The sequence below is a fragment of the Eleginops maclovinus genome, chromosome 18 (assembly GCF_036324505.1).
Source record: "Eleginops maclovinus isolate JMC-PN-2008 ecotype Puerto Natales chromosome 18, JC_Emac_rtc_rv5, whole genome shotgun sequence".
NCBI classification, from domain to species: domain Eukaryota; kingdom Metazoa; phylum Chordata; class Actinopteri; order Perciformes; family Eleginopidae; genus Eleginops; species Eleginops maclovinus.
Genome location: NC_086366.1, coordinates 11,195,990 through 11,336,433, shown reverse-complemented (window position 1 = coordinate 11,336,433; position 140,444 = coordinate 11,195,990). Strand labels below are relative to the sequence as shown.

At 39.4% G+C, this 140,444-nt stretch overlaps 6 protein-coding genes across 9 annotated transcripts; 2 read left to right on the top strand and 4 right to left on the bottom strand.

Annotated features, from left to right (window-relative positions):
- The first annotated feature begins 36,000 nt into the window (after positions 1 to 36,000).
- LOC134880359 (cGMP-inhibited 3',5'-cyclic phosphodiesterase 3A-like) lies at positions 36,001 to 76,898 on the top strand. Its single transcript, XM_063907286.1, is given in 16 exon segments — positions 36,001 to 37,231; positions 58,532 to 58,777; positions 62,190 to 62,335; positions 62,424 to 62,539; positions 62,650 to 62,893; positions 63,076 to 63,152; positions 63,323 to 63,519; positions 63,651 to 63,788; positions 64,007 to 64,118; positions 64,705 to 64,812; positions 65,813 to 66,012; positions 66,354 to 66,483; positions 66,486 to 66,556; positions 66,750 to 66,911; positions 69,859 to 70,126; positions 70,532 to 76,898. Coding segments are annotated over 16 exon segments (3,438 nt in total). The 5' UTR covers positions 36,001 to 36,325; the 3' UTR covers positions 70,849 to 76,898.
- Positions 76,899 to 77,256: 358 nt separating this feature from the next.
- LOC134880355 (solute carrier organic anion transporter family member 1C1-like) lies at positions 77,257 to 101,574 on the top strand. 2 transcript variants are annotated; one of them, XM_063907280.1, is made up of 15 exons: positions 77,257 to 77,375; positions 83,414 to 83,586; positions 87,743 to 87,884; positions 90,971 to 91,103; positions 91,320 to 91,441; positions 91,527 to 91,673; positions 92,621 to 92,719; positions 94,057 to 94,305; positions 95,045 to 95,209; positions 96,145 to 96,340; positions 96,738 to 96,903; positions 97,347 to 97,519; positions 98,144 to 98,208; positions 98,415 to 98,532; positions 99,561 to 101,574. In XM_063907280.1, the coding sequence occupies exons 2-15, from the start codon at positions 83,491 to 83,493 to the stop codon at positions 99,784 to 99,786; spliced, it is 2,097 nt and encodes a 698-aa protein (XP_063763350.1). In that variant the 5' UTR covers positions 77,257 to 77,375; positions 83,414 to 83,490; the 3' UTR covers positions 99,787 to 101,574. The 2 variants fall into 2 exon arrangements, with proteins under 2 accessions (XP_063763350.1, XP_063763349.1); XM_063907279.1 differs by lacking the exon at positions 77,257 to 77,375 and adding an exon at positions 80,367 to 80,640.
- Positions 101,575 to 101,612: 38 nt separating this feature from the next.
- On the bottom strand, positions 101,613 to 107,793 carry bcap29 (B cell receptor associated protein 29). 3 transcript variants are annotated; one of them, XM_063907284.1, is made up of 8 exons: positions 107,637 to 107,793; positions 106,993 to 107,107; positions 106,584 to 106,684; positions 104,213 to 104,360; positions 103,993 to 104,128; positions 103,321 to 103,423; positions 103,137 to 103,228; positions 101,613 to 102,821 (listed from the first exon to the last, which is right to left on the bottom strand). In XM_063907284.1, exons 2-8 carry the CDS (start codon positions 107,082 to 107,084, stop codon positions 102,786 to 102,788), a joined length of 708 nt encoding a protein of 235 aa, XP_063763354.1. In that variant the 5' UTR covers positions 107,085 to 107,107; positions 107,637 to 107,793; the 3' UTR covers positions 101,613 to 102,785. The 3 variants fall into 3 exon arrangements, with proteins under 3 accessions (XP_063763354.1, XP_063763352.1, XP_063763353.1); XM_063907282.1 differs by having other exon boundaries at positions 103,128 to 103,228; positions 107,637 to 107,792; XM_063907283.1 differs by lacking the exon at positions 107,637 to 107,793 and having other exon boundaries at positions 103,128 to 103,228; positions 106,993 to 107,129.
- Positions 107,794 to 108,428: 635 nt separating this feature from the next.
- On the bottom strand, positions 108,429 to 110,844 carry dus4l (dihydrouridine synthase 4-like (S. cerevisiae)). The gene is made up of 6 exons (XM_063907281.1): positions 110,494 to 110,844; positions 110,113 to 110,234; positions 109,811 to 109,928; positions 109,490 to 109,612; positions 108,901 to 109,127; positions 108,429 to 108,780 (listed from the first exon to the last, which is right to left on the bottom strand). Exons 1-6 carry the CDS (start codon positions 110,583 to 110,585, stop codon positions 108,515 to 108,517), a joined length of 948 nt encoding a protein of 315 aa, XP_063763351.1. The 5' UTR covers positions 110,586 to 110,844; the 3' UTR covers positions 108,429 to 108,514.
- Positions 110,845 to 111,510: 666 nt separating this feature from the next.
- On the bottom strand, positions 111,511 to 114,727 carry rflnb (refilin B). Its single transcript, XM_063907285.1, has 3 exons — positions 114,150 to 114,727; positions 113,631 to 113,725; positions 111,511 to 113,404 (listed from the first exon to the last, which is right to left on the bottom strand). Exons 1-3 carry the CDS (start codon positions 114,345 to 114,347, stop codon positions 113,086 to 113,088), a joined length of 612 nt encoding a protein of 203 aa, XP_063763355.1. The 5' UTR covers positions 114,348 to 114,727; the 3' UTR covers positions 111,511 to 113,085.
- A 220-nt stretch (positions 114,728 to 114,947) lies between these two features.
- Positions 114,948 to 137,868, bottom strand: vps53 (VPS53 subunit of GARP complex). The gene is made up of 22 exons (XM_063907603.1): positions 137,725 to 137,868; positions 137,264 to 137,344; positions 135,894 to 135,943; positions 135,730 to 135,796; positions 131,037 to 131,123; positions 130,523 to 130,638; positions 129,929 to 130,048; positions 127,990 to 128,068; positions 127,726 to 127,869; positions 127,500 to 127,642; positions 126,788 to 126,929; positions 126,044 to 126,142; positions 125,842 to 125,936; positions 124,615 to 124,857; positions 123,476 to 123,623; positions 123,114 to 123,196; positions 122,955 to 123,033; positions 121,976 to 122,124; positions 121,786 to 121,855; positions 121,431 to 121,568; positions 116,898 to 117,002; positions 114,948 to 116,312 (listed from the first exon to the last, which is right to left on the bottom strand). The coding sequence occupies exons 1-22, from the start codon at positions 137,809 to 137,811 to the stop codon at positions 116,145 to 116,147; spliced, it is 2,493 nt and encodes an 830-aa protein (XP_063763673.1). The 5' UTR covers positions 137,812 to 137,868; the 3' UTR covers positions 114,948 to 116,144.
- Positions 137,869 to 140,444: the final 2,576 nt, after the last annotated feature.

The window sequence follows — 140,444 nt, the reverse complement described above, 5'->3', positions numbered from 1 at the left end:
CAGTGGAAAATACAATAAAAAAGGCAAAATGGGATTAGCAATCCCGAAAATGAAGAGGAATGAGAGGCTGGAAGGATCTTGGTGTCACCTCAGAGACACTTTGAATGCCAGGGCAGAACAGCTTACAGCTGGAGCATTAGAGAGCTGGGGGAAGTTGTGATGTGTTAATTGAGTCAGTATGCAGTTGCAGACACTGCTCATGAGACACTTCCCATTTGTGCGTGAAAACCATCTGAGTTGTTTAAAGCCCTACAGACAGATTATGTCCCGCTGTAATGTTACTTTAGAAGCTCTGTGGTGGTCTAGTTAAACAGTTTAGTTGTTCACTGTAATAGGCCGTCTGCACATGCCATTTTATAGCTATAGATGTATAGCTCGTGAAGCAAAACCTGCATCAAACCATTTTTTTCTTATCATAGAAGATGTGCTTTTTTTACATCTGGAAACCAACAACACATTTAATGACCAATACTGATTTTCTTGAATGTATGATGTTTTCAGAGGCTACTGATTGTCTGAACTGCAGGTTGAGCTAGATTTTCTGTCTGAGTGGTTTTCATATTGGCCTTGACATAATTACATTTGAGCCAAAGCTAGAGATACATGACTGAGAGTCACCAAGGGAACACAACCTGTTGAAATATTTAAAGGCGGAAAATGTGGGTATTTTTTGGGGTTGAAATGAATCATAAAGGTCTTGAAATTGTATTTTGGAGAATCAAAAGGAATGATCACAGTAAAACACAAAAACACATTGTGGATAATTGTGTAGAAGTGGCTATACACTTGACTTTGAAGTTTCAGATATGGGAGTTCTCTGAGTCTTAGGAGCAAAATATTGTTCTTGACAGCTGTACGTTACAGTATGCATTATTTGTGACAATGTAAATGTGACAACATTACATTATGTTTTGTTTAAATGCTCCATAGTGTTCTTTGTAATGGCTCAAACATAAATGTCAAAGTTTAGAGTTCCACATTTCTGCTTCACTCTGAAAACAGAAAGTATATATGAGGAATAATGAAAGGAAGTATTCATGCCAGAATACACTCTATGTTTCCAAAAAGGCCACAAAAGATAAATAAATAACGTGAATACAACAATACAATTTGCATTGATAAGAGGAGATGTGGAAGAAAATGTCAACAAGGCCACTTGAACTTTGGGACCAGAACTAAAAGACTAGATTAGATAAGGCTTGTACATCAAGGTTTGAACTTATAGCCTGGGATAACTTGGTTGAAGACCCTTGAAAACATCACAAAGTTTGTCTAAAAAAACCAAACCACTGCTGTCCTGTGTTTGAGGACCATGACCCTCATCATTAGGTTATTCCACTTTTAAGTATAAATTAAAATCTGTAGGGGTGAGATTGTCTGGAACATGCAGCCCTTATTTCTGTCAGTATTGGTATTGTTACCAAAGAGGCATTTAACCAACTACTGAGGGAGAAAGGTGCAAGGAAGATAAAAAGAACCAAACCAAGTAACTCTCCAGTCATTGATCCTGATAGGAAACTCTGACACACTGAAAAAAAGCCTAACCTAATCCACAATCAAACATTGTGCTTTGACACACACATTTGCACTCTTTTCCCTGCAGAGCTGACAGGAGACGAGAAGTACAGAGCTGAAATGAGGCCGGAGCTTAGAGGTTGCACTTTCTCTCATCAGATATTTAATGAATGAGAAGTTTCTTGGCAGAAAATCTGCTGAAATGTACACAACTTCTCGGTGGCAGATTAGATTAGTTCTGAAATCAGAGCAGGCCAACATTTCCTTCATGAGTGACACTGGCAAAATAATGTCCACTTAAACAGGACGAAACTTTAATGAAAACATGGGACGTATTTACTCTGACAGGAATAAAGCAATAGTATTTGCTATTTAGAAAGAGAGGATAAAGCCAATATCCATTGTATGCTGTTATTGTAAAGCAACAGTTAGATATTTATAAAAATATGCTCATTGTTTTTAGCATTGCGTAGTAAGATTTTGAACTTGGCATTACAACCCCATCATTGAGTTCTACGAGATAGCATTAGCAAACCGCTCTTAATCTGTCCAATTAACCAACTACTATTGGAGAACTTAGTTTCTGAAATATGGCCAAAAGTTGTTTGTGGTGTAAGTAAGTAACCAGACAATTGATGTAACAAAACATAATCTAAATTATTGAAGCACTTTTGCAAATACAAATCAAGTTGAACTACCAGCAAGCAAATGAGAAATACAGTCAAACTACATTATATGTAGTGCACTATTCACAACACTGCTGTTATTAAAGACAGTAGGAGTGAGGCACAATGCCCTATTCAAGTAAGGACACTAAACATGAGCTGCAAAAAGAGGAGAGAAGACCTTGACATTGAATCCAAACAGCATGGGACAGAGAGCACACTGTGCAGTCTCATGATTCATTTGATATCTTACAATTTAATTTGTTGACCTAACTAAATATCCTTCCTCCACATTTTAAATCTTGTTGCCTCCTTGGTGGGGATGCAAACCATCTGTGGTCACTTAGGAGGATTGTTATTTGATTTAATATTGAGATTCTGACCTCAGTGTCTCAGTAAAAATAGAGAATGCTCTGCTGCAAAGTGTCTTCCTTCTCTCCCTCATGCCCGGTCACCATGGCACAGCCTTTAACATCAAAACAAACAGAGACTGTGTCATGGCTTCAAACTGATTACTGTAATTCAATGGAACGTGAGCAACATATTGGTTCAGAGCTGTTTATGCTTTTCTCTTGACTTTTTTTTTATTGTTTCAGAGGTAAACACATTTGAAATCAGTGAAGCAACATCCCACCAAAGCCATTACAAAAGGGAACGTTTACAAAAAATCACCTCTAACCACCTCTGTAACTGCAACCATATGCAGAACTTGTGTTAAGGCTAGCTTTAACATTTTATAAACATTTAGTGTGGTGCTGCAGTACATGTCCTTCCTCTGAACCCTGACTCTGACACAGATCTATTGTGTACTGACTGACGATCAAACAGATGTGTCCACTTCTCTGGGTGAATATTTGATGGGATATAGGCTGTGAGGAATGTTGGACAAACGGAAAGAAAATCTGAAAAAAATGTCTCCATCTTCAGGCACTTTCATATCATCACTAAATCAAATATTCACTCAGAGTTTCATGAAGGAAGAAAAAATATAAATTTAACTGCAGATGATTTTGTAATTGGTGAGCAGCCCATCTAGCCACATTTCTGCATTACCAGGTTCTTGCACATATAGACCACATCCTAAGTAGCGGCCTTCCTGTGCAATTTGAACTTCCTTTCACAGCGAAAATGTACGTTTCAGCCGAGGCAAAACAAATTCTAGCAGCTCGCTCAGACATCAAGATACACACTGAACTGTACATCAGATACAGCCACACAGGATACAAAGAGATTAAAGAGAGCTGATCAACTCTGTGACATGTTTGCAGTGCAACATCAGCAGAAGCAACCACCCAGTCAACTGCAGGGGCTTCAAATAAGGTAGTCGCAGACTTCTTCAGACATTTTTATTTTCCAAGATGGGTCAACAATTAAAACATCTGACAAATAAGCTGTTCATTTTGGGGGACTAAAGAGACGCTGAGGCAACGTGTTAAGGAAAAGGAACAAGGAAGAGAGACATGTAGAGAAAGTGATATGTGGAGGGAGCACAAATGAAAGGGACAGGAAATATGCAGATTTGGCCTGACTTCTTTGCCTCTTGACCTTTGTCTTCAGCAGAGAAGAGTGAGTTGCTCCTTGGAAGCTAGATTAGACGAAGTTTACACACCTTGGATATCATTTCCGAGAACCAGCACCTTATCGTGGTGGAGAGGTTTGTGTGCCCCGATGAACCGGGGGGCTGTGTTGTCTGGAACCTTGTGTTCCTGGTAGGGTCTCCCATGGCAAATTGGTCTCCGATAAGGGGCCAGACTAAGATTGGTTCAAAAAGACTCCATGAATAACACAATTGGAAGCGAGGATACCCGACCCGGAGGAAGCCCGGGGTCCCCTTCTGGAGCCAGGCCCAGAAGGAGGACTCGTCAGCGAGCGTCTGGTGGCCGGGCTTGCCACGGAGCCCGGCCGGGCACAGCCCAAAAAAGCAACGTGGGCAACACCTCCGCTTCTCCGTCCCGCGGGCCTACCACCTACGGGAAACAACGATGGGGTCGGTGCGCTGCCAGAAGGGTGGCAGTGAAAGCAGAGGGTCTCGACTGACCAGACTCAGGCGACAGAAGCTGGCTTTGGGGACGTGGAATGTCACCTCTCTGGGGGGGAAGGAGCCGGAGCTTGTGCGGAAGGAGGAGCGTTACCAGTTGGATCTGGTGGGGCTCACCTCTACGCACAGCGTCGGCTCTGGAACCTTACTTCTGGATAAGGGTTGAACTCTATTCTTCTCCGGAGTTACCCAAGGTGTGAGGCGCCGAGCGGGTGTGGGGATACTCACAAGCCCCCGGTTGAGTGACGCTTTGTTGGAGTTTACCCCAGTGGACGAGAGGGTCGACTCCCTACGCCTGCGGGTCATGGGGGGGAAAACTCTGACTGTTGTGTGTGCTTATGCACCAAACAGCAGTTCAGAGTATTCAGCCTTCTTGGAGACCCTGAAAGAAGTCCTGTATGGGGCTCCTGAAGGGGACTCCTTAGTCTTGCTGGGAGACTTCAACGCACACGTGGGCAATGATGGAGACACTTGGAGGGGCGTGATTGGGAGGAACAGCCCCCCTGATATGAACCGGAGTGGTGGTTTGCTACTGGACTTCTGTGCTATGATACGTGTCATGGTTGACACGTATCATCAACATTGCGTGGAAGTCGGAAACAGTACCGAAGGAGTGGCAGACCGGGGTGGTGGTTCCTCTCTTTAAAAAGGGTCAGAGATCAGAGGGTGTGTGCCAATTACAGAGGCATCACATTACTCCCCGGGAAAGTTTACTCTAAGATGCTGGAAAGGAGGGTCCGGCCGATTGTCGAACCTCAGATTGAAGAGGAACAATGCGGTTATCGTCCTGGTCGTGGAACGACGGAGCAGCTTTTCACTCTCGCAAGGATCCTGGAGGGGGCCTGGGAGTACGCTCATCCAGTCTACATGTGCTTTGTGGATTTGGAGAAGGCGTATGACCGGGTTCCCAGGGAGATACTGTGGGAGGTGCTGCGGGAGTATGGGGTGAGGGGGTCTCTGCTCAGGGCCATCCAATCTCTGTACTCTCAAAGCGAGAGCTGTGTCCGGGTCCTCGGCAGCACGTCGGACCGATTTCCGGTGAGGGTTGGCCTCCGCCAGGGCTGCGCTTTGTCACCAATCCTGTTTGTGATATTCATGGACAGGATTTCGAGGCGTAGTCGTGGGGGATGGGGTTTGCAGTTCGGTGGGCTAAGGATTGCACCACTGCTTTTTGCAGATGATGTGGTCCTAATGGCTTCATCAGTCTGTGACCTTCAGCACTCACTGGATCGGTTCGCAGCCGAGTGTGAAGCGGTGTGGGATGAGGATCAGCACCTCCAAATCTGAGGCCATGGTTCTCAGCAGGAAACCGATGGACTGTCCACTCCAGGTAGGGAATGAAGCCTTACCCCAAGTGAAGGAGTTCAAGTATCTCGGGCTCTTGTTCTCGAGTGAGGGAACAATGGAGCGTGAGATGGGCCGGAGAATCGGAGCAGCGGGAGCGGTACTGCAGTCGCTTTACTGCACCGTTGTGACGAAAAGAGAGCTGAGCCAGAAGGCAAAGCTCTCTGTCTACCGGGCCATCTTCGTTCCTACCCTCACCTATGGGCATGAAGGATGGGTCATGACCGAAAGAACGAGATCGCGGATACAAGCAGCCGAAGTGGGATTTCTCTGCAAGGTGGCTGGCATCTCCCTTAGGGATAAGGTGAGAAGTTCAGTCATCCGGGAGGGACTCGGAGTAGAACCGCTGCTCCTTCGCGTTGAAAGGAGCCAGTTGAGGTGGTTCGGGCATGTCCAGCTGGGAAGAGACCGAGGGGTAGACCTAGGACCAGGTGGAGGGATTATATCTCTTCGCTGGCCTGGGAGTGCCTTGGAATCCCCCAGTCAGAGCTGGTTGATTTGGCCAGGGAAAGAGAAGTTTGGGGCTCTCTGCTGGAGCTGTTGCCTCCGCGACCCTGACGGAAAAGCGGGAGAAGATGGATGGATGGATGGGTGTCATTCTAACAGTATGTTCTCCTGCAATTATTTTGGCCTCTTCCTTTCAACTAAATCTCCAGAAGAGAAGGCCAGGAAAACATATGGGGCAACCTTTCAATCAGAATGTTGTAGGTTTGATGCCAGCCATTGCAGTCAACACGTTGGTGTATCCTTGGGCAAGATACTTAACCACGAGTTGCTCCAGGTGGCACAGCGAATGCATGTGTGTGAATGCTAGCTTCCCTGTGCAGGTGTCACCTTGCATGGCAGCCCATGTGTCTGTAGGAATGGGTGAAAGCTGACTTGTATATGTATGAATACTGTATGTAAAGCTCTTTGAACTGTCATAAAAGCTGGGCTAGTTTATCATTGCCCGTATGTTCTTGAGACCAAGACATCAAGGTACCTTGTCCATGAAAAGCTGTTTCCTTTGATAAGTCTCTTGTCACAAGCAATGGGGGCCTGCACCAACCCCCATCCCTCCCCCCACTTTTTTTGCATATTTAATCAGAAATAGACAATTACCCAATATGTGTGAGCACATTTTAGCATATTGGAAAAATGTTCTGAGGAAAATTACAATTAACCCATTAAACATTTTAAATCTCATTTCAGAATGAATATTTTTTAAAATATCCTCAGGATAGTGTTGCATTAAACTACTGTTTATGAGCTAAGACAATATCAAATGACTTCGCAGGGTGCCTGGCTCCACTATGTTGATGAGTGAATAGTATAATTTTAAACCATTGGCCCCTTACTGACCAACAGGGCAACTAGTTTTAGCCTTAAACTGTGTGTTTTTAGGTAGGACAACAATGTTATAGACTCATTAGATGAAGGGATTTCCAGTTTGGTAAAATAATGATAATAAATTTAATTAGCTGTACTTCAATCAACACATACAACTTGATTTTATAGTTTCTAACTGTTCCCAACTTCTCAACTTCGTATCTGCATTGTGATGATTTGCCAAGGTGACATTTATTGGATTTGTTATCTTCTTCTACCCATTGAACTGAACTGCAGAAGACATTTCATTTCCATTATCAGTAGGCTATTTGTAGGAATAGGGCCAGCTCATGTTTTGTGTTTTCATTCTAACCTCGGTTGCGATTGGTACAGAATACTAAATACATTAAAACACAAATTGAAAAAGAGCTGTTGGTCAAGCAGATGATTTAAAGTCCCATTTCGGGATAGGTATGATAATGTGGGGTAACCAGCTAGATGATTGTTTACTCCTACACAGGAACTGCTGGTGTCAACACATATTTGAATAACCTTTATATGCATCAAATATTTTCTGAGTAAAAATGAAATACACGTTCGATTAATTCCAATCTTTTTCATGTTTGACCTACTTGTATATTATATTGCACCCATCTGCCTATTCAGTTTAAGATGCCTACGTGATATAGTGTAGGTAATGTAATGATGCCTTATTCACCCACAGTCAGTAAGCATTAAGAGGGGGGATGACACCCCTTTTGTTAGGAAAATTACCAAAAAGCAGCCCCTTTTAATCTGCAGGGGCAGAGGGGTTGTTGAACATGTTATTCTATTCTGCGCTTAACCCTTTATCTGACTGAGGTCTGTGTATCTGTAACCTGACCATGTCTATGAAATATAAGCAGCCTAACCGTGATGTATTGATACATCTAGGGTGCTGTTCGTGGCGCTGAAGCTGCAGACAGATTCTTAGTTGTAACTTTCAAAATCTAATCAAATCAGGTCCTTCCTTCCTTCCCTTTTTAAGATAAACAATTTCCCCTACTGCCCATAGTGTAAGTTAACAGAACATTTTCATAGAGAGACATTTGAACTTTAGCAAAAAGGTATTGTTGTTTCATTTGATAGCATTACTTATGGCTTGTGCATGAAAGCGGGACTTTGAAAGCGAAAACACATTGACGTATGATCACCTCGTAAGTTAACATTATCAGTCATTTAACAACACTGAGAGCAGGGAGAGTGAACCAACACAGTGAAGTTGTATGATTTACTGCAGTACAATGAGCTAAAATCACTATGCAGTTTGTTCATAACCATGTTCGAACTTTTTAACATCCTGACCCTTTTCGTCGCATTTTTTCACATTATCATCTGATGCAGTATAACCGTTGTTCTTATCAGCAGAAGGGGCATGTGTCAATTATTAAAAGTAACATTGTTCTGTCTGCTTCCAAGGGTAAAAAAGGATTGCAGGAAGAGGCACTAGTATGTGGCAGTAAAAGTACTGGCCGCTTCCCAAACATAAGGTGAGTATGTGTTTATTGTCATTTATAGTGCTCACAGAGGTTTTATTGATACAATAGCATCAGGACACCGACTGTGTAAAGATGTTTTGTTCTCAGCGTTCACTTTGTTTCCAAGGCCTGCAGATTTCTGTCCAAATAGCCTTCTCAATATTTGTTACTTTCCATTTGCAGTTCTTTTTATAGCTTGCCTCAGTCTTTGAAGTCCATTGTATGGGTCCTGAACTAAATAAGCAGGTTACCATACTTACTTTTAAAGGAAAGTCGTCTTAAACATGCATTTACCTCATTAATCATACAGTGGAGTATTGTTTACATCTAAGTACCACTATAGAGAAGTCAGTCAAGTTCAAAGCTGATCTTCACCCTGGTTACAGATGGCTAAGGATGATATTTGCAATAATAAACATGGGGAGAACAATAGTCGTTAAATGTCCTATAGCTATTGTCACTGCAGCACATGCAATTAACAAGATGAAAGCCAATCTCATATGTTTATGCTGGATCTCATCCAATTACAGCCGAGGCGAGGTGGTAAATCCAAGCCGCTTTGTTTGACTTTTTCACGGATGATAACTCTCTTTGAGCTATATAGCTGAGCTGTGTGTGTGTGTGTGTGTGTGTGTGTGTGTGTGTGTGTGTGTGTGTGTGTGTGTGTGTGTGTGTGTGTGTGTGTGTGTGTGTGTGTGTGTGTGTGTGTGTGTGTGTGTGTGTGTGTGTGTGTGTGTGTGTGTGTGTGTGTGTGTGTGTGTGTGTGTGTGTGTGTGTGTGTGTGTGTGTGTGTGTGTGTGTGTGTGTGTGTGTGTGTGTGTGTGTGTGTGTGTGTGTGTGTGTGTGATCTTTGTGCCAGCGCTGAATGTACAGTAAACACAACATGACCCCTCAGAGCTGGCTGAAGGAGCCTGCCTGCAATGAAGTAGAGAGAGCGGGATCAGCAACTTGGTGAAAGGTTGCCTGAAACTGCTGATATATTCAACTGACAATATAAATCACGGTACTAAAGGATTTCTAATATCCTGGGAATCTTGAGTTTCAAGATAAGGGGATATCTAAAGTCATTCCATAACTGGAAACCAGTGACCTCAGAACAGCACAAGTCAACAGCATAGGGGCGCATAAAGATTAGAACACTGCAACTTTAAAAAAAAAAGAACACTGCAACATATAATTAACTTATGTAACTTAATGAGGTCAAAAGGACTACGCCTCGATCCACACTGAATCTTGAACAGTCTGATGACCTCGATTTAAGATGTGCAGATTGATCCCAGCTGCCTGCAGGGTCTGAATAACAGCTGTTTCTTGTTGGTTCTTGAACAAACACATTTACATGTAAAAAATGTCTGCTGCCAAGATTAACACAGTTTCTTATTATCAGAATCAAAATATCTGTACTTGTATATTATAGTATTCCTTACTCAAAAGTACATGTCAATCAGTGACCTTTTATACCGCTATGTTTCAGCAAGTATCTCATGTAGATGGTTAGACTGTCAAAATGTAGTTGCTGCTTAAGGTTTACAGTATAGCTCACACTGCTCTCATATGGGCAAACTGTTAATTATCTAAACAAAGACTGAGGCAATGTTAACGCTATTTGAAAGGTTGAGTATATTTTCGTAGACCTCACATATTATTGTTTGAACATTCAGAAAAGTTCAAACTATCTAAGCCAAATTGTAAGTTCTGTAGTAGATTTTCTCGCAGAATAATGCATGCCACTCAGTTCCATAGCGTCTGACATGCACACACAAACGGAGACAAATTCACACACACACATCAAATCACTCTCCGCTTAATTAAAGAGGCTTCACCTAGCTGCTTCTATAATGAGACATATAAACCCATGAGATCTTTACGTATGTATCAGTCACCGGGGCTGGCGGTCAATCTTCCTCTGACTCCAGTGAGGGGGAAGTCAGTGTACATTAGCATAAATTACAGTCACTGAGTCGTTATCTTATTCTGATGAGAAAAGTTCAACTGTCACGAGTTGTAGGATTTTCCTCAAGATTCTCACAATATACAGTACAGCTTGATATTTTCACACGTTCAAATCTCCGGTTATATGGTCATTGTGGGCAGAACCATGCACACAGCTTTTTGAAATCATGCTTCGTATGATGCTAAGTTAAACATCATACGTCGCATTGGTGGGCCATTGGCACTTGTTTGTTCCAAAATGGTGAGGCCATGATTAATGTCTCTGCAAACTGTTTCAAGTATAATAATACATGTATATTTTAGAAGGATTTTGAAAGTGATAATCATTGTTTTGTCCTCCCAAATGTAGAAAGTTTGGCTGCTTTTTTTTTTAAACAGTTTATTTCAGTATCATCTGAAATCAGAGCTAAAAAAAGATAATGCTCTTTGAACATGATAGCTTATGTCTCTAAGAGCTCAATGTTCTTGCACATAATTTGATTCCCGTTTGAAATTTTTCTTTTTCTTATAAATGTATGATAAAAAAAAATCTAACTTTCATTTTCTTGTTCGTGTTGATGGCGACCTTCTATAGAAGTCCTCATCCCCTTTAATTCCAGCCTTGAATCTCAAAGCAAACACAGTGCCCAGATAACAGCGTGTGGCAGACGCTGAAGGTGAATAAAGGCGAGGCGATAAGAGCATGCAAGGCTTCCCAACAACCTGACATGGGCTTTTACTCCGTCCAACATTTGTCCATTAGTCATAACACTGAACAAAGGAGCACAGAGCTTTTTACCTTTCAATTCACTCATTCATTGAAAATATTGCCAAGAGCTGCCAGTGAAAATGGCTCATGTTTTTCATTTGAGATAGTTTTCACGACTGTATCTGTGGTACTTGTGGTAGTGTTCTTTCACGTGGAAATTTGTATCATCACACACACAATCACCAAACATTTTTTTAGCACCAATGACATCAACAGTGAATGGCAGGAAGGAAGTTTTAGCATGAAGGGATGAATAAACATAGAAAGTGGCCTTCAACAGAGGCTCAGTAAACAATGGTGGCTTACAAACCCATCCCTTACCAACAATGACGTGACAAAGAAAATAACAATGAAAGCTCACGGGCACTATGCCGATGATGGAAAACAAAAAATAAGAAAGAAATGCATTTCACTATGGTATAAAACTTCTCAGTATATCTCCAGTAACAGACTCACTGATAGGGCTGCAGTGATACAAAAATAATGTGCTTTTGGATCATAAAAAGGTTGCTGGCTTTCCCCATCATTTATTTTTTCTTCTGAAGATATAATATAACATCTAACCCTTTGGTCATTGCTTCATTACTAACATGGGAATTCATTCATTCATTTTTTTCCCATTGGCCATCAAAAAAGAAAGTTCATTGCGCAGTAGTTTCAGTGTAGATAAACAGAAATAGAAATATGCTTAAGGTACTACTCAGACAGCATAATGCTACTTTCATAAAGATTGGTGTTTATATATATATTTATTGACTAATACCTAAAGTCAGATACATGTAATAGAGTAAAAAGCAATATAAATCCTTCTGAAATATAGTGAAGTTGTATTTTACTTGGGTAAATACATTATTTTATTACATTTATCTATACTTCAAATCTCTAACTTTATTTTGAGCATGCAAACCATATGTAGTATATTTTTAATGTCTTAAAAAATATATATATTGTTTTTTTTATGGCAAGTCGAACACTCTTTCTTAACACACATATTCTAACACTCGTTTACCATGTTTTTGTAATTGCTTACACACTTTTTTGAAATCATGGCATATTTTCTCATAACACTTAACACTATTCACAAAACCAGAAATGTCCGATTTCTGTGTCTTACTTAGAGAAATTTGTGCAGTGTCTTACAAAAAGTGTGAAGTTACATTGAAAATGGGGTGCAGAGCTGAAAATGTGTTAAGAGTTTTGGAGATTTGAGCTGAGGTTTTGCTTTGAGTGTGAGTTTAAATAATTGTGCTTTATGTGTCATTAATTCACAGTAACACAATGTGACTTTAAACCTCTTTAAACCCCATTTTCAAATGTATTTTTCATGCATTTCATTTCTCCAGTATGCCAGCAATTATGGCATCTGTCAAAGAGGGTATTTGTGTTTCCCACATGGATTCGCTAAAGGTCTTAAATTCACATAAGTTTAATAACAGTCAGAAGGGTTCACAATGCCCGTTCTGGCAGCTTGCTTTAGTAAACAATATTTCCAGAGATCCCTACAATGTAAATGCTGTTTCTCCGCCTCTGCTTTACCAACACAGCCTGCCTCTAAATGCACTGTGTGTATAATTTATCACCCATTAAAACCTTCTTGTGTTGCTCTGAATAAACACATAGATCACACAAATCTGTGTGTGTCAAAGCATAAAGTAAGACCTTGCTGTGATAGTGCCATAGTTTATTTTTAGTGATAAATACGGAACGATTTCTGAGAAGAGGAGATATGAGCAGGGCAGTTCTCATATATGTAAACAGACCACATGCCTATATACTGTACACAGAAGATAGAGCCAAACAGTTGTGATAGGATATGAAGTTGTATACCTGTGGTTGCTTTAACAATCTAGACGAATCTGTAGCTTAAAGCATTTGATTCTGCATCCTTTATTTCATGTAGACATGAAAATATCCTGCAATCTCAGTGCTTACAGCTTTACCCTGCCGTCTGCTCTGATGTTATTTTGGAATTGCTGGCATGGTAAAATGACACATAATGGTTTTGTTGAAATTAGGTGTGTGTGTGTGTGTGTGTGTGTGTGTGTGTGTGTGTGTGTGTGTGTGTGTGTGTGTGTGTGTGTGTGTGTGTGTGTGTGTGTGTGTGTGTGTGTGTGTGTGTGTGTGTGTGTGTGTGTGTGTGTGTGTGTGTGTGTGTGTGTGTGTGTGTGTGTGTGTGTGTGTGTGTGTGTGTGTGTGTGTGTGTGTGTGTGTGTGTGTGTGTGTGTGTGTGTGTGTGTGTGTGTGTGTGTGTGTGTGTGTGTGTGTGTGTGTGTGTGTGTGTGTGTGTGTGTGTGTGTGTGTGTGTGTGTGTGTGTGTGTGTGTGTGATTCAATTTAAGGAGAAGGCACCAAATATTTCTACCGAGTCAGATTTATTTTATGTGCAGAAGCCAGTCGTGGCTGAAGCTATGAATAATGAAGGGACTACAACAACACTGGCAGCCACTGTTTTATTCAAGCGTTCTGGGTATACCACTCCATTAAAAACATGGCAAATTGAATGATGTGCTCAATATATCTCCCACAAAATTCATTAATGTAGTAAAAACAAGTTTGGGAACACAGAAAATGTACACTCTGGCTAGGGACTATGAAGGTTCTCTTGACAGGATGTAGCATTACAACAACATCAATAGGCAAAGATAAGACATTCAAAATGAAGCAGCTAGTCTGTTACTTGGAGCTCGGTATTAGTTGACCTTGTGCCACCCACATTTAAGGTTAGCTTGTATACTAAGTTTCAATTAATAAACGATTTTGAAATGGAACAGTCACAACATAACAAGATGCTTGCTCTGTTACATGTACAAATATATATATATACATTTATAGTTGTGTGGGCAAACTGTAAGTAGATTCTTAATAGAAATCTAAGTTGTATTTCACATTTACTGAAGGCATGAAGTAATCCGATTAATGAATACATTTGCTATAAGTGGGTAATGTGGAACACAAGTTAAAAGTGTAGTTGTGAAGTGTAACAGTAGCATATAATACTCATAGTGCACTCAAGTCCTATAAACTGACTGAGTCCTATTAGTTATGGTGCATTATAACATGAAGCTACCACTCATACAGACTGAGGAAGGCTGTAGCAGCAGAATCCAGAGTCTATAGTCCCTAAAAGGTAAGGCATGTTGGGTTTTTAGCTTCGACCAGCCTGTCTACTGTATATGCCAAAAATCTGAAAAAGGGACCATAGTTGTTTTGCCATTGTATTACATTTACAGGTTGGGTTAACACTTATGGTGTCCCATCTAGGTGTTACATCGAAAAGGAATTAGAACATTTACAGTAAATGGAGACGATGAGTTGGAAATAAGGGTAAGCTTGAGCTGGAAGCTGAGAGCCAGGAAGTGAGGCTGGGGCAGGGGAAGTTGGTCCAGAGTAATGCAGAAGTCCAAGTGGCTGATTATTTGTATAGGCTTGATTACGGAGATGAGGTGCAGCTGGTGCAACTCGGCTCTGACTCCAGCACACCTGCAGGCACACACACACACACACACACACACACACACACACACACACACACACACACACACACACACACACACACACACACACACACACACACACACACACACACACACACACACACACACACACACACAGAAAAGAGAGGGCAAGAACTACCCCAGTGGGAGATGGTTTTAGAGGCACTGAATTAGAGGTAGGCCTGGCAGAGTCCCAGGGGGAGATCTTTCAGAGCTCTGGCTGACAGACTCAAGAGAGAGAGAGAATATCACTGAGATCACGGGAGACAAGGGGAACATTTACCTCCATTAAAAGACAAAAACACTGGAAACCTTATACATATTACCACCACAATGACACCTGCTATAAAACTCATATTCATGGACTTTAGCAGCTACATGTAACACCTACTTTTAAAGCAATGCAGAAACAGGTGTTCATTAATATGCTGTAGCTCGCTGTGTACTGAGATCATAACAAATTAACGCACACATGTATAAGGATGTGAAATATAAGCTGTGCTAAGTAGACCAGAAAGTAGTCTTTGACTGCAGAGCTAAAATGTCAGATTTAAAGGTCACCTGTGACTTATATCAATGTATGACCATAATGTTGAATGTGTTTTTATAATTGACAAGTACAAACTCAATAAATGTGAGATGACGAGGCAAAATACCTTCTTTGCCAAAATATTTGAGACTCTCACACTCCACTGTTGAGACGGATCAGAAAAGTGTTTCTAATGGCTGCCTGAAAAGAGCTTTTAGATGTAATGCACACACAATGAAACACACCCATATACACAAGTTTGTGGATTTTCTTTATATGAAGAAGATTGAGCAAAGGAAATACCTCAGACAAAGTCAATGTGAAATTGGTTGTGTATTAGGTTACCTTGAAAGCCTGTATACAGTAACATCATTATTGCTGTGCTCTGATACTCGTTCATTGGGCCAGACACAGATCTTTATCGAGAACCAAATGCCACGTAGGATGAGTGTGATCTTTGTGCAACAATAAGAAGGGGTGTGGTTTGGCTGTTCTAACAAGGACCGAACAATGAGATATCCTTACATCAGTTCCCTGTTTAATGTTTTATTCAGTTAAATTCAGCAAATGAAAATAAGGTCTTTCTACACCCATTGGAACCTTTCTGTCAGATAAGCAAACCTTCCTCACTGGGCTGGTGATGAATCAAAGCCCTGGTTGGTTAGTGCCACATGCAGAGGTCAAAGTAATGAACTGGAAAGGGGCCACAGCTCACTAAGAGCCTCCATGGGCAATTGCCCCGACATCCTCTCTCCTGCAGTTTCTCTGAACAGCATGATAAGGGCTCCATAATTAGGAAGATGGATGGGTCTACTATAGGGCTGGATTGTAAAAACTAATGGATACACTAAGCGGACATCCATTATCAGGCTCTTTGAGGGCAGCTGTCAGCAATGCAGTATGGCAAAAACATACTATCCTTATACATCACACTTTTTAGCCAGTGTGATATCTTTGTAACAAAAAAGGGGCGTAACAAACAAAAGTTATATAAAGAGTAAAACTATTATTATAAGGAAGTGTACAGTTACATCTTGTAGAACTTTTCAGTGTATTTAAATTCCAGACATAAAAAAAGATAGATATCCAGCAGAGAAAATGTCCAACACTGGAGGCTGCTGCAGTCTAAATTAATATTGTATCTTCCTTGTAATAATTCACCACTTTTTTCTTTCCAATACTTATATTTTGAAGTCTGAGGAGAGCACTAACAGCATTCCATGGCAGCTTTTTTTGCAGAGTGTTGGGTGTCTGTTCAAAGTGTTGAATGATTTGTTAATGTGCTCTCTAGCATTAAAATATGTCTGAAAGCTTCAGAGTGAGTGTGAAACTTTTGAGTTAAAGTGTCTAACACTGCTATAATTTAATCTCTAGCAGATGATACAGCAGAGAAGAGACACATAATAATACAAAGATAATCACATGAAACAATAGAGCAGGACTGACCTTGAATAGCAACAATAATGACTTCTCCCACACCCACACTGTTGCTCACTGTAAACCAAACGAACAAACCCTAACACAATACAGCCCTATTGTGGTAGAAAATACAGCCCAAATTAAATTACAGCAGAGGTGTCATACAGTATGCAACTGCCACAACCATTTAGTGTGAACAAAGGTGAGGAAATCAAGAAGCCTTTATATGCAGATCTCCTAACATATCAAATCTGATAACGAGTGCAGAAAACAACCAAATATAATTATGTTGAGACTCAATAAACTCGAACAGGAAGAGAGGGACAGTGGGAATAAATAGATACAAGAGAAAATTATGTTGGATGATGCAGAGACAGTGGAGTTACAGTCGCAGTGAGTCAGCTGGCTGATGTGAAATGTCAGGCTATTTACTGAGGCGAGAGAGGGTAAAGGAAAGCAATAGGGAGCACTTTGGGCTGCCATCAGGACCGCTGCTGGAGCTTTTAAGAGCTTGAATGAGGGGTGGTGTAACTTCATTAGTGTCCCTGGGCAGCAGTGAGTGCAGATGGGGAGCACTAAGGGACTCAAGGGAGGATCCCATCTGCAGCCAAACAGAGCAATTAGACACACCGAGCCTCCGCCACCTGCCTCGGCTGTGACAAATGAAAGGTGGATGAAGATTGCCGTGTAATTATGACGGGTATTTAAGCCAATTATCTGGATGTGTGTGTGTGTGGAGTAACTGTGTTTTTCATGTTTGCTTTTTTGCTGTGTGTTTGTGTGTTAGTGTTAAACAAACACTTATTGAGTGTAAGATGGAAAGATTGCCTATTTGTTTCTATGTCAACAGTTTGTTTAAGGCCTTGCATCAAATGATCATGCAAGGCAGTAAATACTCAGTTAATTTTCCTCCATGTTAATAGTGATTATAAGGTTTAAGATGCATGTTTTTTTAAACGGTTGACTGGAACAACACAATTGGGTCACAGGCCTTTTTTGGTTGGGTGCCATACTCAAGGGAGGTAACTGCTGTTTAAGTTTCAACTAGACGACAAGGAGGACTTGACTCAAACATGTTATCAAATTTAAACAACATATAGACGTGATTCTAAAATAGCAACAATTTCCAATTGCTTCATGTTTTTCAATGGACTAAGTTAATGTGACTCACTGACGCTCTTCAGTGTGTTTTGCCTTGCAGCATCATCTAGTGGATGAATATTGTCATAGCAGCTCATCCTTTGAGTTTTTTCCTAAAGTAAATTATAATAAACTAAGTGTTGTGAATTGGAATGGTTGCACATCAAAATTGGGATTTGCACAATGAAAGCAGCATATTCAGATATTGGGAGACTATAGCTCTTTCTCATTTCTCAATTTTCGACTCCTCGACTCCGCGACTCGATACCACAATTAATCAATTATCCAGTTCCATTGCGCCTGAATGCTCTTGGTATATGTTTATAATGGTCATGGGATTCCTGGATGGGGATGGTGATGGTGGGTTTGGTTAGGTAACATTATTATTGTTCTCCTTTTTCCTGTACACTGCCTTGGTAGGGTCAAGGGTTAGACTCATTGGCTATTGAAGCGAAACAAGGGAAATGAGGTGCCGAGGACAGGTATTGCATTCTGCCTAACGTCAGTTTTATGACTTAGATAGGGGTTTCCCCTTCCTTGGACTGTACAACCAAAAAAGGTGTATAAATTGGCACATTTTGGCCATTTGGTTTTTGAGAGCAATCTTTCATATTCAAAGACTTTTATTATATTTTTGTAGCCCTTATCTTTACATTTGCTTTCCCTAATCTCTGCAAACTAAACACTTTGTTGTGTAGGTTTGAGTAAAAGCAAACTAAACCATATGCTTACTAGGTTTATGACTGGCCCGTTTGTCATATTTATATTAGATTGAAAATGTTTGCCCCCTCTTTCATTTTTCCTTTAGTGTGTAGCATCATCTTTTCCCTCTCCTGCAGTGTGTTACCTTAGGACAGCTCATTACTGTTACTGTGGCTGAGACAGAAACTGGATGTTAGCTTGTAAACAACACAATTAAATTAAAAAAGAGCAAAGACAGGGGGGTGTTCACTTCTGCATGAAATAGATTTACTGTAGGACACTGTGTCCTTTTTTATTCATTATTTTTATTGAGCACAGCACAAAATGTTCTTTCCTCCTTTTTTTTCTTGCTATCATTACTTATTACCTCTTCCTAGTTTAAAAATAAATACAAATGAAAGCAATGTATGTGGACGAAACCACTCATAGCACACAGATTTTTGACATAATAGCAATAGTGCCATCATGTGGCTACCGATAAAACACTTCAATTGCTGGTTCTGTGCAGTCATTCATACAGATAGGACTTCTATCTTTGTAATTTAGCTTTAAAGAACAGAATAGCCTTCACAAACTTTAACAGTGACAACCTTTAAAGAATGGAGTATTTACAGTACGAAATGCATACAGTGGTGAACGTGAGACTTCGATGATCTGAATACATGCATAATATTTATGATACTAGTTCACTGAGTTCAAAAGAGCAATTTGGTAGGCTTGCCACTCCTATACATGAAATCAATACTTGAAAATATAGAAACAGACCAGATAAACAAATAGTTTTAGATGACCACAAATAAAATTACATGGTTATACATATATGTTCTTTCTTTGTTTTTTAATCCAAATAGTGGCGTCACACAGAAACACAGCATTAAAAAAACCCACAGTATTCTTACTAATTTGACAAGTAAATATATAATTGTGTAGACAATCGGTTGACTTGATTTGTAAGAAAGAAAGACACTCTCACTCATTTGCATACAGGCTACAGTTTGCAGGCAAGTGCTCTCTCATCCATGTCTTCATCTTGTGCCACGAAAACATTTACTCACATATGCATGAATGCTGAAATAGGCCCACATGCAATGCACCTCCCGTGTAAGTTCCGACATTCGCACACGCAAATGCACCAGCTACCCCCCACTACACACCCGCTCAATATCAGTGGTAAACCATGTGAAAATACACTGAAGCAAAAATAATGTGGTCTTCCTCATAACAGTTTGAACAAAATAGGACACTGAGTCAGACTATGTGATATGAATGCACATCCCAGGATAATATGAACCTTTGGAATTAAAATGTCGGTACAATTCACCAGATGCACCTCTTATAAACCTTAAATTCTTTTCCACTCTATTTAGCACAGGGCATTACGCCACTGACAGCAAAATGCATTTACAGATGGATACACTGTAAGCAATGCATTCGATTGAAATGTTGTCAAGATGTCCGTGCCATTCAAGCGTGACTGTCCTATTATCAAGGGGCCCAGTGTTTCTTGAAAACACCGCCCGCATTGTCACACACAGTCATAACGTGATCAATATGTTTTCGCCCGCTGTTTCACTCATTATCAACTGGATGATTTGCCATTCTGTACATACTGTACAAGGGAAAACTCAACAGCAGTTCCTGAGGTCCAATGGAAACGACTAGTGGCTACCAGTACCAATGTATGACTCGTTAAAAAGCACTGAATACTTGCATCTGCATTTTCCCCTTCATCATCCACTCTATACATCTCTTTATGACCTGTCTTCTCTCCATCTGGGCTGACGGAAGTAGATTAAATATGCAGACACTAACAAAATATACTGTGGTTTGTACCTGTTTTGACCTGCTCAGAGGCTGTATTTTAGAGAAAATGCTTATTTTCTAGAATATTCTATTTCATACAGATATTATGTTAAAATCTGGTGCTGCTATTAAAGATTACCTTACCAGGAAATGAAAATGTAGTTTGGATTTAATGCCGAAAGTAATTTAGTGTTCTACATCCCATTCCAGTGTCGGGCCAGGTGGAGTTCTGAAAGATCCAATAATGTCAAAAGGCAAAAGGCCTTTGCTTATTCTAATTCAGTTTTTAGAGCTTTAATCCACTCTATGAATACTGTCCATATTAACCATTTTAGATATAATCCCATCATGCGGTCATATATCATCTTTGCTTGTCAGAACGTTATTTAGCTCCCTTTTGCTACGTTTTTCTTTTGCATTATTACTTTGGGATTCAAAACCCAGCTTTGTTTTGTCATTGGTCATTCGTTGCTATCTTATTGAAGGTCCTTTTGGATGTTGTTCAGGTGGATGTATAAACAGTCATGAAGGAAGAATGTATCATCCATGAAGCCAAGCACACTCACTCACATTGGGAGGTACAGTATGATGTATGCACATACTCTCCTTTGTGCTTGACTGTGATATAAACAAATACAGAATACTCATGCGCACTCACAAGCGCACGAGGTCCGGCTGTATTAAGGTCTATTCCTGTTTCTGACAGCTACTACATGCATCACTGGCTGGTTTTGTCTTAGCCAATCAGCAAATGGCTCACTGGGTGTTTCCTTTTACTGCAGCAGGAGTTAAGATGAGCAGGGCAGAAACGAATGACTGAAAAGGAAAAAAAGAAATGCTGAAAGGTGTAAGAGGGAGTGGGAGAGGGATCGAACCACTTACTACAGTGACGTGGATTTGTTAACTGCACGTCAAATAAGAGAGCGGTGTCACAAACAATGGACCAATAGGAAGCAGAGAAATGGGGCCACTTATGACATCAATGCTGGCATGGGATGAGAGTTGCCTGCATGAGGGAGCTTTCCAATGAGTAGACAGACGGCGTGAGCATACAGTGATACTCCACTCATCAGCTATACAGAAACGCAACCCACACGCTTTCTGCTTTATAATCCATATTTAGCTCATTGAGCATGAGCCAAATATTTTCTTTTTTTCATTCACACTTGTGTACATACGAGCATGAAAAACATCCACAGATGGTGATTCCTGCAAAACATTAGACACTGTGGATACAGCATGTCTGCTCTGTTTGTGAAATCCCTCATGTAAAAATACAAACTATATTCCATACAAAAAACATTCATATGCATCTATTGCACTTATGCCTTAAAACCGTAACTAGGGATGTCCTTTTGTTTTAATATACATTTTAATATATTTTAAATAATAATAATTATCCTATTTAAGTTAAGGTATTAGGTTAAAATGCTTAAGATTTTCATGAAATCCTCCCCTGTATGTAATTGTCCGCATGGTCAGCCATTTTTAATGCTAGAGCTATTACATTCTGCATTTACTGTACCTCACTGTATTGTAGTTTTTATTGATTATCCGCCATTGCAGCGCTGGATTAAAAAAAGTGTGGAAGTGTTTGTTTCTTATTTATTCAATCATAAAACTAATATTACAATTTATGTTATACATTATATAGAACATTTTTACCTATATTAAATTGTATGTGCCTACATTGTATCAGTTGAGGGATCATTTCTCCCGTTGAAGTGCATGCTCAGATTTGTGTATTCTTTTTTTCTTAAGCTTGTCAACAAGAAGGAAACCAAATGTCTGTGTAAGACATACTAACTGAAGACTAAGATCCACACTTCTCCAATTAATGGTTTAGGCTCTAGAGTCACCACATCCTGATCCACCTTGGAATCCTTCAGTATTATGTGATGGTTGGTCACAATAAAAAACCTTAAATCCAAGGTCTCTGCTCTGCTCGTGCATTTGCACAAAGCACTCACAAATACTTCTTGCATGCCTGTGAAATAGGCACAAATAATATACGTCACTGATACACACATGCAAATGAAGAACTGTGGAGGAATCCAGGTAGCCAGATCAGGTTTCTTCCCCCAACAAAACACACACTCATACACACACACACACACACACACACTGGATGGCACTGCGGCAGCTGCTGCTGCATCCATATTACAGTCATGTTACTCATCAAAAGCAGAGCAGAACAGAGTATTAGCTCTAGGTTGTGAGTATGATGCATAGTTATAATAATACACATGAAAACAGTGACTATCTGAAAATGATTCTTTGATATGTTTTACAAGTATACATATTTCAGTAAGTAGCTTGTTAACAGTACATCTTGCCATTATTTCAAATTTAAAAAATACAATTTGAGGGGAGAGGAAAGTTTTTTTCATATGGAGAGTTCAACCCCCACCTCTAATGACCCCTGACCCATGCAAGTATGCAAGTCTATATGCAATGCAAATCAGCTTGCATGTACGTGTGCACGCACATCATTCATGAATATCGATGGACGTGTGTACACATTGTGTGTGTAGTATGTACTGTGTGCTATATAAATCAACAGTCCCAGCATGATGGTAAAACATATATTGATCCCAGAAAAAGCATATAGGCTGACATGTTCCCATTTACACACACACACACACACACACACACACACACACACACACACACACACACACACACACACACACACACACACACACACACACACACACAGTGTGGATAAGCTCTTATTGATCTGAGAACTTCTTGTTTAGAGAGATGGAAATCACCTGCAACTTGTAATGACTTTTAAATCCTACCTGTTATTACGGTAGCAGTAATGTGACACTGAAACATAAATGCTGTTTTAGTGGAAAGACAAAAGAAAAATGTGTTGGAACGGCCATTAGAAATTAAAAGTCAATGTAAAATATTTTAAAATGTTGTTTTTGATTTTGACATTCCAACCTTCCCCTAACCTTTGTATGTAGTGGTTGTATATATTTGAATCAGGAACAAGCCACAGATTCACAATATGCTGATGCATGCTATTATTCAGATTTGGTTTGTAAGCAACAGACATTACAGTCCCTTGGCAGATGTGGTAAGGTGTAAAGCTGCAATAAATCAAATATCCCATTTATAGAGATCAATATTGCTTGATAGTATTATGTGTCATTTATATTTAGTTTGTCTGGTTTCATAACAATCTTATCAGCTATTGCAGAGTGTGGTAAGGGCAATGCCTCACAAGAAGCGATCAACACACTGCTACTGTATAAGCTCAGTGGGACTCAGGAAACAGCTTTGAGAGACATTCACAAACTTTGTGTAGAAATACCTTATAGAATTGTTGGAGACATGTATGACATCATGACTGCTGTGAACAAGCCGTTCCTCTCAGGAAGGGACTTGACGAGAGAGAATGAGGCCGGGATGTGGCTAATCCCAGGGGCCAGCAAACTTGTCCGGTTATGTTCCCACATTGTTGAAGTGATGATGACAAATTACAAATTTCCCTGTCAATATTTGTATACGAACATGAAAAAATACACACGTTGTACAGAGTATGAAAGCATTTATATATTGGTGTCACACATTGTTTTTAAAATGATTCACTTGAAACCACCTATTTGACTTCAACAGTATCTATTTACACTGGGCATTACCAATAGACCCCAGGGATTTTACTGTACATTAATCTGCATTTCCATCTTGCATTCTCACCCTCCCACTGTAAGCACACAGCTCTTATGGGAAGGTGTTGGGACAATAAGAAACAGACAGCCTGCAAAGTGGGGGGAGTGGGGAAGTTGGGCCTTTACAGCCTTTATTAGTTATTATTCTCTTTTTATTTATGATTCCCAGATGTTTATAAGACAAGTCCTGGTTAAGTACTGTACACAAGCACATGACGCACGTACCAGGATAAATTGCTAAACATGCTGTCAGTTTATGCAGAATTTTGCGAATTGCCTTTTAAAAGTTAGGTCAGTTGGGACACAACAGTCCATTGCTTGTACCTTCAAATCATCAAAGTCAAATGTATTTCAACTACACATCTGTAAAGGTTTGTGACTGCATCTTGCTCTGTTGCCATGCAATAACTGTCACAAACACACAGACTCACAGGGTGAAAACAATAACAGCACCCCTGTCGTGGCTGTTCAACTCCTGGCAAAGTACCTTAAATCGCCTGTGTTGAAGTCCCTACCAGGAGGTAGGTGTCTCCAGGTGCTCCTTTTGACATAATGACACACACACACACACACACACACACACACACACACACACACACACACACACACACACACACACACACACACACACACACACACACACACACACACACACACACACACACACACACACACACACACACACACACACACACACACACACACACAGTCTCAGAAGCTGAAAGTAATACCATATTAGAACAAAGCAACAAAAAAGTTGCAAGTACATATAATGCAGCTGAACAGTATATGTTCTCATCTTTTACATTCTCCTTCAAACTGACATTAAAAGGTCCTACTCGTGATGCCGACTGCTGGGTTTATGGCTTAACAAATAAGGCCAATTACATGTTATTCTGGGTCAGTTGTCCGGGTAGGCCTGCTCACTGTGAGCCAGTGAGAAACTGGTACAAACCCCAAGAGAGATATGGCTAAATGGACTTGTGCCTCATCTCAAATTGCTTGCTTTCTTTCCTGGTTCTTTTGACTTAGTATGTTTATGTGTGCGTGTGTATGCACACATGAAAGTGCAGTACAAGTTTTATTTTTGTTTTTTTATATATGGCAGCACAGATAATTTTTATACTGGAAACATGCAGCTTCTTGCAAGTTATTACCGAGCCAATCGGGAAATGTAGCTTAATTTGTCCTGCATTTCCTTCCAATAGGTCACCTCTGTACACTTAGTGAGTAGCCCCTGGGGCGCCTCAAATGCCAGAAGAACATACACAGACCACCAACCCTGCAGGGACATTTTAGTTGGATTAGGGTTTTTATCCAAAAGCTATTTTACCTCCTTATGACTTGTTTGTGCGATGTTTTTTAGTCCCATCAAAGACTACAGCACTGATCTAGCTTTCACTGTTTGGAGCTCTGCCTGTCTATGGCCACCTGGAGGCTTTAGTGAAGCACTGACAGCATTGATCCACATGTCGTTGGATTTGTTAAACCTTTGAGTTTCTTTGGACTACCTCTTATAGCAGGGTTGGACCAGGCATTTTTCATATATTTGCCTGTATAGCGTGATGCTCTCAGGTCATATGTGAATAATATGCTATTATTTCATATCTGTAGGCTCATTAACTTTCAAATTAATCCAGAAATAGAAATATGTGCTCTATGTTTGGAGAACTTTGCCTTATTCATTATAGGTATGTGATTTTAGTTGAATTTTATACTAGGGAGGGCAATCAACTTTCTGTTCTCAGTGGTTGTGCATGTTGGATTGTCATTTTGAGAAAGCTGATGGAAAGTTGTAGGGGGAGGGGTTTTCCCAAGATTTCCAATAGTCAAACAAGCACTTTAGTTGAAGCATACCGGCCTTTAGGAGATTCGAAGATCCTGAACTCCTTGACTTGGGATACTTTCCCGGAAACAGGAAAGCCCCTCTTTTCTACTTCCAGACTTCCAAGAGCTCATCTTCATGTTGACTGCATATTGGAGATAATGATACAGTAAATATCATAATACAAGAAGTATAAAATCACCGTTATGTAACTAAAACAATTGCATGCAGATCTTATCTTCTCTGTGGATTCCCACAATTTACATCATAACTGAGAGAGGGTATAAGATCCTTTTTTAAATGTTGATAGCAACCTTGAACATGCTATTTCAACACACAGCACTGGATCTCAGTGTACAGTTATACACCATTCAACCACCTGAATGGAGTCTGCGTTATTACTGTTATTTAACATTTGAGAATAAAAGGTATATTGCAACAAAGAGGGTACGTTATGTAGAAAGTAGGTCCGTATTATAATCAATAAAAGAAAAAATGTGGTATATTTAATATAGAGCAGAATTTAACTTCTTCTTTCTTTTAGTAGCGACTGTCAGGGTATAACAAATGACTGCAATAAAGGACTGGCTGCAATTCAGTCCTCCACACATATGCATTTCAAAGCTCTTATGAGAGGAGATGTGCGGTAACGTGACAAACAAATTCAATAGAGCAGAAGAGATGAATCTACAGAGAAGAAGAAAACAGATTAGTGTTCCCTGCAACATCAACTATCAAACCTTACTTTCTTCCAAACTGTTGGCTATTTTCATTTCTTTTACCGCTGTTGACATCATCTTTGATAACAAACGTCACGATAGCATTGATAAAAGTGTGATCCACTGTGGCAGAATTTTACTTAAAACATCCGTAGGCCAGTCACACACAGTATTATTGGTAGCTGTCCAGAATAGAAAGTGCTGCAGAAGCTTAACCACTACACTGTCCCTCAGGAATGGATTCTATTTCAGTATAAGTACACTGTCTGCCGATGGATATGGATGAGGTGATTGGAGGAGGTTTAGAGGAGAGAGACAGGAATATTTTATCCCACAGCGAGTTGCTTTGGATATCCTTCTCACTGTTAAGCTCTGATCGTCTGATGTATCCTTGATTGGAATGCTTATTGCTAAACCAAATATATGTATTATTTGGTACAGTACAGTAAGGTAGATGTAAAACATTGAAAGCCCGATAAAGTATCTTCTCCTTTCTGTAACAGTGTGAGGCTAAACCACATAAATCCCTTCTCCATTGAGGTCAAAAAGCTCCTCCAACCTGACAGTGAAGGTTTCTTTTTTACAGCTAAACTGACACAAAAACTTCACATTACTTCTCAAGTTTCATTGGAGTGGCAATCAACTTAATTCCTCTCTGCGTCACTCCAACAAACATGCATGTGGTCATTTGTAAAGCAATAGTAATAGATTTTCCTGGGAGGCTTATTGCATGGCTCAATCTCTTGCATTTTTTGCTGTGTGTGTGTGTGTGTGTGTGTGTGTGTGTGTGTGTGTGTGTGTGTGTGTGTGTGTGTGTGTGTGTGTGTGTGTGTGTGTGTGTGTGTGTGTGTGTGTGTGTGTGTGTGTGTGTGTGTGTGTGTGTGTGTGTGTGTGTGTGTGTGTGTGTGTGTGTGTGTGTGTGTGTGTGTGTGTGTGTGTGTGTGTATTTTAGTGAGTCAGTGAAGTAAGAGCAATGTGCTGTAACATGCTGAAAGTGCCATGGTACCACATACTTAGGGACGGGGTGTGTGGGTGGGAAGAACCAGGGGATAACAGAGGAACTCCAGTTTGTGAGGTAATGATGAGTACAGGGAAGGGCCAGGATCAGAGGGACATGAATTTGTGAAGGCTTGGACTGCTGATGTGCACTGAAGGCCACAGTCTCAAATACAAAAGCACATAAAGTATAAACAAAGGCTGTATGGTAGAACCATTTCCCCTGTTAAAATAAGTGTTGCAAGAGACAGTCTTTTAGCATCCATGCCGTCAGATGATTCTGAATTCAGAGTAGGAGCAGTTGTAATGATGCTGCATCTCCATGTTTTCTAAGAGTGTGTGTTTCTTATATGTCCACATCTGTGTGTCTTTGGTTGTGTATTTGTGTGTGGTGATGTTACTGTTCATGCATGTGCAGCCATGCATGCACGACTGTTTCCCTGTCTGCCTGAATACATCTTCATCTTAGCATTTGTTCTATGTCAGGAAATGCTCAGAGCTGTGGCTGCATGCTGCGATTTCATCATGTTATGTATGACGGATATTTTAATGAGAGATTTTCACGCCAGATCTGAACAAAGGTATCCCCATTATGGCTAATATTTTGCTTTTTCACAATTGTTGGTGATTAATTATACAATATGTGTCATTAATACAATGCATTACCATTCACTTGCCCCAGTTCTGCAGAGGGGAATAGACATAATGATGTGATGCTGAAAAAACAATGTTAGAGTACTAGATATTACAAAAGCTGATCACTGACAACTAAAAGTGGTAGTCGTTATTTACTACTACTACGCTTTTTTTTGTGTGTGTGAGTGATTTAGCTTTGTTGAAAGGAGGTGGTCAGGGAAACTGAGCTGGTTTGATGTCGATGAAGCTCGGCACAGTTGCATTTACTTGACTGGCCCTACCACCTGTCTCTCCTTCTTTGACTCTTGTACCTTTTTCTTTCAACCATCTGTCAGTCAGGTCTCAACTGATTTGTTGAAGTTTTACATGGCTCTTCAGGCTTAATTCCTACACTGTGTCTAATGTATTGCTATTCCATCATATACTGTATATTAGCTGGAAAATGTGTTACAAGAATGACATTTTCTGCAGGCAGTTCGGCTGTGAACAAAAAAGCTGCATGCTAATCAAACCATCAGGGAGGTACTTTAGCCTCAGGAATGCAAGGTTTGACATTGCAGTGATTGGTAATCTGCCAGCATTAAATCAGTGACATGGAGACAAAATGGAGACTATCCCTTGTGCATACAGAGATTTTTGTTTTTTAAAGGTATATATTTCCATAAGATTTGTAGTCGGAAGTGTTACCTATAAAGTAAGCAAGACAAAAACAGCCATACAATTATTATATAATGCTTTGAGTATTGTGAAACCACATCATTAAGTTAGTATTGACAATTATTTAATCAGCTGCCTGTATAGAGCTACGTATGCTGCAGTGAGACAAACAACAAGTAACAACAGTAATGTGAATAGCAAACAGGTATTAGCATAAGGTTCAATAGCAAAGAACAACTCAAGCTAGATGGGATGCTTGTCTGAAGGACAACAAGAGGCCCTTGGAGTTGCAAACATAAAAACACACAAACACACACACGCCCTGTGAATAACAGTCCCTCTCTTATTTACCTTATGTATTTTGCAGCCCAAATAAACTACATTTGAGATGTTATTCTTAGGCCATAAGTTCTACACAAATGTAAATGTTCAATTGATATATTAATGCAATAGGAACGTATTTACAGCCTATTGTTCATGTTTGTACTGGCCTCATTCTGAAAAAAACTGTAAACTGTTCAGTAGCCTCATCTTGTCACATCTTTAGTCTGTTCCTGTCGTTTACATATATGGCGACAGGCTGTTAAATATTCAGGCATTTCAATATAATTCATTGGTATTTTCTATAGTAAGCCACTCGTGTCTCTTCATCTCATAACACTAATACTGCCACACCAAGTTAGATCTTATATCTGCTCTGTTTAAGTGGGATTTGGAGCACAGGAGGGATGAGTAGCCCTGCTTTGTATATGTGTGAGTGTTATCCCAGCGGATCACAGTGGTTTGTAGATAGCTTGACAAACACACATTGGGAGAGGGTTAGTCAGAGGGGGCAGATGTGAGAGCAATACACACAAGGATGGAGGGAAAGTGTGCAAATAAATTGGATTGAGACCAACAGTGAAGCACAGGTACAACCCCTCATAGCACATCTCTTCTCTGTCTCTTCATACAGTGAGGTCACACAGTACTATTCTTATCCCTGCAACCTATTTGCACCATTATGTCCGTTCTATCACCATAGTATGTGTTTTGTCTTTTTATGTTAAAATAGTTAATGTTACATTGTCGGAGGAGCCTGAGACTTAACATTTAGATATTTAGACATTGCATATGACAATCAATCCTTTGAATCTCGAATTCTAACTAACTCAGTCATAGATCAAGCATATTACAAATCTACATAAATCAAACATATGTTTTTTTGAACTTTCAAAAACTGGCCCTTTGGCTACCTTTGTTAAAATGACACACACACACACACACACACACACACACACACACACACACACACACACACACACACACACACACACACACACACACACACACACACACACACACACACACATTAGATTATATTCAACTTTATTGCCATTGTGCAAAGTACAGGTACAAGCCAATGAAATGCAGTTAGAGGCCGCTATCACAGCCCTGATAAGCAGTGCATGGATTCCTGAAGGGTTAGCTGACTGCTTATCATGGTGCTGACGCAGTGGTGTCCAGTAAAGTTTGAACAACAGGGGCTGGCTGGTTTGGTTGTGTTATCCGAGTCTGGTTTGATGGGATCAAGACACAGCAGGAGCCACTATTAGGCAGGGTGCCTGTGTCATTTGGAAAGAAAAGGTTGAGTATGATGTGTTCTGGCTAGAGTCACAGATATATATAACTTTTTTTTTACCTCCTTGTAAATCACATGGATAATATGGGTGAATAATAAACAAGAACAATAAAATGCATATTTAATCGTCACATTGTACATTTACACTCTCATAGCTATCACTCAAGTACAAACCCTAAAAAGGGAAGGTGTATGAACTACAAGTCATTACTGGTGCGAACAGGTTTTTTCTTTGTGTAGAGAAACAAACAGGATTTGGTACAGTTTCTGCTGCGCTAACCCATAACAACATTTTATTCACATGTGGTTTAGTTTGAAAAGCAACAGAGATACATATCTGTGTGTATGCATGTGCTAGTTGCATATGTGCATAGCGGTCTTATTGTGTTTTTTCACAAATAACTTTATTAAAATGATACAGTTTGTTAGTGATTCCACTGAGCAGTTTTGTACTTGCTTCAGAGACAGCCACATCATAGATGTCTCTGCTGATTTTAGGCTCCATGAGGTTGGAAACTTAAATGTTTAGATGTCTAAATGTTTGATAACGATGCGTGACTTCAGTAGGACATAGCAATAATAAAGCTTACTTTTAAATATACAAAGCAGCTGTCTAAGCATTTAGTGAAAAAGATGTTGTATGTCTTAATTCTTTCATGCGTACTGTTCATCTTGTCTATGTAGAGAATGACTGATGCTTTGACTTCTTCCCTTACTGAAGCCGTGTGCTTCTCTGTAGCAAATCTCAGACAACATTGTTAAGATAATTATGAGGCATTCCACAGCTTTCTGTATCATTTGCAATTGAGTGAATGCAATACATAAAGCTATTTGTTTTATGTAACATTTATCAAAGCTGTTGAAGATCTTCTTTCAAAGCTCTTAAAGCAGAAAACATTTATTATCATGCCTCCTATAGCTTTGAATGTCAAACTGTATAAGAATGACCTGACTTTTACACAGGTCACCTGAGCTGTTGTTCACTCTCTGAAGAAAAGAAAAATGTTTTCACGATCAACACATTTCTGTCTCTGCAGAGTTTCAATATGCTGTTAGTTTTGCATCCTGTATATTTTCAGCTGCTCAGAGATGGCAGATTGTGCCACAAGCAAGTGACCAGAATCATAACACATTTTGGTGTCGATCCAAAAGGATATAAAAGCTATATTACTGGACTTCTTGCCTATTTGACCAGTTACTCACCATGATTTTTATATTTATTTTCTGTCAATGCTTACTAAAAAAGTCATTTTTGCAATCTTCCTTATTGGTTTATAATAAAGAATAGAAGCCACACATAAGTAACAGCTATTTCTAAAAAGGCTACTTTAACAGCAAAGACAAAACGTTGCCTGGACATGAAATGTCTTTGCTATTTATTATCTTAAAATTCCCCTTGTGCATGTTTGCTTGGCATGTTTGCAGAAAGTTCCCCCAAAAGAATATACAGAGATATATGGAACAGTAAATAGTATACATACAGTATATGTGTGTTGTTAATGTTGAGATACATCTTTTATTTGCCGAACTCTGCACGAACACTGTGTTTTCCCACTCCTTGTGTAAGGCTTCTCTTTGAACCTCTCATACAGTCAGACTCTGCTTATTCTGTGACGTCCGCAGGGGAGCACTAATTTGGTGTGCTTTGTTTGGAGCAGTGAGTCGTGTGTCCTTGGCATAGAAGTTCTCCTCAGTCACTGCTGGAGTGTGCCACTGCTCCCAAAACTGTAGAGCGCCACGGGTAAAGAGTTTCCCCCCTCAGAGCAGGAAAGGGTCAGAGCAGCTACTTCAAATAACATTTCTGATGTTTAGGGAAGAAATGAGAGAGAGATCAGTCATCTCACTGCTGCACAGCCCCTTCCCTCTCCTCACATTCATATCTGTATAACACACTCAAACGCAAGGAGCCAGAGCTATACACACGTATGCACGTACAGGGGCAGGAGCACAGCCTGCGTTCTCCTTTAACAGGCACAGGCAGTCTGTTGTCTCTGGCAGCCAAACAACTGGGCAGTGACGTCTCTCTGGCCCAGTGTGTCAGAACATGACAAATTGTTTATTGTGCCATTATCCTAAAAAGGTTAAGACAACGGGAACACATGTTACAATGTCTAAAAAGCAGAAGTTACACATGCAGCAGGACAAGGCTGTTGGCTCTAACCCTGTTTGTAACTTGGATATACTGAATACAAAGGCAGTGAAGCTTGGTATTGAAATAAATGAAATACATTGATGTGTCGGTGCACAGTGCAATGCAATATGTATGACCCATGTTTGAAAATGTGTGTGGGTGTATGTGTGAGAGATGGTTGGAGATTCTTGGCTCATTAGAAGTTAGACAATTGTTTAAACTAATAAAGAAAAAACAAAGAGAAGGAAGAGATGAGAAATCAATACTCACTCTTGATAAGAATTGCCTATCACCCTATAACATTCCTCTCGGTATCTGTGTAGTGGGTAGTGTATTTTTAGTTTCTCAAAGTCTGTACACTGTGCACAGCCAAATATTCAGATCCCTTAGGTCTAAGTTAACCATGACAAAGCTAATTAGTCAAGCATGACAACATTTAAAATCAGTTATCATTATGAGTCACCCCATGAGCTAGCAACTTGCAGTGTTTAGAGAATCCTGCCAGTTGTATAGTTATTTTTGTTCTCATAATCTAATGTGAGTTACAATAAATGGGCGACATGATTTCATAAAATAATTGGAGTTTTATTATTGAAGGCTCTTTTTCTTTTGTCTGCGTTAATAATTGGAAAAACTCAACTGATTTTAATACTTTGGTCACTGGCAACTCATACAGTATTGAACGTATTCATACAGAAGGAACTTTTTTTTAACAAGCATTGTAGTATACTTTGCTAAATATAAAGTCATCTGTTACAGAGTAAGAACAAAAGCATTTTAAAAAGTCACACATAACCTGTGTTTCAAAAACAACAAAAGAAATGTTTCAACTCTGCAGCTTCAGCAGCCAAAAAAGCACACAGTCCCAGGCCAGCAATCAGAGAACAATACAACAGGGCACAATGATGCAATAAAATGAAGAATCAGGGCATGTGGGTTAGCATTATCTTAACAGGGCATTGTTTCTGAAAATGTTTTTATGAAGATTGTCGTAATTTAGGCCTTCCCAAAGTGATGAAATTTAACACACTAGGTGTTTGCTAAGTTAATATGCTAATGGCTCCTCCCAGTGAGTTCTTTGTTCGCCGGAGAGTGTCTTACCTTCACTGAGGTGTGTGAAGCCTTTCTGCTGTTGATAGTAATATTTGACGTGATCGCAGAGCACATTTTCAGCTCAAGATATCTGAAAATGGTGAGCTGTTTGTTGGGACAGAGAGGCTGAGTGGAGTGGTTATATTGTGGCAGAACCTGGAGCAGATTGAGGAGGATTTTGCAGTGACACCAGCATTACGTTCAGACAGGCGAGTAGGCCTTAGATAACAAATGTACTGGTCAATGTAAGCAGTGTGTTAGAGTAAGCGATCTCTATTTTATTAAAAGTTGTGTGGCTGCATCTGCTGTAGACTTTCACTTTGTTTTTATACATTATCTGCTGTTGATTCTAACATTAGTGGTATTTTATTTGACTTTCATATCCCCCCTTTTGAGACAAGCTATAGGCTACTTACTATGACTAACAATGTCTATGCATGGGCTGCAGAGTGCCCTTCTGTTATAGAAGTAAATGTTATAGGTATATAGGTAAAGGCACCCTGGTGTGATGTTGGTGTATACTTTTTCAGTAGTTGTATGTATCAATCATATAATATATTCCTTCCTTCTTTATGTTTATAGATATATAGCACTGTACAGTATGTCCTGTTCTGTTCTTTAGGCCTACCATAAGCATAACACAAGCTTACAGGAACATCTTGTGAAGAGGTCCTGTCATCCAATCTAACAGGTCCGAGCATAAAGCAGAACGTTAACATATGGTGACAGTATATCAGGATGTATACCGTAAGTGTGGTTGTGTAACTGTCCCACATATATATAACCTGATGAAGGCCAACAATGAAACACACACGCTCACATCCAGGTCTCTTCAAGTACTTCACAGTGATAGATGATATTGTTACAACACTTCCTCAGTACAGCTGGAGGAGTGTGTCTGGACAGTGTCTTTGATGGCAAAGGTCGAAGAATGTTATTATCATGGCTACCTTTGCCAAAATTTGATTTATAATGTGTTACTGCTGATATACAGCAACGACAGGGCTGCTTCTTTATTGCACATGTGGGTCCCACTGTATATAACAATATCACAGTTCATTTCAAGAATGTATTCTTTTAAGATGGTTGAGTTGGCGACTGACTAGGACACATTCAGCGTGGACAAAATAACTAGCAGTCAACATCCTTTGTCTGTCATATGTAGGAAAATCAGGACTGAGTCTGTTAAGTCATTTGTCACTTTGGAAAGTTGTCAACCACTATGAAAAATGATCGAAAAGCAAAATGAAACTCAAGGATTTGGCCTCTTGTGCACTAAATTTTCATTTCTAAATCTGCCTGACATGCTCACAAGGTTTCTTCATAGCTTAAATGAGAAGGAATAGTTTATACTGGCAAATATCCACTGTCTGTTGTGATGGTATGACTCAATAATGAGATTTATGCCTTGATTGCACTTGACTCATTGTATGGCCTCAAGTTGTGTAACACCGCTACAAACACCGTTCCTATGTTTCATCATAACTGAAAGTACTAATGGGGGAAAGGACAGACATCACACATTTCTGATGCATAAATACATGTAACAAAATGTACTCTGTGTATTATAAATATGTTTTGACTGACGTTTGTTTACTTCTTCAGCAATTCAGATAAAACACAGCTTTAACTAGACTTTAGCACACGGAAGACAGTACAACACAATTTTATAATGCTCTTTTGCTTTTCCTCAAGCAATTTAAATGATTTAGTTGTATGAATAATACCCCAGAAAGAGACTATAGCTTTATTTGATTGCAGTGCATCCTTTTAAATCCTCTCATAAAATGTAGGGCACACAGGTGAAGGCTGCTAACTTGTCCAAGGCCAGTCTGGTACACAGTAGGCAGAGGATGATGTGATTTAGGATTTTAATCCGGGGGAAAAAATGAGTAGCAAGATGATTATTACGAAAGCTAGATTCTGCTTGTTGTTGTTTGTCAGATTGTGCTTCTCTGGTTGTCTGTTTTTCTGGCCTACATCCATGAAAACGACCACTGGGTGAATCTAGACTAAAGGAAAGCGAAATAAGCAGCTTCCATTGTATTAAAAACATACCTATTTCTACATAGTGTGTTTGACGTGTGACATTTGAGTTACCTCGGACTGATAAATGATATCATTAAAAGTTGCGTGGTACCGGTACAATATCCTGTCATATTTATGCAGTTTATTACCTCCAAAATGTATTACATGATCACTATAGTTAATTCAGATAATGGGCTGCTCCATCTTCCAGAACAGGCCAGGAAATCTCTGTGTAAACATGGCATCCATCCACTGTGAATGGATTTACATCAGTCTGCAGAATGAACCGAAATGCAGGGAATAGCCAAAGGAATCACCAGAGCAGCACAAAACAGGGATAGTGTCTTGTGGGAGGGGAGATAAAGAGAGAAAGGGTGAGTGAGAGACTATATGGAGGAGTGGAGGCAGTGGCCTAGATGTGTGAAACGCAGATGCTTTTTTGGTTCACCGGTTGACTACCAGAGTCAACCCAATAGTAGACCAAATGTAATGGGGAAGTTCTGAAACACAACACTTAAAGAAATGTTGGGAACTTTATCTCTTGGTGGGGTATTTTACATTAGGCCATATCCTGTTCATACTTACTGAAGTTTTGTTTTGGAGGCATGCATTAGTGACCAACATGTTGGGGTCATCTGCACACAGAGCAGCAGGTATTATCATGGGAATCCTAGGTTGATCATGTAGACTGAGACGCTCACTCTGTCACTACAACTATTATTTTGCCGGACGGTCATTGCAGCATTCCGCTTGACTGATAGTGATGGCCTTGGAGGCAGACAGCGACAGAGGTTCATCAAGAAGCGCTCATGAAAAATATCCCCGGGCAGCGTTAGAGCGCAACGGCTACGTGAAGACATGTGTCACCCCGTTGCACCAGGACGCATGGAGCCAGTCGTGGCTGAGACTCGCCGTGACATGGACTTGCCGAAGAGTGTCGTCTGCGGTCTGTGTTGCCTCCGTCTCCGTTATTCTCGCTCTGCTGCTCAGATTGGTCGACTGGGATGCAGGCAGCAGCAGCAGCGACGCAAATAGCAGCGGCTCTCGTCTTCATTTCGTGGTGAGCTGCGCTGGGGAGCTGCTTTTGAGTGCTTGTTACTGTGTCTCCCCCGTTTTTACACTCGTATGTGCCTTTTTCTGGGTCGGGTTTTATCTGATTCGTTGCGGGGTGCTCATTCGCAACGCGGTGTTTTTGTTAGCCGTGTGCAACTTGGGTGAAGCCGGAGCGCAGTCCCTCCTGAGCGGCGCCGAGGAGCAGCTGCTGTCCCTTCCCGCAACCCTGGTAGTCCTCGGCTGCCTGGGCAGCGGGGCTCTGCTGGTCGTCCGGCTGTGTCAGGGAGTGTCCATCCTCGTCTTCATTAGCGTCATCAGGACCGTCTCCCTCATCTCTCTTGGCAGAATCCGGGCCAGCTGGAGACCCTACCTGGCCTACCTGCTGGGGCTGCTGGGGGTTTTGCTTGCGAGGTATGCTGACCGGCTCCTGCCGGCCTCAGGGACCAGCGGGACGGGGTGCTGTGGCTCTGTGACCGGGGCGAAGGAGGAGGACATCCCTGTCTTCAAAAGGAGACGGAGGTCCAGCTCCATAGCGGCCTCGGAAATGATGGCTCATAGTCAGAGCAACAGCAAGTCCCACCGCAGGACTTCGCTGCCTTGCATTCCGAGGGACCAGGTAAGACGTGTTCAACTTCTGAACCCGAGCACACTTTATGTTTTATTTTTGTCTTTCTTATTACATTTCAGCTAGGCTGACTGTTATTCTGTGATTTACGCCTTTTATGGTGTTTAGATCTTCTGAAACCTCTACACCATGCACACAGTGCTGTTTATCGTTGCTCTGACACTTTGGTTAATTTGGTCATCATCATTCTGCTCTGCTGTTTTTGCTTCTGATAAGGCGGGCTTAGCATGCCAAGTTACTTTGTGTGCTTGTTGGCGTGTAGTTGTGTGTGGGCATACATAGGCGTGAGATCACATGTAAATATTTTGAAAGCCTCTGTTTATCTTGGGTGCGGGCAAGAGGCGAGTTGCACATGTTTCCAAACTTAACACACGATGGAGCAAAATGTGATAGCACTGTGTCCTCAAAAGAACCTCCTCTTGTGATGCATGATTATTGTGGCAGCCTAGTTTCAGTGGGAAAAAAGGCAGATAGGATTATAAATATCATAGTAATATTATATATCAATCTTTAAAATCTTAATTTAAAAAGTATTCTTTGTGTTGGTCCTGGAGTTACCTGTTCTATTTTGAGAATGTGCAAGATAGACAATTGGTAGTGACTGAAGGTATAGTGATAAGAGGAGATATTTGCAATATGAGCTGTGATTATGGCCTGGATGTTACAATAATTCAAGAATAAGCTGGATGTGCTATGTCCTGAATGTTTTTTCAAAGAGCAGAGCCCCTAGCACACCTTCAGAACATACTTTCCTAAATCGTGTTTGTTTATTTAAAATGTTAAATCGTTTAATTTTGGCATATAGGTGTTACACTTTTTAGGATTGTTTTTATGAGTCTGTATGTCAGCAGTCAGCATCTGACTCTATTCTGATTTAAATGTTATAGTTTGCAGATGTGTTTATTAAAAACAAAATGATTCTGACTGTGATTGACTCCTGAACTTTAACACTTATCTTTATTTTTTCTGGAGAAAACAGATTGATCGCAGCCTTGTATTATATTGTGATTTTTTTTGATAAAGTGATTAATATTAATTGTAAATGTTCTACCAAGTTACTGACAACCAGAGTATGTTTATAACATGTTTCTATATAGCCTTTTACCAGAAATGTTTATACTTAGGTTCTTTGTCTGTTGAATCTTCACCGTTTTAATACTTTTTAATCATTACTTGACAGTAATCACAATCTTCATTAGAAAAGTAGGACCCCATTATATAAAGAACTTTTCAAATATGCCCTTTAACATTAATGCTTAATTTTAACTTTGCTTTATATGTATTATCTCTTTAGAATGATAAGCCAATTGCTATGTAAAAGCTTATAAATGTAAGATCGAAAAAAAAAATCAACCATAATAATTTATTAAAAGAAACATGCGACCGGATGGAAAGGCTTTAATTGCATGATAAATAAAGAAAAGGAAGGAACATATGGTATGCCAGGCAAATGGCCTGTGATATCTCTCAGCTTATATTAAAGCATTTTCCACAACTGACTTTAACATCTGATATGTATGTATATCACACGCTCACTCTTTCACATTTTTATATCAAGAAAACATATCATTTGATATAATGTCTTTTCACGACTGGGTGATCTGATGCTGAAACAAATTATTTTTCCACCAATCCTGCAGTTTTTGCCCCTGAGTGTGCATCATCTAGTGCAAACTATAAACATCAGATTTAGGGAGAAACAAATGAGTAGCTGGCAATGTTATTGCCACATGGGAGATCCATACACATGGATGTGCAGTGGGGATTCACGATGATCATTCTGAGTGGGGGGAGCTTGTGTCAGGCTCACCCATGTATGGCCTAACTGGAGAAGCAGTGTAATCCTTACAGACACTTGTCTCTTTACGCTGTTGGCTGGCCGTGTTGCCTCGACTCATTTATAGACTTTGAAAGAGGGAAAGACACTTTCTGTCACTCAGAACGAATACCTTAATAGCATTAATTAAATGACTCATAAGCTCTCACTTTAAGATGAAGGTTTGTTTACTTTTCTGGCATTCTAGCTTTCACACGTTATTGTTACATTTAAAGCTGCAATATAGCAGTGCCGTGTTACAGGATATTAAACAAATCAGATTTTTTAATTATAATTTTTCTAAAATTCTGATGGATTTTTGTTGTTAACATTTTCACTGTTTTTTCTGTTGTAATCAACTTGGTGTTAGCTAATTTTAGGTGCATTTCCGAGCATTTCTATGATTGCGGGATTGGTTCCACAAGGCTCTCAACATGGCGACGGCTGAGCTGGCAACTAGGATGGCTAACATCGGAAACAGTTTCAAACAAAGTCAACAGTGCTGACAGAGCAACACAGAGTTAATGTAAAGTGGAACAAGAGGGTGGGCGTAACACTTTCATGACAACGCTGTCGCTAGGCACAGCATTATTAGCGGTCACTGCGCTATAACGACCATTAGCTTGCCAGTTGAACCCACAAACAAACAAGGACTCACATGCACACATGGTCTGACCTGCTACATAAACAAAGCAAAGAGAAAATCGGGTTAAAACGAGTAGTGAACACACATTTATTCTATGCTCAGTATGCCATTACTCCACTATATCTTCACATAGCAAATCGTTTTTGGCTGCTATATTAGTGTTCTGGACGTAGAATTGAGAACCCTTAAGGCGTTTTATTTAGTTTCAATACAGTGAGCCACCAATGGTCATTTTACAGCAGATCACAAACACCTTTCAGAGTGCTATGATCCAGAATCACATGTTGTCTCATCTCACAGCTTTCACTATCACATTTGGAAGCTGGAGCTGATCCCACATCAGCTGTTTGACTTTGCTTGGTCGTCATTACTTATTGGTATCCAGGGAACCTTGAGTTACTGGACTCTCTGTACTATTAGAACAGCTCCATTAGTCGTTCTGCCCTGTCATGTGTGGAACAAGACCGATGACAAATTGAACTTTGAAACTTAAATTACCTCAAAATTGACCAGTTGCTGAGGACAGCGTTTCCTCCTGAAGCCTGTCCTCGCTGTGTAATGTGAGGAGCAGTTTGAGGAACTTTGAGATTGATGCAGGGCATAGAGAAACACAAACAAACAGATTGCAACTATTCTTCAAAGTCAAAACAATTACCAGAAAACAATGTAGATTACCTGATGGAATTATGACATTTTTGTGTTTTATGTAATAATGTGAGAAACGTTACATCATATCCGTGTGAAGCAATGAGGCTGAGACTGGTTTAATCTGCTGCTTCTTTTTTGTCCCTTCAGTGAGCAGAAGCCTCCGTGGATGCTGAAGTCACATGCTTCATGTATCATTCATTCGCCTAATCTGATTCCATCACCTCTGTCCCATTTTGCTGATATCGATTCACCAACATTATTACCTCAGCTTGGTGTATAAACTAGGCTTCATGCTTAAATGGAACATATGCCTTAAAACAGGTAACTCGAAACACACGTAGTGCTGATGATTCAAGTGTTTATAAAGGAAATTATGAATCAGTAAGCAAGTAAGTCATTTTGGACAGGTCTGCATACCAAATCGCCTCATGTGGTAACTTGACAGGACATAGGTATTTAATATTTCAAGAATACATTTTTCGCCCTCGTCTTTTATCAGACTTAAATGATTGTTCTATATAATAAATACAGTAATTCACTTTAATTGTGTGTTTCAGTCAGCCGTGGACCATTTTATGACCTGCCATTCGTCCATTAATGATGTATTACAAAACTGAAATTCAACCTTTCGTCAAATATTAAATTATCTTATTTCCTTCTATTAAAGTCTCTCTTTGATACAAACGTTCATAGTTTGTAGGTAGGACTTTACTGAAGATAATGAAGCTCTCCAGAGTGCAGTTCTACCTGAGAAAAAAGTGGGGGTTTTCATCAAGCGTTGGTTGTGCAGTATTCATGAAGCAGGCTGGTGCAGCCTGCAAAGCCAGAGGCAAGACAGGCACTCTGCTGAACTGAAAATGGGAAATAGCTTCGTCTATGTGGCTTTATTTAATTGTCTTTTCTAGGAGAGGGCGATTTATTGTTCTGGTGTTGTACTGCTATGCAGAATACTTCATCTTATATTAAGGGAGTTTTAAATACTAGGATCATGATGGCAAGCTATTTTTTTAAATTGGTGGATTTTGACATGAATTTGACTCCATAGTGACCTTTTTTCTTCACACAGGGACCTTGCATTTGACAAAAGTTATTTGTTTTTTAAGGGTCTGTGTGGGATGGGGAATTCGGGGGTAAAGGCCTCTGCTAGTGTATTTTGTGTCACATGCAATTGGAAAGCAGTCGGTTTATATTTCCAAGTGGCCATGTTTTTTTTAAAACAATATATCATGCACAGTTTCCTTTCACACTCTGATACACAGTCACAAACGTTCAGTACAAAACATTTCATCAAATTCCACTAAAACATAAAAAAAGCAAATGTATGATAAGCACTGGAAACATGTTGAGCATTTGCAGGGTGAAAAAAATGACCCTGCATTCTTGTCATTTCAAAAACGTTGTTCATTTAAAAATGGAGGTCAGACCTTGAACAAGGCTATACTGTGTTGCATAACATATTCATCATCTCATCATCATATACAGTATGTGTCTGAAAGAGGAGGGAGAGCGGAGCGACACATTAAAGCAGAGACATGTGCTCAGAGATCTATTTGAAGGAAGGCCCACATTTTCTCATTGACGCAAATACATTTCCAGGGAGACATGCAACCTCTTCTGGTTGCTAGAACTATCTGACTTTGTGTAACATTGAGGCTTATTATACCTTTGATTGAGATAATGGAGCATATATAACACCAAGGGATTTTAACAACCTTTTTCAATCACGCCAATGTGCCAGTGCATAATTGGAATAAATATTGACTGTCCTACTCTAAGTCAGTTTTGAATGTTCATTGATAGAAGAAGGGAATTAAAAAGGAAAAAGGTTAGTAGTGTAGTGAGACATACAGGAATAAGGCATGGTTAAGAAAAACATGGTAAGAGGTTGGTGTAGTAGCCAGGCCTCTGTAGTCGGATGTGCAGCTGTTTCATATCATTCAGAAGAAACACAGAAAAGGTAGACATAGCGACAGACACTGAAGATAGTCGACTGAGACAGAAAGATGGCTTAAAAAAAGAAGTGATTGAAGGAAAAGAACACACTGGCATTAGCACAGGCTGCATCCAGCCCCAAGCAGCAGTCAAACAGCCAAATGTGGGTTAGATTGTGTGTGTGTGTGTGTGTGTGTGTGTGTGTGTGTGTGTGTGTGTGTGTGTGTGTGTGTGTGTGTGTGTGTGTGTGTGTGTGTGTGTGTGTGTGTGTGTGTGTGTGTGTGTGTGTGTGTGTGTGTGTGTGTGTGTGTGTGTGTGTGTGTGTGTGTGTGTGAGAGAGAGAGGAGGAAGGGGGTGGACAAACTAGCTTGAGGGGACCTAATGCAGGAGCTACTGCATGAGAGAGGAGCAGGGAGGGAGTGAGAAGCGGGGAAAGAGAGAGTGTTGAAAGATTTGCTGGGGAGGGTGAGGAAAAGAGGGGGAGTGAGGGGAGTTTTGCTGCCAAACGTAGCAGGAGTGTTGATAGTGAAAGGACAACTATCGGGTCCCTGTGTTCAACCTCTCTGCGCCGTTTTCTAAACACACCATCGCTCCGAGCTTTCACACAGACTCATAGACAAATCTGCTGAGGCATGTTTTGTGCGACAGATCTTGCATGTGTGTTTTTGTGTGTTTGTCTCTGCATAATGTGAATATGGCTCTATGCCATATGCTCCCACAGAGGGAGGAGAGGGCCAGGGAAAGAGCAAAAAATGTGTGTAAGGAGGAAAGGCAGCAGGGAATAATTTTAACCTGGCTAGGCCACCACACACACACACACACACACACACACACACACACACACACACACACACACACACACACACACACACACACACACACACACACACACACACACACACACACACACACTATACATACACCTACAGTGGCTTCCCTGCTGGCTGTCCAGATGAGGTTTGGTGGCCCTGGACAAGGATTGCCTTGTTACTTGATTCAATGGTGTGTTTTAGCTCCAAAATATGCTCGGTGAGAGGTGAGAGGGGGGATGGTTGTTGGCCTGGGAAGGGGGCAGCATCGACGAGCGGAATCGAGATCTTTCCATACTGTAAATCCGTCTGTATGTCAGTCTACCTTTCTCTTGCACTACAGTAAACATTCAGTCAGTGGCAGAGAGTTATAAACAGTTCTGCTCTGACTGTTTTATGTGTTTCAGGACATTTGTCTGTTTGCGCTTTTAAGAACACAAGTTTAACTCAACATTTTGAGTGATTTACAATGTTAACCTATTAACAGCAAAGGCAGTTTGGAGACCATAAAATCAGTGAGGTGATAGGAGGTAAATATTTCAAAAACAAATGTATGCAGAAATGTTTGGCAATTACTTCTGTGTGTTCTTTCAGAGCTATACATAATTTGCCCAGCCTACACAAAAACAAGTAAAGAAACGTGTTTCTAATGTTCTAAAGTTGATCTTTGAAGAGAGATCATTACTTATCTGCACAGTGATATTATTCCAGGGGCAATTTCTCAAAATCCTAATTTACATTGAAGCATCAATGAGAAAATCTGCTATCTTTAGCATCTTTACTTAACTAAACCCTACTGGTGTATTCCACACAGCTAACAATGTCTGTATAACAGACATAGCAAGCTGTAAAGACATACACATATACACACACACACACACACACACACACACACACACACACACACACACACACACACACACACACACACACACACACACACACACACACACACACACACACACACACACACACACAGAGCCTGGCCTTCGCAAATCCCCCAGATGTGCTGCGTCCTCGCGAAGCAGGACCTTTATTCAGATTGAGTTTGAGTGTCATTGTGGGTTTGATCACTGACCCAGTCAAGCGATGTCACACACACACACACACACACACACACACACACACACACACACACACACACACACACACACACACACACACACACACACACACACACACACACACACACACAGCACATGCTGTCAGCTGCCAGCCTTAAATGTACGCATGGTTGTCACAAATATAGCAATACAATCAGCAGCTTGGAGCCGTTTCTCCTCACACATGCACTAGATATACTATACTGTATGAATCACAGACACACCAATGCAATTTTTTTGTGATTAATACAAATAACTGCTACTTTCCTCACAGCCTTTCTGCTTGGCTTTCATTATATCTTGGATCGTTAAGCACATGCTCAAATACAGGTGTGTGTGTGTGTGTGTGTGTGTGTGTGTGTGGGTGTGTGTGTGGGTGTGTGGGTGGGTGTGTGTGTGCTTTTCGGTGGTTTATGCTCGGTCAACAGTCTGCCGACATTGTGTTTGTCTTGGACGCCTGCAGCCTGCCTGTAAATTACCCAATCAGATAATCAAGGGTATAATTGCATCACATGCATCTGGGCGTGTTTTTCCCTTCCATTATCCCTCATAATGTACGCATACACGTCACACACACACTGCAGACACACTGATGACGTACATATAGCAGCTAATTGACCGTTCTAGATTGGTAGAAAGTTTGGCCTTAATCTGGGTTCTTCTCATTAAATCCAAAATGTGTACATTGAGGAGTAGATGTTTTCTTGCGAATGGACCATATTCTAAGATGCAACTCTTTTTAAAACATCACATCTGAAATTCATAGCAAACTGAAGCAGTTATTAGATGAAACTTTTATACGGAGTAGTCAAAATTTGCATGGCCCAAATCTATAAATGCATAGCAGTTCCCCAGCTGATCAAGTATTCATCTGAATATAGCAAGTCGTCTCTTGACATTGTCTAATACAGTGTACCTATTACATGTGTGCACATTAATATGTTGCATTTGTGAATAATATTATGCTGCATTAAACACAGTCATGTGTCAAACTACTTTGGTGCATTATTTTATATTCTTCAGTGCAAGGTTTAGGGGAAAGGTTTTAGCGATCTGTTGATAAAACTGCAGAATTAATTTGGGTAGTATTTTCCCACAGGGCATTTTGCCTCAGGCTATAAAAACTCTCTACTGTGTTTGTGTCTCTTTCATTCTCTCAGCCTTTCTCTGCCTTTTTCTCTCACTTTCTGTCACTTTTTTTTGCCCCATCTCTCTCTGTTTTCTCTCCCACTCACCCAATTTCCTCTCCGTCCAACTTTCACAGGACAAATGCCAAAGGCTGTATTATTGTGTCCTCATCTGCCGTCACTCACTGTGTTATGTAAGAGACTGCTGATGTGTGTGTACAGTATGTGTGTGAGTATCTCCCTGCATGTGTGCTTGTATTTTTGCCTGGCTTCAGTCCTGATATGCCTTCTCTGAATACACAAACTGAGGCCAGGCGTGTTTCAGCTCTACAATGTGTCTCTACCTCGACCTCCTTTATGGCTGCACTTTGTTTTAACCTTATATACAATTGGCAAGAGGAAGGGAAGTTAAAAAAGAAAACCTTGCTTATCTAAATGATGCAATGCGTAAACAATCTGATATGTTACACCCAGCATTGCCCCTGCTGTAAATGTGATTTTGAAATGCAAAATCACACTGAATGGGTTAATCGTAACCTTGTATGAAGTCATACCTGTACTGTCCAGTGTTTAACTCTTATTGCTGTTGGATGCAGTACCTACACATTTTACACCACTTTGCAACACAGCCATTTATAACCAGTCCATAATTACTGTAGTGCATTATCCTCAATTGTAATTCATTTTTATGAGGTCTCCAAAATGATCAGGGTATTTGAAACCAGGTATGGGGGAGAGTTTATTTCAGGTCAAGTTTTGATATTCAGAAATAATTGGATCGTTTCTATAAATGGCACCATGTTTTTTCTGCGAGCTGTGGTAACGCACCTAGAAGGGAGCGCTTGGTTCTCATCTGAAGAGCAGACGAAGGAGTTTGCCTCGGGCTGTGATGTGTGTACAGGATGGTCCACACACTGCACACACAAACCGTCTCTCTATCTCTTACTCTCAGTTTCTCACTGTCTCAATCAAATGCTCTCACAAACGTGCACAAAGCAACATATTCCAATGTACATTTACTATATGATCCGGTTTGGATCCTTTAGGCTTGTGCAGCTTGTGCTAATGTCAAGTGTTACCTTCTTTCATTCAGCTTATTTTCTTTAGCCGCTGCCTTTATCTGCCTCCCACTTTTCCTCCTCTACCTCCCTCTCTCCAATCTCATTCAACAAGGAATTCAATGAACAAGTCTTTATTGGATGAGGCTGCTGTGGTGTAAAATAGGCTGAGTGTGTTTGGTTTAGCCTGAAGACACAGTTACCCAGAAGAGCTGTTTTCTTTCTACTCTGTGTCTTTTTTATTGTTATTGGTCTTTCAGACTAGTGCTTACATATTGTTACATTTTGTGAACGAACACAAGAAACACATCTTACACAGAAACAGGAGTTATAGCTTTTGCATACAGAGCGGCCTCTGTTTGTATCTCTGGATGAGACAGGGACACCATAATCATTTGATATTGACAAAGTTATATGATCAGGTTGCTTCTGGATAGACTGTGTTTACAGTTATCAAACTGGGAGTAATGTCTCTGATAACCAGCGATTACAAAGATAAGCCCAAAAATATTTTTTGTTAAGTCATTATACATACAGCTTCAAATGGAATACCAGTGTCTGGACGCTCACGTTGTTCCCATGGGACTCTGCCTGAAATGCTAACACCTGGCAACGTCAGTGTCAATCAACAAGAGCAGAAAGCTGACAGAGAGAAGTGGGTAGTGGGAGCTGTGACGCACTCCCCTCTCACAGTAATAGGAGTACAGAATGACAAGCTGGCGTCAGTAGCCTAACATGGGTACAACAACACGAGGGAAAAGCACTCCACTTAGACTTGGAGCCTTGGAGGGAGGAGGAAGACGGCAATGTAATGGTGTGCGTGCGTTTGCATGCGTGCGTGTTTCCGATGAGTCTTGCGTGTGATTCAGCTTCAGTGAAGTATAAATGACAAGCATATCATGCAAGATTATTAATGGTATACATTTGAATATGTAATTCAGAGGTAAAGACAGTCTTTTTTTAAAATAATTGAACATTAATTTTCTACCGTGGTGTATATTACATGAAACAATTAGATACATGAACACAAATAACCTGACGAGAATGTCTGGGATTTTTGTGCAAGGATGCAATATTTCTTAACATTTGTTTTTGCACTATTTCTTCTCAGATTCCTGAGAAAAATATTTTGTTTATTTTGTTTCTGCTCAACTTTTTATTTACCATTCCACATCCACACTGGCATTTATTTCTGGTTTTGCATTTTTACATTTCAACATTCTTATATTTGACAATCCAGTTTAACACAGACAACTCGTAAAGCCTGTGTGTTTTGTCTGTAGTGTATTTACTCTGTTCGCTGTTATATTAATCATTAAACACATCAGCAGATACAGGACATATGATCAAACGCAAATGCAAAAGCACTGTTTTATGAGCTGCTGTTGTGTCGTACATGAGAAGGACATTACAAAGATGTACATCTTAATTTGCTGACAGATGCATAGATGCATTTTCTTGACAGTACATGCAAAAGCTTCGTCATGCAACTCTGCTACAGAACACACACACACACACACACACACACACACACACACACACACACACACACACACACACACACACACACACACACACACACACACACACACACACACACACACACACACACACACACACACACACACACACACACACACACAGATGCACACATTTGCCTGAGGCTCTGTTGGTGGCTGCCATTGGCACAATCCATTCACAGTGGACAAAAATGGGAAGATAATAATTCAGCTTTTTCTACAATTTTATCTATACATTCACTCTCAGCATTACCTCATTTTTCAATTTATTAAGGACATTATACTCTGCTCGAAGTCGTGGGAGAAAGTATTTTCCCAGCTCTCTTACCTGCTTTTATTATTCAAGTCATCATAATCTGACTTGGGAATGTTACAAATTATTGATATAGGACTCAGCAATTTGTGTCAATAAGATTTGTATTTATAGATAATATTTAACATCACCGTAATTTTAATCAGCATCTTGTCATGCTTACCCAATTGTTAGTATAAGTGTAACAAATGATAAGGACATCTGTGGTATTGTCATTGTGTGTCGTTATTGCATTCTAACTTGCCATCATCAATGCAAATCAATATTCGACTGATATGCTCAGATAACTGACCAGACGCTTGCTTAACAGAGTGACGTGAGCGTGTAATGAGATCAATAAGCAATTGCTGGTGTGGTCTGGTCTTATAGTGCAGTGACAGGACCCCTGATACTCTGATTGGAAACAATTATCATCAGTGAGCAACGCTAACATGGTTTTGAGTGATGACGGTCATGAGTGCATGTCTGAATTCACGTGCGGGGATTGGTGAGTCATCACCATCCAGTCCATCTTTCCCCCTCGCGCACACATGCATACATGCACACAAACACAAACGCACACAGGCACAGAGGCACACAGGCAGAAAATGCAGACACGGGCAGCTTTGCCAAATCCTTTTGGCAAGCTAGTTGTGTCGAGTGGGTAAACAATGATTCTTAGGGTCACTATGAACCAGCTTTTCTAGAAAACATTATTTGCTGCATTTTTCTTTTCTTTTCACTTTAAGGAGAACAACAAAATTAGGTTATTGAGCAACAACATTAGAAAACAAGACAAATATTTTTCAATGACAAGCCTTCGTTCGAAGACTTAAAAATGTTGTTCTGCAACAGGGAGCAATGGTAAATTGGATTCTGATTTTTGTTTTTGTTTTGATGGTTAAGGCAGTAATACATACCGGTGGTGTGCAGTTTAATGCAATGTACATACTATACATTTAAATACATTTTTAATATAGCCAGATGAAGGGGATGCAATAATAATGATATATCAAATTTAATATATGCTGGTTTGGTTTCTTTTATTGTTTTCATTTTAAAATTGACCTCATATATGAGTCACAATAATTTAATGATAGAGGAATTATTTCTATATTTGATAGTAGGCCTACATTCTTTTCCACCAAATTTTGTTCTGATTTGTGATCATCCTTATCTTTTTCTCTATCCCTCTCTCCATATTATGTCCTTTGTCTCTCCCCTCTCTGTTTTCTGCCCCAGCTGGACTCTCAGAACATTTGCTGGTCAGTAGGGGTTTTGGTCTGGCTTGCTCTTGGAATCCGTGGGTCGTGACAAACATTGTGTGTGTGTGTGTGTGTGTGTGTGTGTGTGTGTGTGTGTGTGTGTGTGTGTGTGTGTGTGTGTGTGTGTGTGTGTGTGTGTGTGTGTGTGTGTGTGTGTGTGTGTGTGTGTGTGTGTGTGTGGGGTGGGGGGTGGGGGGGTGTGTGTGGGGGTGGGGGGGTGGGGGGGTGGATGTGTGTGTGAACTTGTAATCTAACAAATATTCATACAGAATAACTTCCCAAGGTTAAAGACTGTCACAAAATGTGTTACAGTCTTGTTAACAACCTCAATTGCCTTTTCTTTGAAAGAGATGACAGGAAAAATAATCGGGATGTCAAAGTACACAACAAAGTAACTGGTGGATTCAAGGACTATTTTTACCATGTATGATTTTTTTCTTAAGCCCAGGGGGCTGCTACAAGAAATGCTGTGGTTTTGAGGAGAATGATAAAGAACATGCAGCACTAGACATCATTTAGAAGTAGTCAATACTAACATACTCTTTTGTAATATGAATAATTGTGTCAACAGTGTTTCAAGCATTATGGCCTGGCAGGTAATACCTATATAGGACGATGCCCTCATGATAACATTTGTATCACTGGGAATCTCTGGATAGAGATATGATGTTCAGGTATGTTTCAAATGCATGGTGAAACTAAAGGTTAATTGGCATAATAGCACAATTACATAAAACCATGGTTGTTTTTAAATGCATTGTTTTGTTTTTAATAATCATTTAGTTGTATGCTCTTGTTAAACGTGTAGATTTGTCAAATACACACAATAGGCTTGTCCCTGGGAACACATTTAAGTTCTGCATACAGGAAAAACACCCCTGAGATTACTAATGTTCACATAAACAAAAAGAGCTCCCCCTGCAGTGTGCTGTATGTTCACACATGGGATGGTCATCCCAGCAATATAACACTCAGGTGTGTTAAGATAAACCACCATAAAACTGCACAAAACATTGACAATTTAATTGTTTGACCTATTCTGATATGAAATATGCCTGTGTTGGCATAAGTGCAATTAGCAGCAGTTTACGTAACTGAAAGATACAGCTGTCAGAGATTAAGTGGCTCAGGCGTGCATTAAGACTCTGTGATTTCCCAGCCTCTTAAAGACTTGAAAATGTTTATTTAATGTTCATTTGAGGTGTAGGTGAGCTGTAATGGAGACCTTCAAGAAAGAGTGCAGAGGAGGATTTGACGGCCCCGTTGAATGATAGAGGTCTCAATGTTGTGTGGTTTGTAATAGAGAGTAGGATTTGTTTTTAAATGGCACATGCTGTATTCCAAAATGAGATATACATATTATTTAACATTATCATGGAGTTCATTGTGAATAAGCATTACTGTGTTTCAATTCTTCCAATCACCCACCCTCCCTTCCTGAGGGCCCCACATAAAACATGAATCAGCTGCATTAGACAGATTATCTCATCTGCCATTCAAGATGCAAAGTCATCTCCGGTGGATGGCAGTTGCACTGTCAGGTCATCTAATTTTGAGCCACTTTATACATCAGCCTAACTACTACGACAACAAGAGCAGTCCTCATATGCAACATACACTAACAGACACACAGGGACTTAAACACACACTATAAGTTTAGGAATAGTTATTTAAAAATGATAATATTAATTATAAATACAGCAATAATAATAAACCATCTAAAATGTCAGACAATTTCAAGGGACAGAGATATAACAGAACAAATTACAACACAGTGGGGTTGCAACAGAGCAAAGCATCATGACTGAAATCAACCTCTACTGTCTGGTATGATTAGTTGTGCTTCCCATTAATAGCTTTTCTTCATCTTCCTTATATGCAGGTCACCAACTGTACATGACATGCAATATATAGGTCGAAGAAGTCCAAGGTCTTTGTTGTTACTGCGTTCGCTTCGGGTGCCTTTTGGGACTGCTTGTGGTTTTTTTCAGTTCAAAATGATGCCTCTTTTATTCATGAGAATAGAGATTGGTCTGGGAAATGCCTAATCCAGCTAAGCACAAAAATTATGGAAACAAGTGGAAATGGTTATTAAAGGGGATTTTCGAAAACTTCCGAGCTTTCGTATTTAGGGAAAACCTCTCGGAAACTCATTGTCAGACTGTGAAATTGAATCAAGTTGTTTCTTTTTGGACATATATAGTAAACCATTGCAGCAAAGGGACTGGTAGAGGTTGGTGATGGTTGGGAGTGGTATGTAGATCAGCCCTCCAGTAATGAGTATGATGTGTGCTTTTCTTTTTCTTAATCATCAGCGCGTGCTCTTCTTTTATTTTAGATGGGTTGGCATAGAGAGAGGGATGAAAGGAGGAGGAAGAAGTAAAGGAGAAGAAAAGGAAAAGTGTGTGTCACAGGTCTCTAGCAGAAGAGTCTGTTTTTGCTTCAGTCTTCAGATTATAAGCCAGCCAGAATGAGGCTGCATGAGCTCTGAGCAGATCCCAGGTCAGTGTAGCCCTGAAGGAAAGAGAGAGGAAGGATGTGAGCGTGTTTGGCATCATTTTTTTCACCACTTAGCGTAGTACAATAGCACTTGACACATTACTGCAGGACATTTTTTAACAACACATTTTAATTAGTTTATGATTTCACAGATGTGTTTAGGTTGTCTTGATATGAAGGTTGTTTGGCTCAATGCTTGAATAAATGTAAACTAGATTATTGTTTTGGTAACATCAAGCCCATGAGCTTTAAGTCATTTTAGCTAAGGTTTAGGCCAAAAGGTCCTTTCAAACTCTTTTAGTAATCAAATTTGTCCATCTTTATTTTTACCTGCAAAAATATTTTCCATACATATTTCAATGTTTGCATTTTTTAAAACTGTAGGATCCCCTTTAGTGTATGCCTCCTAGAAACCCGGGCGCTAACGTTTTGTAGCTTCATTGTCAATTTTAACATATGACATTTATTTAGGTCAGCTAATTGTTTTCCTAGCATTAAAGAGGGCTTTCGCACTAGCAAGGCCAACGATGTTAAGGTTATAATATTTATTCAGACATAAAAACCGAAGAAGAGAACAACATCTTTTCAACAAATATCTGCAAATTATAACTTCTATATTATTTTTTTAAGTCAATATTTAAATCCATCCGAAACTGACTTCCTACTGGACATGTGGCTCCAGCTTCAGCCAACAACAAATCTACCATCTTAATTGACTTTTAATGAATCAATATGTGCATCCGTTTCCTGATGCAGAAAGCCCTTTTCTGATAATGCACATCACTCGCTGCTCGGTTGTCATGCATCACCTGCTATCACAGGAAACACTCGACAAGTAGTGGGCGTAACTGTGACCAACTGAGCCCCGAACAACAATTTTATGGTACATATTCGAGTCACTTTGATCTTTGTCCCGATGTATCCTAGCAACCAGGTATGTCCAATACAACTGATTTCAGGGTATTGCAAGTCTTCTCATCCCTCAACCGGTGGTGAACATTTGCAATTGGCAAATGCGGAAACAGGGGCGGGTGAGAAAACAGAAGGACGTTCATGAAGCAGCAGAGAAGAGGAGAGCAGAGGAGAGGAAGTGTTTGTAGACTTCATTAGTGAAATGTCACTTGCTTTGGATTGAGTTCTTACGTCTTTGACATTTGAAATAGGGAAAAAAAAGACAGTCGTCTTGAAACTACAGTGGAGGAATCTAGATAGCTGGATCTGGATTTAGCAGTTGTCTTTAACTTGAACACGAATGATGCAGAGAAGACACTCAGCAAATACCACAGGACGCCATCAGGACAACACACGTCCTCCTAAACAGGTTAAGTATTGGTTTTCCTGTGTTTCCTCTTCAGTCAGAATGTGCTCTTTGTAGTCGACCTGTGCCAGCTCTGTGCCTGTGTACGTGCACACATGTGTGCAGGGAAAGGAAAGCCATTTAGTCAGTAATGATGAGATGGTTTAAATAGGACAACTTGAAGCAATGTCTAATTTAGGCTTCTTGATTTTTTAGGTCAATTACGCATGTGAGACTGTAGAATTCGTCAGCAGGAGGGTGAAGCCACTGTTTGAGAGACTCGGTGTCCCTGTGGTTCTTAGATTTTAGATATTTGTTGAGCAGCATTTTCTTTCGTGGTGGATGTGTCATGTGTTATCTTACTCAAACACAATGGTTTGAATAGTTTGATTATCTCCAACATTAAACTTGAAAACAGTTGCATTGATATCTATTGATTTTCTCTAAGCGCCATTTTTGCACATTGTGAGAGACGGTTAGATATTTTGCAAAATTGTAAACAAAGGGTATTCTTGTCCAGCTCAGGAAACACATCTTAGCTCACCTGTGCTCCCTCTAAAACACATACTTCTCTCATAATTATTACCAAATCAAAAGATACACGTGTTAATGATTAATAGCCTCACTAATGCCAGACACTCCTGCAATTCTGCATTCATCGTGCTGCATCCAGATCATGATCTTGGCCTCTGGCATGCTACGTTGGCTACAAATGCCTCAGCATTAAATCTTAAAGCACAGAAACTTTCTTCATATTTTATTCTTTTCTGTTCTGTTGGTGTAGTAGTACAGAGACAACGGGCTGCTCCTCACTGTATGTACAGTTGTTGTAGGTTTCGCTGTCGAGAAGCTCAGCTGCCTGTTCTCATTTTCACTTGACTGGCCATGGCCTGCCTGTGGACTCACTCTCTCTTTGGCTCTTTCTATCTCTATCGCTCTTTATCTCTCTCTCTCTGCTCTCACCATCTGCCTTTATGCCTGATCTGCCTACATATCTCTTAACTGTCTCTCAGGAGAGAGCTGGGGGATGGGGTAGAGAGTGGAAAACTGATATTGTGGGAAATATCAGATATGGGAAGAAGAGGAACATGTGAAATAGGAAGCTGGAAGAAAAAAGAATTGCAAACGGGGTTAGCGAAAGTGAGCGTAATGTACATCCCCATGATAATAACTTTGACATCTGCGTCAAAGATCTCATAGTGTGTGTGTGTGGTTCAAGCCTGATGATTGAAATCAAAACATAACATTTTGAATGCATGGCCTGACATTAAATCTGGTTACATGTTTGTTGTGCCTGTGAGGAATATGTCATGTCAGTTTCTTTCACAAAGGTGCCTTTTGAATCATCTAAACGTAACAAATATTATTTAGTGATGATGGATCGATTTCACTACTCTCTTTACCTTTTTATGGTCTGGAGAAGGATCTGGTATATATTTTATTGATACAGATATAAATACTGATACTGTGTATTGATACTGATACTTCAATCAATATTGTTGTTGATACTACCGTCCATAGTTTGGTTTAGAAAATAAAGACATACAAACCTCTTTTTACAATGATGATAACTTTTATCTTGATTTGATGATGTAGAGGCGATCACATTTTTTCTTTGGCAATACCTCCTGCATGAGGACGTAGGAGCAGCAGCTGCTTTACAAAGGCAGTCAAATATGTTGCACTGCTTTATTGAATGTAGTATTGTGTTCCATGAAGGTTCCTGGTGTTTTCCTCACATTGCATGGAAGCTCGAGTCTCAAGCTATCCTGGGAAATGACTGTCATGTGCTGCTAGGGGCCATGGTTTAGGTGTGTGAGGAAACAACATCAGAACAGAACTAGTTTTTTGTTTAATAAAAGAAGAGAAAAGCACTGAATGCTTTTTTAATTGACAATTTCACTTTTTTTCCAACTGGTTTCACTAAGAGTTGGATAGACAGATGATGCAATCCCCTGCCAAGTGTTTTATATTTGAAATTTCCTGCTTTCCCACATATTTTTGATTGACGGCTACTTTCATGGTCCTTTTTTACAAGCAACTAACTTATATGTTGCAATTAGATGGATTTTCATTACATTAAAGGTACCCTATTATGCAAAATGCACTTTTTGCTGTCTTTTACACATAAATATGTGTTCCTGGTGTGTAAGGAGACTCACGAAGTGGCAACAAATACAACCCTCTCTCTCTTTTCCTCCTTCCCCACATCTCTAAAAACGGGGCTACAAATGAGCTGATCCAGATTTGCTGCAGATATGACGTCATATCAGAAATGTAGGCTGGCTTTACATTGAACTCCTGGCAAGGTCCCACTCACGTGACACGTCTCAACCTATCATCCGCAATATACGAGCTGAATCCACTCTGCAGCACCTCTGTGTATTCAGCAGGATGTCTGCAGGAGGGACTTAGAGTTGTTGTATATGCAATACATATAATGTCACGGTTCTAGTGGTAAACACTGAGAAGTGTTTCAGAAATAATGCTTGATGTGGTTTGGAACATAATATGGCGTTTAATCATGGCAGCGTTTAGCTGAGTTGAGAAACTTCTCTCTTCAGACAGAGATCATGCGCTACAAATTTAAAGCGACAGTCACAGAATCAGCACTTTCGAAAACGGGGCTGAAACAGAGGGATAGCGGACAACCTAAAATTCATGATGATCTGTTTGGTAATTTGAGCAAAACACGCCAGAGAAATGTTTCTTAAATATATATATTTGAGACCTATAATATATGCCATAAAAGAGCATATTAGGAGACCTTTAAGTGAAGTTAGCCTCTACTCTTTGAGTTTCACTTTGATGATGTTATGTGGCTTTGAGTCGTAATTTAAATCAGCAGCTCTACACTTGATTCTCAGACCTTATTTTTCTTATGTGTGTTCATCATCATAAGCCAGTTTTGAATAATGTTTTTTGTTACAATGCACTGCATTTGTTGAGTGATTGTATCCCATCTTCCTGTGCACAGCAGGTACTGTATTAATCTAAAAAGCCTGAAACACTGATCCCTAGGGGCAATTCTGGTACATGCATGTGTGTATACACTCATTTGCCTGTTTGTGTGCCCACTGTTGATTTACTCGTTGACCATCGCTCCGCCTGCTGTCTCCTGTGGGCCTTTATGCTGGGAGGAATCGATAACCTTCTCCCTTGTGTTGCCTCACTGTGTCTCCACCAGAACGTCGCTAGGTAGCACTCCTTCATCTCAAATGCTTATACATGTTTTACTGACTGGACTTGCAAAGGCAAAAATGTAATGTAGCTATGTTGTTTGTTTCCCATGCTTAAATAGAAATCTGACAGAGAAGAAAGGTTTCCTGAAAACAGCTGCAACACACACACACACACACACACACACACACACACACACACACACACACACACACACACACACACACACACACACACACACACACACACACACACACAGTCAAGCTCCTTCTATCTCACTCTCTCCCTGACATTAGCTGAACAGAGACCATTACTGCCAGGTAATGGGTGAATGTCACAATAGCAGGATGTCATAAAGCTCTGGAGTGGTCTAATGGGTTTTGTTCAGGTTGAGGTGACACATGCACACCCGCTCATGCACAAAAACAGACACGCACTCTTCCAGGAAACTATCTTCCTATGTGCTTGATGCATTTACTCATCACATCACAGGCCCGAGCTCTGATATGTTTGAAGAGCTAATACAATCTGTTTAAAGAAGCAAATTATGAGAATCATCTGTCACTTTGTTTGACTACAGAGGGGGGGCTCTGCCATTGTTACCTTTTATGTTTCCCCATTTACTCTACCTACTCTACTTTTAGTACCTACGATTAAACTCTACCAGAGACAAATATATGTACAGTATGTGAAAAAGAGTGACTGAAAGTGATTGAGGACCAACATAACGTGGCATACTAAATAAAATCAGAGCCAAAGTGAGGGGCACAGATACAAGCGGAGTGGCAAAGGCAGAGGTTGTTGCCAGTCTCCAAGCCTTGTGGCCTCGGGGGGGGGGGGCAGGCAGATGGGAGAGTGAAGGCTTATGCGTGGAGTTATCACGTGAGTCATTTGCTTCATGTGCTGGCACAGTGGAGGAGAACAGAATGCAGGATCGAAAAATGAGAAAAAACCTCAAGGCCAGTTTGCATTGCATTTTATAGCTGGCTGTGATTTGCGTTTATCAAGACTTCAAGAGTATAAACAGATATGTTAAGAGGATATCTACTGTATATACTGAGCAAACAGAAAAGGCTCATACAAAGTTCAACAACTGTCATGATTAAGCTTAATTATTTATTCCAAAAGATGTATTTAAAATACTTAATAGCAGGCCATAAGGCCGATGGTTTTTAATTCAAACACACTCTGTGCACTACAGGGCTTTGTCCTGTTTTATTGAAAACCACATTTTTACTAAATGTGTCCTTGCTATTAAAGTGCTTCTCACATATGTATATCCATACCAACACTGGTCCAAAAGTTCCTAAAAATGTTCTCCAAATAAGCTTTTAACTTAAAATAGAGTTGTAAACACACATCCCTGTTGTAGAGTAGTCCTGGGTATTGAATGTAGCTCTAAGATTTTGCAGGATTTTTGAGTTACAGTATCGACCCCTTGTTTTGATGTACCAAATGTGTCATATGGATTACAACGTGTGTGTGTGTGTGTGTGTGTGTGTGTGTGTGTGTGTGTGTGTGTGTGTGTGTGTGTGTGTGTGTGTGTGTGTGTGTGTGTGTGTGTGTGTGTGTGTGTGTGTGTGTGTGTGTGTGTGTGTGTGTGTGTGTGTGTGTGTGTGTGTGTGTGTGTGTGTGTGTGTGTGTGTGTGTGTGTGTGTGTGTGTGTGTGTGCGCGTGAATACATGTGTTTGGAAATTGACTAGAAGTCAATATGATGAATCATTGACAGCTAAGTGTAGGCAGGATGGGGGGTGGGAGAGTTGTTTTATTTCTAATAGGAGTATTGTAGGATGTCACTATGATATGTCTTTCAGTGTCATACATGTTCAACCTAAATAGTCATCATGGTACAAGCTTTATTTTCTATCACATTTTTAGACTTTCACATCACCTGAACAAGGATGTCACACTTAGTTCCTGCTGGGACTGTAAAATGTTAAATTAGTATAAAGACAGATGCTCCAACACACAGCAGAACACTGCTGTGTGCGTCAGTGTGGTGTGACGTATGTTCACTGCATCATCATTGCATTACACCACAAAGATGAACAAAGAATGATTATCTCATCCTCTATCTTTTCATCTCTTTTCTTTTACAGTCTTCGGGCACGAATGTGGTAGTGGACATCGCGGTGATGGGGGAGGCCCACGGTCTGATCTCAGACCTGCTGGCAGACCCTTCTTTGCCCCCCAACACCTGCAGCTCCCTGAAGGCCGTCAGCAACCTCCTCAGCACCCAGATCAGCCTCCAGCCACTCCATCGGCCTCGCATCCCTGCAGACATTAACATCTGCTCTGACTCGGAGGAGGGGCCGGAGAAAACAGAGAGACTGGCCATTCCAAAGGTGAACATTTTTCTCCCTTTTTAAAATGAGTGTATTTTTTCCTGTACTTATGACACTGATTATGTTCAATAAAATAGTATTTTATGCTGAACTATATAATCCAGATAGAAAAATCTGCATCATGGTGACTTGTAGCACTGGTCCCAACCTGAGTGTCAGGACCCTCTCAAAGATCCCAAGATAAATTGTAAGCTTCAAAGATGATTCCTATGAAATTCCATATTTTCTTTTCGGTTGAACGACTTACAATTTATTCAACACGTTACCCTCCTGTTGTGTCCGGGTCAAATTACTACTCTCATCAATCATAAATGTTTTGTTTTACATTGGATTGCCTCAAGGCCTTATGATATCCTCCACAGTAGGCATTTTGACATATTCAATTGGTGATCACCACTTATATTGAATATTGAGTGGTTTAGTCAACTTTGTAACACCAAGGGCGTTCCTGGTAAAAAAAATGGCCGCCAAATGAAATGAACGGGTAACCCTAGATTATGTTCATCCATCAGATAGTACACATCTTAACAGGCTGTTAAATAAAATTTGGTGATGATTCATGGTTTATGTGCTAATGTAAGAGCAGTTAAAACAGGCTGCTTCCATTTTTTCCGGGAACACCCAAGTAAGGTGGGAGAAACAAACACGACAGAAGGGTTATAACATGCCCCCTGGCTTGATGGCCAACTGATTATGGTGCATACCTTTACTCCCATACAGATACAGTATAAGGAGCTGTGTAAAGAGGTCTGGTATGCTCAAATCTCTCTGTCTCCACACCCCCACATTCTTGTAGTCTTCAAACCCAACTGACGCAGTGACATTAGTTGAAGCAATTTATCAGATTAAATGCAGCTCACCCTGGAGCCGCAAAAGGATTTATGGTATTGTTATTCAGCAAATATAAAACTACATTCTCCAGTTTAGGTCACACACTTCCCGTATGAACAAGAGAACTGTAAACTACCACTGGGCTCCATGATCAAAAAAAGTTTCCGAGCCCTCCCCCTCTTCGTCCCACTCTCCCCTACCCCCTCTACCTCCCTGCTAGATGAACTGTCAAAATGGTCCAAAAGTGCAGTATGGAATTATGACACTGAACCAACAGTAGGGAAGACTGCGATACATGCAAAGAATGTCTCAGCTTTGGAAGAGCAATAGCTTTTTTTAAAGACCATGTTGAAATTGCGTCTCATATGCAGTTTTGTGTTTGAGTGTGTGTTATTCAAATTAGACGTTATCGCCCTCCTTAATATGTGTTAATACTTCCTTGGGCTTTAATAGATCTTGATTTTCTCCATCAGGAAGAACATTATAAATGAAATCTGAATTTCTGAATAAGTAAAATTACATGTATTACCAGTTGAACAATTTAAGTTTTGTTGTACGCTGCAGTACAACCCCATTTCTTCCCTTACTGCTTGCGTAGTGTGGGGCTGTAATGTAGCTAACAATGACGCACAGGCTTCCAGAGGGCTTTTTAATGTTTTACAAGGCCACTACTTCAAAATGTATGCGTGCACTTAAGGCGGCAAGGAAACTAAGTAAAGCGTGTGATGCAATGCAGGATAGCCTACCAGGAAAGTGACAAGCAGCTTTAACACTGCCTGAGTGCACTCAAATGCTCGACCCATGTAGTGAAACTCAATGAGATGCTGTCTCATTTTAGCTCATTGGGGATTTGTGAGTCTGCATGAAGCAATGGGTTAAAGTTGGTGATTCAGCTGACTTGTGCTGCCCCTGTTGTATGGTTACAAATAGCAGTTACATAAAGGCAATAGGAAATGTTGATGACCAAGGTGCATTTGTTATTCTGGTGTTTACTGAGCTTAATGGGACAGCAAAACACTTTGTTTCATTTTTGTTAAAAGCTGTTGAACCGTTTTGGCTTTCTTTTCCCAGGGTTTACGTCAAGCAGTTCTGGCAATGTGTCTATTTTATAGCATCTCCAACATATTAAACCACACTTCTGGGGTTCCGATTTATATTTGTAAAAGTTCATATTACAGCTACACATTTTCCAAATCATTGCAAAGGGGTTTTCATTGTCTTCACTTTAGTACAAAAATAAAGAAACAGAGGCTTTATGTGAGACGTCCAAGATAACATGCAGCAGTGCATTACAGTCAACATCATGTCTACTTATATTATTGAAGGCTAAATTATGCATAACAATGCAGTACATATGTTTCAGATCTGAATTCGAAGCTGCATTTCCACACAGTAATACAATAAAAAAAAAAGCAGACATTTCCACCAACCACTTTGTCCTTCTTTAACACTGTTAGATGTCTTTGAATAGATTTCCTTCACTGTAAGAGAGAAGCATACAACAGTGTGTTTGCGTGTGTATATGTGTGTGTCTCTGTTTGTACTGTATGTCTGAATTTGTCTAACAAGTGAACAATCAACTTGGTTTCATTCAAACTACGTGATCCTCTGCTGCCCTCTATGGACCTGTGTGTGTGTGTGTGTGTGTGTGTGTGTGTGTGTGTGTGTGTGTGTGTGTGTGTGTGTGTGTGTGTGTGTGTGTGTGTGTGTGTGTGTGTGTGTGTGTGTGTGTGTGTGTGTGTGTGTGTGTGTGTGTGTGTGTGTGTGTGTGTGTGTGTGTGTGTGTGTGTGTGTGTGTGTGTGTGTGTGTGTGTGTGTGTGTGTGTGTGTGTGGGAGAGGGAGAGGGAGAGGGAGAGAAGGAGAGGGAGAGAAGGAGAGAGAAACAAAAACTGACTGAGTTTGGCTCAAGGCTTTACAACAAAATGTACAACTTTGGATAGATTGAAACCACGGGGGAAGCAAGTGTCACTCTCTCTACTTAGCATTCTGTCTCCCATATGTTTGAAAAAAACTGGAATCGGCTGGAGGTACAAATATGGCATCCATCTAGTTTGATGTAAAAGAGGAGACACAGCAGTTTCTTTGTAAAATAAATAGTTCTGAGTTAGCTCGTTTGCCTGAGGCTGACTTGAATTGTCAGTTCAACTAATAGAGCTATTTCTGTGTGGTAATGTAGCTGTGCTTCTTTCCTTGATGTTCTATTTGGTCTCTAATTTTGCAAACTGTGTGAACTCCGACTTTTGGGCAATTTTACCCAAGCTCTTTCTCATACTTACCTGTCATTTAAAGAAAGAATTGAAGTAGATACAGTAGGTGATATTTAATTCCTATAAAATGTACAAAACTTGCTTTATCAATACAAGGACTTTGGGTATAAAGGAATTGGAGCAGATGTGAAAAGACAGCAAGAAATAAATATGAAAGGCAAAATGTACCCATTTAATTCACATCCAAGTACCCAGGGTATGTTAAGAATAGGTAGGTTTTCTAAGGGTATTGTCATATTTAGTTGTAATTATCATAACTTGAAGCTTCTGTGGGTGTACAGTCTAAACGTGTGTTTGTTTATCTGCCTTGCAGCGTCTCAGACGGAGCTTGCCCCCAGGATTGCTTAGGAGAATCTCCTCAACTTGGACCACGACCACCTCAGCTACAGGGCTGCCTACCATCGAGCCGGGCCCTGTGCGCCGAGACCGCTCAGCCAGCATCAAACACACCACAGAGAGGTAATGCTCACACACAACGCACTACAATCAAGAAGATTACAGTAATGCTGATCACAGTAACGGAAATGGTTTTCTTTCATTGAATCAGTGAATCATGGAACAACTCCGTGATGATGACCATCTCAAAGAGTCGCTCCATGTCTGCCTCCTATGCTGCAAATGTCACTTTCAACCACCTCTACAGCAAACCACTGGGAAGACCAGGTGTGTGTCTGTGTGTTAATTAATAAGATAAAGACAGAGAAAAACGGGTATCAAGAGGATCACACGACAAAAGGGGTTTGGATAGGATTAAATATTGCCCTCTCTTTCAGGTTTCCCCCCCTCCAACGTATCACCTCTGGGCTCTCCATGCCCATCTCCTCCCCACCAGGGCACGCCTGCCTCCAGCCCTACCATCAAGACTTGTGCAGTGCAGCTTCCCGAGCCGGTTGTGCTCCTTATAGAGCAGACCCCTGGCTCTGTGGTCCCCAAGAGCCACCACAGAGCCTTAACTCACAGCCAGAGCGCCCCAAGCTCCACCACCCCTCACTGGCGACCTCCATCACTCTGTGGCAGGTAACAAACATGCACAAACACACTAGATTAAGTAACTCTCTTGTTATTTTTTGATGAGTAATTACAAATTCAGAATGTTCCAATTCTCAAATATTAAAATTAGGCTTTAAAGGCACTTTTTTGTGTCAACACGAGGGCAATTAGTCTTTCAATGAGTCGTTTCTCTTCTCTCCTCCCATCAGCTGTGGCAGGCCATTCAACAATCAATTGAACCACAGGGTGGAATCTGTCGATAAAGGGGACAGAATACCCCATCCAGGTACACAGCAGAGTAGGTCCTATGATAGCAGCCTTTTTTTGAATCTTATTCTCTCTAGGTTGATTATTTGATTCCACTTCTGCTGATCTTCTCCACATCTGCCCCTCATTGTAATTATGTTTAACCACCAGTATCTATGCATTAAATTGCAACGTTTAATGTGTCCCTAGATGAGCGCGCCGTAGCTTCCTCTGACTATGACAGCACCTACGACAGCACCTATGAGACCAACCACAGTGACAGCAGTGACTTTGCACAGAATGATGAGGAGGGAGAGGGAGGCAAGAAGCAGCCTGAAGCCAGGGAAGGTTGCAGGGAGTATCTGGCAGAGGGCATCGTTCTTCACCCACTCCTGCCATCACGAGAGGTAAGCCATCAGAAAGGGGTTGATTTAATGTGCTCAAATGTGCTTCAAAACCCTTCAAAGACAATGAGAAAATTGACAATTTCTCTCTTAATAAGGATGTTGAAGTTATTTTACTCCTCTTTACCTGACAGGACAAGCCAATCTCTGCCCAGGAGCCTCTGGCGGTATCGGATCTGGAGCCTCTCTTGAGTCAAATTAACAACTGGAACTTTCCTATTTTCAGTCTGGTGGAGAAGACCAATGGCAAGACAGGCTGCATCCTTAGTCAGGTAAGTCACTTATTGAAGATGAAATGTTGAAACACTTAAGAGATTTCTTTAATGAAGACATATCAATACAGACACATTTTCATCGGTTCCAAAGATAATTGAGTCTTAGGCAATTCTCAACCTTTCTTTAACATAACATGATCTTTGGATTGACAGAGGACAACTTCTGAACCAATGTAAAATATGACACAGTATGTGTTCCTTGTTTCATATCCCAGGTTTCCTATAAGCTCTTTGAGGACACAGGTCTATTTGAGACCTTCAGAATTCCTGTACGAGAGTTCATGAACTACTTCCATGCTTTGGAGAACGGATACAGGGTCATCCCTTGTGAGTGAAAGATTTTCATGTTTATTAAATTAAGTGAATTATTGATATGCAGCATTACTTTTCTCAAACACAAGGGGGATGTATTGCATTCTCCTAGTAATAAGAGAACATTAAACAGGCCTTGTTTCTGCTTTAGTGATTTACGGTTTGCTCTTATTATTGACAGTTGGCAGACATATCAAGTCACAAGATGATCACATCTAATTAACTATGTGTTTATGCCAATTGATATTGAAATGGAATATGTAGCTGATGGTTAACATGAGCTTTTGAAATGGTTTCACAGCATCTAAAACCCTTCTTCTAAAATAAAGGACTAATATATTTATACATTATTTTATGGAGTAGGTGTACATGGTTCAGATGTTCTCTTCCCTATGAAAACAGGAAACATAGTGTGTTGTATTGTATATGTATCTAAGTTTTTCATTGCCATAACTACACTTTAGCTACTGTGCATCTGATAATCAAAACCTTTGAACCTTGAGTATTGTTTATAAAAGTGTGAGCCTACGACACACAATATATAGCTGACTGCAATAAATCTTATCAAGACCTTTTCACATTTTAGTTTTACTCTCCCCAGATCATAACCGGATCCATGCCACTGATGTGCTCCATGCTGTTTGGTACCTCACCACTCAGCCTGTACCGGGCCTGCCAACCCTGCTGACTGAGAATGGGATACATACTGGTGAGGCCTTTTAATGCATGTGGTGTTAGGACCAGGGCGGCACAATATGGACCCCATAAGATCCAGATGTTTGTAGCAGATGTTTTGAAGTGTAATATAATTGGGAATATGTTCTTTAAATATGTAGGATCGCTTTTATTATTAATTATGCTTGTATCATTTTGCATCTTAACTGTACCATAAAATACAACAGTTAACACATAGTCATAAAATGCCCCCAAAATAATATAAATAATACTAAAAAGAGAAACAAATCGAACATTGTATTTGATGTTGATTTGCCAAATTTGTCAGTTGAACAAAAAACGTGTCCAGATAAAGCATGTAATACATGCACACATTGTTTCCGACAGACAGACAGACAGACAGACAGACAGACAGACAGACAGACAGACAGACAGACAGACAGACAGACAGACAGACAGACAGACAGACAGACAGACAGACAGACAGACAGACAGACAGACAGACAGACAGACAGACAGACAGACAGACAGACAGACAGACAGACAGACAGACAGTATAAGTGCTTTCATAGCACACACTATGTTAGTAACACGCTTGGAATAAAATATATATAGTACCGTAGGTGAAATGAGTCTAACAACTCATCAATAATTCAAATCAATCAATACATTCTAATATTCTTTGTTAATATAACCAAACAAAGCATATTACAATTGTGGGTTTTTAAATGTGTGTACAGCAAACCACACCCTCTGTCCTTACATCTTTGCAGTGGAAAAATAGAAACCCCCCCTCAAAAAAACAAATAGCTATTACAGGGAAGAATATCCAATGGGCAGGAGAGACAGACTTGCAATAGATATCGTGAGTACAGAATAAGCAACTTCATAATCACAACGTAGAAAATCCATATGACTAAAATAACATTATGAACTTATAAGAAAAAGAAGATTGAGAAAAAACAAGGTTGTCACAGAGGTTGAGCACAGAGCACCATCAGTGACTGGAATCTGTGTTCTCCTTTTGCTTGTAGACCCAGAGAATGGTATTTCTCCTGGTGCCACAGGCTTTCTGGTGTCAAAGCTGAACTCTGTGCTGGAGGACGGCTACAGCTCCCTGGCTGGCCTCATCCCTGGCCTGGAGCTCATGGCCCTCTATGTGGCTGCTGCAATGCACGATTATGACCATCCTGGAAGGACTAACGCTTTCCTTGTAGCTACAAGTGCACCGCAGGTAAGTCTTGTAACAAAAATGGTTTTGCTTTGAGCGCAAATATGATTGCTAGATGTCAATTTGACTACCTGTCCTATGTGTGGAAAAACATATCTTCCATGAAGGTAATATAACAATAATAGTAGTTATATAACAACCTAGGGAGAATGTGCCACAAAAAAAACAAGTGATTATTCATATTTGCTTATAATTCTTAACTTATCGCAGTGTATATGCCAACCAGATCACTAATAAGCTCTGTCCATTACATAAGAGAGAGTCAATATCAATACCAACTTTCCCATTGTCAAAAACATCTTATATGACAAGACAGAATTTTATTTCACTTTCTTCCACTGTAGGCTCTGCTGTACAATGATCGTTCAGTCTTGGAGAACCACCATGCAGCTTCAGCGTGGAACCTCTTCATGTCCCGACCTGAGTTTAACTTCCTGGCAAACCTCGAACATGTGGAGTTCAAGCGTTTCCGCTTCTAGTTATTGAAGCCATCCTGGCCACTGACCTCAAAAAGCACTTTGACTTCCTTGCAGAATTTAATGCCAAGGTAAAATATATTTTAAATATGTAGAATCAAAAAGTGATCATCTGTCTGCAATTATTATTGTTGTTGATAACTTTTCCTCGGCTCCTTTAAATTAATTTATTCTTCAGTAAAACAGTTTTCTCTCCAGATTGTCTTGAAACTAAGGGATTTCACAACTGTTTTAACACAAACCATCCTGTGCACATATCCCCAGGTTTGTGATGAAGGAGTGTCCGGGATTGATTGGACAAACGAAAACGACCGACTGCTGGTGTGCCAGATGTGCATCAAGCTGGCTGATGTCAATGGACCGCTGAAGTGTAAGGAGTTGCACCTGCAGTGGACAGAGGGGATCGTCAACGAGTTCTACGAACAAGTATGGTCAAAAATCCTAATACAATTTTATTTTTCAAAGTTGCACATTGATAGATGGGAGCGTACTTTACCATGTACAGTAAGTGCTAAATGATACACACTGGTAAAAAAATTTTTTTCAAAAGACGTTACCAAGAACATATAGAAAATCTGAAAAACTTTATAAAGTCGGTTATAAGTCGGAAGTAGGAAACAAGGAGAGCAACCAGATTGGACAACACAGTGGTAATGACCTGTCAATTAAAAAAACTGAAAAGGCAAAGCATACGCTGCTTAATCATCTGACTTACTGCAAATGGGATCATCTTTTTTTTAACTGAACGTCACGCTGTATTCACTAACTTTGGAACTAGCGATTAAGATGATAAACCAGTCAGAAATGTTTTTTCACTGTGACCTATTAAACAACTATATCTTTCTTTTTTAATTTGCTACTATAAGTTAACATTGTCCACCTTAAGCTATTGACCATTCCAGACCATTTCATGCTGTAGCTGCAGATCCTTTGATTGAACAGAATTTAATAACAGTGCATTCTATTTTCAACATCTCAAGTGTATTGTTTTCAAGCGTACAAGGTCAAAGATACAAAAAAGGCTCAGCCTCTCCTTGCAGACCCCAGTCACCTTATGTTCAGTGAGTTAAGGTTGCTTCTATCTGGTTGCCGATATGTTCTGCTAAGATGTCGGACCAATAGATTGAAGAATCCACTAGTCCTTGTTTCTATGGATCTGTAGGAATACGTTATGGAAATTGTGTGTTGGTAGGCTGATTATTTTCTGTATAACTGCTGGCTGTGAAACATATTGCCCCTTGGGAATAAGGGAAATTATCTTACCTTCCCTTGCTTTTCATTTACAGAGATATTGCTTTTTTTATTATTAATCTCACTTTAAAATCCCTTAAAACTTCAATGCTAATCAACATTTCTATGGTATTTTTTTTTGGTAAGTTCTCAAATAACATGTATCATAAAGATTGAGGGGTTGAGGTTTCTCAAGATGTTATTGCAAAAAGCCAACAAACTCTTATCCGATTCTTGGAAACGTATGACAATATTTCCAAGGATAAAGATGTCGATGTTGCCTCCAAAAAGCAATTCGGCTTTTTGCTCACTTCATTCTAGATATGTCACTGTATGTTCTGAATGATATTTAAAATCTAAAACGAGTGGATATTACATTTTCGTGTTAAAACTGAAAGAATGTACTTAAAATAAAAGCCTTTTTTCTTTATCATGGTCCAAAAGGCTTTAACTAAACATACACAAACCGGATGATTTTCCTTTTCTACTTATATTAATAAAATAATAAAATCACTAGAAAACAGAAATGAAAAAACGCCCCTTTTTTCTGGTGAATTTGTTTTGTTTTTAGAAGTAGAAAATGAAAACCATCCCGTTTTTTATGTTACGTTAATGCCTTTTTGACCACGATGATTACAAATGCCTTGTATTTCAATTACATTTTTTCAGTTTTAAAACGAAAATGTAGATCCACTCGTTCTTGTTTTTTGAACATCCTTTTGTGAAATGAAAATCCGATGACCAAAACATACACTGACTGCCATAACATAACGGCATCTCTGCAGATGATAGTAATTTGCTTTCTCGCTCAAGGACCGTTCCCCAAGTGCTTTATGTGCGAAACTCGATGTACCCTGCAAACAAAAATAGAATAGTCAAAAGACTTGTGAGGCTGATGAATTTGTTAAGAGAGTAGCCTACTGTAGATGGACACATGGCAACAAATCCTGCGCTTAACCAACAATGCGTCTCATTGGTCATTTTAGACAGTGTCAAGCAAATCGCCAGAGATAGAAATCTGTTAAGCCTAAAATATATGATCCCCAGGAACAACAAGCTGTTAGTAGAATTGCACTGTATTGAGACTTCATTTAATTTATTTGTTGCTGTGCATTGATTAAGGTAAAATATCGTTCATCTAATATTCATACTACTAGAAAATATATATATGTTTTTTATTTATACAAAGATTTGTTGTCACAATGCTTCTCAATCAGCAAACTAACTCTCAATCGTTGTTTATTTTGTCCATTCTTAATTAAGAGGTTTGTGTAGCAATCATATCTGGAAAAACTAGGAAAAAAAACATAGCTCTGCTGATTACCGAGGAAGACATCCTTCCTCTGATCTGTTTCTGAATCATAGCATTCGGCCCCCAACCCTCTGGTCAATTCATGTAATAGCTTTGAGAAATATTTATGAGGGACTGCATGTTTTTCTCTTCGGAAAAATGGATGGCCTGAATGAGTCATCCTTGAAAGCACTCATTCGCAGTCGCACAGAGTAGGATCACTGGGATGGATTGACACACACACACACACGTGTACACACACACACACACACACACACACACACACACACACACACACACACACACACACACACACACACACACACACACACACACACACACACACACACACACACACAAATGTACACACACACACAAATACTATATATGTGCATTTACATTAAAAATAGGCACCTCTTTAAATTCAAAATATTAGCAATTGATAAATATATTGTATTATATTTATAAATATACATACACAAACACACACATATAACATGAGCCACGAATGCAGTGCACGGATGCCATGCAAGTTCAGGTTTCTATAGCAACAGGAGCCCTTGCCCCTCTGCCCCCTACTGAAGCGCTTTAATAGCCCCGCAAAAACAGAAACCAAACACAAAAGCTCAGCACATGACTGACACAATGTATGTCACAACAACAGCAGCCATAAGACTTTGAAACATAAATCAATGCCACATTTATGATCAAGAAATGTCTAAATAATGTAAAAGACCACAATAGGAAATCTCCTTATTAAAAACTGTAACTGTGCTAGTGTGTATGTACCATTTTCCAGCACATTCATATTTGATCAGTTCTGTGCATCTGACATATTTGCCATGTTTGTAGGGTGACGAAGAAGCAAGCCTGGGCCTTCCCATCAGCCCGTTCATGGACCGGTCCGCTCCGCAGCTCGCTAAACTTCAGGAGTCATTCATCACTCACATTGTGGGGCCTCTGTGCTCCTCCTACAACTCTGCTGCCCTGATGCCGGGATGCTGGGTTGACCCACCTGAGGGAGAGACAGATCCAGAAGAGGCAAAGGAGGGAGTCGATACAGAAGAGGAAGAGGAGGATACAGCAGATGAGGACACATCAACAAGTTCTGAGAACTCTCGTATGTCAACCTCTTCAAAATAATACCTGTTTTTATACAAACTGTTTTGCTCACATTTAGTGGAAGGTATTTGTACCCCAAAACCACTTCATACAACTGTGATATACTTAGTAAGAATACCTACAGAGATTTTAAAATTTCATTGTTTGTTATTTAGCTAACATAATAAACAGCCAATTTGGTATTTTGGTATATACAATTATTTGCCTTCTTACTGAGATTTAGATTAAAGGATCTTGCATGTATTTGACTAAACAAGGCTTTAGAGATGCTGCTTTTGGACTTTTATAAACTTTGAATATTTTCAGTTGTAGCTTCACATATAATGTGCATCAATCCTGTATTCTAACTTTTGTGACAAACTTTTCCAGGATTTTGTCTAACTGTTGACTTTGTATCTGACAGAACGACAAGAAACCAAAAAGGTGAGCAGGAGAAAAGTGTTTTGCCAGATAACACAGCATATTCTGGAAAACCATGAGATGTGGAAAAGAGTCATCGCTGCAGAAGCCCAGGAGGAAGCTCAGAAAGAGGAGCCAAACTGCATCAGCGGCCCCACTGATCCAATCACAGCGATTCACGAGGAAGAAGAAGAGCTAGCAAGCAGAGAGGAGGAGTCGACTGAGGGACTCGATGAAAGGGAAGAGGTACCGGCTATAGAGGAAGAAGAAATCCTTCCAGAATCAGAGACTTCAGGGGAAAAAGAGGAGGAACCAGAGTGATATCACAAACTTTGTCTTCCTCGTAAAACCAGGAAACTGAACGTTGTTTAAACATGTTTTGTTTCTTTCCTAACTAAACTCTTGATATGGTAGCCAGCACATCACTTTGACACAACACTGTAGAAGATGTTTCGGGTAATATGTGCCTAACAAAAACCTGGTTTTGAGGACAGGGATTATGCATGCCCAGTTCGTCTGTTAAGGGGAGAGAGGTGCAATGAGCAAAAGATGAAGTGACATAGGAGTAGAAGAAAGAAAAAAAAGATAGTGGGACTGTACTTGTTTTTGCTGTAGTGTTTGATTTAGTCTGGATCTGCTGCCCTCACCTAGGATGCCCGTCCTGCACTACAGGCCAACCACACCGATTCACAGATTCACTCCACCAGTGAGTAATACACTGTCACAAACCCCCCCACCCTTCTTGTTGTACCCCTGCTATCAGCACACTGTGGAGCCACCCAGCTGGTGGAGGATGTGCAACAAGTCCCTTCTCCGTGAAGACAATGGGATGAAAGCCAGGGAAAAAGCTGTGTCCACTGAGGCTCAGCCGTGTGGATTTCAGAGGGAGACAGAAAAAAAGGGCCAGTTGTAGTACATTGTGTATACGGACATACACCCACACAAGCTTCACACACATGCACACAATGCTACTGTAGAATCACATTCCATTCTCGGAACAGATAAGAAGTTTAACAAAGAACCCTGTTGCGCTAAAAGCTTTATTCTCACTCAAGGAAAAACATACACAACTAGGGTTTTATTCATGTACTACAATGTTTGTCTGCATGTTCTCTCCCTATGTTTTTTTTTACATTTAGTGGGTCCAGCACACCTACACGTTTAAAGGCCACACAACTCAGGAAGGCAGAAACCCATAGAGAAAAAAATGACTTGGACAGGACGTGTAGCTTCCTTGTTCTTTACTTTCTGCTTTTACAACATCTTGTTTCTATGCTGTCAGTGATGCTTTTAAATTACTCAGACACGTGGTGCCCTTTGTGAAAAACAAAGGAACCACAAGAAAAACAAGGTTATAGATCACATTATACAGTACAACACAATTCTAATTAATTTGATTTGCTCTTTAACTGTAAGCTTCCCTTATGCTACCACACAGCAGATCCTACTGTTAATTACATTCAAACCAACTCACAAGACACAAAACTAGCTAATAAGGTAATGTGTTTTGTTAAGAAAATATAGTTTATGTTAACATGTTACGCCACTTTCTAACTAAGGACCAGAATTCTTTCTTCTTTGCAATATAATTTATAGCTGGTATGTAGGCCAATTTTTCCAGAGTAAAGTAATCCAGTAAGCCATGGTGGTTTGGCCAGAGCTACCTCACAGCTACAAATCAGCTGAGAGGATTTACCTCCATCATACATAAATAAAATCCAGGGGTTGCTGTGTACCCACAAATAATGATTCGATCAGATCCAAATCCTTCATTTGTTTTGTTGTTGCACGAAATTGCAAAGAAAAGTAATGTGCATCAAGTCTTTCTTTAAGGAAAAACAAAAGTGTCACAGCTGCATAAATATATAATGATTATTAATATTTAATGTTAGTTACTTATTTATTAAGTCATTTAAAGTCAAATTTAGGATTAACAAAGTGTAAAACTGTAATTTTCTGTGACAGTCAGGGTTTTCTTAACTTACACTAAGGAATTCAAAATATTTTGTACATGTACTTAATCCTCAAGGAGAGCAAATAAAAAGGGATGTTAGATTTTGACCAACACAGATAAAGATGTGAAAGTGGTTTTAAAAAGGCTTTAATTGAAGTTGTCTGTATTCTGCATGGTTTCTTTTTAAAGTAGCATATATTGGCCAAAATATAGAAACTATATAGTTAGAGAATGTTTTGTTGAAAACTCATCATAGGTCAGCAGACCTAGATTTATTTCCTCCATTTGCATTGTGCATGGCCTAACGAGGTGCGTCTTTGCGCTCCTTTGATGTTCTCAGAGAATGAGACTGATGGCGATGGAGAAGAGTGCAAACACGGAGAACAGCCTTAGTAATGAGACTTAGTAATGAGAGAGGAAGGAGAAGAGAGAGAAGCCTTTTAGCCTGACTGGTAGCTGCTTATGAAAAGTCAAGGGGGGGGTCTCAGATCCTTTTCACATTTCAGTAGATTCCTCTAGATGTAACCCTTTGAAGATGAGCCAGTTAGGTCGGATTCCAAATCATGTGATGATATACGTCTCCAAGTCTACAAAATGTATTACAGAGATATTCAGTATAGTGTATTTGATTTGACATTGGCAAAGCTACGAAGCACTCTGTGGATTCAGGTTCAGAGATTTATAGATGGTTTGAGTCTTCACTTAGCGATGTGAAGCAGTAACTGTGTCAAAACTGCAAAGTGAATACAGGCGCACTGTTACACAATTGAAAGACTTTTGGGGATTTTGACAGCATTTGTGGTAGAAGCTGCCTTAAGGCTTGCTCAGGAGGTGATGTAGTCTAATCAATTACAGAGTGTGCTTGTATCTGCAGGGTATTTAAGTCCAAGATATGTTTATTTTCTTCAGCTCTGTAGCAGGTAGGTAATTTGCAACATTGCAGTTGTGGAATCTCTGAGACAACATAAAATGCACAGGAGAATTGACATTAGTTAAGTCACTAGAAACGTTCAGAACATAGCCAGGGATTAACACGCTTAAAATGTTAAAACTAATAAGATCTAAAAGCAAACATCCGCTTAGGATACAAATGATACTTTTGCAATTTAATTATTTAAAAACACTTGAGAAAAACAGACCAAGCAATTTATTGAATAGACTTGTTTACAGACACTATATACGTTTTTTTCTGGCTGAACATGTCCTACTGTGACCCAATTTCTTAACTCAATTAGAGTTTTACTAACTTTAATACTGTCTAAATCCTCGGCTGTATCCATTGCACTGTTATCAAAACGCCCATTGTGCAAAAGAGGGCTCAACTGTGCAACATAATGCCCTTGACTGCTTATTCCCTTTACACGGAGAAGGGTGCAGTGTTAAGATTGTTTTCACTGCTATAAAAAAGAAAGCCTGTGGGCAACACAACAGGGTAATTTGAGGTCATTTAAAAAAAGATATATTATGCATCGAAAAAAGAAACACAAGTATATATGAAAATAACTAATAAACAGAACAAGAACAGAATAAAACAAAATTGTCAAACTCAATGCTGCTTCTCCATTTTTAGTTCTGACTTTGGGGACGGCAAGCAGACCTGAACTTCATAGCAGAGCAGCAGATAAGACATTTATCTTGGCCCTAAAGCCTTTCAGTGCTTTAGAAACTAACACAATAGTAAATTCCTTGACACACAGGAAGCCAGTGCAACAATCGGAGAGCTAGACTGATGTGGTCTCTCTAGGTTTTAGTGAGCACTCAGCATCAGCGCAGACGTCCGATCAATCCGAATCTACATCCTGCTGAGACACATGCCTTTTGTTTTTGATATACTCTTAAAGTTACAGTAGAATGATTTGGTAATTTTCTTAATGTGGATTTCAAAATGTAGGTCTGACTTCATGACTATGTTTTTAAATTCATTATTTCAGATATGTATAGTCATCCTTATAAAACTGTGTCTGAAGTCTTTACTTCCTCCGTTGCTTGATTATCTCCAGCATTGATGTGGCTCAGTCCATAATGAAAGGAGCAAATGTTGCTTGGCAACAGAAAAAAAGGCATGGAGAAAATGTGTTATCAGACCCCTGAAAAATGTATGTCTTATCTGCAACAGTGTTTCTAGTATAAAAAGTTAATTTATATATACAAGTCCCCTGCTGGACCTTATGTCTTCCAATAGCCTGTCCTTGCATTGACTTCTCAACGTTTATCTGTAGTGGTAAAACTGATCTGCACACCAGCTAATACACAACTGTATGTAAGGCATCAACATGGGTCTTTAAGTTGAGCATTTTTAAAGCTCTGTACAGTAATGTAGCTTTCAAATTTCAGTTATTCTAATAATGACATAAACTGTAAAAAGCCTCCTGTAAACAGCAGGCAATTGTGGCACTCATGAATGAGCTATTGCTCCATGCACTGTAAATATGCGACGCACCATATAGTATATATCGAGGACTCACTTGCAATCTATTGTGCATACTATTGCAATGGATTTTTTCTCGTATCTCACATTTGCACCATCCCATGCCCACTTCTATGTTTGGGAATATGTAGATTTTCTCTCTATAAACTTGAATTCTATCTGATCAGAGAATTCAAAGCTCACTAGGGGTCCATTTAGTCAAAATAGACGCTTCCCCTCCTCTGATCTCCCTTTTCAGCCCTGCCTCACTAACTGTATTCACTGCAGTGCAGCAATCAAAGAGACTTAATCAAAGCTGTGATAGAATTTGTGTTCGCTATTTTTGTTGTAAACAATAGAAAGCTGGGTGTCGCCATTAATGGTTTTTGGAGTCGGACATAAGGAAGGGTTTCCTGAAATCTTAAAGAGTACCTTCCAATTCTTTTTTGCAAAGACAAAAACAAAGGAACAAACACTGGTATGATCCCAATGTGCAGTACCTTAACAGTACTCAGAAAACTGTCTTGCACCTCTGACGCAGCACTCACGGTATGGGAGTGATCAGAAGTTATTTGTTGCACCTTTAACCCCACCCTGCAGTGATGTCATGGTGTACTGACACACCTTGGAGTACACTTGTACATCACCTGTAAAAGGTTAAACCACAGAAGGTCATCAAAAACACTTTTTGTGAGGATGACGAGTTGCTCTTTGAGTTAGTTTGACTCCCTTCCTTTTGGTCCTATTTAATATCCACTAGCTCTCAAAATTCTTTATTTTCTTCAGAAAGATTCTTGTCAACCAAAAGATAAAAGCTCATTTTACCAGTTTTTTTTTTCATCTGAGTGTCTCTTGGCAACATCATTGGCCAATGGTTTGTAGCAGAGATCTTGTTTACATCGTGTTTGTGTAAAAACTGGGACAGAACTCAACAAAAGAACAGGGTCCACGACTAATTGATGTCTGTTCATCAAAACCGGTATCAGTAGTTTCTTTTAAATAGCGATGAGCAGAAGGCGATTGCTGCACACTGAATTAACTTGTGCCAACCAAAGAAACTTTATGAACTCTGTCTTTGTTTGTGATTTGCACAAAAAGAGCCCTAAAAGGAGCATGTTTCTTGCATCTTCTTTTTTTGTGTGTGTTATTCAAAACCTGAGAAGTATGTCTGGATATGCTTATACTTAGTAACAATTCTCATGTAGAGACAAGATTAGATTAGATAAAAGCATAAGAAACATTCAATCATTGATCTAACAGATGGTGTAGTATTTTATTTCACTGCGTTGTGATAAGCAGCAGTAGCACTACAGTGGAACTGGCAGACTGTTCTGCTCTCAGACTGAAGCCCTTTCTTTTGATGGTTTGAACCAAAAACATTCCTTTTTGTATTGTTTGTTGTTTCAGCCAATTTAAAGGGGGCTTTGCTCCTATATGCCATACCATTTTCTCATGTGTGTCTATACTGTTTGAAGGCTACATTCTTCAGCTTTCCGTGTTCATTACAAAGGAAACCAAAACAAACTTTTTTTTCATCTCCTTTAAAGCAACACAAACAAGACTAGTATGTTTATTTCTTATTTTCTACTGTATAGCAGGCACTTCACAGACTCAATTATTTTCTTCTCACCAGTATCTTGCACTTGTAGCAATACACATGTAGCAATACCTACAGGATGGGAAATTGTGTGATTCACCAGTATTTGTTTAAGTGAAATATGACATTTTATTTCTAGATATGGTTTGGCTTTGTATAAAACAAATATATACTGTACAGATTCAAAAGTATATTATAACAAAAAAACTTTTAGAAAAATATTTATTTTTACTGTTTTGTAATTTAGACACAATACTGTAGCTCCTCTATTGCCAGACTTACTGGAAGTGCCTCTCGATAATGTATTACAAATTAATTATACAATATATTGGGATTATTAGAACCTGTCACTAGCAGAGCAGTGTTGATGTTGTAATGTGAATATTGTTGAATAATAAGATTTATAAATGCTGCACATGTGTCTGTCATTTATCCAAGTTTCAGTTGGGCTATCACCTTTTTATAAGAAATCTTGAAATTAGTAAGTATGTTTAACCCTGTTGGTCCATAAAATTACACTTGTCATATAGTAAAGCAAAGCAAAGCCTAAGTTCAATAAAGCACAGCTCCTTGCATTTGGCCTATTGAATTGTTGCTCAGACCATATGTGCTAATGACTTTGTTATAAATAATGCTGTTGGATGTTATATTTTCTGCTTGAATGTAAACATCGACCTTTTCAAGATACTGCATCTCTAAGGGAATTATGGCCAAGTGCAATACAGTAACACTGTTAGCCACACTATTGTGAGTGTCAACAAAGACAGCTACTGCTTCCAACACCCAGCCTCGTGGCTGTGAAAACAGATTTCTTTTCACAGGTTGAGTTTGGAGAGGGAAGGCGGACAGCGAGCGGCATACAGCATCTGAGTTTAAGTGACATCTAATCGGTAAGTCCGTTTGAAGCATGGCTAACACATTAAAGTTTGATAGTATATACTGCATATATTCATTGATGCTTCAGAAACAAAGTATAGTATTTTCTATTGCCATACTTTGAATTAGCCAGCCATGTTTTTCTAAGTATGTTCTCCCTCGTCAAAACTTGGCAATGCATCTTGATTGATGACAGTTCAGTCAGTTTGTGTTGTACTCTGTTTCTCAAAATAATGGCAGTCAAATAGTGAATTGGAAGAAATGTATTAATAGTGAGTTTATGTAAATAACATTACAGCATGATTGTATAGTTTTATTCAAATAAGGTTATATAACGTTAGTAACACTTAACTGAAGCCAATATACTTTATTGTATTTAGAATGTCCTCCCTGTGGACACTTTATTATCTTGAAGGCTACTAAACGTTATTGCTTACTTCTAAGAAGACAGGCAGAAGGTCATGGGATGTGAGGGGAAACGTTTAATGTTCACCACATTGTTGCAGTAACGATGACATTTAAATCGTCTGTTTTTCTTGTGTGACTGTCTTTGTAAAGTGTGACATTTGTAAAGCAGCTTGTGTATCTTGAAAAGCACTATATAAATTAAATATATTAATGCTTTTATGTTCATTGATAATATTCAAAGCTTTCAATTTCAATGATCAAATCTATTCTTGAAAATGTCTTCAGTATTTCTGGGACACAGGGTTTTAGAAGTTGACTGCATATTCTTGTGTCTGGTATTAATCGGAAACTAATCCCTTTGTTAATCTGGTTTTCATGGAAACTGCCTACCCTTTGAAACTCTTTGTATCTGATAAATGTTGCCTCAGAGTTCGGAATTTACCAGTGGGTGTATTTGAATATCAAAATCAGACATCCTCTTTTTCCATTCACCGGGTGGATTAAGGTTATATGATTTAGGTCTGGATTTGTACTTTGATGTATACATTTACTCTTTACTGTTTCCCTGTCCTACTCATTCTGTGCTCTCAGTGAGAACCCCCCCCCCCTCCCATTCACCATTGTTCTGTATCCACAACTACCTCAGAGCTTTATTTTCTCCCCTTCATTCATTCCTTTCTTCCAATAATCCATGCCTGCCTTCTTAGATCTGACCGTGTGATGTCTGGAAAATGATCAAGTATGGTCGCAAGCCTAAGAGGCAGAGGGATCACAACTTGCCAAAAATCACATCTGCTTTTTTATTTACATGACTGGATCATTTATTTTTAAGAGGAGGGTTGAATAGTTTACCTGATGCACAAAGGAGAAAATGTCTATTTCAAATCAACAGGACAAGAGCTGCCAGAATTTATGGAGATGTGACACGGCTATCCTTGTCTTGCTCCTATTGTTTTATAAGGTATGTCACATCAGTTATGTGTCTCCTGAACCCTCAATATCTTCATTAGAATTATTTGGTCATTGTGATACGTATACAATTCAGTGTGTTAAGCAGATGAAAATACGTTGAACCTTACTGCAGCACAGAACAATGCCTAATTAGGCTCATATATTATTTCATATAGTACAAATGACCTATTATCCAAATGTGATTGTATTGTATCACATATATTTTTATGTTAGGGCAAAGACCATGGTCATACCATGTAATTACACAAAGGAATTAGCAACAGCAGCAAATCCCCTAAATCCATTTGATTGAGATTAATTCAATTATTATTTTTTTGCTCTCTATATGGTCCAGAATTCATCTAAAGGATAATAATTTATTTTGCAGTACGGGAACATCATTATTACTTCAATATTGCAATTAATGCAAATACTTTCCAGATTGGGAAATTAAACTTTAATATAGTTATCAATTCAGCACCAAGTCACGTTTTCCTTCTGTGTCGTAAGTAAGGGATAATGTGCAGCTCGGCGGTCATTATGGGGAAAAGAACACCCGACAGGCTGATAAGGGAGTCGATGCAAAGCTTATTACGCGGACAAATACTAAACAAACTAACGACTTGACTCCCCATATTAATTGAAATTATTTGATTGACTCAAAAAAGATCGCATTTCTTCCGCTAAGAAAAAAAAGCTCCATTCCACGGTGCACCAACGGCTGGAACTGCGACAACAACAACTTTACGGCGGCATTGATGGAGGTTTTCTGTAACTGTTCAAGTCTGTTCGCAGTTTCTTATCCAAGTGACAAGTCCTTAAACACTGCAAAGCCCAGACCGTGTTCCTGTTAGTGTTTACTTCCTGCCAGTCTTCTTCTGGTGATTTATCTGATGTCCATCTCTCCGTATTTTAACATCTTTTCCTTTCTCTTTCTTGATCCTCCTTAACAACGGTCAACATAGTCCTTGACAGTGGTCTGTTATACTGGATTAACAACGTGCCACGTGTTCTGAATTGACCAATCAGAATCGAGTATTCATGTAATAATCAGTGATAATGACCGTTTTAAAGGGGAGGATGCTGCACGTTAAAGGAAAGCTTGGACCAAATCTAGCAAATCAAATTGGCAGGTAATTCCCTTTTTTCCTTAACTGAGTGATACAACTCCATCATGTGTCTGTTTTTAACTGTAACAAAGAAAGTTTAAGCTAAACAGGACTGAAAAGGAGGAAAAGCGGGACATAAAGTCACTTTATAATCCAACCCAAAAATCTTACATTCTGAGCAAATTTCCCCAAATTAATTAAATCAGGGAAGTACAACTCATTTCAAGATTCAGACTGTCCATGTGACCATGACTCAGCAATATAAAAACTACAATTATCATTTCAAAATTGAAATATTAATTTTCTGATTGTGATTATCATGATGCTTTCAAATAACAGATTTTAAAGCTTGTAAATAACTTCACATTAGCCTCTAAACAATGCATGGCACTGTATGATAAAGCCCAGTGGAATTTCATAGAAATTATACAGAGGGGGAGGGATAAAAGGAGGAGGGGAGAGAGATAGAGAGAGAGAGACTCAGTCCAGGAAACAGAGGTAGCGGCGCGGTCGAGCACACCATACTGTATCTCCAAGATGATGGACACCAACCGGTGAAGACGTGTTAAAAATCCTTATTTTGATCTGGATTCGTCTGCCTCAAAATAACTGGAAAAGTCGTCTGGAAATGAACTCTGAAGGTGCATATCGGTCTCAGAGCATTAATGATACGGGTGTTCGCTTCTCCTCCTTTCTCAGCCACATGAAAAGTTTGACTGGAGCTGGCTGAAGGGAGGCTACCTGTCTTTCCCATTGACTTTTAAAGTCTGTGTAGTAAAGCAACTGGACTACTGTTTCACAGGACACTGAGGTAAGTGGTGCGTTTTTTCCCCCCTGATGCTCTTGGTTGTCTGATTCATCACACTTCTTTATATTATTCCAGTCGAGAAGATGTTTCAATCTCTTTTTTCACTTAATGTGTTTTGGCTAAATATTTATCTGAAGGCCAATTCCTCTTTAAAGATTTCATTTTCAGGACTTCATCAACTCCAATAACCGCTCTGGAAGATGCACAGGTGACACCATAATAGCTTTTTAACCAATTACGTGCATCTGGAGGGCTGCAAAACCCCGGAACGAGTTTTTACACATTTCTCGTGTGCTTTTGATACAATCCACCCGCTGATCATTGATGACAGACTAAAGGGGAACTTTGTTCTGGAATCCAAACTAATCACATGGATTTCACAAAGTGTGAGTGTATAGACAACACCACGACAGAAGTGAACTTAACATTATTTGGCACCCTATAGGACACTGTTCTCTCACCATTTCTGTTCCCTTAACCATCCGCGAGATTGGTGATGGTATGTTTTCACCTTGCGAGTGTGTGCGTGCGTGCACAGATTGTTGTAACTGCAATAGCGTTGCAACTGTGCAACATGTTGTCAATGTCTTCTTGCTAGCTTCAGAGCTTCAGTGGTAAACATTAAAACTCTGACCTCAGTAATTCGATTTAAAACATATTGATTTACCATGTAATATGGAAAGTTCCCTGTCTATACTGAGGAAATGTTGCTAGAACAAGTTACCCATTTAACATGAAAGTGTAGTGGCTAAAATGACCCATTCCATCATGAGTAAGAGAGTATGAATAAAGAGTTCTCTTTCACCAGTCATTTCATAACAGTGACGGATTAAATGTCCATTGATATAATACTGTAGGTAAACCTGGCGACTCAAAAGAGTATAAACATTGGTGGTACACAAGGGAAAACAATGGAATTCTGCTTCATATTGGCGTGCTTAACGCTGCTGTTAGTCTAATTATTTTAAAGTAGGTCAAACTTGACAAACAAATGGTGATGGTGTTATGTTTGAGTTCTTTTCCTCCATTACAATCACTAACCCGTTCCCCTTTAGCAATTACATTCACTGTTTCACATGACTGTTGGAAATCTCCTGAAGGGGTGGAGAGTCCAGTGTGTGAAATAAACAAGATGAATGAGAGGAGAAGAAAATACTCTTAAAAAAGGGAGAGAAAGAGGACAATAAGGAAGAATTTAAAGTAGGGTCGAAATAAGGGGAAAACATCTTCTCATTTGTCTCCATATTTGTGTAATGTGACAGTCTTTGATAGGGCTTTAGGGTGTGTTTACAAATGATCAATTGCAGTTCATTCAAAGCTCCAATCATTAAATATCCACTTTTCTGTGCCAGTTTAATAAAATGGCCTCTATGTTCAATTGGATCCATTACCAAAAATGCCCAAACCTCAGTGACTAAAAATATGAAATATAAAAGCACCTCTGGAAAACATTTACTATGAAACCGCTGCTATCAGGAAGTGTTGATCTCGCATACGCAATAAATAATATAGTTTCTAAGGAAGCATTGAACTCTATTGTCATTGATGAAGTATATCACCTTTTTTTCCCCCTAGATTAAGCGACTTAGTTGATGTATCACGTAATGGTGGAAAAGTCTGTATGACCGTAGAGGTTGAGAGTTGGGTTTTAGTGTCATTGTTGTTGCATGCTTGATGATTCTTGTATGGTTTTTCTTGATTTTCTTTGTGAGTTAGCTGTTTCCGAATGCAGTGTTCAATGTGAGGATTGATTTGGTAAATTACCGTTTTTTGAAACATGCGCTGTTGGGTGTTTTGTAACAAAGTCCGAAGACATATAGATGGAAACACATATTGCACAACTCGTAGTAAAAGTGGATGAGAAAGCCCTAAAAAGTAAAAGTACATGTACTGTACATATTCCAACTATTGTTTAGTTTTTACAAATACAATTTAAAGGTGAAACTCTTTACATAAACTATATATTTATTTCATTATGTCTTAATATTTATGTGACTTGCACAAGTCCAAAACGTTTTATTTCCTAATATCAGTCACACTTGTTATCCAGCCAATAAAAAGATACAAAATGGTAGTTTCAATACATTCTGTTGATGAAAAGCCCAGCTCAAAAGCCCAGCTCAATTAAATGGCACAATCAGATCTGCTTTTGATGAACATAAGCCACGATCCCATTTTTTGCCTTCCTCTCATTAGCAGATTTCGAGACAAAAGCTAATTGATGCTAGTATCTGTAAGTCAATGAATTTAAACTAACCAGTATTGATGGGATTCTAACACATATTTTCACACTGTTTACAAAAACTTTCACTAATGGTGAGGAACTATGGCTTTAAAAAGCAATAGAAGTTTACCATAATATTCTTATTGCCAATCAAACTATTTTCTGTATCATTTCAGGATTAAGATTATGGTTTTACCACACTTAATACCCGGGTTCATGCTTCAAAGTATTCGGTCACATGCTGTCAGTTACTGACCGAACAACAACAAAAAATATGTAGTTGTGAAATGTTGGAATGTTTAGCTCAGTTTTTGATACTTTGTCTAAAAATGGTTAACTGGAAATGAAAACCTATTGTTCTGAAAAAGGACACACATCATCTGTGTTATTACAATGTTTAGTTATAAGTGTTATAACTCGTAAGATCTTCAGACCACATACAGGGACTGTTGTGTGTGTGTCTGTATCCCCACTGCTGGCTGCTGCAGACATGTTTCTGTTTTTGAGCTGAGGATGAGAAGTGGGTCACATGCTTGAATTATCCATTTGCAGGGTTGCATGCATCAGTGCCAAGAAATTGCATTGCGTGGGAGACTACTGCTAAGGAGACATAGAGACGTTTCGTGAGGATGGAGGTGGGAGCTGAGCAAGGACGGGCACAGGGGAATGGACGCAGTGCCGCCGCAGCCGGAAAGCCCCACAGCTCTCCCTGCAACAGCCTGAAGGTACACAAATGTGTAGAATAATGGAACTGCAGCTGACACATGTTTCTCTTTGATATGCTGTTTGTGTGCTGGCAAGGGATCACATGTTGTCTTTGTTCGTATGCTACATAACCAAATTACAGTCCAACAAGTCACTTCCACAAGGATGATGTGTGTCCTTGATGGGTACTGTTTTAAACAGGAGACCTCTGTCCTAATACGCAGGCATTTGTAGGATGTCACATGAAATTAAGAAGCTTCTATTAAACAGTACACTTAGTTATCTAATACAAGGGCTTTGCACTAATTAAACGCATTTGCAAGTATACACAGGGCACTACATACTGTCTATGCAGAATAAGGGGCATTATGTGCTCTTCACATATATCTTTACTTTTAAACGGTAATGCTATTTGTTGGAGCAGAGCTGTTGATAGGTGGGAGCTAACTATGTGACGTCTCTATTTACTTACTCTACTGGATTTATTATTGAAGCTACTTCCTTAGTTTTATAGAATATGTGTCGGCTGTTCAAGGCCAACAAGTCTATCAACCTGTGGCTAATGGTAAAAAATAAATATGTCTACACTCAGTTCCAGGAGGAGTACAACATACACATCAACTGATATCATCAGTTTGCCAACCCCCTGTCCAGATTTTTTGTTAAGAGGAAATCTGTCTATTGGAACTTATCTTGTTAGCACTTTAATATAGGGCCTTGCCTTCTGCCAAATTAATTCTAGTAGAAAGTGAGGCTGTAAAGTACTGATGATTTCTTTCTAGATTGCAGAATTAAGTATGTTTTTTACTTACAAATCAATGAGACATGAGGCAGTTGTTTTTTCTGGTAGTCCTAGAAGAATGTAGGTTTTTACACATTTTAGCTAATGTAAGCATATGAAGGGCACACAGTCAAGTTGCTTACTTTATAAGTTTTCTTTTTCAAATTATATTTTTGGGCATTTGATGTCTTTTAGGATAAAGATGGCAGGAACAAAGAGGTCAGAGAGCAAAACATGTACACAGTGATGAAAATTGAACACCTAGGCCACAAGATGCATCATTACTTTCTTTTCATTTTGTTACTGATACACCATTTTTATTGTGCACCATTGTTTTTTAATTATCAAATGTGACTAGAATGTCAGATTCTGAATATCTACAAAGATGGTACATGAATTGTAGAGCACCTTAAACATATCAGAATATAGGATAATACAATTTTAGTTAACAGTTTTTAAAATGTATTCATTTGAAATGGCTTTTTCAAATGAACTTGTAATAGGGAAGCAAATGATGTGCCACAGCCTCTGTATTATGTTCAGGTGGTAAAATTGTAGCTAAAGTGTTTTCGATTAAAAAAAGGAATCTCAGATCTCCTCAAGAATCCCTCTGCCATCCCTATTTGAAGCCTTATGATTCATCAGGCAACACCACATCTATCATCCTAACAAGTTACAGTAAAATCTAATGCTAATCTAAACCTTTGTTTTCTTGAAGATTCTGGGTCATGCAGAGATAATAACTCTTGAATTAAGAACACTTACGCTAATGGCTTTCTACTTCAGCAACTACTTCTATTATTTTACATTAATACTACTATTGTGTCCTCAGTTGCCATAGTGAACATTTCACAATGGTTATCACGGTTTCTTTCTCAGAAAATGAGGCAGAACATAATGGGAATCTTATAAATAGACCACCTCAGGCTTTTCTTCTTTCTCTTTTATTTCTTCTACCTCAAAAAACCTTCTAACAAATTAAACGAGATCAGACACTTAGACATGAAAGTAATGTGAGACAATGGTGTTCAAGCAGCTTATCACAACAGACACTGTAGTGGCAGGACAGACTTATGTTTCTTCTCAGAAATGTTTGGGTTCCTGACCGGCTGGGGCATGGCACAGCCCGTTTTAACTCTAATCTTGTGCTAAATGTTAGTCTCTTTTTTTTTGGTAATTCATCCAATAACACTAGAACTTAATTATTATGTCCACGGTTTGGTTTTAATTCAAAGTTATTATTTGTGTCTGTCTTTAAATACCATCTTAGTTCTCCTTTAATCGTATAACATTATGTATTGTATGATAAATTATTTTTCTACATCACTTTGACAAATAAAAGACAAATGTGTGTGTGTGGCAGAGTGCTGGTGTTAATCTAAGCACATTAGGTGAATGAGATCAAAAGCTCAGAACAAAAGCAGGTCACAGGGCATGAGGACATTTTTAAAGAGTCTTAATGTGTATCCCTTTTGACTGATTATTAAGCACAATGAGGCCACTGCTCGTTTGGCACTTTGAAAAAAAGAATTAAAATAACAGAATGAAAATGTCACAATGCATCCCATTGTTGCAATTCTCAATATGGCCAAGACCTTTCTAGGAAAACTTAGATCATTTATCATCAATTTATTTTGGTTTAATCACGATTTTTCTCGATAATGAAAGTAATGACTACCAACCAGCAGCTTGTTAGCTTCGCTTCGCTTAGCACAAATACTGGAAATGGGGTCAAACAATTAGCTTGGTTCTGATCAAAAGCAAGATCTTTTTATTTCTGTCGACATTTTTTAATCCTCCTCTAATTTATAAATCTTGAATGCATTTCTGAGAATTCCACTACAAATCATTCACAAAAAGATATGTGAGGAAAATGTATGTGATGGGATGACTTGTTATTGTTGTCATCAACGCTAAGAGGTTGCAGTGCATCAGTAAAATAGTCGGTGTCATCTGTCATTAGAGAGCAGAAGTTGAAACATACAGTAACATATCTTTGATATTTCAATTATTATATTCCATCCATCACTAATAGGCTATGTTACAACAGACAACACTCTAGAAACTACTGTAGGTGAACAGATTGAGTCAACTCAAGCGTATTGAAAACAAACAGCATTACAATTACAAAAATATACATATAGCCAACTTAATTCTTACTGATAAACATAAAGGAGTTTGGAAGAAAGCAACCACTGGATTATTATAATTCTTATTTAGATAATCTTTATGTAAATGTCTTTACCGTAAACCTTTTCACCCCTCTAAAACTAGTATGCATGATTGTTTGCAGTTCAACCCCCCGGGAAGTACACATATGATGAGTTACTTTCATTAATGCCCCGCAGCTTGCTCTGATGGTGAGCATGGTCTCAACTCTGTTTGCATAGATCCCATTTTATTGTGTAAATGGAAACTTTGTAAGAGGAGAGAAAAAGGCATTAGACATAATCTCAATCTCTTAATCTCACAACTTTTGTCAAGCATGTAAGAGAGGCTCCTGCTCAGAGCTTCTCTCTCTCTCTCTCTCTCTCTCTCTCTCTCTCTCTCTCTCTCTCTCTCTCTCTCTCTCTCTCTCTCGCTAATGTGGTTTTATCAGCACTGGCAGTATAGTCAGCTGCTTCCAATTCACTACCACTATGGTCAAAAGGTGAATCTGTACCCTAAAGCTGGTTAATTGCTGTTTTTTTGGAGTGATTTGTTTTGGGACATGGTGATGGATAATAATCTTTCCAGCCATTGTTCTGTCTATGACCATGTATGTCTCTGCCAGATCATGTGTGTAATGTGACTCTCATGTGTGCTGCTTTTCTCACGTCAGTATGGAACATCACCATGACTAGGGCCACAAATGATTACTTATTGTCGTGGTGTTTTAGTCCTTTCCTTTTCGAATTAAAAGGCCACTCTCGGGATGCCGGGATTTGTGACGCGCTTCTCTTTCCCCCCCAAAAAAACACGAACCGAGATCATCGAGTTGAATAAGATTTATTTGGTTGATCAAACATTGATCCATTTATGTATCCGGCTGTATTCATTGAAATATAAACCAAAATCCGACCTACACTTTGTGTTCATCTCATATCATCCCCTCCCACTACTTAGCCTCAACTTATCTAGACCAGGTTATTTCAGATCCTGATACAGAGGCTGGCACTTGTTAATTAATGAACGTCAGACAAGTGAAAGTAGGGTAATGAGCTGAGTTCATGCAGAGGAGCAACTGTAGAGATACCACTCAAGGGCTTCTTTTTTGTGCATAGTGAACAGATAGCAAGTGTAAACACCACACTATGATTACTTCTATAATGAGGTTAAAACACTGCTTGTATTTAATTTAATGCCTTTCTTCGTATCTTTCTCTCTCCCTTCCTCATCCCCCTCTCTTCTCCCAGATGTTTCTGGTGGCTTTGTCCTTTGCCTATTTTGCAAAGGCTCTGTCGGGGAGCTACATGAAGAGCACAATAACTCAGCTGGAGAGGCGCTTTGACATCCCGAGTTACCTAATAGGCGTCATTGACGGGAGCTTCGAGGTTGGTGAGTAGGCCTGACACAGTCACTGCTGTTATTTTGTTGTTGAGTTCGCTGTCTCCGCTTCATGGGCTCCCCTCCCTTCTCTCTTTCTGTCTTTGGTACAACAATATGAATGGGTCACAGAGGTAATCAAGCTGCAGATAAAGGATTCATCAGGCTTCTAAGAAGAGGACATAAGGTTGTGTGTGTGTGTGTGTGTGTGTGTGTGTGTGTGTGTGTGTGTGTGTGTGTGTGTGTGTGTGTGTGTGTGTGTGTGTGTGTGTGTGTGTGTGTGTGTGTGTGTGTGTGTGTGTGTGTGTGTGTGTGTGTGTGTGTGTGTGTGTGTGTGTGTGTTTGTCATGTGCGTGCGTGCGTAGTGAGTCATGGTGTCAAGCAGGGACATAATGGGTTCTAACCTCTCTTTTTGCTGCAGATATCTGATATCCGACTTAAACTTTGTGATGTTTTGAATAACTTAAAATGCAATAACTTCTCTTTACTTTGACTTTATTTTGACCCAACCCCCAGTAATATACTCAATCAGCTGGCACATACCGGGTTTTATCGGAAATGGGAATCAGCTCCAAGCAGACAGACCCTTAGAGCAATACCAAAATAATTTGTTACAACACAAACTGCTTTGCTGTGTGCAGACATTCAGATACATGATCAGATTCACCCTTTATTTGCATGTCCAACTATTTTTTTCCACACTGGAGATGTTGGTTCTTAAGGGCAGGCATGTTTTTCATTACAAAATGAAGTGCATGGTAAAAAATGAAAATAAAACACCCAAAAAAAAACAATTTTCCAAATTAGAGTTTATGGACTAACGTGAGGAAATGGCCAATATTATCATTACATTTTGACTCTTCGCAGATACTTTATCAATATCCATGTAAAAATGGCTCATTACTAGGAGATTTGCTGGTCAGAATTGCCCAGAATATGGGATTTTGAAACATTGACTCACGAAAGAGTGAGTCATATGTTGAATCAGGTTTTACTTTTCCTTTGTATGATACTAATTTCCGGTTTTCAGGTACCACTTTTCATGTGGAGTGTTGTCTTAACTATACCAAGTTGGACAATACATAGTATCAGAGTTTGACTGAAATTATTTGACCCAACCACAAGTTTAATTTTGCTTATGAGAAAATCTGGTTTGCAGCACAAGTACATAACTACTATACATAATGTATGTAACCTTTTGTTTATCTTAACACTGAAAAATTCTTGATGACATTTAGCTAAGTATATTCAGACTGCACTGTCCCCATTTTCTAGGCCAGTTATATAAGGCTGGTACTTTCAGCTAAAGGGTCTCTTGTATGTTAAAATTTACACAAAGCTTACAGTAAGACCCAAAGAGGCATGATTCATACGACCTCCACTATCAGCCATTATACAAGGCGTTGGGCACATGGTGACATAAAAGTAGTGAAAAATAATTAACATTTTCGTGCATTATGGCGTAGTTTAAAACCTGCTTTTACTCTGATTGAGGTGGGGTATATCTGCCGGACAATCTCCATTCATTCATATCTCTCCATCTCTCTGTCTCCCGTGAAAGTTCTCTCTCACGTGGCCTAGGCAACAAGCCTTTTCTATAGGACTGTTGCCAGGGTAACATAGAGGCAGAGCAGGGCAGTGTGAAGAGGTAGGAAAAAGGGAGAGGAAAGTGTAAGGGGAAAGGGAGGAGAACAGAGCAGGTAGAAGACAACGGGTGAGAAGGGAGAAATAAAGATGCTTGAAAAGGAGGAAAGACAGTATAGAGTGCTAATAATGGATAACGAGCACAAAACACGTTGTTGTTCTTACACATTTACAGTGAAACCAATGTACATCAAAATGAAAAAGTACAAAAAAAAAAGGAACATACAAAATCATCATGAAGGAAAACAATGACGTGTTTTAATGGAAAGAAAGAAATCTCCTGTTACAGGACAATCCTCAACTCCTCTTCCATGTAGAGAATTACATGCAGAATACTATCTAAGATACAATCACTACTCAAATTCCTTATTACCACAACAGAAAGTTGACAAGGTTTCACAATTACATATACTTATAACTATTAACATTATTTAAGTGCTGCTCTGTCTCTGCATCTCTCTTTCTCTCTCTCTCTGCCTCTCTCTCGCTCTCTCTCTCTCTCTCTCTCTCTCTCTCTCTCTCTCTCTCTCTCTCTCTCACATGACAACAGCTGAAGGATTGTTGGAAGGTCTGACGTCATCTCATCAAATTAGCCTTTTACAACATGGCTTGAGTTTATCTTTCTAGGCCAGTTTTCCATCTCGTTATAACATCAAAGTTACCACGTTGCTTATAATAGACAAAATGTGCTAAAAGGTGACTATAGAGAAATGGCCATGTTCCCACATTGTTTTATTTTCATGCCACTGGGCACATTTACAGCTACATGCTCCAGATAATAATATATATTTTCTAGGTAATGCATCTGTTGCACACTTGGACACAAAAGGGACTTCCAGACGTGCATGAGTTTAAAATTGTTCTTTACTTCTTTTCGTTCTGGAAATACAGAAACACAAGCACATCACTTCAACGCAGCTGCATACTGTCGCCTAGGTCTAATGAGTGACGCACATTATCAACATTCACCAGCACTCTTAAACTTGCATAAAACATAAAATATCACATGTCCGCTTGCATTAACAACCAGCAAAACACACATTCAGTCTGACATTATTCTGCACAAATACACAACTTATACTCTAGCAAGCTACAAGAGGTTACAGGCTTGGACATTTAGGGAAAATAACAGTTTTGGATATACAGTATGTATGTTTTTTTTTAGCTTTTCCATTGTGTTTCTATGTGTTGCTAGAGAAAGCATTTATAAAGCACTTATGTATATTTACAAACGTATGTTTCATTTGATTACACACATTTTGAAACAACACCATACGGAGCCAGAGGCTTGATTATGGACAGCGTCACAACAAGCAGTATGAATCAAAGGTTCTGTTCCTTCTCAACATGACTTTCTTTTGCTCAAACCCTTGCATTTTCTTTATTTTCATGCTGTGGAGATGTAATATAGCACTCTGAAGCCCTGGTATTTCTGTCTGCCTCTCTCCTCCCAGGTAACCTGTTGGTGATAGCTTTTGTCAGTTACTTTGGGGCCAAGCTCCATAGACCAAAGATCATCGCAGTAGGTTGCGTCCTGATGTCTATTGGCACCTTCATCATCGCTTTGCCTCACTTCATCATTGGACGGTGAGTCTAAGATATGATGCACAAATTCCATGCTGTACTTGCTATGGCACTGTTATTTGGTCACTGTTATTTATTTATCTCTAGGTCGAGAACTCTTGCTGTTCCAATGATCTTTTTTAAGTTATGAATTCTCTTTTCAGTAGGATTTACAAATGGTATCCTATAACCAAGTAGAATGAGTATTTCACCTCTGTTCCATTTGTGTTTTGCATACAGCTACCAATATGAAACATCTGTGCGGTGGGTAGCAAACTCAACACTGAACCCCTCTCCTTGTCCAGTGGGCTCTCCGGCAGACTTACCTCAAGATAGAAAACTGCCTCATATGCCAGCCACAGGTGACCACTTACTGTACACACATACACACTAGTGTCCACAAGTACATTTGTCTGATTACCCTCATCTCCTTCACATACCCTCCAGGTTGTGAAGGAGACTCAAACCTTTCAATGTGGATCTATGTGCTCCTTGGAAATGTCCTGCGGGGGATTGGAGAGACACCTGTTCAGCCACTTGGGATCTCTTATATAGATGATTTTGCTTCTGAGGAGAATGCTGCGCTATATGTTGGTAAGGAACTTAAAAAAGTCAAAACCCTTTATCATTGATGATATTCAATGCACATAAGCTGCAGAATGGAATCTCTTAAATACCACCAAAAATAAGCAATAAACAGACGTGTTGGGTAACATTTTGTAGACCAACCAACCATAAGTGATCCATAAAGGTGCTTGTCGCAGTTAAAAGGGCCTCACTTGATGTAATAACATTGTTCAGGACAGTTTTGTAGGCAATGTATATTTCCAATGAAAATCGGCAACACAGCACACTGCTGAAACACCACAGAAAAAAGGAATCTAAAAACTAAAACTCATAAGTTTCCTTTTGTACATTCACAATTTTCTACCACACAAGATTCCCAAGGAGTGCCACTATGGTCGATCCTTGGACCATTGCTTTTTAATCCATACATGATCCCACCAAGTAATGGATAAAAAAATCACAACAATTCCTTTGTTTTATACACAGACAACACAAAGATCCTAGCCTTATTGTCATCCTGATAAAATTCACTGCAAACTTTAATACATTTAATAGTTAATATGAATAAAACAAAAAATATTCTTGAAGGTCCCAAAAAACGTCCTACATAATCCACAAAACTATCAGCAATGTTGCTCTTTGTTAGTTAACATCCAAGTCTCACATTAAATTTGAAGTAAATTAATTGGACTGTAATTTCCGAGTAAGTCTTCTTACTCAGGTATCAGCAAGGGGGGTAAATCCCTTAGGTGTTTTCCTAAAATAGATGAGTATTATTGAAGAAATGGAGGCTTACTAAATAAGTATTTCCCCCAAAAATAAAGCAGATTTAAAACAAGTATACCGTATAGTGTAGATCCATACGTATGTGAAATGTGTTGTGTGTATCAGTTGTTAGTACAGATAGCTAGACTCCTAACCAGTTTGTGTGTTGTGTGTCTCTGTCTCTTTTTGTGTGTTTGCTGTTTTCCTAGGCTGTGTGCAGACCATTTCCGTCGTTGGACCTGTGTTCGGCTACCTATTAGGCTCCCTTTGTGCCAAAATCTATGTGGACATTGGATTTGTAAAAATGGGTGTGTTTAATCACAAGTAGATGTCTAGGTCTCTTAAGGCCAGAATTTGCAATCCGTCTAGACAGAGTTGATGTCATTAACTGTATCACCATGGACTCACAAAGAGCTCATGTGACGGCTGGAAACCATATGTTTTCTTTGCATCTTATGGAAGCATCTCAGAGAACGGTTTCTTCTGTATGTTTTAATTACCCCTAGAAGACAGAGACACTGTAATAAAAGTAACCAGATTTAGTTATGGAAAGCCACTGAATATTCAGTTTTTCACACATTTAGTCAGATGTATTTTGTCGAAAATCTATTCTAACAATAATGAATTGTTAAGCTACACTACTGTGGAGTAACCGGTGCTTCCTCATTGGTAACTTTTTATAATTGATTTAATTATAAGTGACACCTTGGCAATTTTAAATAAAAAAAGAGTAAGACAAATAAAATAAAATAAATATATATATACAATTGTTTAACAATAATTACAGGAGCAAAGGTAATGGTACTGTAAGTGTAATAAAATACATTTTGCTGATTTTTTTTTTCAATTGTAATGAATACATTTGACATTTGAATAGATAAGAGACATTGGTAATCTTATTGTTAAAACCAAGCTGAAATCAAAAAGTCTGCTTCAAAGAGAGGCTTTTATTCATAAAACTGAGGCATGATATTATCAGATATCACCTGCGTCATATGTATGCCTCCGAGACTCAGAACAGGTGTACAGGATTAGCATCAATACGCTAATGAACAAAGCATGACGAGGGTTAGAAAGAACTAAGCTACAATCAAATAGAGTGCAGCAAACAGGAGAATAGAAAAGTAGCAGAAAAAAAGAACCAACGTTAGAAAAGAAGGAAAAGGTGTGAAGAAACAGAGGAAAAGGGGATGTGAACAGCAACATACAAAGTAATAAAGTCAAAAGTCCGAAAAAACTGTTAATAAACCACTGAAAAAATGTTACTTGAATGATAAAGAATATACAAAAATAACAGCTAACCCAAGATATCAAGTGTGCAATAATGCATGCCTGTTTGCACTCACTGACCGATGTTACAGAACAAAAGAGTTCCCACTACAAACCTCCATCAGGCTATTTATTTCAGTTTTCTGATAGCCTCTGTTTAGCCTTCTTGGAAAAGTTGCCATCAGTTCTCAATAGGCTACATTTTTGGGGGGGTGTTATTTAATCAACTAGAGGGACTTAATCAGGCTTTAGATACCATTCAAAAGAATGTATATAAACTGCCAACTACATTATAAAATTATCCAGATCAGCCTTAAAGGATTTGTGTTGAAGTGTATTACTGAGCATTGATTACATCTCATGTCTCCCTACATAGAAACTATCACCATCACCCCATCAGATGCCCGCTGGGTGGGGGCCTGGTGGCTGGGCTACCTCATAGCTGGCTTCATCACTCTGCTGTCTGCCATCCCATTCTGGTTTCTGCCTCGTTCGCTGGACATTCCCGGGTCCCAGGGCTCAGAGAAGTGCACACCAGAGGAGACGAGTTTCATTAAAGACCCTCATAGTGTAAAGCACAAGTATCCTACTGACCAAAATACTACTTTCATAGAGATGGCCAAAGGTAAGTATCCACCAAGTTTCATGGATATTAAGCGATTTCTTTCTCTATAATCCTGCTGATAAACAGACAGACAAACCAAAAAACAAGAAAACACATAACCTCCACTACAGATTTTACATGATCAGCGCTTTAGATTCCCTGAGTGGTCTCGTTGTTGATACATATTAATGGATTAGCTGTTTTACAAGTGTAAAGCCCCTAAATGATTACTGGGCTGTAGAAATAAATGGCTGCAAACACTTAGACTACACATTTTTCCCGCTATGGTATTCTACAAAGATCACAACACTCACCATATTAATAAAATCACAATGATAGTCTTGTTATAGGAGCTTAAAAATGTAGGGATATTTACAAAGGTTGTTTTAATTGAAATGTTTTACCATGCATTGTTTATATCCATGTTTACTTACTAAGAGTCTTTTCTACTGCCTTTCTTCTCAATCAGCTGTATAGATGAAACCAACAGCAGGATGTGAATTGTTTTGACTAAATCTCCACACACACCTAAAAACACAGTATTCCTAGTTCCCCATTTCCACAGGCTACCCTTTAATTTGAAGTCACCAAACATTTTCAAATCCAAAACTTACATTTTGTCCTGCTGTCACACGTAAGCCATGTAGTCATACCACTTATCAGAGAGTGTTACAGCCATTTCTTACTATTACATACATTTCATTATTATTATTTGCATATATTTTCAGGCAGGTCAACAAAGATTTATATTTCTCTGCAGACTTTATTCCAACCCTGCGAACTCTGCTGGGAAACCCTGTATACTTGATCTACCTGTGTGTGTCAATCATCCAGCTGAACTCCCTTATCGGCATGGTAACCTACAAGCCCAAGTACATCGAGCAGCACTTCAGGCAGTCAGCATCAAAGGCCAACTTTCTCATGGGTACGGTATATGTAATTTGTGTCACAAACTATTCCTTAACCTTTTATAATGGTAGTCTTATTGTAAAGTGGAACCAATGTTCTCATAAGTAAGAGACATTAGTGTTAAATGTAATTGAGATAGTATTAAAAAAAGATATGCTAGCAGAGATGCTTTAGCACACTATGATGTCCCAACTCCTCTCCCCAGTTGATGCATGTCTGGTAATACGACCTTGGTAAATAGCACATAACAGACCAAGGGAACGCCTTTCCGACTGTTTCACACTTGATGGGGGCAATATCCATTGGATGTGTCTCGTTAGATCAATTCAATTCTAGTTTCTGTACACAGAATACATGTTTATTAATCAAAATACATGTTGATTAATCAAAACATGTGGGGTTTCTTTTCATAAATCATCTCACCTTCAGGGCACCATTACATTTTATAATGGAAGGTTTGGATTGTTTTCTTAAATAAAGGGGGTTGTCGAGGTTCTCTTTTGGCCTACTAACCAAAACAGCTGCACTGAAAAGTGCTTTGCATATGAAATGAAATATCTAATGTTGGTGATAACGTAAGATGAAAGTCTTTACGTTTATGTGGTCTCATCAAAGGAGGTGCCTGCATGGCCTAGACTTGCTGCATATGAAAGAGAATGCAATATTAGTGACCAGAGCAAATGACATGGGTGTAGATGAAAGACCATGCCTTCACATTGATGTCAAATGAAGGTAAGAGAAAATAGACTGAAAAAATAAAAAGCAGACCTTTCCTTTGATCAAGGCAACTGGAATATGTGTAGTCCTATGTCCTTTTCTGTATTAGCAAGAAGGAAAGATGATAGCCACCTTTGAAACAATGATATATCATATATTCTGTCTTTGTTTGAATCCAGATTTATCATTTCCGTGAAAATGTATGTTGTATGTTGCTGATTCTCTTGCTCTTAGGTGTGATTAATATCCCAGCTGTGGCCCTGGGGATGTTTTCTGGAGGTTTACTGATGAAGAGGCTGAAGCTGAACATCATGGGAGCAGCCAGGTTTGCTTTCAGCACATCTCTGATCGGTTACATACTGTCGCTGTTCTTCTTTGCAATGAGCTGCGAGAATGCTAAGGTAGCCGGAGTGACACTTCCATACAACAGGTTAGTCATGGAAAATTACTTTGTATGTTGGAGTTACTATTTTCAAAGTATATAAGATTACAAATTGAGTAACAAACATTAATGGTATTTATCTAATAGACAGGTAATCAATTACCATACCCTGAATGCACCTCACAAGTTTCTAGTTTCAGCTATTTTTAAAGTTTAATCCTGGATAATACACTTTAGAAATATTGAATTGATTGAACACCATCTCTTTTCTCACCAAATTCTTTTAAGATGTGACATTTGGGAGAGAAAACTAAATTAAGATTAAAATAAATAAGGATTATCTCTTTAAGACACATTTTGTATTTCAATTCTCTCAAAATGTCTAGTGCCATAATAATACATTTTCCTTTTAATTGTACTTTTTTTCTCACTCTCTCTTTTCCAGCTTGGATAGCATATCTTATGATAAACACTCAGTGTTCACAGCATGCAACTCAGACTGCTTTTGTTCTGCAAGCGACTGGGACCCAGTTTGTGGAGAGAATGGCATCACATATGTTTCTCCCTGTCTCGCTGGCTGCGCCAACTCTTCTGGCTCAGGGAAGAACACAGTAAGTGGACAAGGTACTCAAACTATAATACAAATCGACATTTCAATTCTGTTATCTTAAAACATAGTATTATGTTGGATTCCCAGCAGAACTTCGGCTTGTTGACAATATTGGTACATGCCTAAACACGAACATGATGTGTAATCAAATTCAAATTGTTGCCATGAAGTTTTGTTTGAATGTAAATGTTATTGTCCGATCCAGGGAGCCATCACCAGTCCTCTGTAATGTGCATGATTTCCAAACAAAAACGAAACATTGGCTATTTTTCAAGCTTATAACTGAGAGGGTTATACATACAGTGTATCACTCACATGATTATTAGCGATAGATTTTTTGATCAACGGCCATATATGTGAGGTTTGTAGATAGGACATGAATTGCTTTGTTTATATGTGTCGACGGCCTGCTATACTTGGTCATGTGTGTGCATGTCTACCCAGGTCTTCTCTAGCTGTAGCTGTATTGGAGTGGCTGGTAATTTTACGGCCAGCACGGGGCAGTGCCCTGAGAAGGATGACTGTGACAGGATGTTCCCGTATTTCCTGGCCCTCTCTGTCGTCACTTCCTTTATCATCTCCCTTGGGGGCACACCAGGCTACATGTTTCTCATAAGGTCAGATATATCACGGAAAAAGTCACAATATAGTATGTAAAAAAAATGGGTTATGGTGTTTGACTTTTTATCTGTGCCTCTCAGGTGTGGCTCATCATGCTGGTGACCTGGATCACCTGAAACACAGATTAAGAGCCAACAACCAGAGAACACAGACAGAGACCCCTAGTGGAGTGGAGAGGGTTGTAACAGTTAGCAACAGGTGTTTTCATTTGAGAACCCCTGGAATAGTACCGCAAAAAATAGGGTCATAAAAATAAAACAAATCAGTATAGTACATCAAAAAGATAATAATAAATGTCATGAATATTGCAGTATTCCCAAACTATTTCATAAAAATGTCACAAAAAAGTTGTAAAATAGCAAATAATACATTTTGTTAATGCCATATTATACTTTCAATCCAGTACCATTCAATGAATGTATCCCTTCATGAAATAGTGATGCAACAAGCATGGTTTATATAGGGTGTATATTGGTTAACCACATTTTTTCTACTAGTTTCTACTCTTTTCATTAAATGAAGGAGTAAGACAGGAGCTTAAGTAAATCTATAATGGGATCTTCTGTCCTGTGGATATGTAAACTTGTTTTCTAAATAGTCTACAATTTCTCTTGATGCAGGTGCATCAGCCCACAGCTGAAATCCTTGGCGTTAGGTTTCCATGCTTTGGCAACTCGTACCCTTGGTAAGTCCACTAAAAAAAGATCCTCTCTTGAGCAGGCCTAAGATGCAACCGCTGTTAGTGTGTTAGCATCGGTTTGAATCCTTTTCCATCTTTCTTCCCAATATTCCTGCCACTTCAGATACACTCAAAGATGTGTGTTGCTAAAACTTAAACCTTTATTCCGACTGCTCTGAACAGTGGAATCTGTTGTGTTTTTGGTCTCACAGCGGGGATCCCAGCACCCATCTACTTTGGAGCAATCATTGACACCACATGTCTTAAATGGGGTCAGAAGAGGTGTGGAGGTATAGGAGCCTGTAGAATCTACAACACCACTGCATACAGGTAGTATACTCTGTTCAAGCTTTGCTAATATTTCTATTTATGCGTTCGTGTTTTATTTTTCAGGCTCAGAGTTTTTTAAATATTATATTGCATTGACAAACAATATGACATTTGTAACTGATTTGGACAAAAACTGAGCCCCTTGATATTGCAAGATTTACATAAAGGCAAATTATGAACCAACTTTGAAATGAAAAAGATTGTGTTGCAATCCGTGCCGCAAAGCTGGTTCCTATTCTATTATATCTCTGTCTGTAATGCATTTTTGTTGGAGTAGCTTCAACTTGTCCCTATTTGATTCGATTCATGCTCCCTCTTGAAGTCATTCAATCCAATCTGAACACAAACATATTTTACACATAAAGTATTAGCGCATAATATTGTGACATTGTTGCCCTCAATAACCATCCGCAAATAAATGTCCATAGGTTTGCTTTAAAAATCATTTAAAGAAAACAATCCTTAATTGCAGAAATGTCCTCAGAATTGTCACGTTTTAAAGTTTTCTTCAGTGTCAAAGTAATTTGGATTTGGGGGCGGCAGTGGTTCAGTCAGTAGGGACTCGGTCTTGGGACCGAAGGGTCGCTGGTTCACGTCCCGATCGGACCAAAAAAAAATATGGAGTGAGCTGGTAGCTGGAGAGGTGCCAGTTTTCCTCCTAGGCCACTGCCGAGGTGCCCTTGAGCAAGGCACCTAACCTCTATCTGCTCCCTTGGCGCCGGGTACCTGGCTGCCTCTCTGCTCTGCCATCTCTCCTCTGCATGTGGTTGTGTGTGCATGTATATCCTCTGTGTGTTTAATGTGTGTCAACACAACAGAGTAGAGAAAGCAATTTCCCTGTGAGGGATTAATAAAAGTATGTCTTCTTCTTCTTCTTCTTCTTCTAATCATGTGATAGTCTGTTTGCACATGGGTTCATCATACTTATCTACGGTATTCCAACATGTCCGGGGTCCTTTCCTTTTTTTCTCCCCTTTCCATTCAGTCCATCACAGTAATACATGTGATTTTACCTCTTAACTTCTCAGGATAGCATACCTGGGTCTGACGCTGAGCCTACGGACTGCCTCGTTTATTATTTGCATCCCGGGCTTCATTCTGCTCAGTCAACAGCTGAGGAAGGAGGAAAGAAATGCCATCCATGGAGTGCTGGCCAATGGTGGAACAGAGCTGGAGGAAGAATTTGTTATTTCTAATTCGGACCAATCACAACAAACTGCAGACAACACCACAGACAGGGAGACAAGGCTGTGACAGAACTGAACCCGCTTGTCTCCTACACACAAACATCACACACCCACACATGTGTATGTATTTAAGAATACATTTACACTGACAGTATGTCCAGTGATACTGTATGCACACACATTTAAATGAGATTTGCAGGGAATCACATGTTGTATCCAATCATCTCATATAAAGCAATTCTATATTTGTACTACTACTGGTCATATGAAGGCTTTGTGAATTTGACAGAACCTTTGATATAACTTAACTATTTCTTGAATGTACTGTATATGCTGTTAATATTTTTCTCAAAAAGAAAAATAAACTATATTTTTGGGGGTTTGAATGGCGGCACAAGATAAGATGGAACATGTGATTTGTACAGACTACTACAAAGAATTGTATGATCCTGAAGACCAGCACAGTCTTTATTCCTGTCATCACTCGCCGTGGACCGAGAAGGATAAGTGGTCTTAAAAAAACAGAGTCACAACACCAAATTCAAACACAGAGGATGAGAATAAGGCCTTAAAAAAAACAGGAATTGATGATTTTATTTTTCTGAATTTGAAATAGGGAAGAGAAATAGGTTGTTATATGTGGATATGGAACGATGTGTTTCAATAACGTAAAGAAGGTTTGTGGTTTTTTGACGTGTGCCTCATTCACTCAGCAGTACCTCTAAATCCTATTAAACAAATACCATTTCATTTGACTTTAAAATGGATGATGTCTTTACACTCACTTAGAAAAAAAGATATTATCTCACTGACTCTTAAACTGTAGTCATTTACTTTAGGCCAAGGTTTTATTGTATTGCAGTTTGTGTTGTACACCTTTTGGATGTGAACTTGTTCCATTGGTACTCATGCTCGCTAAAAATGGAAATTGTATTTTTGTGAGTTTTGCTTACCTGTTTGTCAAATGGATTCTCCTCCATATTGCTTTCAGACAACACCACCTCTAATTTACTGGTATTAAAAAGGAAAAAATGTCACCAAGAATAAACAGTAATCAACGCTCTGTCACAAAACTGAAAGCTAGGATTACATCTCACTATTGCAGGCAGCCAATTTTGTTGAAACTGCTGGTTGAGGTCAATGCTTGCTAGTGTCTGCCATGTGATGTGCCTTAGAAAAGGCAGAATGTGTACTGTTAGAACATTAATGAAAAGATATATAAAGATATACTGTATGTTGTTTAAATCTTTAGGCAAAATATTCCATTGTGTGAAGTGTGACCACAGGAAATGCCCATCTATGTTTCTGCTGTGAAAAAAGCCATTACCATACATTTTGTTTCACTGATCGTTTGCTTTTAGAACACTTTTTTTTTCTTGTGTATTTCTGTGTGTATGAACTCCTGTGCCAAAACCCACATATAGAAAAGATCTTGGTCTATTCTCAGGTTTTCCAAACAATTCTATTTTCATAAACAGCTTTATCCCATAATAACAAACCCATCTCCTTGAAATCCATCAACAATCGCCTAGATATTGTATCTCATGACAACTGTTTAGTATGTACATTTATAGCACATTATCATTTTGTAAGTCTTTACGTCCACGATGGATATGTATCATTTTGCTAACATTATGTGTTATTGTCTTTTAAATTCAGGTTTTAGTTTCGGGCACAGGTGGCCACTAGTACAGACTCAGAGAGAGGCGTAGAGGAAGTCATTATCCATCTCAATGATGTAAGGCATTTACTTGCATTAAAAGAAATCAGAATAGAAATAGTTTTCTGGATTATTTTTGTAAACTTTCAAAGAATATCTTCAATGTAATACTAAATTAAAACTTTTAATATCCAATGTGTGTTGGTGTTATTCATTTGAAACAAGGCACATCATAAAGAAACATATCTTTATTTAACAAAGTGAACATCGACCTAAAAGGCACTTTCCTCTGATTTCCAAACAACTTAAAAAGCGTTTATGCAAACTGAAAGTAACTTTGGTAAGCCCAATAATTGTATTTATTTATAAAAAATTGTTGGGGAACATTAGGCCTCTGTTGACAACAACCTTAGTTTCTCTTTAAGTTACAAGGCTCTCGCTGTATAAAGGTGGTATAACAAAAAAAAAGCTCCTTTCAGGAAGCACACAGCACAACTCCCCTGGTTCAACTCTCACCCCAACTAGCGCATGAAACACAAAGTGCAGCAAATATACAACAATTTGGACCGTTCAAACATGTAAACCTTCAGTTCGATCATAGGGTTTCTATCCCTACAGATATTTAGTTTCATCCACCGATCTATGATGTCAGATTTTCTTCAACAAATAAAGTTTACAAAATTAAACTAAAGGAGGAAACCAAAAGAGAAAGAGTTATTTACTGTATGTTGGAAATCTCCAACCATAATCCTACACACCACAACTTGTGTTCAAAAGTACCTGTGTTTAAAAGTACAGCTGGAATAAAGAAAAAATATGTGAAGTGCAACTGTACATGCAAATTATATTTGCACAGCCATGCGAGCACAGACTTTGCATACTGTTGTTAAAGTGGGAGGTGTCCCTACAACAGAAACAAAAAAGCAAATCCTTGGTATCAAAATACATTCATAGCGGTCACTGCTCAAGCTTTCCACAAATCATGGCCCCTACGTTGTGACCTTTGCAAAACTAATGCCACAATCCATAAAACAGCATAATTCTGTAAAATATGAAGTGCTCTGTGATCAGACGCGGGTCGATTACTGGCTGAACTCTCCAATTCCAATCCCTCGAGTGTTCACTAGAAAAAAGCACTACTCCAGATCACACAGCACCAGTCATAAACAGTACACCATCAACATTACTTCAAATAAACCATAAAAGCCAGTCTGAGGTCCTGAAAAACAAATGTAACTCCATGCTTTAATAACACATATGCTGTGATCAGCGAAAGGCTTAAGAGTAGCCAATTCTGGAGTTGTGGATATGCACTGTGACACAGCGTGTAATATGGGGGTAAAGCATGTGTTGCAGTGGCGCTCTCGTGATTGGGTTAAAGTTAATCTTAAAGGAATTTACGATAACTAGTCTTCCTTTTTGTCTCCACCATCTTGAAGGTTCTGAAATGAGAATTAAAGAAAATGTCAGTTAAAGTGATATACCATCATGTAAAGCCACATCAATCCATAGGGGTTTTCACTAAACTTTACAAATAAAATGGTAATAACAAAACTAAATCTATTCCCTCGATCTACTTACATTGATCTCTTTCATTAGATTTAACATTTGTTTTAATGTTAAAACATAGTATCTAGCACTTAAGTAAAATTCCCTTTTGATGAATGATGATTAGCTTTAACTGCTCCCTGAAACTGTTATTACTAGGTAGTGAATGACCCAACAAGGTATTTAAGACCTAGCATCACCTGGAGCACCTGATGTTCTTTCAGCAGTCTGTCGTACTCCCTGGCGAGACCATCTGTCTGCTTCTTCATTACATCTGCCTCGGACTGGGACTTCTCCAGAGCTAAAAAAGGAAACAAGCAGGCATCAACATTTTACAACAGGTGTGTAAAAAACACCTAACATGAAGGAGGATATTTGCACATGCATATTTACCATCTCCTTGGGTCTTCAGCTCTTCTTTCATTTTCTCCACTTCTTTTCTCAACAGCTCCATGCCCTCTGCAGTCGCCTTATCACCCTTCCCGTCCATCAGAGCCTGAAATAATAGAAATGCTTTAAGTCCGAGAACATCACTTGCAGTTTTTTGTCTGGCTAATTGTTACGATGAAATAACATGTTCAGTGTTTTTTCACATCTAAATATGTTAAGGAAGGGAAGCAAAGTATGAGGCTATGGTAAATAAGTGTCTCAAACATCAGTGGTGTCAGTCTCTACTTGCATACTGAAAGAGTTCAGAAGTCACCCTGTGTAGGGAAACCACCCCAGGCATCCCCAGGCATTAAAGAACTGAGTCATTGGATCCAACAAACAGATAGCTGTTAATAATAGGGTTTTGGACTACACAAGGTACATGGACTTAAGTGTGACTCTGACCACCTATTGGCTCTCACCTGGACAAGAGGATTTGATATTAAAAGAAAGAAAACACCTAATAATAATCTGTCTCGCAATGTCTAAATAGAATCTCCACTGCAAGTGGAGTTTAAATTAAAAGCAACATTTAAAGTCTGATACACATCCATTTAATTGTTCCTGAGTCTGACTTTTTGCATTATAATATAAAGATATTTAGTTGGGTCTAAGCCGAACCAATTTAGAACCCACCTGTTTCAGCAGCTCATTGTCCTCTGTGTATTTCTTGGCAGCCTGGTTTGCATTGTCAGCCTGCACCTGAAGAGCAGCCGTACTGCCAGACAATGATGCCAGTTGGTTTATCAAGGTGGCCACTCGCTTCATGACCCTGCAAAAAGACAACGGAAATGAGAGGGGTTTGAGAAACACATTTCATATGGTATGGTATCAGTATTAGAGAACAAAGACTCACAGCCAGAGAAAGACAGCAAAGCCAGAGATGTAGAGGTTCCTCTGGGCTCTGAAAAGCTTCATGTGCAGGTGATCGAACATGTTCGGCTGTAGCTTGGCATCCGTGCCAAGTTCTTGAGCTGAATACTTCCTCACCTCACGCACTGCATCTAAAGAAAGACAAGTAAACAATGACCACAAAGTTAGACCTTTTCTACTGCTTTGCGATTTATTTCTCCACACACATGTCAATCTCAGGAAAAAATTAAGACACCACTTCAAATTTTTCTTAAATCTTTATCTCTACATGTATGGCAGCCATTCCAGTGTTTGTTGAATTTCAACTCAGAGAAAAATTGTCTTTAGTTTATAGAATACAATAATAATAACAAATCTTTTAACTCAAAGACATTCCTATAAATAGTAAAACAAGAGAAAATGATAATGCTGAGATGTATATATACAGTGGGGCAAAAAAGTATTTAGTCAGCCACCAATTGTGCAAGTTCTCCCATTTAAAAAGATGAGAGAGTCCTGTAATTTTTATCATAGGTATACCTCAACTATGAGAGACAGAATGAGAAAAAAAAAATCCAGAAAATCACATTGTAGGATTTTTAAAGAATTTATTTTCAAATTATTGTGGAAAATAAGTATTTGGTCAATAACAAAAGTTCATCTCAATACTTTGTTATATACCCTTTGTTGGCAATGACAGAGGTCAAACGTTTTCTGTAAGTCTTCACAAGGTTTCACACACTGTTGCTGGTATTTTGGCCCATTCCTCCATGCAGATCTCCTCTAAAGCAGTGATGTTTTGGGGCTGTCGCTGGGCAACACGGACTTTCAACTCCCTCCAAAGATTTTCTATGGGGTTGAGATCTGGAGACTGGCTAGGCCACTCCAGGACCTTGAAATGCTTCTTACGAAGCCACTTCTTCGTTGCCCTGGCGGTGTGTTTGGGATCATTGTCATGCTGAAAGACCCAGCCACGCTTCATCTTCAGTGCCCTTGCTGATGGAAGGAGGTTTTCACTCAAAATCTCACGATACATGGCCCCATTCATTCTTTCCTTTACACGGATCAGTCGTCCTGGTCCCTTTGCAGAAAAACAGCCCCAAAGCATGATGTTTCCACCCCCATGCTTCACAGTAGGTATGGTGTTCTTTGGATGCATCTCTGCATTCTTTCTCCTCCAAACACGACGAGTTGAGTTTTTACCAAAAAGTTCTATTTTGGTTTCATCTGACCATATGACATTCTCCCAATCATCTTCTGGATCATCCAAATGCCCTCTAGCAAACTTCAGACGGGCCTGGACATGTACTGGCTTAAGCAGGGGGACACGTCTGGAACTGCAGGATTTAAGTCCCTGGCGGCGTAGTGTGTTACTGATGGTAGCCTCTGTTACTTTGGTCCCAGCTCTCTGCAGGTCATTCACACGGTCCCCCCGTGTGGTTCTGGGATTTTTGCTCACCGTTCTTGTGATCATTTTGACCCCACGGGGTGAGATCTTGCGTGGAGCCCCAGATCGAGGGAGATTAGCAGTGGTCTTGTATGTCTTCCATTTTCTAATAATTGCTCTCACAGTTGATTTCTTCACACCAAGCTGCTTACCTATTGCAGATTCAGTTTTCCCAGCCTGGTGCAGGTCTACAATTTTGTCTCTGGTCTCCTTTGACAGCTCTTTGGTCTTGGCCATAGTGGAGTTTGGAGTATGACTGTTTGAGGTTGTGGACAGGTGTCTTTTATACTGATAACGAGTTCAAAAAGGTGCCATTAATACAGGTAACGAGTGGAGGACAGAGGAGCCTCTTAAAGAAGAAGTTACAGGTCTGTGAGAGCCAGAAATCGTGCTTGTTTGTAGGTGACTAAATACTTATTTTACTGAGGAATTTACCAATTAATTCCTTAAAAAAATCAGACAATGTGACTTCCTGGATTTTTTTTCCTCATTTTGTCTCTCATAGTTGAGGTGTACCTATGATAAAAATTACAGGCCTCTCTCATCTTTTTAAATGGGAGAACTTGCACAATTGGTGGCTGACTAAATACTTTTTTGCCCCACTGTATACAATAGTGAACAGATGCTCTGATCACTGATAGTGATGGCGTCATGAAAAGTATTGAAGAGTCTACCTTATAAAATACACAAATATTTCTATGTAAATTAGGATGTACGGTCAAAAATTAAACCGAAATCACAAAGATTGTTGATATTGTGGATAACTGGGTCTGTAGGCAGTTTGGAAATCAAATAAGGGACAACATTGAGCGTCCCTGTTTTCTATATGGATGGTTATTATGGTCAATAAAAACACATACTAAAACTCTCTCATACGGAGTGGGTTGACATGTAGAAAACATTCTGTACACAATGCATGTGTACTTACCAAGGAAGAGAACAATGAGTATAATGATCATTGTGAGAAACACTTTGTTCCAGAACCTCGTCACACAACTCCAGATCCTCAGCTGGAAAATACTCTGCCACCTGTTACACACACACACACACACACACACACACACACACACACACACACACACACACACACACACACACACACACACACACACACACACACACACACACACACACACACGTATTGACAGGCAGTATGTCACTGACTCACGCAATACGCAATATACAATCACAATCTTCTGCAAAATCACAACAATGCCAGTATATTGTCACAGGAAGCTGCAACCCTAACCCTATCTTTTAGTGGGGTACATTATGAGATCATGTTGTGATACTACAAATCTGAACTACATGTATGGCTTTGAGAGACTACTACTTACCTCCTGGCTGAGATGAAGGGTAAACAGAGGATGACAAGAATGCCCATCTCCACATAGAGAAAGAGGGCCACAGCAGTCCATTGCAGCGTCATCTTTAGTGGAAGCTTCTGGTAACCTGACAAATATAGACACGAATCCTTTCAGGGAAAACAGGTAAGACCTAGGTTGTGACCAGCCTCTCTGACAAATAAACTATAAAGAACAACAAGCTCAGTCAGTACAGTTCGGAGGTTTAGCTCGCGTAAATTGCTCTAATTCCACTTCGAAAACAATGCAGCCTCAGTTGAGAAATATGCCACCTTAAGCTTCTTATCCACTCTGTTCACAGTTCACATACCTTAACGTAAACTCATGCAAACTCACTTCACTGCAATCTATGTCACAATGGCACAACAATGTGCTTTTTACTTATTGGAGGCGAGTGTACGAGACATACGATTTCACTCTTTTCATCCTCTATACGTGTTTTTTTTATGAATCATAAATCCAAGGCCTTGTCAATATAAGCTAACATTATCTTAACTAAAAGCTATCGTTAAATATCCTGGCGATTAGGAAATAGCCTAAGCTTTAAACACTTTAAAATGGCAATAAGGTAGACTATTTTAGGGGAGAATTAAAAAATTTAAAGATGCACAACTTACCAGCAAATACTAAAAATACGAATCAAAAGAAAGTAACCACAGTAACTTCTGAGATCACACAGAAAGTGTATATGCCTGCGTCTCACTTCCTGTTCCTGTAGTTTCTACACTCCAGCCCGTTTGTCATACATGTAACTTCCGGTTCGTTTTGATTTCAAAATAAAACGTATTTCATGTCACACTTGTCAAACATTACTTGGGCTGAGAATTTCGCAGTCGTTTGTTAATTTGTTCACTAACAATTTGTTATCAATGTAACTGTTTTCTGATTCTTGGCTAAACATTCTCTTTTTATTTTTACAAGGCCAACAATACATATCGTATAAAAGAAAATATAAGTTCTGAAAAAAAAACCATGTACCATTATATTCTAATGTAAGAGACTACTCATATATACAGGCCTACTAGAGGTGTAAGATCAATCCATGATGCTGACTTAGAATATTGCACTATATGAAATGTTCTTTTACTTAAAACTGCTAGAGCTTTTTGTGAACTTTGCACGTGCAGCTTTTAAATGTTTAGTGAATAACACCCTCAGTATGTATTCCTCACTGTTTCAGACTAGCAAACTTACATATATATACACACACATATATATATATATATATATATATATATAGATAGATATACATATATACATATATGTAAGTTTGCTAGTCTGAAACAGTGAGGAATACATACTGAGGGGTATTATTCATATTTTTTTATAAAAATAAAAAAATGATACTCTTAAGATCTGGCTTAACGGGAGAAATACTTGCAAAAAAGAAGACATCAGAGATTCACCTCTATAGCTTTGCAGTTTTATTTGCCATAAAAAATACACAAAAAAAAGGTTAAAATGTTAAAATCCAGAATGTGACATTTTAATATTCTCATGTTACTGGATCATGCACTGACCCATACGTGTTTTGGAGGTAATCTATGACAGCTGAGGTACTGTATAGAGAATTAAACACTTTTTTCTCAGGTTGGGAGCTAACCCTCTCAAGCATGTAGATAAGGTGTTGGTGGAAGCAGGTGAATGAAGTGCCCTGCTCTATAGCCATGTCCACCCAGTCCCATATACACTCCAGAGGAGTATCCTCATAGCCGCTGAACATGGCAGGGTTTGCAAGCAACCCCCGTGCAGCCATAACACCTATGAAGCAAATAAAAACAAACAAGAAATTAGCAAATACAACAGGAATATTGTCATTAGTATTGTCTAGATGTATTAATGTACTTGTTCAAGACTAGGATTTGTTGTAAACAAACCTACCATCGACACCAGTAAGCTGGTGAGTGGACTCCACATCTCGCAGGTACTTTATGTCCCCATTGGCAATGACAGGGATGGATAGGCTGTCTTTGATTGTCTTGATGGCATCATAATTGACTGGCTGATGGCGTTCTTCTGCTGTGCGGCCATGAACAGTTATCCATGAGACTCCTGCTGATTCAGCCTTCTGGCACATATCTACTGTCTGCCTCAGGTCCTTGTGAATTCTGTGGGTGAAGTTTATTCATTTTTTATTAAGTGTTATTATTAGGTTCTGACTATTATTTTAACACAGAGGGTCCTAGGTACAGATAATGTAATAACATTAGCTCATTAACATATAACTTAAATAAACAATCTTGATCCAAATCCCTAAACATTTTATTAATTTAATACATTTTGACCAAGAAGATCTTTAAAAACATTTAAAAACAGACTTCTGATTTCTGTCATGCAATGTCTTATAGATAATGATACACCTGCCATAACCTTATATCTGCCAGTATAAAAGCATTGCAGATTCATTGGTGTAGCTATAGTATAACACAAATAACTAAATACATATAATAAGTGGGTGCAGGGTTTTTACCTTATTTTAATGGAAGCTGTGTAATTTGGATTGTCTACTTGGTTTCGGACATGTCTGACCATGTCTTTCACCAGTTCAGGCTTGTTGATGAGGCATGCACCATACCCAGCTGACATAGCCCATCTGAAAACACAACAGCAAAGAAAACAACTTAGATAACATATTCAGAAAGATCTGCAAGCATGTTTCGGGGGCACAGGGTTTAAGAGATTTTTGGAAAAATTGTCCTTCAGGATAACACTTAAGTATGTGAACTTTTGAGCCTCTATAAATTCAAGATGATGAAATAAGCCAGAAATACTGCCTGCTGTCAGTAACTACCTCTGAGGGCAGCCACAGTTCAGGTCAACTCCATCTGAGAAAGGTGCTACCACACAGGCTGCATCAGCCAGAGTCTGGGCATCATGGGCAGCAAACTGCACTATCAAAGGCCGATCACCTAAAAGGGGAAAAGGAATAACACACAACTGTAATAAAAAGTGTCATATTTTTGTATGCACCATGCTCACAATTAATAAGACATGTGGCAAGATTAACATATTTGTGTACAAATTCACAAGTGGTCTTGGAGCAACACATTACAGAAACAAATGATTACGCTCACATGTAATGTTGCCACTCACTTTCATTGGTAGTGAATTCACTGTCTCTTGCTTTGACTGATCGCATGAAGTCATCGGCAACTATCATTGGGGTGAAGCAGATATCACAGTTGTATTTCCTCACCAAGGACCTGAATGCAAGCCTATGAAACAAATACTTTATTAAGCATGGTATGCAACAGACACACAATAAAGGGTAGACAGAATGTCTTATGACTTAGGCAGGAAAACAGAGCACTTAAACTCTTGTAAAATTAACGCTATTTGCTTAACCTTAATATGCATCTAACTTGGAAGTGTTTCCCCTCTGGAATTTCACGTGGTTAATGGTTCAGTGAAGTTATACGCAAAAGAATAACTAAATGAATAGGTATCAGTACAGAAAAAACAGCCTCCACTTACTTTGAATATCGAACCATCGGAGCACATATTTTCAGGACCTTTCCCTTTTCAAACATGTCCATAATGCTGCTGTTATGGTTAGAAGTCTTCATTTTTCACATGTAGCACAGCTTACCAGTTAGCATAACAAGCCAAAAGGCTATGCAAGAGTTTAGTTTAAGGATAGGTCCTGTCGCCTGGCATCTATTTCATTGTATTAAAAACGGGGAAATATACAAAATTACAACCCACAGTTACATATCATTGCCAGGGTTACTTCGTATCAGTTATAAACAACGATACTTTCAGTCCACATGCGGAAGATAAATGTAGGCGTGTTTACAACCTCTGAACCCCGACGTCACACACGGAAACGTGTACGTCTATGTTTTATTTTTATTTCAAAATCCGTACCATAATCTACCATAATCTATCCAAATAAATATTGAAGTTTGATTTCTATGCAGTCATTTTAAATTTAGAAAATATATTGAAAACCCTTGAAATGGTGTTTAAATGGTACAGCGATACAGTCATGAGTACATCATGCAATGCTGCGTTCAGGTTCTGTGGGGAGGTGTAGGGTTATAGCTTTTGAATCACTGAAGGGCACGTAAGGCCTGGCTACTGCATTGAGTTTGTTTAGTGAGAATGGGCTCATTACACGTGTAGGGACAGACAAACTATTCTAATGTCATCAAGAGGAAGGGGCATAGTTGGTTTGATAAAATACTTTGATGAGAAAAAATATTTTCCCATTTAGAGCACCAATTTACATGTATCCTAGGATTATCTTTACGTGATTATAAATACAATATTTTGGCCTCATATAAATAACAGAAGGAAAGCCGGAGAAAATATATTAAATGCTGTGGGTTCAGTGACAATTTAGTTAATCTAGTTAATAACACTTTTAAAAAAAGCCTTTTCTAACTGATACACTCAATACTTAGCAGGTTGTGAAACGCTTCTACATTGGTATGACAATCGGTCCGATGTGTAATGAAAAGGAAACAGTGAAATACATTGAGGAAATGATGCAAATACCTACTTTTATCAGGTCTTAGACTGGAAGTGGTGCATACATCTTCTGGGTAACCATCCTGGCAAAGGAACAAACACTGATATAGAATAAGCCACAATGGTGTGGTGAGTAAATCCATTCAGTAGAACATACTAGTTGATCATAAACAAGAGATATTTTGTTGGATAAAACGTTGTTATTAGCTTTTGTGGACTAAGTAAAACAGCTCATTTGCATGCTATCATAATTAATGTCGATGTATTAACTGTGGAGCACCAAGTCAAGTTTTTATACATCCAAACAAAGATCTTAAATATACAAAAAACCTGAAGCATAGAATCAACCTCACTTTAGAATGACAGGAAGTTAATTCCCTCTCTGGCCACAGGAGGACATCAGAGCAGCACAAGTCTAAAGATCTCTCCTTATGAGTGGTCTAATGTGCGGCAACCCAAATTCAAAAGTTCCTACATGAACAGATATATAGGTAAACTGTCTACCTCATAAAATACAAAATTGTTTAACTGATGAACACTTTATTTCAAACTGGCACTGCAGTGATTAATATTTATATAAAAAGCATCAACAGATACATCAATAAGACTCAAACGGCATTAAAAAAAATATCCCTTTCCATGATTGTGGAGAGACCCGTTAAACAGCTGATAAAAATCTCAGAAACTGAAACTCCAACAGAATAAATACAATTTCAATCCAAAGAAAGTGATGGCAGTGGAATGCAGCTTGTAGATGATATCCAAAAAATATATCCACTTCTCAGTAAACTCTGAATTCATGACACATTTATACTTCCTACTAAATCAGTTTGTTTAGGGTAAAACACCTCAACAAACAGAACAGTTCCCTAATCTAGTAACAGTTACAAAATAGATTTAGAATCATAGCCATGGCCAAAAAGAAAGCTTGTGGGAGCTTAGCTTGTGTCTATGTTGTGCAGAAACACAAAATACCCTGTGAAGAAAGAAAAGGCATGTGTATTTTCCCTACATCCTGGACAGACAGTTACAGTGTGTATAAGCTTGGGATTTCTTAGCATGCATCCAAACCCCAGCATGCATCACATTTTGTTTTTACTTTCCCTTTTATCTCTCTTCTCTATATTTAGAATAACTTATTTTGAACTGATACAACACTCATAGTTCAAATTGAAAACCAATCACAATTTACAATTGCCCAACTTGATGTGACATGAGGGGCAAATTAGTATTCTTCCCACCCCTGTGCATACTACCCTATTCTAAAGCCATATCTTTGGAAACCAATAAGCTTCAAAGTGAAATATTAAATAAAATATCCTTTCCAATGGACAGATCATCCATTGAAAGATACATCAATATGGTGACATGACCAAATGGATATTTTCTCCCTTTGTGTTTTGACATCTCTGATATCTGTAACATCACAGAACAGGTGCTTCCTGTCCGCAGTTTAGGAAGGAGACTGAAAAAGATAACAGACTACACAAGTGTAGAAAGACAGCAGGTCGATGGCAGCCAGCCTTAGGGGAGCTACAGTATAAAGGCCTTGGGAATAACCACCCTTGTTTTCCCAGCCACCTGTCCCCTTCTTCACTGAGAGATCTCTCTGCGACCAGCCGCCTCCAGCTCCACACTGGAGAGGAAACGTTTAGATAGTCGGTTGCAGTCGTAGCTCAGCTCTGTGGTGTACATAGCACTGGTTTTCTTGGGGTAGACAATGGTGGTACTCTTGAAGTGCTGCGGTCGATGGCGAGGCTGGAACTCCAACTGTGTCTTGTAGTGGCGCCAGGTACTGTGGGGCACCGCCATGATGGTCTGCCTGCAGTGTTCAAGGCCTTGGCCAGTAGGCTGCAGGGCCAGGGCCTGGATGAAATGGCGGTCCGAGTCGTAGTGCACAGATGAGGTGTATCTGTAGAGGAGAACAGTTATACTTTGTAGGCAACAATGGGAAACTAGTCTGAATCCTACCTACACTAAATATCACTACAACTCAAGTCTGCCCGACTCTGCCCAACTTATCAACTTTGCAGTTGGTAGTTTTCTCTGTACATAATTAAGACCCAATACAACAGCCTGCAAGTCGTCAGGGTGTGCCATTTTTGTGCAGCACATCATCATGCAACAAACCAACCTACCTTATTTCCTTAGGTGGTAATGGATCAAGTGCTATGCCTTCTCCAAAGGACAATGGGTGTAGCTGCTGGAATGATCCGGTGGGTAAAACTGGAACCTGCAATGCAGAAGTCAGCCACACAGTCAAAACAGAGCCAAAAGTGTAAATTATCATAGGCCCATTCAGAGCTGCTGAAGAAAGCCAATTTCTGTAGTTGACATGCAGCAAGTTGTCGCAGGTAGTATATTGTCAGAGACTTCCAAAAACATTGAGTTCAACCGGCCCACTTCTGAGCTAATTTCCTTTGTGCAGTGGACACATTCAAAAGACAACCTGCAATTGTAGGATAAACGACCCTTTTACGGTTTCACAAGCATTTGTGGAAACTAGCACAATTGCAATACTAAATTCCCCGTAGTAGCCTACGCAAAGTCGTACAGCTTATAGAGTAAATGTTCAGATGGAATATGTGGTCGTTGAATGAAAAGATAATTTATTACTGCTTAGATCAGTACAATACTCAGGTAGAAGTGTAACCTACCAGGGAGCCCCTTTCCTCGTCCTCAGACACCGGGCTCACACCACCGGCTTTTTCCGCACACACAGGCAGCAGCCAGGCGCTGGGGCTCGGGCTCGGGGGTAACCCGGAGTCCGGGCTGTCAAGTCCTCTCTCAGCCCTGCAGCTCATATCCAGTGGATCTCCTTCACATACATTTGGCAAGTTCAACCTGCCAACCATTTCTAGCTAAACGTTGCAAAAGTCCAGAGACTGAAACGCAGATTGCAAAAGATTGCAGTTCCTCAGGAGTGTTTTTCCTTTCTCTAAGGGCTTGATGCAATGTTTCACAGTGTTACTGCTGCTAACCTCTTCCCGGACAGGATGCACGTCTGCCCGCTGGAAATGTCATCAACCAGACGGTAAATTCGGTCCAATGAGCGCCCGACGTTAAAAACAAGAACAGTAAAATTGGTCCTTTACTGTGGAATTCAAAAATATCAAAGCATCATCTGCGCGGTAAATGTGTATAAAAAGATCAGAACGTTTGTCCACTTTCAGGACCGATCAGAGAGCGGCTTGGGAGCCCTGTTGCCCGCGGCTCGTCTTCAAACTTATATTTCCCCTCAAAGGGGCCTTCAGATGCACAAACGCAGCGAAGGAAACGCCTTTTGAGTCTCTCACAGGCTCCTGATTGGATGCAGGAAAAGTGGCAACCAGAGACGGAGCTGGTCATGGGAACTTTTCCAGCCCCACATTTAAAATTGGATCCTGGTAAAATCAGGTTAATATGTTTTCTTGGTATTGTGCATTGAGTGCACATTAAAGCCCTGTACACACATGGAAAAATGAAGGCAATGTTTTTAATAGTGTTTAACAATTTCGTGTGTAGCATACAATTCAGACATGACAAAGAATCAACATTATTTTAGCTGAAGGCAAAGGAATGTGTACACAAAGCATGTATTTACTTGATTTACTACAACTGAGAGGCACTGCATCATAATCTCTGGTCTTCAATTGCTGATTTTCCTTTGTCTTCCAGAGACTGATATATATACTGCAAGTGAAATTGCTGAGGACACAAGAGACCTCTTAGCAAAGTTTTGAAAGAAAACAAATATTTCTTAATTTGCCCTACGAATTTCAATAAAAGGATAAATAAATACACACAGACAAACTTTTGATTTAATGCCAATACAAAGTAGATGGATGACTGAATTAAATTATCAAATATTTTGGACTGTTGAACAAATCTTACTGATCGCAAACTAAATGCACACATGTACTTTACAGTATAGCATACACCCTTCAGTTAAATGACTTCAGCTAGCTACTGTAGTTCTCATATGCAAGTCGGCCTACAGGGATTGAAAATGCCAAGACAAAGCCGACCTCATGTCAGACTAAAGATGGGAATATTTCTCCATCTCTCAGATTTGAGGAGTCTAAACTCAGTCAGTAATTTATTTTATGCAACTGTTTAGGTCAGACAATCCATCCCGATATTTATGACGCATGTGAATTTTAATTGACAGCAGAGATGCACATATTTCAAAACTGGATCCGAAAGTTGAAATTCAAATAGTTGGGGAAACTATCTATATAGAAGAGTACATTATATTCAGAACCAATTATTATTAGTATTATTATTATTAATTGGAACCAGGCCACTTGTAATCACAGTTGATTAGACATGTCCCAGAGAGGCAGCAAGAGGCTCTCCAGCTAAATACAGTTAACAGCACTGCAACAGTTTTAAGTCCATATACACTGCGCAATAATGTTACAAAGCTCAGACATTGGTAAATTGAATAGAGTTGAATGACATTTGCAACAACAGCTAGTAGCATTTGAGGAAGTTTCTTCATAATCCAGCGTCAACTTGGGTGCATACTACTGTCAGTCAGAAAATTCTTTCATCATCTTTGCTCTTTCCCAACGCTGACCAAATGACTAAATTGAAGTCTTTGACATGACCACCATCCAGGCCTTCAGTCTTTTTCATTTTAAAGATGATATTTCAGTGTATTTGCCATTTCACAATCTTTTCTTGATGAGTTTCTCCAGTTTGCGGATGCGGGAAGACTCTTGTTCCGGGGTGGGGGCACTGAATAGAGAGGGGCCACTGTCGGCCCCAGATGGCGGAGTGGGTAGCCTCTGCCTGAAGAGTTCCAGCATGCTGCTCTGTTCACTGCGCTTCAGACCCTTCACAACCACACACACAAACAAACATAAGAAAATAAAAAAGTAACTAAAGAGACATACAACATGCACAATTGCAATGTAAAATAGTTTGACATTTTAGGGATATGCTTTTTTTTTTCTTCCAAAAGTGAGATAAGAATAATCATAACAGCCTTAAATCTGTACTGAATATTCATGTTGAAGCTGGAGCCAGCAATCAGTTAGGTCAGCTCAGTATAAAGACTGGAAGGGCTCTATCGAAGGTAATACAATCTGCCAACGCCTCTAAAGCTCACTAACTCACTTGTTATATCTTGTTTAATCCGTACACTACAGACAAAAGTGAAGAAAAAAAAAATACCACCTTCGGTTTTATAGGGAGTTATGTGCAGCTGTTAATTAGTGAGCTTTAGAGGTCCTGCTGGGCAGATTTCGTTACCTTCCTTCCAACAAAACCTTGACAGTGATTTCATCCCAGTAGGGGAAGCTAACTAGGTCCAGGTCCAGCATGAATGTTTGCGTTTTCACTGTGCTTTTATAATTTAAAACAAACAGTCGTGTTTCCAAAAACTATTCTTTGAAATTACCGGACAAAAAAAAACTGACCTTCATGTCTAGAATCTTCTGGAAGGTCTCAGGATTTCCATCAGCCAGGAGCTTGATGTAGTTATCAACAAACACCACTGGTGGTTCATGTGGGGCCATCACCACCTGCGGAAAGTAGAGTTTAATGTTGGGTTCAACCCTCCCTCCTTTCCTGTGAACCATCACGGGACGACCCAAGACATCTTTAAATGATCCCACATGGGGCAGCTATGGCCCAAATGAGAGAAAGGGGGGGGGGGCTGCAACTGCAAAAAGCATGTAGTTCTGGCTGCAAACAAAGTTGGGACTATAGTTCTATATTTAGGAGCCCAATCCTCGCTCTTTTTTTTCCCCTTTTAGACGCCAATTACTCCATGCATCAGTGGCAAGAATTGGTTTCACCGGTAATTATTTTGGGGGTATAATGAGTCAGGGCAAAAATCAGCATTAGTCAAGAGCAGACAGAAAAGGTTTAATGAGGCACATGTCGTTTTGGATTAGATTGTATTGGTGTCTTTTTTCCCCCTACAATACGAGCATGAGACTGGAAAACGTGGATTGGGTAGTATGTCTTGCAGCCGCTACAAAGCAGGCAGACCAACACATGGCTGACAGACCCCGCCTCCCATCTCATGCATAGGCATGCATGCACGCAGGGATCATCTCACTAAATGTTTCTCATTTCTTTCAATTCTAACAAAGACCAAATCTGTCAGTGTTTACTTTTTTTACTCAAGGTGAAACATATGAGAAGGTGAGTTAAACAGGGAGGGAAATAGTTTAGTAATCAGAAGCAGGAGAAAAGAGGGAAGAGCAGTCATGAAAGAATTGTGTGGAATTCTTTGCTTTCCCTGCTGACTGAGTGATTTACTTAGCAACTGTCCTGGAGCCAGGCCAAACGAAAGGCCTGTAGGGACCTTGTAAAAAACAGAAGGGGGGGGGGGGTTTAAGAATGAAAAGGGGCATAAAAAAGGAGAGAGAGAGAGAACAAGGGTGGGGAAGGGGTTTGCCTTTTAAATACTCCCCAAAAGAGAGCTTCAGAGCTGGTACAGAGAGCTGGAGCAATGACGGGCTGGGCTGGATAAGCGTGGAAAACAGCCACGTCTCACAGGCATCACACGAGAGGCCGTCTCAGACAGTTTACAATCCTATGCACTTTAAATATCACTGAGTGCACAAAACAGATAACCCAAATTTAAAAAAAGAAAGTTTAATCCTAATTAAAGATATTGGAAGTGGGAAAAAATACACTAATTAGTCTTGGGACTTTCTTTTGTCAGCTGATGTGCAGATCAATATGCAATTTGAAACAAAAAAATATTCTTATTTTATCAATGTAACAAATGATCACACATATTGTGGAAGGGGTATCTAGTAGTAATGAACCCCTCAAGACAAGATCACAGATCCACTCAGCGTCATTAACCTTTTTAACATCTTTAAGCTGGTTTTAGGACAATTAACTAAAATTCATTGTTTTTGTTCAGTCTTACCGCCCTGCTAAACACAGCTTTGTTTCTGCATAACAAAGAAGCTCCGATGAACCACGGTACTTTTCCTGAGCAGAGACTGGTGGAAAGCAGCATTGCGTCAGCTGGTTTCTGGTGGACATTGGGAAGCATTTGGCTAAAGATCCAAGGATCCCTCAGAAGTCAACACCACAGTCCATGTGCAAGTAGGCAATTGTTTTCTAACAACTTCATCAGGTGATAATTGAGTCAATTTTGTGTTAACATTTTTTTTTCGCTGCTCCCAAGAGGCCAGAAAAGGTACAACCAAATGCTGAACAAGACATTTTTAAGTGACCACATTTTTTAGAATTAACTTAAGTGAACATAAACACAGTGGGAAAGGGTTGAATACTTAAGGTAAAAACACAAGGGAGCCAGGCCACATGCATACATGCTGTTTTATAGACTAATATTCTCTAAATAGGACCATCATTTACAACACGAACATCATGCTGTATTGAAGAACACTTTGAACTAACCATTAACTCGTCAGGAAATGTTTTACTCAGGTAAATCAAGTGAGATGAATGGTTAGTTTCTCATAGACTTCTCTTCGCAAACAGTTGCACTTCCAGATTGGCTTCATTTTTCACTAACCGCTTGACTTATAAACAAAGGTACTTCACCTCTAATTGAAAACTCCACAGGATAGTTCTGAGTGTGAGATGATTATACCACCTCAAGAACAGTTACACAAGAATACAAATGTGCAGCTGTGTACCTGGCCAACTAGTTCAAACCACACTAACCTACATTTGCTGAATAATTATTATTGTTGACTCAGTATTAACATTTACATTTACTGTACGTGATTCAGGTTTTTCTCCAGTGTGTTAATCTAAATGTTAAAAAATATATATTTTATACTCTGCTTAAATATTTGTCATGTACAAGTAATCCTGCAATTGGCTTTCTGCTAAATTCTTAAAGTGAGCTTTGGAAAATTAAAGTGCTCCTTCAATTGTCCCAATGAATTGCCGTTCCTTGGTGGGGGTGTGTGCCGGATTACATTTCAAGTCACAGCATCAGAGTGTAATTCAAAACTATTGTTGAGGCTAGACAGAGGAATTATTATATTGACCCTGTTCCAATGGGTTTGTCTTTCAGAGGCTTCAGTCTTAGCCCAAGGTGGAAGCAATTACCTGTGAGGAAACTTGAAGTTGCACAAAGTTGATGGCTTAATGCTGCCCATAGTACAAAAGCTTCTCTTAACTCATATGGGCTTTCTCTTTCCAGGGCCAAAAAAATCTGTGTGGCACTTTTTCTTTCAAGAGGGATGCAACAGAGACTTCTTCCTTCTACGCCTTTCTGGTTCAGTACCAGGAACATTATGCAATGCAGATTGGATTATATTCATTAGGAATGTATAATTTCTATATTATTCTTATTATTACTAAGAATGTACTTGTTATTGATGTGAACCACTTGGAGGCTTTAATGCAATCAGCTGCATCTATGAGAGTTTTTAAGAAGCCATATAGATCACATTCCAGCTGAAGGGGCCTGCTGGCAGTTGAATTCAGTAAAAACCCGACAGTGAATACTGATGTGAATACACTCTATAATTCTATAATGTGAAAGCCCCTTTAATGTGTGGCAGATGAGTGGAAATTCATGTGTATACATTCAGGGCATTTTTCCAGGAAACAAAGACAAGCCTTAAACAGACCATATGGAACAGTGTGCATCCCAGTTGAAAACAGAGAAATAAGGAGAGTGGTTTGAAAAAAAGTACATTTACCTAATAGTATTATACCATACAATTAAAGGAAAGTGTAGCACAGTTAGAGCAGGTCACTCTTATTGTTACAAACATCAAAACAGTCCAACCATGACAAATTCAGGAAGGAAAGAAGGCCCCCCGGGGAGTCCAAGGGAAATTTAGGGACAGGCGCTTGTGTGTGTGTGTCTGCATTTCTGTACACGCCAGAGACAGTTAATTAGGGTGGGGTTAATCTACTACAGCCACATACCAGAGTACTCTCAGGTCTCATACGGTAATTCTGACGCAAACTGGCTGTTTCCTGTGTTTGCTCTCCTCACTGAAAACAACACCCCTATGCTATGTACACCATGATAATCTCTTTTCTTGAGTAGATGGTAACATGTATACTTATTAACTCACTCACGCTTTTCCACTGGCTCAAGGTCAGCCACATACTGTGTTAAAGAATACATTTGTGTGTGTGTGTGTCTTGTGTTGGCCCGTCTTTCACTCATTAAACCAGTAGTGTATGAGCTCCATTCCTTCCCTGCCTCATGTAAGGTAGGTTATTTTATGGAAACATGTTCATAAAGTGCTGCTGTAAGAAGGGGTAAAGAAACAATTAAAAGAGTTATTCTGCATAAATTAACTCTATAAAACAAATGAACTATGCAAGTGACTCAAAACACACTGTTGAGTTCTGGCTTGCGCAGGGAAACCACAGACACTTTAAGAAGAAATGTTGTCTGTTTTTGCTTCTTATGATGAAACCTCAATTAGTGGAAAAAGCAGTTAGCTAGAGCTTGTGCCAGACTATTCTAGGTCAAGCGTTTGCATCAACACCAAAGTTCATGTTTAACTGGATATGTCAGCAACATTAAATCTGAACAATGGCAAACCACAATTAAATTCAGACTGCACTCATCCAAAATGGTCCCTCTAAAGTTCCAAGCCCTTTAAAGGCAATAAAGTGAAGCTTTTATTGTAAGAAAGGAACGCATGAAGTTAGCCATCCAAGTTAAATGTAATAAAATCAGAAGTGTCCCATAAACATCAAGCGACTCTGATAATGTGCTTGAGTTGAACTATTGTGTATTAAGAGAAAATCTCAGGTTCTCAATAAAATCCATCAGTCAGCGAAACAAGCTCATTCTTTAGTTTATTCCAGTAAGGTAAACTGTTTAAACTAATATCTACGGGCCTTAAGAGCACGGTTGAGTGTTTTTCCGACATTATTCTGGTAAGTGCTCTACCCTTTGTACAAATGTGCACCTGACAGCTGCACAGGCAAAGGCTTCTGAAAAAAAGCTGCTGCATTGAAGCCTTACGATTCCTCACCTTTAGGATCATCTCTGCACGGGTCATGCCTTTCACCACTATCTTGGTGTAGCTGGCCGGGGCCTTGCGGAGCACCTGGGAGCCTATAGAGGGCAAATCCAGCAAGACCGTCTTCAAGGAGTGAGTGTCAAGGAGAAGCTGATGGGGTAGGAAACACAATACAGAAAATCAGGCATATAAGATCAGTATTACATGATTAAACACCAGTGCACATTATTGATGTTAGCAATGTTTTTCCAGATTTAATAATCATGCATTAGTTCACACACATGTACTGCAGAAAATATATTGGGATGATGACTCAAAATTAAGATAACCTTTAACTTTAAGATAGATATGCAGGAATTAAACCTACTTGTTCAGCTCCAACCATGCTGATAGGCTTACATCTGAACAGGTGGTTGATAAATTTGGGAATGAAAGAGCTAAGGAAAAAGAGGTTACAAAAACATCAACTTTGGGAAGTGTTGTTTATGGCTTATAAGTAGAACAATTATTTGCATATGAATATTTTGTATCTGTGTGTTTTGTGTGTTGTATTGTACTTTGTGAATTTGATGCAGAATTGTGTGAAGTATTTGCGTGTGGAGGCCAGGTTTTCTCTGATGATGGGCACATTCTGCTTAATGTGCATGATAATTGAGGTCACATAAGGACTCTGGTCTCCCACGTGCTCCACACTCTGCCACGGCATCTGAGAGGGACAGAGAGAGAGGGGAGAGGGAGAGGGAGGGGGAGAGGAGGGATCCTTTAGCATATGCCTTAAAATATATATTATTGTAAGATTTATGTGACAATCCCTTTAAATCAGGGGTGTCCAAACTCACCCTGGGGGACAAATGCAGACCGTGGGCCATTTTGAATCGGCCCTCAGTACATTCAAAAAGCATAATGAAATATGGCCCACAAATGAAACTTGTGCTTCTTAAATATATATGTAAACATATATTACACAGTAGTATTCATGTAATAATAAGCCCTCTTTTCAAATAAATTCAGCCAATTAAAGTTGAAAACATTTTCTAACAAAGTTGATAAAAAAAAGGTCCAATAACTTATTTACATAACCAGCTTGAATTATACCCTTCATTTTTCACTTACTTTAAGCAAGTTGGGGCTCCTGTTTTAAAGAATGAGCTGCTGACTAAATAAATGAAACCCTATGTAGGCTGTTTATTTTTGAAAGCATATTCCAGTATCAAGCATCATTTACCTACATTTGATTGATTTTGCTAACTTGAGGCAATATCACCTATAGTGAGGGGCCCATCCCTTCGTATGTTTTTCTGTATGTGGCCCTCAGGGAAAAAAGTTTGCACAGCCCTGCTTTAAATGCTCTACAAATAAAACAAGGACTTTTTCAAATATGGAATTTTACAAGTTTCTGAATGTGAATGGTTAGCAAAGGGACATTCACAAAACCACCAGAAACCTTCTGTTATGGAAAAGCAATGGCAGTGGTATTGGATTCCAGTATCTTAAATACTAGAGATGAATGTGTGACCGACTGTTTTTGTGTACAACCTTGCTCATAGCAGTGAGAGCAGGGTCACAGGCAGCATCAAGATCTTGAACGATGAGCTGGATACTGTTTGAGATGACACTGAGAAAATAATTGACACCATTAAAACATACTATCCACAAAACCAACAACAGGCACATTGCAGGTCTGTAGTAACTTACGTGCTGAATGTATCCATCTCCCCAGTCAAATTAATTCTCTCCATGAGGATTTTATCAACCTTTTCCTTCAGTTTCTCCTCCAACTGGAACATAAAGTAACAAAAACATAATTAATAAAGACTTAAAATTGCTGTGTTGCCTAAAAAAGGAGCATGAATGAAACCTTCCAGGATGCATTGTAATCTTCACTTCTTATGTGAGTTCCTTAGAACACGGATGAAACACAGGTTAAACATTCTGTAACTGCTACAAGGAGCGAGTCTATTGTAGCGTCTACTGTCACTGCAGTTCATCTCATGCCATACATTTCTAGATAGTACTTAAGATTAGAGCCTCGGTAGTGCTTTTTTGTGTGTGCATGCCTGTTGTGTGGTAGCCAGGCAGTACTCCGCAGTGCTAAGGATGCTACAGATCAGGCACAGCTCGTCCATGGTGAACTTTGCAGCCTCTGAGCCTTCCTTCTCCTTCAGCAGACTGCTTATGGTAAGACCTCCGCTGCTACTGCTGGATCTGGATAGAGAGATGGAGGGATCAGAAGTGAAAAGCAGTAACAAAGATGGAGACAGAGGGGTTAACATTGGCTCTTTTTCTGGCTGTAATATTTAGTGGTGAATTTGCATATATCATTTACTTGTTGACAGAAACCCTACACTTCTCAACTAATCATAACTGGACACATGAGTTTAATAATAACAACTACGATGTAGCTGTACAAAAAGACATTTATCAACCATCTATTGGGATGTAGCACCAGAATGATGCCTCCACATTAATATACATCATAACAGAGAAACCGCAACATAGTTTAAGCTCCTTCTGAGGGCCCCTCTGCAAACCTTTACAGCACACCACATTGCACGACTGTGTCCCCATGTGTTTGTAAGTGTGTGCACTTGCAAAGCCTTTGAGTGCATCTTTGTCTCATGTTTGTGTACAGCTCAGAATATGGTAAACATTAGTCTGTGAGCACAAGTTTGTAATTAGCATGCATGCATATCTGAGAAAGAAACAGAGCACCACTGTGTGAGAGTGTTTTTGTGTATGTGCACAACACAGCCAGTGATGAGTTATAATGTGGCCAATGAGCCAGAGATGTTTTTGCTGGTAGCATATTAGGCTTTGCCACAACATAACCAACTCCAGATCCCTTAGAGCATGCCACCACAATCCATCATACAGACAGGACTGAAGACATATAGGTTAAACTAAACTCCCAAACATCATCTTACCAATAGATCGGACAAATATTGGACAATTTAGTTTGTGAAAATGAAACCCAAATAAATCTGTGTTACTGCCAAGAATACTTAATGAGCCTCATGAATGGAAACAAATGGATTGGAAGCAAATATGGAAGTGTTTTCATTTAGAAACAAAGTCATGCTAGCTTACTTTGTGTTCTCATATTCTTTTAAATCCCTACATCCATGTTATGATGACATGAAAAAGGACATTTTTAATATGATTACCTTTTTAAATGATCATTCTGAACTAGTCTTACTTGGGAAGGTTGCCAGAGAGGATCTTCCAAGCGTACTCTCTCAGGAATTTCTGGAAGATGGTTGTGAGGGCGATCATTGGTTCCCCGGTGCTCAGTTGTGAGCACTGCACCATGCACTTCTTGTAATAGACAAAGAGGTCCGCACAGCTGGGCAGCACTGCTCCCCCCTCCTCCGTGCCAGCCTTGGGTGGGCCTTGTGCTCGGAAGTCAGCCACAAAACGGTCAATCAGTTCGCCCAGGTTCCTGCGGATGCCAGAAAATGTACAGCCAAATCCCCACGGTTGGATTAGGATAAGGAAATAAATGACTCAGATATAAAGGATTTGATAATTAAAATATATTATTCCTAAACCCATTAAATAAACTAAAGGATAAAATAAGAGGCAGGCAGACAGAGGGCCACATGGCTGAATAGGTGAAAATAATCCATGCATATCAAAATCAAAAGTGCTACAGTCAACAGGTCCACAGTCAGTTGGTGGGGCCCGATCCTGCTGGATCTTGGAACTAAAGCCAAGGACAAAACAAGCAGGCCACTGTTCTCTCCTGCTATGTCCCACTGGGGACAGGCTGATCTGGCTGTTGCCTGCTTAAGGCCTTTGGACTGAAGTAAAATGAGGTTGCAACTGCAGAATAGGTCAACACTGTTCCATTGGACAGACAAACAGCATTTAAGGGGCCAGAGAGCCAAAAGCCAGGGCCTGCATGCAAGCACAGCAGTCCCAGAACTGTGTTCAATTTCAGGAGAGATTTCCATTCAAGGAAGGAAAGTGAAGGATGGTGGTAGAAGACAGGGAGACAGGAAGGAAATAAAAAAACATAAGCATGGGCAGTGAGATGCAAAAAATAAGAAGAATGAGAGATTGAGATGAAGAACGGAGGAATAAAACAAAAAAGAAAGAGGAGGGCCAAAAGGACAGAAATAAAGAGGTGGGAATGAAAATAGGCAGATCTGCTGTGGCAGCACTTACTCAACCTCCCTCTCTCCTTCTCCCAGCGTCTGTGGTTGTGTAGCTAATGGGAAACATTTCAGAGGCATTCCGAAACAAGAGATGGAAAGACAGGATTGGCAATGAAGTAGAATGGTAGGTGGGGGATCTGATTGAGGAGTGGGCAATGGAAAAAGGATGCGCATGCCATCTCTAAACACAACCTGCCTCTGACCCTGGGTCTGTGCACCACGACCCAATATGGCCTTGTCTGATTGGATAATTGTGTGTTGCTCACTTGTCTTGGGATTCGATGTAGACGTATAGATGAGGTTCAAAGCACTTGGAGACAATGCCATGGAAAGGGTTGTCTGGCGCTTTTGGCTTCCTGGGCTAAAAGGATGGAGGAAAAATAAGGGATTGTAATTTAGTTGGAGCTCCTTTATAACCAGAAACATCTCACAGTGGAAAACAGATGGGGTCATTCCAGGTCAACTCACCTTAGCTAGATCCTCGTCCTTATCTGCTCCCGCATCCTCACCTGCATCATCGTCCAGGAAGGGGTTAGTAGATTCAAGAGGACTTTCTGGCCTCTTTTTCTATGAAAAAACAGATACATCTTTAGTACTTTTTCTATTGCTCAATTATTAAAGCAGCATTAGGGATTTTACTGCCTCTTAGGCATCCCTTGGTAACAACTCTCTTGACTTACATAAATATTTCTGTAATTATTTAAATACAATCCATGTGAATGAAAAAGCTTGGCCCAGTTTTGCATCCAACCAAATAATAATCATTAACTGTCCATTTTGAGTTTATTGCTTCCAACTCGACACGCCAACATAACGTGGAGTAAAAGGTTTCTTTATGTGGTGACACAGAGAGGACTGTTTGTGTGGGTGAGTAGAACAAAACAAGACAAAAAACAGCTGTATGTAATTGTGATTATGGAAAAAAAAAAACATTTATTTTGGAGATAGCATTAGTTAAAAAAGATAATGCCAGAAGCTATTTAGCTAAAACAATGCTCAAAGTATTTCGGCAAAATATGGTCTCATTGGATAGTCGCGAATACACACATGAAAGACTTCACAAAAACTCTATGATTGGATGAGATTGTGAAAGAAAAGTGTAATTGATCTGTGATTTAAGCTTCTATCTGTTTGGATAATTTAGCTTGAAAATGTTGAAGCAGCTGGAGTTATATTCAGTAAAACTGTTTGTTATTATTGGAGTTTTCTTACTCCAGGTATGTCAGTCAAGGTGCATCCGGTGAAGCGTTTGGCCAGAAGACCCTCGAAGTTTGTGGTCCTCTGAATAGCAAACAGCAGCAGCTTCACCTCTATCTCCTTAGCCCGTGTTCGCATCACTTTGGCAAGCTCCACCCTGAAAAACACAGATCAAAATATGGAAATGTGTTTACTTATGAGAATATTAATTCTAATTGTTATGCTTTGACATTCCAAAATGTTTCCAATGACCCTTGTCAATACATCTATTGAACATCTATCCTATTACCTAACACATGTCTTTTCAGGGCTTCTTTAACGACACACATTCAGTTTTTGCCAGATGCATTTTTGTTGTCCGCTGCAGTCAGGAGTAGCACACAAACAGTGCCCACTTCTTCTTGCCTTATGTAGCTGAGGGAAACAGACTGAGTGTGTGTGGTCACTAGGTCGCCGCTCATGCAGGCCACCTACGTCAACTGCACTAAAAGTCAAATCACAGACTCACAAGAAGCATGCCATGCCAGTATTGTTAATTCCAAAATGTTCCACAGCCACTTTCTCTTTATTTAATTACATTTAATTATTCTTCCTTTATGTCTTAGGGACAGAGACATACCATATTCAGTAAATAGGCTTAAAACACAAACTATAAATGAATAGTCTATCATTATTTGCACCGCTTTCTCCAACGTCGCTGTTTATACTATATGTTGTTTTTCGTTACCTGGTGATGTGGCAGAACTCCACAGCAATGCGCTCCGTCATGCACCACTCCTCAGGGAACATGCGTCCGTACTTCTCCTCATAGTCCACAAGCTGCCGTTTGATCCAGGCGTATCGCCGATCGATCTTGTCTAGCCATGCAACCTGAGCACAGGGTATTTGGTTATTAGGTATGTACAGTTATTAGATATCATCTTGTACATTATGGAATTCAGTTTCTTACTCACATCTTGGTTTTCCTGGAATAATACCAGGTACTCTGAGAGGTGCTGCCTGATAAACTTTTTGATGATCTCCTGTTTGATGCGTGGATCCAGCACATTGGCCACCAGGCAGGCATCTCTCAATACGTTACTGGGACCACCTTGTCTCTGGATGATTAACAATACATGTTTTTTTACAAGGTGGGAAAACACAAGAACAGAGTCTGAATATGAGATGAATTGTATCAATGTTTTCAGAAAAAATCTCAACAAATCTGAAACTCTTACCTTGGAGCCTTGAGAGGGGAAGGACTCTTCAAAATCTGCCAGGATCTGAGTCCCCAACTCGCTCTGTGCTGCTTTTACTCTGGAAAACCAATTAATTATATCTTTTAATTAAAGTTGTTTCCGCAATCATTCAAATGGCATAAGGGAATAGTAGCAATTACACGTGGAAGCCTCCAATATACAACAGACTTTTGGCATATGACATTTTGGCCACCTACTTTGGCAAATACTATTACGATAAAAGCCAGGTGAAATATCCCTAATGTAATTATTGTTGAGTGACTGTAGACAAGTGGCCATTTTCACTTTAGGTTTTTGATAACAAGGACCCACTATAAAATCACTGTATTAAATGTTTCATAAGTGCTTATATAATAAGATCCACTCAGACAATCTGTCTGTCCAGTGCTTGGAGAGTCTGTGTTGCCTGAAGGCATCCAGGCTGGGTTAACCAAGGACAGCTCCCAAAGCCATGACAATGGTCCAGAATAAACAGGATAGGGTGCAGAGATGTTATCACAGATGGATGAACTAGCAGCTTTATTTGAAGTGCATGCTATCGGCTAAATATCCAGCTAACCACCTCGGCTACTGAGTGATAACAAAGACTGCTCTACTGCTCCTCTTTCAGCTGAGTCTCACAGTCTTATAAACTTATCCCAGAGAGAAGGCAAGCTGCCAACTGCAGGTCAAGTATGTGTATACACACAGTATACACAATAGTACAGTACTTAGATAAAGTACACAACAAAACACTTGGTCTCACTGCCTGTCAGCTGATCTGAGAGAGTCTTGGTGAAGTTCAGACAGGGAGAATAGCATTAAGCAATTACAAGAGTAAGGCTTATTAAGAACAAAAAGTTGATCATGGTCAAATATGACGTTTGCACTTACTCCATTTAGTCACGGTTCACTACCAAGACAATAGGGATTTCCTTAACTGAATTCAACTATTTTAAGGCAGGAAAGGAGAATAGAAATGTGGATGCCCTAATATATATACTGTATACTATATATTTAGAGCATGTAGAATCTTTTTATTTGTTTAGACCAAACCATTCTCCTTATGTTTCAGTGCTTTATATTTATTACCGTCCCCTTTTTTATTTAATTTAATAAGTACAAAAAATGACTACTTACTTTTATGTTTTTAATAAGATTTGAGTTCAGAGTATAATAAAATGTGTAGTCTTTTATTGTCTAGCTATGTCTTTCTTTTAACTGTTTTGGTCCAGTTTTCTGTCTTGTCTTATTATGTCGATCACTTTTCCACACAGCTGTTATTTGGTAAAAGCACAGTCGGCCACACCTCAGTCAAAACAGAACAGAAGGTCAACATTTTTTGGGGGGGATCAGCACCACTTTAAACTTGAACATGGCCAATGTGTCCCAAATTGATTTAATGTTCTAGGAAAATAATAGTAAAAATGGAAATGAAATCAGTCAGGGCTGTGGGAAACAAGACTGCAACAATACTCTTTGTTGGCGTGCGTGCGTGTGCGTGCGTGCGTGCGTGCAAATCCAGATATATTGGCATGAGCGCAAACAAAAACTCTGGAATGTACCAATAATTGAAGCGCATACATGAGGACACAAACACACCCTTAGAAAAAGTAAGCTCCTAATCTCTCACAATGGAAGAGTCACAGCCAGAATGGGACTATTCAGTGTTTCCTTCCTCTGTGTTCCTGTATTGGTGGGGTTGGGTGTGTATCGGTGTGAGTGTGTGTGTATACACTGTATCTGCATAAACAGGATGCATTTCGCAAACTACCTCCAGCCAAATACTGTTACCATTTTTCAACAGTTCGGCTGACAAGCTGTGGGACATTAAGCTGTAAGCAGAGAACAGACTTTCTACTGGAAATGAGCCGTTCTTAATGCTATGCTACTCGACCCAAGAGCTGTGTGTAGGTGTTAGTGTGTGCACTTTAGTTACCTCTCAGACAGCTGTCTGATCTGGGGTATGCCCATATACTTGTGGAAATGTTCAAGCACATTGACCACTCCCTGCAGCAGGTTGGCCACCTCGCCATACTGCCTCTTTCTGGTCATGGCTCTGGAACCCAAAACAACACACATTTCTATTATTAAATAAAGAAAATATCTCGCTTTATGTTCTATACGCTACATTTGTCAAGTAATAATGCCATCAATCTATGTGTATATCTTTCAGCTGTATATTCCTTCCTAACATGCTAAAGGGGATTAAAAACACGCTGTACTTAAAAGCAAGCATAGAGAACACAGATGGATGTTATTTTTTCAGATTTTAAAGCCAAATCAGATGTTTTATCAATATATATTAGCAGCTTGAACCCCATATTTCTGAACATGCCACTGGAATCTAATTGACGGAATTAAAAGTCACCATTCAGTTCAGAGTATTTCTACTAGCAGCAAATAATCCTTTATCCGAAAATATTGAATGCATATCATAAGTCTTATGAAAAATCCCAAATGCTTTATTTTGGTCAAATTAGCTTTAGGGTAAACGCATTTTGGTCTGATCTGTTAAAGGGATTGTACCCACTCTAAAGAGTCGACGCCTCCTGCCAACATGTGCAGGTGGTTGAGGGTGGTGATGGATGTAGTGAGATGGCGCTTTGCATGGTCCAACTGCTTTATGTCCCTCGTAATTTCCTTGACCTGCGCAGGAAAACAAACAGGTCAGAGAGGTTGGTCATTTATATCGCAACAAATAAGGAGAAAATAAAAGTTCAGAGATGGGAAAAGAGGAAGCAAGAGAAGGTGAACACAGAGAAATAGAGCAAGATAAACAACCCGCCCACTGGTTCGAGAAACCATTGCTACCGCATGCCACTGAGGGATGGTCTGCTTTCCGAACTCCCCTTCATCCTTTCTCTAAACACCTAGCCTACTTCCTCAACTTTAAATAACTCTCTCCTCTGTTGTAACAGAAGGATACAGAGTGTTCAACAAGACATCTTGTATGTGTGTGTGTGTGTGTGTGTGTGTGTGTGTGTGTGTGTGTGTGTGTGTGTGTGTGTGTGTGTGTGTGTGTGTGTGTGTGTATGTGAACATACCATTTGTTCAGACTTCTCTGCCTTGTCCTTGATGTCTTTGATTTTACCAAAGAGCTGCTGGATTGCAATTTGGGCCTCTTCCAAAGCCTGTCCAAAACAAACAGAGCAAATATGAAACATACAGAGAAGACGTTTTTGTTCACCTGCTGCCGCTGATAACGTACGTATGTATTTATTCTCAACCAAACAGAACTGAACAAAGGAACGAAAAAGCTCCTACTCAGTTAACCCTTAAATGCTGCGTTTGAATGAGTTGAGTTTTTTAGCTGTAGAGAAATGGCAAGTCATGAGAACAGGTATAAAAAAATCCCTTTCTGTTTGATGCTTCCACTTGAGATGCATTAAGTTTTTAAACTCATGCATTCTTCTTTCACGTTTAACCCTTACAAGTGTCTTTTCTAACAGACAGTACTGTGCATTTATTTCAAATGAGTCAACCTACCAAACTCACAATAAAACGTCCCTCTGGTGTCTCAAACTTTATTTTACCGTATTTTCTTTAATCCACAAATTCATGTGAGAGAATGAATGAAAATGTATCATCCCATATATAAAATGTCAACCTTTTGCAACACTGTATGAGAAAAACACATGTTACACTTATAATACTGTTGCATTGAGACACAGGGCTGTGTGGAATAACTGTGTGTCAGTTGTGGTTTGCCAGCCTGGGTTCGTATTTCCAGGGATATTTTCTTATCCGCTCACAACTGGCTTTGAGCCATGTTAAAAAAATATCCTGCTTATGCCTGTTCACAGTTCTGATGTATACAGACTAATTGCCAATCTATCTGGAGAGCTAACTAGATATCTGACACTGATAGCTTACTTTGACACATGAGCCATAATGCTAATCTCGCCATTAAGGCTGTCACTAAAAAGGCTATTAGCAGTTTTAAAAAAACCTATACAGCCAGTCCGGATTAGATAACATCAGTTACAGTTGTTTGTGAGATAGTTAACGTTCTATTCAGATAGTTCCCCATCATCTGACATGGCAGCTGTTCTTTGATGCTGCTAAACGGAGATTGTGCTCCGGCACCTGATTCACTTCTTGCCCGATGCTACACACGACACAACTTTGACTTTCCAAAGATTCTCACACACACACACACACACACACACACACACACACACACACACACACACACACACACACACACACACACACACACACACACACACACACACACACACACACACACACACACACACACACACACACACACACACACACACACACACACGGAATGCTAACAGCCGGCACCAGCTGTGCAAAGAATTTACCACTTTTGCAAGCACGTCTAAGAAACAGTGAGTGAGCAAACACACACCAACTGTGCACATACACACAAACATAAATACAGCTTGCACTGACAGCAGAGGATTCATTTTGCCTCCGGAGTGTGGCTAAAAAGCAGCACTTGGTGACTGTGTCGTGGAGACCCAGTAAAAGTCAACACAACACCAAGACAAGGTCATTAAATCACAGCAAAACCCTTCTGACATTTCAACCTGCAAGGAGAGTTTCACCCTTATAATCTAAACCTAAGCTAGCACTTTATCTACTCTGTGTAATAATATTGGAAGTATGTCATGGAGGCCAGACAGAGAGGAGCTCTTTTTTAATACACATGAGAAAAAGTCTAGGTTGCACCTTTCCTTCTTTCTTTCATGCTTCAAGCCACCCATTGGTTGTTGGGTGATTGGATAAATGAATTAGAAAAATGCATGCAGGTTATGTATATACTCTTTGATCTGAGTGGAAGGCAGTGCCACTGAATCTTCTAGGAGCTTCCCCGGGGGAGCTGTTCAGCAAACAAACTGCATGCAGGAGAGGCTAGTTCCAAGACTGTAATTGCCAATCACGCAGGCTCAGCTGAGAGGATCTGGCATGCTTCCGAGCGCTCATTTCCTGTATTTAGCCTTGAGGAAAGCAGAGCGAGAGACCACTGCCCAGCAGGCGCCCCTCAGCCCGAGATATTATCTGCTCACACACAAACACGCACATGCACACCAGTGAATCCCTAACATGCAATAAGCAGCAGGGTTCCAATGCATACATACTGTAGGTAGTGTAATAGAAGTACAAAAGGAGCTTAAACAGGATGCACTTCCCTCCTCCCTCTGGCAGATGCTCGTGTAGCTTTCTGACATACAGGATCGGTTAAATGGTACTTCCGAGTTCAGGGCCACTTCCAATAAATCTGATCGACCTATCAGGGCTATTTTAATAGTTGTTTCAATGCCAACATGTTGTATTTTTAGGGCAAACGTGACGAGAGAATAACGATTTGTTTAAAAAAACTCTCGGTGTTAAAACAATTGTTTTGTCATAGCTAAGCCTGACAGTAACTAGTATCCAAAGCACCACTTTCTATTGCATTCTCTAGCCCAAATATAAATATCCTAGTATCCTGCTGTCATTTCTTTAATTGTTTAATTTGTCCTTTAAAACGCAATACAAAATGTTGGCAAAGTTGGTTTGCAGGTGATGTACTAATACACTTTGAATAGGCTATATTGATAAAGTCACTACACATATTTGCGAGGAAGATTGAAAGTCACTATAGAGCATTAAGACAGGAAAGCAAGGAAGCTAGAACAAGCTGTGAACAACCTTTTTTTGAGTTAACATTAAATATTTACATTAATGCAGTTTCCAGAGGAGAACCAGCCTATACTGTATTTCCTAATGCATCCCTCCCTGTGCTTAAGTGACTATATATGAAGTATGTAAACACTTACAGACAAATCAGACACACAGGAAGAAAAACGACATGCCAGGATGCCAACCATGCAGGCCGCACGCCAACCATGCAGGCCGCACGCCCCACTATGTGTATGTGTGTGTGGAATTAACTGGTAACAAATGTTTGGGTTCCTTAATGAGATTCTTGAACTCAGACATGCACATATAGCTTCCCACCGAGCCAGGCTTTTACGTCCTTCATTAGCGGTGCGCTGCGCTATTGCACTGAATGTGGAGCAGGTGTGCACATGGTATCCAAATTGCCTTGGCAACAGGCAGGAACATTGTGTGTGGCAGGAAACTCTCGGTTGGCCGGCTACAACCATACAGATATTGTCTGTGTAAAGTTATGTACATTTGCCAACATAGCCAGACCGCTCAGAAGAGTTCAACCATCTGCCATCACCTTCAGCCCTGTAGGCAATAACCTCTGTATTATCTTCACACATGAAAGGATGCAGACTAAAGGAATTCTGGATTGTTAAGAAATTAGCCGCATATGAAAATGGCTAACTTCTGATTAATGACAGAGTCAATGTTATTATAATTGAGTCTGCCTTAAAGCCACTTGACACCAGAAATTACCGTCAATCATACAGTAAGCAATTTGGCTTGCAGGGCCATGCGTGTAGGCATCTGTCGTACTGTTGTTGTTTTTCATTAATGAATGATTTTGAAGACTTTTGGTCGCCAAGTAACAGTCATTGTACCACTTAATAACAGCGCTGTAAGTCGAACACCAAAGGAATCACATTTCCACACTCTCAATCTTTGCAGCATATAACTCAGAAAAAAACACAAGAGAACTATTTCCCAGAATCTCCTCCACTTTCTCTCCGCTCCTATCTTGCTGTCTCCATTCTTCTCCATAAATGTTACTTAAGTTTCATCTTGGGGATTACTTTAAGCTCAGTGAGTTGAGATCAGTCAACAGCAGAAACGACTAAATTGCTGAAACTCTTAGTTTTATTCTGTTGCTTTATGTGCTAATCGCCGTCTTGAAATGAACACCTCTCCGTCTTTCCATCTACAGAAAGTATTTTCCCTCTGGAAATGTTGGAATGGCACTGCGGGGTTGGAAAAACAAACTCAAATTATTGTGTGTGGCTGTGTAAAGTTATTGGTCTGGGGGGATTTAGAGTGTTTCCGCTACCAAACAGTAGCTAACAGGGAAAGACAGGGCCACCGGGCCAGACACCCTGACGACAACACACACCTAATCATGTCAACTGTTTAGAACATACACGGCTCCCCCGTCAGGTGTCACATTCCCTTTGAGCTACAACTCCAAAGCTACAAAAAGAGGACCTGGATTAAATCAGTAGGAGCTGTTCTTTTTCATCATGCTCCAACATGAAAAAGCAAAGACTCAAAAGCCAAGCTTTTTAAAAGAAATCTACATTTTTGCATACGAGAATCTATTTCCCAGACGTGTTTTCCGTAAAGAAGGGCAGTTTGAGCAGTGGGAATGGTTCTGAGTCATCTTGTCCTTTTCCATGGAAGCAATGTGGAGAGAGGAAAGAGGAGGAGAGCGGGAAAAACATCTTTCTATGGCTTTAGAGAAGCCAGTGGCACTTTTCTAACTTCAGAAAAAGGATACTGTTTTGAAAACCACCAGTGAAAATGAGGCCTTGTGGTTGCGTGTACGATAAGAAAAGAGTGTTATCATCCCCCGTTTCCCTCAAAACGGCTACACGGTTACATTATCTTAGACAGATATATCAATCAGCCTTTGCCGACAACTCCAGCTCCACCATCATCACTATAACAAGATAATACATTTCAATAGTTACTTGAATCTTAATTCTGACACCCAATGAAACATGTTACATAGATAAAATAAATGCATTTCTTTTTCTAGCCATAATGACATATAAATGACACAATTCATTGCCAGAAAACCTATTTAAGTCGATCAAGTTTGTTAAACATCTGACCCACCTGTCTGCCATCCTGACCCACGTTGGTCTGGCCTCTCACCACTGTCCTGATGTTGTCATCAAGGCGCCTATCAAATGTGACACAAATGGCACTCCAGTCACATTGAGGGTAAAACAATGAACAAAACAAGAAATGATGCAATCAAGTCAATGAAATGAACTCACCGGATCTTCAGACGAATCTTGTTTACCACGTCATCAATATTAGCCAAAGACTGAGGGGAAATACAAAGACAAGTTATCAGCTGTTCAACTTGTATTTTAGGACCACAAAAAAAGCCTCAGTACTTAAATACATGCTTTGTAGCATGAGCCTAGGGGGAAAGTTCACGACAATACAGAAAATAGTCGTTCCTATAATAATTCCTATATGAAACTGCTCAATAAAAAGGTTTGTAGATCATTGTAGTTAAGGAGTCATTTATTTTAGATTTTTTTATTCAAATATTATTATTATTATTATTTTCTCGAGAAGGCAGACATCTCTTTGGCCATTACCTCCAACACTGTTACTCACACCAAAACAATTTAGATTGATAAAAACTACTGCAGGTGACCGGAAAACTTCAATTTTTGATTTTTAGGTAAACTGTCCCTTCAAACAAGCTGATAACTTTGCTTCAAGTTATACAAATCTGTTCTACGAGACCTACATTTCAAATGCAGCACAGCTATAACCCCTCACCTGATAAAATAGTACATATAGAATCCATTTCGGTGAAAAAGAAGGGCATTAACACAAGGGGCCCTTCCATGTAGAGTATGAACACAAACTATAGGGTAACAGCGACCCCTCATGGAAAGGAAGTGTACAAACAGACATTTATAAGTATGAAATGAAATAATTCCTATTGCTATTCCTATTAAAAAATCCAACAGGAAGAGGTGTGTCTGAATAGTCCAGTGTCAATAACTTTTCTGCTAGGAATTTTGGGGTCACATATGAAAGCTATTGATATAACCGGAAATTATCTTTTATTAAAATGTTATTGTTGAATAAATTCATGACATCAGTAATGACGAAGATTTGTAACATAGGCCTATAGCTCCGGAGAAAATTAAGAGACCACTCCAAATGTTTCTTAAATCTTTATCTCTACATGTATGGCAGCCATTTCAGTGTAATTTCAACACAGAGAAACGTTGTCAGTAGTTTAATGAATACAATTTAAAACATTTAACTCAAAGCCATACCTATAAATAATAAAACAAGAGAAAATAATAATGCTGAAGTGGTCTCTTATTTTTTTTCCGGGGCTGTATTATGCTAATATGGGCATTAAGGTTTGAGGGCTCTGATGTGAGCTAATCGTCCTCTGACTGCTGACAGTCTGGGAAACTGCGAATACTAGAAGTGTATATCAGTATCAGTGTTGAATATCCAACATCAAAATAATTTCTCCACAGCATAACCAAAGACACATATTATAATTTCCACCAATGACAAATATATCTATTGACTGCCCCCGAATAAAGCGGATATCAGCGTCATAAGCTTTTTCACTTCAGTGTACCCATGGATATATAAAGTGTACCTGCTCGGTGGGGAACAGGGTGTTGATGTATTCAACAGCATTGAAGTCTGCTCTATCCAGTGGGTCCTGGCTGGGGAAAACCTAGTACACAAAACACAAATGACGTCCAGTCAGTAAGTCATGGCTGACAACGTTTCAATAAATATTTGATGTTGTAATTTGGAATACTTCAACATGCAAACCGATGGTGAATTGTCACTGAAAATATACACTGACAAGTTGATACATGTGTAATTACAGATAGTACAATGACATTCACAAAGACAACCAACAGAGTGTTCTTGGCGTTATTTTAAGCAACATATGAAACGACTTGACGATGTTTTGGAGGAAACCAAGGGGTTTTCGGCTAGCTGTGACAGCAGTGTAACATTGAGCTAGCCTGCTAACAGCTGGTTTATAGGCAAGAGCAGCAACACTGTCTAAAAGCTGATCATGGTAGCCGAGGGTCAAACAAATACCTGTTCAATGGCTAGTTGCACCTCTGGGGTGAGATGCAAAATAGCCTCCAAATCCTCAGCTAATTCAAATTCTTCTTCCTCCATCATTGTCAAAACAAATCCTGAAAAAAAATCTCCGGCATACCACTTCCTGGTGAGGAGGCTTTTGGGATACTCGATGACGTAGAAAATGGTGCTTTCATGGCTGTCGGAAATCGGAGTTACACTTGATAGTCGCATCTTTCCATTCATCTTTCTTCAAAAACATATAGGAAACTCATATAATTTGTATACAAAAAAGTTTAAATCATGGTTAGACATATAAAGTAATACAATAAATACACAAAATAAGAAAAATAAAAATAGTTTCATATTTCAGATTAAATATTTGTGTTTTTAACAGTGCAACTATAATGTTTTAATTTTTGGTAAAAATATTCAAAATGAGGTTTGGAGTCAGCAGATTTTTTTGATGAATACGACATTTCTGCACTTCCTCTTTCTCCTGCATCCCCTTCATCCCAATCAATTGATTCACATTAATTCTGCTTCTTTAAAGTAGCTACTAATGAATTTCCCAACAAAAGTGGTAAATGCAACAAACAGTAGATGGACAAGAACGTCAAAAAGTAATAAGTAAAATTTGTTTCTAATAATGTTGTAGCATTTTTTTCAACAGTGGCTTCCTGTGTTTCTATTAGTTCTACATGTTTGGCAAATTAATACATAGAGGCAATAGATGCTGAAGGTTGGCATCAAACTTTCAAGAAAGCCTGAGTGTGTGGTACAGGGTAGTGAGGGCAGTAGCCTTTTTTTCTTTTAAATGTTGTATGAAAAACAATTCTAAACACAAATGCAGGCATTAATCAGAAACAGAAGGTGAACCATGGTCCAAGGGAATTCAATTAAAAGCATTAATTAAAACATGTTGGATCTCGACAAGAGGAACTTATTATTAAAAAAAACCATTTATAATAATTTCAGTTCAACCCCAACTTCAACAATAGAGCAATGCTCTTTGAAAATTTGCCTTCATAGTTTTTGTTCCACCTCCATGCCTCAAAGCCCTCTGTGGGCTGAGGTAATGGATTTTTCGTTTCAGAATATTGAAATTATTTTTTTCACAACCTTCCAACCCCTTCCAACATTGTTGACCCACACATTTCCTCATAGCTCTGGTCCGATTATCCTAATAGGCACTGTGGCCTTTAACATGATTCCATTAAAAGTGTGCCCTGCACTAACAATTTTACATTCTATAATTGTCACTACCACAACGACTGTTCCAAGAAATCGACTCCCTCCTGCAGCAACATGCTGTCCTCTTCACGCACATCAGGATTTAAAGAGCAGCAGTGCCCCCTGCTGTTTAACGATGCAAAACACCAAACGACAAACATACATGCTCCCTTAAGCTCCAGCTTCTAAGCATTACACTATTCTTTTTTCTTTCAAAGACTTGCATATAAACCCATAAGAAAGCTTTTAGAAGACGAAAGCAGTGGAGTGCTGAAATAGAATAAGGTGATACAGAGAGTAGAGGACAGAGTTTAAAAGGCTGTGGGGGGATGAGGATAAACAATGACAGAAAAGAGAGAAGACAAAAAATGGTGGTATCAGGTTTAACTGCATATTAAAGAGGGATAAAAATCAATAGAAAGATAAAAAGGAGATGGGATGGGACAAAAGGTACTTTTCATATCTGTAGACATAAACTGTGTTTTGTAAATGTAACTAGGAATCTGTCACTCATGATAGATTTGCAATGGACTTTATAAAACTGCTTCAATTCATTAGCAAATAAGTAATTCTCTGACATTTTAAAGGATGCACTGAACTGCGAAAAAAGGACAAGAGCGAAACACACAAGACGCGAAAGAAAAGCAATAAGATATGGAGGCCGGAAGACTGAAAAGATGGCTGTTGAGTAATGTATACGTGTGGTACAGAGCAGCTGTCAGACAGCCGATATAAATCTCACCCACAGAGGAAACTCATCACATTGTATACTCACCAGGGGGTAGAACTAATACTGCAGACAAGCAGTGTGTGTTTGTGTATGCATTAGTGATAGAGGCTTGTTAATACATTTTATGACTTTCATGTGAAAACAGGTTGTAAAGTAAAGTCATGGTTAGGAATAAGCTACAAATGAACAAATGCTGCATAATTCAGCTGTATAGCAAAAAATGCTACTGAAAACTTTCTGAGTAGTATTTTTCATATTCCACAGTTTTCACTGTGGTTTATTAAAATCCCATTTAAAAGCACTTCCTGCAACTGTGTAAAATACAAAATACAAGTGAAAATATTAAAGAATTGGGTAGACAATTTGGGAATTACTTTCATTCTGCAGATTGTCCCAAAATGACTCCTGTGAGTCAGATACTTCTTTGTATTCTTAATCATTAGATTCCTAATATTGATGCCTCAATTTAAATTTTTGTTATTGTTGTAGCTGGAGCTAAATTGATCTACTTTATAAACTGTTGGGTTGTCAGAAACATTGGGCTGACAAATGGGGTAGAAAAGAAGAACAAACTAAATGTCTGCTAACACACATTTATTTTCATGTATTTTTAGAAGTTTCTTATGAGTAACAATGGATTATTTTGCCCTTTTTTACAAAAGTATAACTAAACAGGAAATTGAAACGTTCTTAGTTACTTTCCACCAGTGATACAAATGCATACAGAACCAGGTTGGAAAAAGATCGGCAGTAAGAATGAGTAGATATCGAC

What these genes read in the sequence shown, in the direction of transcription:
- LOC134880355 (XM_063907280.1), top strand. Translation starts at nt 83,491, where the DNA reads ATGGAGGTGGGAGCTGAGCAAGGACGGGCACAGGGGAATGGACGCAGT. An exon ending in GCCTCATATGCCAGCCACAG is followed by an intron (nt 91,442 to 91,526) that starts GTGACCACTTAC and finishes CATACCCTCCAG; the next exon opens with GTTGTGAAGGAGACTCAAAC. An exon ending in GTGACACTTCCATACAACAG is followed by an intron (nt 96,341 to 96,737) that starts GTTAGTCATGGA and finishes TCTCTTTTCCAG; the next exon opens with CTTGGATAGCATATCTTATG.
- bcap29 (XM_063907282.1), bottom strand. Translation starts at nt 107,084, where the DNA reads ATGACGCTGCAATGGACTGCTGTGGCCCTCTTTCTCTATGTGGAGATG. An exon ending in ACTCATTGTTCTCTTCCTTG is followed by an intron (nt 104,361 to 106,583) that starts GTAAGTACACAT and finishes GTCTTTCTTTAG; the next exon opens with ATGCAGTGCGTGAGGTGAGG. An exon ending in AAGAACATCAGGTGCTCCAG is followed by an intron (nt 102,822 to 103,127) that starts GTGATGCTAGGT and finishes TTCTCATTTCAG; the next exon opens with AACCTTCAAGATGGTGGAGA.
- dus4l (XM_063907281.1), bottom strand. Translation starts at nt 110,585, where the DNA reads ATGAAGACTTCTAACCATAACAGCAGCATTATGGACATGTTTGAAAAG. An exon ending in CCGATGGTTCGATATTCAAA is followed by an intron (nt 110,235 to 110,493) that starts GTAAGTGGAGGC and finishes TTTGTTTCATAG; the next exon opens with GCTTGCATTCAGGTCCTTGG. An exon ending in ACAGCTTCCATTAAAATAAG is followed by an intron (nt 109,128 to 109,489) that starts GTAAAAACCCTG and finishes CTTCACCCACAG; the next exon opens with AATTCACAAGGACCTGAGGC.
- rflnb (XM_063907285.1), bottom strand. Translation starts at nt 114,347, where the DNA reads ATGGTTGGCAGGTTGAACTTGCCAAATGTATGTGAAGGAGATCCACTG. An exon ending in ACGAGGAAAGGGGCTCCCTG is followed by an intron (nt 113,726 to 114,149) that starts GTAGGTTACACT and finishes TCTGCATTGCAG; the next exon opens with GTTCCAGTTTTACCCACCGG. An exon ending in TTACCACCTAAGGAAATAAG is followed by an intron (nt 113,405 to 113,630) that starts GTAGGTTGGTTT and finishes TCTCCTCTACAG; the next exon opens with ATACACCTCATCTGTGCACT.
- vps53 (XM_063907603.1), bottom strand. Translation starts at nt 137,811, where the DNA reads ATGATGGAGGAAGAAGAATTTGAATTAGCTGAGGATTTGGAGGCTATT. An exon ending in TACATCGAATCCCAAGACAA is followed by an intron (nt 124,858 to 125,841) that starts GTGAGCAACACA and finishes TGGCATCCGCAG; the next exon opens with GAACCTGGGCGAACTGATTG. An exon ending in GCATGGTTGGAGCTGAACAA is followed by an intron (nt 121,569 to 121,785) that starts GTAGGTTTAATT and finishes CTACCCCATCAG; the next exon opens with CTTCTCCTTGACACTCACTC.